This window comes from Meleagris gallopavo, chromosome 8 (assembly GCF_905368555.1).
Source record: "Meleagris gallopavo chromosome 8, MGAL_WU_HG_1.1, whole genome shotgun sequence".
NCBI lineage: Eukaryota > Metazoa > Chordata > Aves > Galliformes > Phasianidae > Meleagris > Meleagris gallopavo.
Window position 1 is genome coordinate 2,217,861 of NC_139411.1, and position 140,296 is coordinate 2,358,156.

The following is a 140,296-nucleotide window of genomic DNA, read 5'->3' on the forward strand; positions in this document are numbered from 1 at the left end:
GTTTCTTTCCTACACGCATTCTTTAAAGATGAGTGAATCACTCACATGGAAGCATTTAGAGAGACAAAACAAAGTAAAAAGGAAAAAAAAATAGAAGGCCTAGCTTTTTGCAATTAATGTTTAGGTTTTTTTTTTTTTGCCAAGATACTCATCAAGATAATATTTTTCACTGAACCACAGTGTTACACAACTTCAGCAGGGCAAAAACTTCCTTGCATCTCAGATTTTTATGCACAGCGTCTCAGAACCTCCTTTTTGAGCCTGGATTCCCTCAGATGCATGTTTTATACAGGTCCATTTGATTTAGAACTCATCTTGATGGACGTGTTCAATTTTCTTAAAGCCTGTGTCCTGGTTTTGTGAATGGGAACAGCAGTCAAAGCGTTTCCACAGCAAGGCATCTCTCTTGGGCTGTAAAACCGGCCAAGAAAAGAAGGCAGGCTGATCAGAAGACCTGAGAAATCACCTCTAACCTGAGTTGTTCTCCATTTCTGCAGTCTATAAATTACAATGGTAGTCAAAACTGTGCTTTCGTGCCTTGTCTCCCCACCCAAAAAGGGACAGGTTAGCTTTAACGTGAGTTTTGTTAACAAGTCATTTTGACTGAAATGCATGACAAGGAGTAGCTAACTCCCAACAGATGAAGACACAAGGACATCTACACAGGGTCATTCCTTCAAGAGGAATTTGGAAAAACCATTTCTACAATTTCAGTCCTGTTATTTTCTGTTGTTAAAAAGCACTTTGACCATCATGACTAGGCTAGGAGGGATATATAAGGATATTTGTACTACTTCAATCAGTCCTGCATTTATTCTGAACCTGGCTGTGCTTGTGTTAAAATTCATGCTATATTGCAATCAATTTTAAGTACAGTTCAGGTTATGGCTCGCTACTATGAATCCCTCTATTTATCCTGCTTCTGTGGCTCTAAGTTCCACATCTTTGATGCTACATTCATAAACAGCAAACTGAGCTAGCTACAGCAGCATACGTAATATTTTTCTGACAAGGAAACCATTGTGTGGAAACTTGCCTAGCTGCCATTTTCAGACAGGGAATTAAGCATTTGCTTAACGTTTCATTTCTGGAAACTTTTCCACAGTAATGATAACCTCAGTTCAGGCTCTTCAGTAACTTGCGCTGGAGCACATTCCTCCTCCTGCCAAAGCTGTAATGGGCAGCAAATGTTCTGGTCAACAAAAGGAAAAGATACCATAGAGCACATGATATCAATAAAAAACTAAGTTGCGTAACACCATCTTTAAAGGAACATCTTCTGTAAAACCAGATGGTTATAATTACATGACAGACATTAGAGCTATCTAATATATTGGAAGCCATTTGTGAATTTGTAAAGGGCATAAAATACTAATATATCATTCTCTTGTATTGCATGCAAGCATGAAGATCTAGCTCCAGTAACTTATTTCTGTAATTCCTCAGCCCACTATTTCTTACTTTAAATTCTGCTTTGCCCTTCATAGGCGATCGGCACGAACAATTGACCAAGTTGTGCTATGAATTCCTACCAGGAGTCTCTAGATTTCTGACTTCTCCTTTTCATATCACATTAAGGAAATCTACCAGTGAAGTAATTATTTTTCCATAGTTTGACTGACTGTTTACCTGAAGCAGAACATAACTGCAGCAGTTTTACCCAAGAGCTTGCAACTAAGAAAGTATGCAGAAACATGCCAAATAGCATACACACATTTTAAGTCTGGATTTCAGTCATCTCAGAAGGAAACCTAAACTTTAATATCTAAACTAGTATTGAGATAGGATAGAGCTCTCATATACCACACCCCACTTGAACAGTCTTACCTTTACTCGTATTAGCACTCTGTATTAGGATTTCAAACAAGATGTCTATAGATAATGACATCACAACCAGGGTAAGACAGCAGGAAATGGGGCCTGCAATCCTTGGTATCAGGGTAGGTGAGATTTTTCATATTATCTCAAGTGCAGCCATACTTCATTGTGACATTGTTCTGATATTGAGTATGTACCAGTTAAAATTGGGATGTCATTGAAGGAGAACCCACAAAAAAAATCACAGCAGCGTTTCCTGCTAACACTGCATTTTCCAATTGCTTCTAACAAATTTGAATTCCAACCTCATATCTTTCCAAGCGGATTTGTGCCATACCAGCACACAAAGTAGTTTCCATCACTCCATCCTGATAAGTTAACAGCTGTACAGCATCCTCACCCCTGGATCCAACAGATGCTGTCTTCTTCCTTCCTAATTCCATTTCTCAGCACTGTATTTCCATCACCAAAATAATCCACTTGAAAACACTAATATTAGATACAAGAGAGTTTGCAAACTAAAAGCAAACAGAAAACACAACATAAGATCTCTGCAAGTTTTTAGTTTTTGTTGTTGTTTTCAAATTGTCTGTAAGGCAGTTACAGACTGAGCCAGCCAGCCCATGGTATTATTTGGGGAGTGCCAGCTTGGAACTCGAGAGATCCAGGTTGCCCTACTGGCTTCCTCTGTGAGCTTGTTGAAGATCAAGTCCTTGGGAAATGTATATACATTTAGTCTACATGGATTTTAGACCTAAAGTATTATTTTAGAACTCTTCCTTAAGAGAGGTATTTCATAGGTGTTCAGAGCTTGCTTCTTCAAGGTTCTCTTAGTTAATGGAGATTCTGGAAAGACAGTCTCTCAAATACTTTCACTGTTTTTTAGCCAAGAGGAACATATGCATCTGAACAAAGGAATAAGCATTTTTATTCTTCAGTTTTGTTCTCCTAGGCATTCCTTGGTTTTAAACTTAACTTTTCTACACACAGTTGCTAAAGCATCCAGCTTCTAACTCTTTATTTAATGTTTCCCTCCGTTACAGCTGGGCCTTCAGATGAACCTCAACTCCACAAAACAGCACGTACACTTATTCCTTTTCTCCTGCTCCATCTCCTGCAAGTGCTTTTTAATCACTAGCACCTTCAGTTTGATAGTGTTTAAGAGGCACTTTTATCTCTTGTCTGTTACACTCCTGAAAAAAGTTTTACTGCTTAAAAATCAATTTCTTGGAACCAACCTCAGATAAAAATCATTTCTACAGTCTCACTTCATTTTTTCAACATAATAACATCAGCGATGTTTAATGTCTTATTAATGACCCTGATCTGAAATACATGTGATTTAGTATGTAGCATGACTTGATACAAGGTGAGGAATTGAACATCATAGCCATCCAAAAACTGAAACAGAATTTGCAAGGCAATGTATGGACTCCAAGTTACCAAAGGGCACCTACCATAGATCCATGTAGGTCTTCAGCATGCAGAATTGTCGCTGAAACTATTTTCTGGTGCATATTTTTCTTTTTCCCTAAAAAAATCATGCCCTGAGCTTTGATCTCTGGGACTATCACCTTATACCTAAATTAACTCTCTTAATTCATTAGGATAAAAACTAATTCTACATCCAGGCAATGCAAGTTATAGAGTTAAGTGTGCATTTGTACATCAAGTATTAGCTTCCGTAGGAAGCAGAACAAAGTCTTGAAAAGAGTAGTTTCCCCAAGGAGTAACAGATGAACATGTCACTGATCTTGTAAAGCATTACAATTGGATAGCTGTGTTTTACTGCTTGGTACACACAACCTGGCTTGCTTTGCTGGGTTGATACCTTGCAATGCACTTCCATAGCGATAAGTAGTTCAGCCATCTGCAGCTGAAGTTTTTCTTCCTGATAGCTACTCATTAACCTCCCATTACTGCTTTTTATGCAGTTGGTTTACATGTTCTACTTAGGACTGCATTTTTTGCAAAATTCAAGTCAGAACTCCAATGAACATTTAATTCAGAGCAGCTCTGAGTAAGAGAGTAGGGTAACTGGAGGAGTTCACACCACCCCAGCATGCACACCCCACCTACACCTGCACAGCTTAAGCTTCCAGTGCAGGAAAACAAAGTTGCTGGTATAATTAAGCACTTGGAATTCAATTGGGAGACTGAAACCCATCCAAACAGGTTCTAGATCAGCTATTTATCCACTGCTGTTGGCTGAGGCAAATTAAATTAACACATTGTGCTCTTGATTATTATAAACAACTTTCCAGCTCCACGAAGTTTCTGGGTGGAACTTAATATAATGTAAAGACAGATACCCACCTTTTTTCCATAGCCCCTAGGGAATGGAAAATGAAGCAACTCAAGCAATCTGACACTCAGCAACATCATCGAGAGTAATCAAATAAGACCAACAGTTGAGCAGAGGACTTCCTCCTTTTGGAAAAAAGGAAAAGAAAGGTTCTCTGCTAAATACACAGGAAGTTGAAAGAACTTACCCAACTGTTATACAGTATTTCGACAGCACATTGCAAAACATTGCCTTTACATCTTCAATTGAAGGATATTTTCCTGGCAATAGAATTTCTGAGAAGTCAAACAAGAGCATAGTCAGTTTTTCTAGCACTCTCTGTAATCCATTATAGGCTAATATGGCTGTGAATTTGTATTAAGCTGCCAGAGGCTAGCTGCAATGCTTATAACAGCTAAGGTTCCCTATAGGCTGCATTCGACTCTTGCTATTTACTGCTGATCTTCAATTCACTTTAGATAGATGAGTATTGCAGTGCCTTTCCTGTTACTTATGTGCTACCAATTTCTGTGAGATTTGTCATAATAAAAAAAATGTTGATTAAAATAGCAAATAAAAGGCTTCCACTCTGACTTGCATTTTGACTGACATAATATAAGCTATTACAAGTACCTACCCCAGGGACATCAAAAACTTGACCATCTTCACAGACACCGCGCTCCAGAATTCCGGAGACTTAAAAGAAAAAAGGTTTTTTATCTTGAACTACAGGAATAAAGTTGATGTTTCATGAAGTCATGCCAGTGACATTTTATCCTCTTAACTGACTCTCATTTCCACATGGTTTAAGAAATAGTTTAGGAAACATATCTTAACTCTTTTATCCCCTTGCCTTCTGTCCTACTCTTCCATGCTATGTTAACAGCAATATGTCCGTGCTTACCTGCTCATCATTTTCTTTGCTTCTCCTAGTAGGAAAATAGGATGAAGAGAGTTAATTCACTCAAAGCTCTGCTTCCACGTTGTTTCTTGCTCTGACAGCTCACAGCTCCTCCTGTCAGGCCACTCACCTACAGCCTTTCGCCTGTACTGCGCTATTCTCCAGACATTAACTCCCTCCTGTATCTTCTGCTCTTCTCTCTTCACCTATTTTTAGGATGCACCACACTGGACCATCCTTCTTCTCACCTGTTTCCCAAACCACTAAAACATGGAGTTCAAACAGTTGTCAAAAGTGATGCCTGTGCACCACATCAGACCTTCTGCCCATCAAATCTAATGCCCACAGGCATCATTTGTGCACAGCTGTTGGTCAGACAGTCAAGACACACTAAACAAACCTTCCTAAGCTTTTCTAAGTAATGCTCCTATCATTCAAACAGCAGGTTCCTTCCTTGTTTGACTCAAACTGCCCTCTAGGCTCACGGTACTGAGTGCCCCTGATAGAAGCTCTCACTGAATGACACCACCAGGCATCAAGCAAAACTGTGCCATTACAGAAAACCTCAAGGCTCTGCATTAAGTGACATATTTGTGATTTCAAAACATGTTCTCATTGTGACACTCTATAGGTTAATAGACTTTTAAATCTCCAGTTGGAATACTTATTTCAACACATACTTATTTTCAACAACAGATTCTTATAGGGGCTCAATCTGTAAAGAAATTTTAAGTAGGAAACAAAGTAAGAATTCCTCCACTTAAAAAAGTGACACTTAAGTCATGCTCAAGACTATGTTAGTTGTAGAGACAGCGACTGAAATAATCAAGGGCAAATAACAAAACTACTTCAACTGTGTATTGGTATATATCACACAGAAAAACAAGAATTAGCTGATTTTCAAAACAAGTCAGGAAAATTAAGTAACTAAAACATTTGACACGCACATTACTGTGATTTTACAGAGTAACTGAAGGATGAATTAAGCTAAGAACTAGCATTTATCTGTCCTCATACTTCCTCATCACAAAGCTCACAATATATGCACGGAGAACACTGTTAGACTGTGGCAAGACAGTAAAATATTTTTCTTCTCTTCTACGATGGATGAACAAATAAACAAATTTACTTAATTTCTCAGGGGACCTGCAGTGAACCACAGTCAACTGTTGGCTGTTTTGAGTATTTTTATCCAGAGGCTTTATTGAAGAACTTCATCGAGTTACTTGTAAAATCTCTATCAACTTCAATACATAGCATCAAGCTTCTCTCCATACACCCAAAAAGCCATTTACACAGTCATTGACATCTGTACAAGCTAATTCATTTTATCTACTTCCTCTTGACAGTTTTGCCTTCCTTGAACACTAACTACACCAGATCTGAGTATTACAACAAATAATCCTATGCAAAACTTGACAAAAAATATACATCCATTTTTTTCATCACCAAGCTTATTCAAGTAAAATTATACACAGTAGAATAAAAAAAATACTTCCATGCCTTCCCACTTGCTATCTATCTTCAATCCAGTGTAACCTACCTGATAATTTCTACAATGAATTTTCATGTTTTACTGGCATTTGAAAATATAGGCAATAGCACAAAGGAAATTTAATCCTTCTATTGAAATGAAACACGACGTTGTGCTGATGATTCAATTCCATCTGAGACAGTGAGATTCAAATACTTGAGGGGAGGGAGAAGTTGATTTTTAATTTATAGACAAAATAATTGCTGCCACATTTTCACTGCACCAACCTCCGTCAGCATTGTGTGGGATTCATAAAAACCAACTGGAAACCTGAGTCAAATTATCCAAACAAGAGAATTGTGACTGCTTATTTTCTTCTGTTTTTAAGTGCAGGAAGACAGCACCATTCTTTTAGAACTGCATCTCTTTTGTGGCTCCCTTCACATCCATGACTATAGTAACACACATTGATGCAAGTTCAGCACAATGAATCAGCAGGTGTAGTGGTCATAGAAAACAACCTAAGAGCCTGTATTAATTGCTGTTTAGAAGCTTAACAAGAACACAATGTAGAGGCTTGTCTCCTCCAAGTATTTAATAGCTTCAGGAGAGGTGGCTGGCTTACCTTCACTGCCAAAAATGTCAAGAAAGGCATTTTTAACACATTAAAAGCATATAAGAACATACCAAGGAGTGGACTAAGAACATTGCACATATACACAATCTTCTTTTCTATGCAGCATTGAAGTAAGGGCTTGAGAAATTTTTAGCAAGGGCTTTAATCCTAAGACAACAGGGAATTCATATAGATTCCATCAGTTTTGCTTGCTAGTCCATATTATGTCATTTAATCATTAAGTAATTGCATCTACTGAACTGAGCCATTTTTATGAGAGCTCTGAACAAGGACAAAATATGCTGCAGTTAAAATTGGAAGCTCAGTAGCTAGTGGATGTAAATCTCTAGCACATTACCAGGATTTTAATTGCTAAAAGATTCAAAGCTATCAACTAGCCTTGAAGACAGATCTTTCAGACCTGTATTTGGCTTTCGCATATTAAAACAACTTTTATTCTTAACATTGTGAAAAAGCACATGCGTTCCATCTTCAGAAGGCACAGGAGGGCACAAAGGAAGAGCTGACATGAAGAACCATGACACTTTTGAACTCAGCTAAGGCACATGACCTGCTCTAAGTCATAGGATAATTTATGCTGCTTTACCCTAGGAGAAAACAGAGTACCTCCTGAAGTCTGTTGGCCCTCAGATGTCACTTTTCATCTGTGAATCACAGAACAGCCCAGGTTGGAAGGGACCTCAAGGATCATCAATCTTCAACCCCCCCCGCCACAGTCACCAACTTCCCCATTTAATACCAGACCAGGCTGCCCAGGGCCCCATCCAACCTGGCCTTGAACACCTCCAGGGATGGAGCATACACCCATAACTTCTTGGGAATAATCAGAACTAATAAATGCTTAGCAGGCAATGTTTTGACAACACACGGATTATTACGTGCTTTTCTCTTCTTCCTGCTCTCATCCTAGATAAATAAATATATATATATATACACACAACACACAGTTTTCTGTTTCTGAGCGCATAGTGCCATCTATGTTCTCAAGGTATTTTCACATTCTCTTCATGAAAACAATTGCTGTGCCTATCCTACAAGCGAAATGCATTTAAATGCTCTTTTCATCGCCAAGGTCCTCAAATAACACATACAAAAGGATTTCCTAAAACAACAGCTGATTAGAACTATTTAACTTTATGGGTTGCAAATTTGAGAAACTTTCAATAGCCTTGAATGTCACAAAGCATTAGGCAGCCTCCTTCTTGACATTAAGACTTTTAAAGACACGTCAGAGCAGACACCAACTGAAGCATTTTATGTTTTTAACCAACCGCTGTTTTTTTTTGTTTCTTCCCTGTAAGCTCTGTAATCATTAAAGCCATTAAAAAGTACAGGAACCATGCAGAGACTCAAAGAAGGCTCTCTGTAGAACCTATGCCCATACCTGATAGGAAAAGAGTTGTGAAAGTCAACTTGGCTTCAGATAATTTGACCAGAAATGGATGTAAGGGTGGACTTGTCTCCGCCAGAAGCTGACAAAATGTGCTACCCCCTGACTTCGTATTTCACTGGAAAACAAGTTCCCCAAATCAAAACAGGTTTCAGGAGATGAAATCAATCACATTTATTTGGACAGTCCTCCATTAACACTTCGTATTCTGGAAAACAGCAATGATAGACAAGGACCATGATGAAAGCCATGTTCAAATACCTGTTGCTTTCCTAAGACCTGTAGTTTGCATCAACCCAGAGCACAGGAGGTTACCCCCTCCATTGCAGCTAAATAACTCTACATTTATGAGACAGGTATAAGGGCACCCAAACACAGGATTTTTCACCGTGAAACTGCTGTTACAGTCAGAAGGCACCAAATCCAGACTACATGGTGAGTGCAACACGATAGTCCAGCCAAGACTGGAAACATGCTGTATCCAGGCTGGATGTGGCTCTGGGCAGCCTGGTCTGGTGGTTGGCAACCCTGTACATGGCAGGGGGGCTGAAACTAAATGGTCATTCTGGTCCTATTCAACCCTGGCCATTCTATGATTCTGTGCTCCACAGATGTCAAACCCAAATCCAACCCAAGTATTAATCTTCTTTGCAATTCTACTTTCAATTTTCTAAATCACCAGACTAATATACTACAACACAAAATTAGCAATGAGAAAAAGCTAGTTAGATCATACAGTACAACACCCTGAAAGCGTAAAACTGCTCTATGCAGCAAATACGTGAGTTCTTTGTTCTGAATTACCAAAGGGAAAGATGTAGTACCAACCTACTACGAAAAAAAATACTGCAACTTAATTAAGAATTGATTCCTGATACTCCATCTAAGTTTTCTTTTGCTCAATTTAATCTACTCTGCCCATCTCCTTAGACCTTCAATGATATTTAGGTCCTGCTTTTTGACTGGCAATTACCTCAAGCCAATATCTTTTATCATGTCCTCCCTTATTAGATGAAATAATAGAGTAATTAAGATCGCTGATTTGAGTATGTGTCTTTGCTATTTACTTTTTAGGCACACATGGGCCTGTTCTGAATACTTCACTTCAAAACTGCAAGTGGAAATTTCCTCATTATGATAACAGAGACCAAGTCGTGACTTAAACATTAAAATCCCTCAACTTCAACAGGAAACAAAATTTCCAGAGTCAGCATTAGACTTCTCCATGGCAAAACAGCATTAAGAACTCAAAACTATATTGATGCCACCTTTTAATTTTACCAATGGTAGATACATTCAGTCCAGCCCACACAATGTTATCTGATTTTCCTTCCTTCTGTTACTAATTATTTTTTCCATTAAAAATCACTCATTAGGCTTGTATACCAAGATCAGGCTAGTAGGCATGCAGGCACCCAATCCCCATTTCATGTAAGTAAAAATGTTACTAACACATATGATCACAGACTGTATGTTCATACTTAAAAGTAAAATTAAAAGCTACTTGGAAAAAAAATCAAACAAGTAAAACACAGATCTCATTATCAATACAACGTCACGTTAGCATACGTTTGTCATGACCATGTAAATCACATTCATAACAACCTTTTCACCACAATTTCTGCTGGTTACAAACCATTCCTTAAACAGTAGTTGGATCATAAACACCAGTCATCTCAGTTCTTCCTAATAGAAACTGGACTGAAAGAATATGCTGTATTTCCTCACAGCAAGAATAGTTTTCCCTTATTTATAAGGTGTGGCCACACCATTAACTTGCTGTTAAAAAGAACCATCAGCCTGTCACTGTACTTGTGGTGAAGCACTCTCCCTTTTCTACCTTCAAGCTAAAGGTTAACTCAAATCTGTATCAATGATTTCATTACTAACCCACCGTTTACAATCACTTGAGCACTGTGGGGTGAAGCAGTTCAAATGCAATCCTGCAGGTAAGGTATGTCTAACTCCTTGCAAAGATTTTGTCTCCCAATTTGACATCCCAGTCCAAGACAGTAACAGACTTCCATAGCCATCAAATCTTTCATCTGTCCTTCATTGAAGAAGCTTGTCCTTGGTCTTACATCTAAACACCACTTGAGAGTTTTTTTCCCCCCTTTCTTTTTTCTTGTGATATTATTCAGTGTAAGTGGAAGGAAAGCTCTACAGCGGTATGTTACTGAAGCTAAGAATAAACTGGCCAGAGAGCACAGCAGAGGAACAACATGATGAAAAGCAATACAGTAGCCTAAATACTACGAAAAAAAATGCAGTTCGGACTACAGACATGACAATAGCATAGATATCACTTACATCTTAAATCAAATAAATAAACTAAGGAGGAGGAGTGGTAGATTCTAAAACACCATTACAAAACAAGGGGGAGTGATTTTAAACTCAAAGAAAAAAAGTTAGATGAAATGTCAGGGGGAAGATCTTTACAATGAGAGTGGCAAGGAGCTGGAACAGCTGTCCAGAGAAGCTGTGGATGCCCCGTCCATCCCTGGAGGTGTTCAAGGCCAGGTTGGATGGGGCCCTGGGCAGCCTCGTCTACTATTAGATATGGAGGTTGGTGATCCTGGCTGCAGCAGGTGGGGGGTGGAACTTGATGATCCTTGGGTTTGCTTCCAACCCAAGCCATTCTACAGTTCTATGACAGGACATGGCTTTGCACTATTTGCCACTGCTGTGTTCTGATAACTCCCTGTTAACTGCCTGACACAACCAGCAATGCTTTCACTGGCCAGCCTCCATTAAGATGTTCACGTCCAACACAAGATCTTATTTAAGTTCAAGCAGGCAAAATTGTGAGAAAGATCAGATAAATCAATACAGAAACCCAATGCAGTGATGTGAAAAGCATGACAAAGGTTACAGAAAACTTAAAGCAATACATTAAGTAACTAGTTGAATTAAGACATCCAGCGCAACGATGAACGCAAATACAGGACTGTCAGTTCTGATAAGGTTATATGCAAATAAAGTGAAAACCAGTTAAGTTTTTGAAATACTAAAATGGACTGGAAAGAACTGCAATAATAACACGGTGGCAGTATCTTTGGCTACAGCAAATGAGAGCAAGCCCAAATGCAGCAGTCTTGGATAGAAAAGAAAAAGAAAAGAACTGCTTAAATAAGGCATGAAATCATCAGAGCTCTCCAGCAAAACACCCCAACCTCCTCTCTGCCAACCCTTAAATGAGGTCTGGAAGGGGTGGATCCTGGCTCCAGCCCTTCTGGCCATTCAGCTGCATTGTTTGCACCTGAACTCCTTTGGGTTGGCCCTGCCTTCCCAGCAACTGCTCCATCACTGCTTCAGGCCTTGACTTAGCATTTCCACTACAGTTTTTATGTCAAGATTTTAACTGTATGATATGCTAGCCCGATATCAGATGTACTACAAGATGTTTTAGATAGCATTGGAAACTATGGAAGGCTATTAACTATTAACACTCCCTGCAACACAAGCAGACGTTTTATGGAAACAAGATGACAGATGCTGAAGGAAAGCAGTCAGTAAATAACGGGAGAAAGGTACCTCGATGTCTTAACATCATTCTCAGACCAGAAAAATGCACACATGGACTCATAGTCCAGGATTAGTAGTAGCTGTGACCAATGAAAACTTTATCTTCCACAACTTGAGATGAGCAACAAATATTACTCCTGAATAGAAGAATGCATAAATAAAGAAATAAGGAAAACTGTAAAAATAAAGCTGTTAGCTTTGTTAGAAGCTCATCTAGCTCCTCGCTAACAGCAGCCTGTGGGGATGAGCTCTGAGGATGTGTATTTTGCTGCACATGTTTAAAAACGAAAAACAAGTGTAAATGAGACCAGTTTTGAGGCCAAACCACATTTTTTCAGTGCAACTTCTTCAGAGGAGATTGTGCATATAGTATATATGATGATGCAAGGAAAACAGGAGCTCAAAAATACGCATCCATGAACAGAAAACAGTTGGCTAGTTTCTTCAGTTTCACTGTAGATGATAGAGATCTCAAAGATCACTGCTTCAGACCATGTGAACTGCAAAATCCAGCATGCTCACCCACAGCAGAGTGCATTACATCAATGTATATTCATTACCTGGTATGCAAGTGAAGCCTTGCAACTTGTACAATTTTGCTCAAAACCACATGAAAGAGACCCTAGAGAATCCCCAGTAAGCGCTGCTTTTTGGCCAGCATCGCAGACACAGAGTTAGTTCACACACTGTGTGTGAAACATCTGATTTCCAGTTACTAAAGCTCTTCTGTTGTGTTGTTAGGATGCTCAGCTTATTACCTGCAGCACACACAGAAATGCCTTGTTATTACTTACATTAATTTTTTTCATAAATACCAAAGGATGCCAGTCATCATGTGTGACCATCTGATAGAGAAAATAAACACATTGAAGACAAATATGTTTCAAGCTGTGCCTTGTGAGGCTGCCATTAGGGATGAGCGTGCCTTTCCGAGCATGCCGAATGAAGTCTCTGCTTTTAAGTCAGGTCATTCGATCAAATCCCACAAATGAACACAAATAAACTTCTAGATTTAAAACCAGGCATGGACATCAGCGCTCTAAAGCAAAGGATGATCTTTTACATACATTGTGGTGTCCAGCAGAGATGCACTGACACAGGGAAACGTTAAAAACAATCAAAGCCCACTGGAATACACCGGTAAGGTTCTCCTCTTGGTACATTTCTGACTTATTTTTCTATTTCAGTTTAAAAGTTCAACTCGTTCAATCAAAGCTGTGGCAACAGGAACAACCAGCTTCGTGGTAATGGAAAAACTATCTGTTAGTTTGCTGACTGATTTCACTGAGCATTTTTGCCTCACTGTGCAACTGAGCCTTGCCTGAGACTGATCCAGACAGGGCTACTTCCACATCATGTCCTTGGGCCCGGAGCTCCAGTATAACAGCAGCAGAATTTAGGCACCTACGGCTGGAGAAACACTGAAGATTTCACTGTGGATTCAAGATCAGACAAACATTTAATTCCCTTTCTCATTTTAAGATATGAATACATATTTCTTCTCTGAACTCAGCTGCCTATCTAACTCAGAAATTGTTCTTTTTTTCTTTTCCTTTAAGTTCAAAGATATAAAATGCATTTTCTTGGCAAGTTTAACTTTGGATCTCTCTCCTGCATACGCAGACTCTTCTCTAAAGAAATGAATGCCTCTTCAGCAAGTCAGAACAAGACCCAAGCCCCTCTTTGGGTTCCAAATCCAGAAGTATTTGATTCTGTGACTCTGGGTCTTCCCATTTTGAGCACTCCTTGTTCACACTCATTTCATTCACTCATGTGTGCAATCTCCACCTTCTTGATTTGCACTGGAGCATTTTACAAGAAATTCCTCATTTAAAATACAAACAAATAACCACAACCCAGCCCGACAACAAATAGATTGCAAAACCCAACATAGTACAGATTAATTCATTAGTACAGATTAGCTTTCAGTGTAAATTGTGTCAGGCTCTTGAATTTCAGTGGAAGGAAGAATAGAAAAGATGTGCAGAAATCCAATGAATCCAGCAGATCTGCCTTCTTGCTGTCTATAGAGCAAGAATTGCTATGTAATTTCTTTCCTATTTACCTGGTTAAAACTAAGTCTCCATATCCAGAATTAATCATTCTATGTGAAAGCAATTCTAGGTCACGTTTTCCCTAAACAACGAAACCCAGCTGCTCAGATTGAGCTCATACACAGCTACTGATGGCACAATACCAATGCTCAGTCATAACAGAATCCAAAAAATGCTCCGTTGTGAAAATGCTTTAACTCCAAGAACTTCCAACACTTTGCTACAGAAGTTATGCATACCTTCAAAGAAAAAAGCAGCACCAGCAATCTAGTTGGACTACTGCTTTTATTTTAAATAAATTCAAAAAAGATAGCGATATTTACATATTCTATCAGATCACTCATCATCAAGTACTTCTAATTAGTACAACACAAAATATTCTTATAGCAATTATCAAAAGTTCTTACAATGCAGCATTTGTACTTTTGGAAAAGTATTCAAATGTCTGATGAACATCGGATCAGCATTCCCAAATCCACACAAGAGAACGCTGCCTCTCCAGCATGGTATTCCTCTGCCTCCCCCCAAATGCAGCAGCTTTTTTCAGATAGTGGCAGCACTTTGCTATGGGTAAAGGACATTTCAGAAATACAGCAGATTGGAATGCCAGCTTTAAAGAAATGTTTTGTCTTCATTCACATCACAGCATCATTTTGCAGTGCTCTGAAAACATAACTGGAGAACTCCTAATCCTGTCAAAGACAGGATTTCCAGGTAGACAGCATTTCCAGGTAAATTCACTTTACGTCTTTAAAGCCACACAAAGCACATGTATAAAATGCTTTAAATTCAAATCTCATCTCTTCTTCCAAATGCTGCTACTTTGTCTGTGTCTCTTTTCCCAATCAGCCACGTCTTCTGAATTAAGAGAGTCTCTTATTCTGCTGCACCCTCACTAGAACCAATACGATCTGTATTTTCAGGTAAATACACCCCCATGCTCTGTAAAATGTTAGAGGTGGGTCCTGCCAGTCCAGCCTGAGCACTGTAAGATTCAAGCAGGTTAGTTACTAGGTTCATATCCACATCAACTGGTGTCACCTCAGCATACTCCTCTTCAGAATCAAGGCCAGCATTTTGAGATGTAGTTGCTTTAGCAGAATTTGCCTGTAGGAAGTACAAGGAGAAAGTTTCATCGAGACAAATCGTATACAAAAAAGGAAAAATAAAGAGAGAGAAAAAAAGAAAACAGTTCTGTCACCAACGAAGTTCACTATGTTCTCATCTGCCTTGAGAGACAGGAATGTGGTCACCAAATGTGGTCACTGCCAGTTAAAAATGGTCACTTCCCATTATGCGGATGATGTTCCAAGAGAAAGACACAGAGGGTTAGTGAGTCTTGGCTCAGTTTCCCACAGGACTGATCCACAGTGGAAACGCAAGAAGTCAAACTGCAGCTTGCAAGAACATGCAACTAAGTTTTGGAATCAACGTGCACGTTAAAGCTGAGTTAAGTTTTGGTTTCAAAAAGAAACGGCGGTGCAACTGCAGGACATTTTGCCTGCACACAGGATTATTGTTTTTAGTAATCAGCACATGGTTAGAGGACAAACAATGCTGATCACGTTGCTCAGGATGACTTCTTTTAGCGTATTTCTTCTTTCATAACAAATCTGTCAAAACGATTATGCCACAAACTAGCATTCAAGGCACACTTACCCCTTTCTTCTGAGTGGTAAAACTTTTCCCAACGTTGGTTTGTGCCAGTTCACGATCCATTTCATCCATGTATGACTTAAGACTGCCTATAAGTTCCTTAGGTGATACCTCCTCGTCTTCCCTTTGATTTTCAGCATCTAGGTCATCATCATCCTCATCTGAGAAGTTAAACTCCTCCTCTTCATCCAGATCATCAGAATCCAGCTCTTCTGAATCTGCCCCTGTGTGTTTTTGTGTAAGCACAGACAGCAGGGAAATCAGCTCAGTGCACGCGGATCAGCAGAAAACCCAGAGATACTAAATAAGCGTGAGATATTCCGACAAAAGAAGCAAGCAGTCTCACCCAAAATTCTGTCTAATGCTTTTGTAAAAGAGTCTACATCAAAGGTAACGTTGGTTTCATCAGATGACCTAAAATAAAAAATGTTTTCAATAAGCAAAGCTGCTATGCTCGCACAAGCCTAACACAGGCACGGTCTGGGTGCCATACTGCTAAACAAAACAAAACAATCCACAAAGCTAAGTAGGAGCTCTGGAAGATAAAGCATCCTCCACCACTTTTATCTGCACCAGAGCATGAGTGGTCACAGAGCCAGTTTAGAAGCTATTCACTACTAATACAGATGTTTGCTTCTCTGCTAAAAAGAACACTTCCCAAATTTGAAAAATCAAGAATCACTGAGAGGGCTGTAAGTGAATGAAATCACGTTTCACACTCGACATCAAAAAATAGCAGTACCATGGCATTTCTGCTCCTTTGTGCGTTGAGACTTTGGACACAAAAGCCTTCATACTTTCAGCAACTGCTTCCAAGTCATATTTCTGCTCTTCTTCGTTTGAGGAAGGGTGGGATTCACCTGTTGCCTCCTTCAGCATCTGATCCAAAGCATCAGGAGAAATCTCCAGCCAACTGTCATCTGAAAGAATTTAGGACATATTTTCTATTTGAGCCCCAGCCTGCTAGCCCACAAGTCCCAGTCTAGATGGCTGAGAACACTGCTAGCATTTTGTAGCTCGCTTTATTTGCACAATTAAGTTTTCAAGATGATACTTGATAACACAAGGTACAAAGTAGGCGAGGAGCTGAGATAAACAGAAAACATTTTGGTTTAGTGCTTAAAAAATCATCCAGAAATACAGATGTGACCCATACTGTACACTGGCAAACAGCTACAAGTCAGAAAGTATTAGAACAAAATTTATGCTGGTTTCATACAGGCCATCAGAATGGACCACACACTGGCTAAGCTTTGCATTGTCAATACTGGAATTGGTTTCATGACATAATCAAAACTTTCTGTCTGGTGGACAGCTGACACAAAGTATCTGACCTGGTGTATGTGTGCGTGGTGTTCCTGACCTACTGCTATCAAATCAGAAACTGGATTGCATGTCTTGCAAACTAACAACTTCAGACTCTGTGGTTTATATAAATGAACTGGTTTTGCCAATCTGAAGTGACTGCCTGTGAGTAACAACTCTAACAGCCACAGGACACAACAGAAGCAGGCAAAGAGATGGTACAGTTGCCCCTCTCTCATCACAAATAACTGTTTGTGATTGGAAGAATCCACCCCCCATCATCCTGCTCACCATCCTCTGGAGGAAGACAAGTTGCTTCTCTCTCGAACTCCTTCACATCAAACGTTGTTGTCCGTAGCAATGTCAAGATTTCATCGCCGGGACTCATTTCAACAGAGCTAAAAGGAAAAAATTCACTTTACTGAAATGGATTTTTGTTTGCATTGCCATGCCGATGGCATCTGACACTCCAAACACGTTTCCAGTGAAATTCCACATTATTCCTTCCATGCAAATAAGTAAAAAGATAAGCAAATTGTGGGGAACTACCAGCATGCTATACAGACAGTACTAGCCAAAATAAGACAGAGTTAATTAGTGACATTCCTTGTTGATGTCTCCAAAGCTCATTTCTCTTCTGCCTCCTTTGTTCTTAATGCTTATTTTGTCTCGGTAAATGTTCAGATAGGCAGATCCCAAAATGCATACAGGAACTTGGAGCAACTAACAGTCAAGATATTTTGAACAGGTAAATCCTCAGATATTTTTGCAATGATTTGTTTTTTTTTGGATTGGATCTTTTGGAGATATTTATAGCCAGCTGCCCTATTGAGTAAAGGAGACAGATTAGTTCTTATTTGCTATTCACTGAGATTGAATCACAGAATGGCCAGGATTGAAAAGGACCACAATGACCATCAGTTCCAACCCCCTGCTATGTGCAGGTCGCCAACCAGCAGCCCAGGCTGCCCAGAGCCACATCCAGCCTGGCCTTGAATGCCTGCAGGGATGGGGCATCCACAACCTCCTTGGGCAGCCTGTTCCAGTGCCTCACCACCCTCTGGGTGAAAAACTTCCTCCTAATATCCAACCTAAACCCCCCCTGGCTCAGTTTAAAACCATTCCCCCTTGTCCTATCACAATCTCCATAGCCAACCAACCAAGTGAATAGCACTTTTCAGCCACCTCTTAGCCCACTTGGAATAGCTTAATACTTTACAAAAACAAGATAAACAGTTACTCAAGCAATAACTTTTACTGAGAGCATACCAGAGGAATTAGTACTCACATGCCAAACCATAGCACCTATATGAAATGCACAAAGGAAAATGGCTTCAGATTTTTTTGAGAAAGTCTTAAAAACCAAACCAAACACATAAAACTAGTTGCAGTGCTTGCAGGTGCTATGTATTCACCAAATACACACAGCTCTTACCTTTCTGGCTTGTTAACAGATTGCTGGAAGTAATGTTCTGCCATACGCAACAGTTCCAAGTACTTTGCAGAGCCTTCCATTTCTCCCTGTTTAATCCAGCACACAAGCAGGAATGTAAGTAATTCTCCCTCCACTTGCTTTTCACAGCCAGGTTTCAAAATGACAACTTCAAATAATTACTCAAAGCCATTTTAATTTCCAAAAATAAATAGATTAATTTTGAAGGGGGACAAACCACACATGCCTCCTTTCAAGATATTCATGGATTTTCCATAGGTGGAAGCATTAGATTTCGTGCCCTGCTAGCAATACTTACACAAGTTCAAGAGCTAAAAGATGTGCTGTTTTTGTTTTTTTTTCTTCTGGATCATGTAAAAGATACACGCAGACACAATACTTCACCTTAAAATAATCTTTTTCCTTCAGGCTGCGGAGGTACCTCTCCCACAGGGGACCCCTGAACTCCTTTCTCTCCAGATCAGGAGAAACTTTACTGCATTTGGAGCACAAAATTTCAAAGCCATGAGCCTGAAAATAAGAGATGCAACAAGAAGATATCCTCAAGATATGACAAATCTAAGCACAGCTCTAAATGGCTGCATCAACAACTCCCTATCACTGAGCACTCAATTCTGCCACTTGGGAAGGAGAGAGCAAAGCTGACTGTAAGATCAAAATGGTTTATTACTGCTGGAGGAAGAGAGATTGCAACTTCCAGAGCAAGATACTGCAATCTGACACACAAAGTTTGTCTACAGGGAAAGCTGCTGAAAAGCAAGCTATAAGAGAGATCTGTAACTCACCAACTCCTGCTCACATAAGCACCAATACTTCAACTGTATTTGTAGTCTGTGCTGAATTGCAAAGCTGTGCAGTTCAGACAAACATGCTGCAGTGAGGCTCAAGCCTCAGGACGGGCAATTTCAGAAGAGAAAACCTGCTCTCAGATGTGGCTCTATTTCTACTTGGAGCAGAGACCCAAGGGCACACTGAGCCTTCTGTACTTCCAACAGACAAATCCCACCCTGTTCCCATCTCAGCTCTTGCCTATATTCGCTCTGTGCTGCAAGTTCTACATGTTTCGTGCCAAACTTGAGGTGCAGGACAGAGCCATGTGTTCTACCAGCCTTGAGGCTTCAATCCCGACTGGAATGGTTTCTAGAGGTGGAAGCACAGGAGTACTCTATTCTGTAATTAATCCCCCACCATACTGCATTTACAGAAAAGTCGCTGCCAGTTTGCTCACGCTTCTCTGTACAAGCAGGCCACCTACAGGCAAAGAGTCACTTCTGGGATCAAACACCAAACAAAACAGTCTGAGTACAAAATCCATACAAAGTAATTACCAGCTTCATGCCCAGCTCGTGGGCTTTGTACTGTGGGTGGGATGGAGGGGGCAGCGTGTATCCACTGCGCCTGTCTGGAGCAAACTTCTGCTGCACGAGCTGTGCATACAAACACTTGGTGAATGTAACCTGAAAAGGCCAAAGCAAGAGAAAAGCACTCACTGTGGTATAACTGTGCTCTGCATGGGCATCAACTTTCCTGTAGTTCCATTCAAATTTGGTTTTAAAGCATCAATATTACTGACCTTATCTGAGATAGTATTTCAGATATATATATATATATTTGCCTAAGATCACAGAATCACAGAATGGCCTGGGTTGAAAAGGAGCACAATGCTCATCCAGTTCAACCCCCTGCTATGTGCAGGGTCACCAACCAGCAGCCCAGGCTGCCCAGAGCCACATCCAGCCTGGCCTTGAATGCCTGCATGGATGGGGCATCCACAGCCTCCTTGGGCAACCTGTTCCAGTGCCTCACCACCCTCTGGGTGAAAATCCTCCACCACCTTCTGAGTGAAGATGAGTCACTTTTTAGATCTTACAAAGAATATTCCAATTTTCCAGCATCTCTAAATAAACATGAACTTAAATAATACATTAGAGGGATCACTTACCGTGGTCATCACACGCTCCTCCGGAGGGAAGGTGTGAAAAGAGCGACATGCCCTCAGATCGGTGGGATCCCGCAGGTAGAAGGCCTGGACTGCTGCAGCCACCAACGACGGGCGCTGCTTCAACACTGCCACGATGCCTGCTGGGAGGTAGCAGTGTGCTCGGTGATAAGAGGCCTGGATTTTCTCAGGATATCTGCGTTCACACAATTGTAACGCTGTGTTCAGTGCACTGCAAGCCTCAAATGCTCCTTTTTAACTACTGTTGTCATTTTCGTCAGAGTATTAAAGAAGGAAGGTGATTCCTGCCATGAATAGGAATAGCATCCCAGCAGTAAACCACCACCAGAGTCCCCACATAAATACAACAGCTTAAAGGACAGAGGTCCCCCATTTGCACAATGCCCCAGGAAAACTTCTAGCTAAAAGAGAACCAGCTCTACTGCAGCTAACATGAAAATGACTGAATACAATGAAGTTTCCCCAGACAGCCCATAATCAGCACTCTCTGTTACAGAATATCAAAGAAACCATGCACATACCCATTGATACGTTTATACACAGCTCTTCGAATGGGTTCTGCAGCCAGGAACTCCTCTGAATGGGCAGGTAACAGTGCCAATGCTTCTGAGATGGTGAGGCTTTCAGCAGGCAGCTCCTCCCACTGCTGCTCTTCTGTCTCTGACAGCGGAATGATGTGTAGCTCTCCCTTGTAAAAGAACACCTGGCAAACAGTAACATTTTCATCAGGTGGGAAAAGCACAGTCACACAAGCAATGCAAGGTTTTGTTCTGTACATCAGAGAGCCACAGAATGGCTTAGGTTGGAAGGGATCTCAAAGCCTGTAAGTTCCAACTCCCTGCTGTGGACTGGCTGCCTCTCCAGCAGCTCAGGCTGCCCACAGGCCCATCAACAGAATCACAGAATGGCCTGGGTTGCAAAGGACCACAATGCTCATCCGGTTCCAACCCCCTGCTATGTGCAGGGTCACCACCAGCAGACCAGGCTGCCCAGAGCCACATCCAGCCTGGCCTTGAATGCCTGCAGGGATGGGGCATCCACAGCCTCCTTGGGCAACCTGTTCCAGTCCCTCAACACCCTCTGGGTGAAAAACTTCCTCCTGATATCTAACCTAAACCTCCCCTGTTCTCAGTTTAAGACCATTCCCCCTTGTGCTATCACTATCCACACTCATAAAGAGCTGTTCCCCCTCCTGTTTACAAGCTCCCTTCAAATATTGGAAGGCCGCAATGAGGTCTTCCCAGAATTTCCAGGTTTGGCCAAATGTTTCCTTCACATCAGCAAGACTGAAAGCTTCCCTTCAGCTGGAGATGTGCCTGAGGAGAAGCCTCCAGCAGACTCGTGGCTGCAGGCTGCAAACTCCCACATGTGAGCACTGAAGGACGCAGCAGGAAGAAGCGCAATTTTCAGCAGCCAGAGCTGTGAGAGGGATCGAAAGCGGTGCCCAACACGCTCACCCTGTTCTCGCTGTTCTCAGGACTCAGCCACTTCGGGAGGAAATCGGCCGCCTCGATCAGCAGGAACTCCCCATCGTTGTCATCGATCCTGCTCAAGGAGAAGCCGGTTTCGTACACAGCGCAAGGCGGGGCGCTGCTGAGGGCACCCACTGGGTGCAGCCCGGTGCTGCGGGGTAAGGCGGGACCCCACCTGGCCACCAGCTCCGGGAAGGCGCGGCTGATCTCCCGCACGAGGTACACGATGAACCACTCGTCCTCCACATTGTCCCCGAACAGCGTGGTGCCACCGATGTGCTCCGGAGTGTCTCCTGCCAGAACAGAATGGCACAACTGTTCCTGGTTGGGAAAGCTCACTCAGTTTGCCCATGCCATGCCATGCCACGCCATGCCATCCCGAAAGGTGGGAAGGGCCCCATCAGTGAAAGGAAAAGGCAAGAAGGCTTCACAGTGATTGAGAATAAGGGGATGAAGGAGAATAGTTAGAGATAGTTTATGGAAGCAAGAATGTAGGGCTTGTTAGAAAAGAAGAGATGGCAGACACTGTGACTGGGATAGTGAGGGGGATGAAGGCCATAAAGATAAGGGTTTGAGAACAGCCTGAGGACATTTGGCAGGGAGGTGATGAGATGTCCATAGGGCAAGAAGAAACTGGTATGGGGGGATGCCCTCCAAAAGGTTAGAAGCCTTCGCGAGGAAAACCACAAATCTTCATCCCACGACCCACTGTGCATGTGTAAGAGGGGAGGGTCTGCATGCTAACGAACTCTTGGGGGTGTAATGAATGTGTATCTGAATTCCGGGAAAACTATTGATTATGTATTAGTTTGGCCTATATCTGTAGCACGATTTTTCCAGACGGTGTGCAATGATCCCCCTTGCACCTGGTGTCTGCACAGCACTGATTAAAACATAACTACTTTTATAACTACTTTGTTCTTATAGAGTTTGATTCCACATGTCAATTCCATCCCACTGCACCCTATCCCATCTCACCCACCCCACGCCATCCCACCCCATGCCATACCACGCCGTGCCATCCCATCCCACCCCATGCTATGCCATGCCACCCATCCCATGCCATGCCATGCCATGCCATGCCATGCCATGCCATGCCATGCCATGCCATGCCATGCCATTCCACCATCCCATGCCATCCCACCCCATGCCATCCCACCCCATGCCATCCCATCCCACCCCGTGCTATGCCATGCCATGCCACCCATCCCCCCCCATGCCATGCCAAGCCACCCCATTCCACTCCATGCCATGCCATGCCATCCCATCCCATCCCATTCCATCCTATGCCATGCCATCCCATACCACCGCATCCCATGCCATCCCATCCCATCCCACCTCACCCCACCCGACCCTACCCCTTCCCATCCCATCCCCGTCCCGCTCACCGCACGGCGGCACGTATCTCAGCCGGAAGCGCTGTCGCTGCCAGATGTAAGCGGCCAGCAGCGGCGCCAGGCGCACCGCGATGCCGTCGACGCAGCGCCGCAGCCGCTCCTCGCCTCCCGCCCCCGGCACGGCGAACAGGCGGTAGCGCACGGCGTCCTCGGCCGGCGCGGCCTTCCCACGGTTCTCCATCGCGTCGTGCGGAGCCGCGCGCGGCGCTCCGCCTCCCCGGGGCGCCGTGATGGCGGCGGGCCGTTCGGCGCGGCGCTGAGCGGCGCCCGGGAGGGCGGAGGATGATCTCGCGATACGCCAGGAAAGCGGTGCCCGCCGGCGCTCTGCAGCCGTGAGTGGCCGCCGCCGCTCGGGACGCGGGTGGGGCCGGGACGGGAGGGAGGCGCGGGGCCGGGGGTGCTGTGCCGTCTCTCTGCGGCCACGCTCAGGGCTAGAAAATGCCAGCCCCGGCTGGAGGCCGCTCTCGTCCCGTCGGAGGCCCCGCGGGGCACGGCTGTGTCACGGCTGCTGTCGGGGCTCAGCCCCTCACTGCAGGGTTTGGCCTTACGGGATGATGCTGGTTTCCAAACCGAGGCCTCTAACGCTGAGTCCAGCCTGGAGTTTGTCCTGGTATCTTAATTCGAACGTGAATGAGGTTGACAGGAATAAATGAGTTCAAGAAAAAAAAAAAAAAAAACAACCAAGAAGTTCAGGTATGCAAGCTGGGGCATTCCTAAAAACCAGAACACACATAAAGCTGGGGAGCGACGCGGCTGCTCCCGCAGTAATGCCAGGCTCTGCTCTTCTTCTCTTGCTTGCAGACAAGGGCTGACGCAGCACGCCGTGCGGCATCACCCGCTGCCAGAACCCAGCCCTGTCACAGCTGCCTCTGAGAGATGCCCAGGGACTGCCAGGTATGTGGCACTGCAGAAGGCAGATCTTGCTCTGGAGACCGGGCCGGGTTGGATGGGGCTCTGGGCAGCCTGGTCTGGTATGAAATGGGGAGGTTGGTGGCCCTGCCTGTGGCGGGGGGTTGGAGATTGATGATCCTTGAGGTCTCTTCCAGCCCGGACCATTCTGTGATTTGTGTGAGACCATGGGAAAAACCATCAGCTTTGTGTTGAGCTGTACTGATGGCAGTCATGTGGTCGGTAGCTTGGGCTTCACTGCAGAACGGTATCATTTCGGAACACAGCCTCTGTATCTGTTTTTTTGTGACTCAGTTGTTGGCTTGTGTTTTCTTCTTTCTTTCCTCACTTCCCCCCCACAACCTGTGCATTTCAGTGCGTCTGGAATCTCCAAGGAATCAGATTACCCTTCTGTTACTCCAACGGATGATGGGAATTCATGGTCTGCTAGTCCAAGTTACGCAGGCACCTCCACTGAGGACAGCTCCATCTTCTCTTGGGGCTATGATGTGAGTAGAACATCATCACCCCAAACAAACCTACCGTTGTGAGTCAGAAGATGTTTGAAATACCATTGTGAACACATTGCGGGGTAAAGGGGAGGACTGGCTCAAATCGTGATGTTGGGGATAGAAAAAACATCCTGTTGGCCTTTTCCCCATCTTTACATTCGCTCAGATCAAAACACAGTAGGCTTATTGCATTTCTGGTCTAAAACTTTGGAAATACAAATCCCTTAATGTGTAAATATACATACAATGTAGTAAATGCTGTTGCTGTGGAGTCCAAAACAGGAGTGGATGACTTTCAGATACTTGGTGTGAGCTTATTGGACTACACTTTGTTGAAAACTTCTGGATATTTGTATGTTACTCAAAATGCAATAAGCTTCTCCATCACTTCTTTTTTGTTTCTTATTTCGTATTTACCAAAACGAAGTGTGTTATTGCTTTCTGTGGAGTGAAGATGGAAACTGATTAGATTTAAATTACTCAAGAACTAGCCTAATTTTTTAGCTGTATGAGAACTTGTTCCCTCACAACGTGAGAATGTCACTTTCCTGGTCTTTCAGACAAGACCCATGTTGGGCACTGAAACAAGACATGTTCCATTAAAATATGTTCCATATAAATATTGCTTTGAATTATCATTCCTGTTCTGGTTTATTTTACATAAACTACTGTCATTAAGTTGATACAATAATACAGGCATTTCAAAACAATTCAATAGCTTTTCTTTTGTAAGCCTAAGTCCTACCATGAGTCGCAACAGCAGCCTGCATCATCTCAGGGGACAGATTATTTAAATGTAATGTCTTTCCATGCAAAAGATTGTTTAAATCAGTCCTGCTAAGCTTTCAACAAACAGATGGTCTTTTACAACTTAAAAAAATAAGTTTTAAATGATCTTCAAATGCTTTTTATAGGTCTTTGATGAATGGCTTTCCTTTCTAGGAATTTGATAAAGCTGCCACACAACAAGTTCAGAACATGTTCAGGCAACTGGATGAGCTACTCTATGAACAGAAAGAAAATGTCCACGTTGAGGGACTGCAGGAGGAATGCCAACAGTGGACATCCAACTTTCCTCATCTCAGGTATTCATTAACAGATTGGTGTCAATAGCAACACAGTTACAAAAGGTAGGGATGGAAACAGTTGCTTTTAAAACAACAGCATGGTGGTTTTATGCAATTATACAGCAGATAAAGAGATGACTCTGTTGGTCTGCCTGTTGTTGTCATTAAAAAAACTGGTGGAGTAGAAGCAGGAAGGCGTTACCTGGGAGGACTACAGAGAAGCTGTTCCAGCAGCCAGGGATCGGGTTAGGAAAGCTAAAACCCAGACAGAATAAAATCTAGCCAAGGTCATAAAGGGGAACAAGAAGAAGTTCTACAGGTCTGTCAGTGATAAAAGGGAGGCCAGGAAGGATGTGGCCCCTCTCCGGAAGGAAACTGGAGACCCGGTCACAAGGGGTATGGAGAAAGCTGAAGTGCTCAATGACTTCTTTGCCTCAGTCTTCACCAGCAAGGGCTCTAGCTGTGTTGCCCAGGCTGCAGAAAGCAAAGGTGAGAACTTGGAGAAGGTAGATCTGTCTGCTGTACGTGAAGATCAGGATCAAGACCATCTAAAGAACCTGAAGGAGCACAAACCTGACGAGATCCATCCGCAAGTTCTGGGGGAACTCCATCATGTTTGAAATGTCATGGCAGTCTGGTAAGACTCCTGCTGATTGGAAATGAGGAAACAGCCCCCATTTTCAAGAAGGGAGAAAAAGAAGATCCAGGGAACTACAGACCAGTCAGTCTCACCTATGTGCCTGGCAAGATCATGGAGCAGATCCTCCTGAAGGGCCTGTATGGCACATGGAAAATAAAGATCAGGTGATTGGTGGTAACCAACATGGCTACACCAAAGGCAAGTCATGCCTGACAAACTTGGTGGCCTTTTATGATGGAGTTACAGTGTGAGTGGGTAATGGAAGAGCGACTGACATCATCTGCCTGGACTTGGGCAAAGTGTTTCACACTGTCCCACATGACATCCTGGTTGCCAGATTGGAAAAAAATGGATTTGATGGATGGAGCACTCACTGGATAAGGAACTGCCTGGATGCTCACACTCACAGAGTAGTGGTCAACGGCTCAGTGTCCACGTGGAGACTGGTGATGAGTGGCATTCCTCAGGGATTGGTGCTGGGAGTGGTGTTGTTTAACATCTTTGTAGGTGATCTGGGCAATGGGATCAAAAGCACCCTCAGACTGTTGGCAGACCACTCCAAACTCCCTTCCAACCCAAACCACTTGATGATTATGATCCTACGATCTCACATTTGATTTCTTGCCAGAGGTTTAGTGCTATCTGCAACTGATTTAGCTTCAACACAGCAAAATTTTCTTAGAAAAGATAGATAGTATAGTTAAAATTCAGCTTAAAAATAATTTAAGAAATCCCCACGAGCTCCACCAGTCCTTATGGCTGTCTTGAAAGTTTTAAATCTTCATTACATGTACACAGACAGTTTTGTCTGTATTGAAGTATTAGAATTAGCAGCGCCTGAAAAAAATCAACAATATTTTTCTTAATGGATTTACCTGACACAAAGTAGGGAAAACAACTAAAACCATGCTTAACTATTACTAAGAAAATAGCATAGCTTCCCAATAGAATTTTTAAGATTTGCTTTTGCATGTTCTAATATTCTTCCATAATCCCACTTGGAACACTTTCTGATTTATTTATCTTCTGCTTTGGCCCTGGCAGGGTTGTGGGGAAGCAGATAGTGATCCCCAAAGATGAAGGGTATGAATGGTATTCGAGCTCACCTTCTGCAAGTTTAGGTTCATCAGATGTAAGTCCATCACAGGAAGAAGGCTCTAATGAGTAAGTACCAGCAGTTGATTCACACTGTACCAGGGTGGGAAGGTGATTTTTCCTTCAGTGGACTGCAGTAGTTGGCAGTGAGCAACATATGGAGTGATGGTTTAGCTTTTTGGTTAGGCTGAGTTTTGAACATAGCATGTTTTTTTTTTTGTTGTTGTTTGCTTCTTTTTCATTTTTAACTGAAGGAAACTACATTCAGAATAGCAAGGGCATCCAGCTGTCCTTGCTGCTCTCTACAGTAAGTCAGTCAATAAGTAGAAATACCCTTGCCACTGCTGACTTCCAAAGGACATATAGATATTGTGGCTGGTTTTATTGTTAGTCATTTATTTTAGTCATTTATTTGGACACAAATTCACTGGCTCCCTAATACCTCATCTTACCTACAGTGTTGTTTCTCAGCTCACTCAATGCTGCTATTGGAAATGGAATAACAATTTCTTTTCATTTCTGCTTTCTGAAAACTGTCACCTGTTCAGATTTAGTGTTTTTGGCAAGAAGGTGCCTCTTTCTGTTTCTCCTGTTCTCAAGAAGGCCGACCGTCCCAAGTCTCCGACCTTGTGTTCTCCAGACAGCGAAGATGAAGATGGAGTAATTGTCTCTGAAGGCATAATGGAGGAATATTTAGCATTTGACTGCAGAGATGTGTAAGTCTTGAGCACTAAGATAGTACCAGCGTCCCAGAATTTTTCTTCTTAAGATACATTTGGTTTTGCTATCGATCGATTTTTAAAATGCTTTTTCCTCTAAAGAATTTTCAAAAGCCTGGGTTTGGTTGGGCACTGGAAATATTTCTTTATCCATCTTTTGTAACAACGTATTTTGCTCTATTTTTCTGAATTTTACGTAATTTCTCACAATAGCTCTTTTTGTTTGTGGTTTATATGAAGTTAATTGTGCTGTAACTAAGATTCTGCCACATACTGGCATATTTAAGACTTATTTAAATGCTATGCATTTGTTGCACTAAGTCACATTCATAGTTGTTTGTTATACACTAGCAGAGTGCTTTTCTGCTTTGTACTGCAGTGTACAGACAAACACTTTGGAGAGAATTGTGCCTTCCCAGATTTTTAGTGGCAAGTTAATAATCAGTGCTTGCTTATAGAATAGAAGCACTATTTTTATCTTGAGAAGAAGGGATTGAGAGTGGCATAAAGAGGATTCCTTTTGTCTCTTTGCTTTATTCAGCTGAACAATACGAACATATGGCCTGGCTAAGAACTCTGGGTGATAATGTCATTTGCTGTCTGTTTCATTGGTTTTAATAAATGAAGCCCCTTAGTTGCCTGGACCACGAGATTCAAGTAGGTGTCATGCTTTGACCAGGTCAAAGATACTGTTGCAGCAAACAATATTGCTGCATCTGAGAAATATTGGTAAAACAGAGGATATTTTATTTTTTCCAGCATTTTTAGCTTTTTGATGGTAAGTACTAATTCAAGGAACAGATCCAAAAGCCCTAACGACTGTGCTCACATCAGTATTTTTTTCTCCCTTTTACAAAAGGTATTTTGGCAGATGAGCACACACTTTTTCAAGCAATCATCTCCCATTCCTTCCACCTAACAATGTGATGAAGAAGTATTACTGTCACTCTAATTTATTTTTAATTGCAACTTTGATCTCTGTTATAAAAGATTATCATATATAATTTGTAGTGATTCTGTATGGGGGAACTGAGGTGTGTAGTTGAGAAGGTGATTGTCTCAGTCATTTCACATTTCAGTCAACAGTCAATTCTGGAAGGAATACAAATTCATGTACCCCGTGTATAGAAGTGTTCCAGAAGCAGTGGGAAAAGATTGCTTCTTTCAGTGTTAGACTAAATCATTTGATATTGCTGTTTATCACACAGTCAGCTCTTGGAAAACAGTACTGTGTGATCCTGTGTGATGGTGGATGCCCCATCCCTGGAGACATTCAAGGTCAGGCTGGACGAGGCTCTGAGCTCCTGATGGAGCAGGGGAGTTGGAAGAGATGACTTTTAAAAGTCACTTGCAACTGCTGCCTTGACCTGTTCCAGATTAGTAGAAAATAGGGCAGAAGTGAAACAAAAATGCAGGAGACAAAGCATGTGCGTTTGTGGTACATATAACGCCTCTGTTTTTACAGGGAGGAGGAGCTGCATGAGGGGAAAATTGGACTCTCCTCTGGTAGACGAAAATTGGGATTTCCTCCTATCTCTCCATGTTCCTGCATGAAGGATTCTGTGCTCACATTTGTGTTTGATGATGTGTGGAGTGAAGTGCTAGGCTGCATGGAAGAACTGATCAGCAGACACTGGGAAGTGTCAGCCTCTGGTAAGGATGGCAGTTAGACTGAAGGTTCAGAGGGGGTTTTAGTTACTGAGTTTTGCAAGGATGCAATGAGAGATGCGTTTGGGAATAATCTCTTCAGGGCTGAAAAAGGTTATTTGCTAACAGTGTACGACGTGCCTTTAAAAGATTTAACAGAGCTTCATGTTTAAGATGACTCTCACAGTACTGTGCACAAATAAGAGTGTCAGTAGTCTGTACTGACAGGGATTCTCTCTTGCTTTATGAAGATGATGAGAAAAACATCATAAAAGTAGAAGCAATCCGAGCAGATTCTGGAAGCCCCCAGCAGTTTGATCCTCTGCCAGTGCTATTACCTCGTGTGCCACAAACTAAAATGCCCTCAGTAGCATCAAATCTGGTAAGTATTTCTAGCCAGCTGGTTTGTGTAGGGTTGACTCACTACAGTACTCCAGAAATGAAGATTCAAAAGTGTCAGAAACTCTTTAGCTGCACGACTAGTTTGGATTGTGCATGGATGCTGACTGTCCTTGCTAACCACCGAAGTTCTGTTCAATCCTCAGCTGCAAGTTTTCTTATTTTTCTCTTTAATATTAAAATTGACTATTTTACATGTGTATTGGGATGCCATGTGGTGACTGCTCGTTAATGATGCAGCTCTTCCTACATTTAACAGCGTTGAACCTAAATTGTGAGATGCAGGATTGTGTGTGAGATCCCTCACTAGCCTATCTGTAGTTAACTGATGAGGAAAGAGAGAATAAGTCTTGGTGAATTTGTACAACAGTTGTTTTTCCCCCCCCACTCCCAACTCTGAATTTGACTGCTTTAGATTATATGCTCCTAGAGTGGTGAACACCAACTGTTATCTCTGTTCATTCCATTTTAATTCAACTCTTTATTTCTTTTTACTTCTCCTTTATTTCTACCCCCTGCATCCTCCTCACATTCCTGTTACTGTATGTGTAGTGCCCAAAACCCAGATGTGGCCGCAAAACCAAAAAGAGGAGAAAACCACCTCAAGTATGTATGCTGGAGAAATTTAAGCTCTGTTCTTTTCTGTTTGCTGTTGTTACGGTGGGAATAATGTCATGTTTCTCAAGATCAGTCTGTATTCCAGGAAAAGAGTGTCCAGGTCTGTCCTTGACATAAAATAAACGCCAACATACACTGGAAAAAATAGCTGTGTACAACTCCTGATTATAGCCACTGGTGGAAGATCATGTTGTGCAAACAAGAGGCTCAGTTGGGAATTACTAAAGGTCACATAGCAGCATCTGAGATACTGAGCACTACCACTTGCAAGAAGAATGAAATGCTATCTTAGATGGAGGAAATTGGATAAATGAGGATATATATATGGATTTCTTGGATGAAATAGGTTTCTTTCCTTTGAAAGTATTAGAGAGGACAAAATGTATAAATACGGGTGGATGTCATTGACAAACAGTAATTTTTTTTTTTTTAATTTATCTTTCAGGTGAATCAAGGGTCAAACAGTGGGTCTCAACGTAATCTAAATGGCTTGATAGTGATTCATGGGATCCACTTACAGCAAAGGAATCTGCCTGTAATGGAGAAAACATTGTAAGAGCTATAGATTCTGTCTGTTTCAAAGCAGAGCACTCTCACAGTGAAAGGGATTCAATCCAAAACATTATGAGATAATTTTCTACCCCAGTGAAATGAATTCTAATTTATTTTTTTGCTTGTTTATGTGTTATCCCTTATCAAATGTTATATTTCTAATGTGGTCTTTATATCTAATTACTGCTGTTGTGCTTTCTAGTGAATGGCTGTGGCATTGGTAGCACTGACTATAAACAGGAGATGGAACGGCTGTTTATGAGGGTGGATAGCGATAGCACAAGGGGGAATGGTTTTAAACTGAGCCAGGGGAGGTTCAGGTTAGATAGTAGGAGGAAGTTTTTCACCCCGAGGGTGGTGAGGCACTGGAACAGATTGCCCAAGGAAGCTGTGGATGCCCCATCCCTGGAGGCATTCAAGGCCAGGCTGGATGTGGCTCCGGGCAGCCTGGGCTGCTGGTTGGTGACCCTGCACATAGCAGGGGGTTGGAACCGGATGGTCACTGAGGTCCTTTTCAACCCAGGCCATTCTAGGATTGTATGATGTTGTGAAAAGAGATGAAGCTCAGAATGAAATGCAGAGACTGATTTGCTCACTTCCTATAAGCGGATTTCTGTTACATCTAGGCTATGGGAACTGCTGGTAGCAGTGTTTTTATGCATATGCTATGGAGAATTACAACTTTCATGCTGACACGTTCAATCAAAAAGTTAATAGTTTAGTAAATACAGATATGTGTATGTGTATATACACACATCACGTATAGGCTTGTTTCTTTCTTACCTACTATCGTTTTCTCACTTAAATTTAAGTGGTTCTGTATGGTACTGAGAACCAGAAAAAGACTCCAAATCACCCCTCTGTTATTAACATCACACACAGATGAATAGTGCAGTGACAAGGTGGTTATCAGTCACGGCAAAAGTATCTCCTTTTGTTCTGTGATTCTTTTATTAGAGACCTGGATGACAAACGCCCAGGCTCCAGTTCCGTCCTCTCAAACAAAGCACGGCCAAATCGTCCTCCTCTGGAGCTCAGCACATCACCTCTGTCTCACAACTCCAAGAGGAGAAACCCACCACCACGTACCCTGCATCCCATCGGCACCAGTCAGTCCCGCACCGCGACCCCGCGCTCTGTGGACGATGTCTTCAGGGGAACCCGATTGTATGTTTCCAAACTAGTTTCTCGTGACAAATTACCACAATTAGAGAACCCATCCTACACAAGGAGCATTCAGTTAAATTGAAAGAATGTGAATTTTTTCATTTAAATGTAAAAAACTATAATCAATTTTTTCTTTTCAAGCGAAGTTGTTAGCTTACTGTATTACAATCTGTGATTCAATGAATTGTGTTATGCAGTTTTGAATGAAAATCATATCTTCCAGTCTGTCCAGTCCAAGCAGAGCAGATACTACTCTCTCTCTTGACAACAGCTTTCTTTTTCTATAGCTTATTTTCAAGCTTTTTTATCTTTTTTAAAGATAAACTTTAAAAAAGCACAGCTTTTAATGTTAACTTACTTTTGCTGTTCTTGCTCAGGGTAGATGGACAGGGTGCTCATCTTGGGTAACCTGTTAGGAGCATGAAAAGAACTAAATGACTCTGACTGACCTGGGTGAACCTTCACTTGTGTTCAGAATGTATTTTTGTTTGGCATAATGATCTGAGTTTAGTCTCTTACAGGGACTATGAGTAGAGAAAAATAACACAGGCTTTACAGAACTTGTAGAATACACAAGTTTTACAAACTAACATCATTTCCTTCTAATTTATCAGTTTACCTATAAACTCATCTAGTCTGTCACATTAACGGACAGGAACAAGTGTCTAAACAGTACAAGTTATGCTTCTACCTTCCTCCAGTCTGTCATAAATGTTTCTGTCCCTTTTCCTTACACTCCCATTCATTTAGCAGTTCTTACCGTATCCCCTTCATACTAGCAAATGTGTTTAAATGCACTTAGAGAGCACGAGCAAAGTCTTTTTTATAACGTTGACTGTGGTTTGAAGCTTTTCTAATGCATTTTTACAGAAGAGCCTTCCTTCAGTCAGTATGCATAGAACTATGGCCTCCCGATCATAGAATCACAGAATGGCCTGGGTTGAAAAGGACCACAATGACCATCCGGTTCCAACCCCCTGCTATGTGCAGGTCACCAGCCAGCAGCCCAGGCTGCCCAGAGCCACATCCAGCCTGGCCTTGAATGCCTGCATGGATGGGGCATCCACAGCCTCCTTGAGCAACCTGTTCCAGTGCCTCACCACCCTCGGGGTGAAAAGCTTCCTCCTAACATCCAACCTAAACCTCCCCTGTCTCAGTTTAAAATCACTCCCCCTTGTCCTAAATTAAAAACAAACAAACAACCTAGATTATTTCCAGTATTTCTCAAATGCAAAACACACAGTAACACAGATAACTTTCAGGTGAAAGGACTCCAGCTAGAAAGACTTAATAATATAGATGGTGGCTTCTTTCTAGATTTCGTGCAGCAGTGGTCCATAGAGACACCTTTATATAGCTTTCATTCCGCAGTACCAGGCACACAACATGCCCTCAAACTGTGCTACTTGATGTTCAGTTCATCCACCACCTGGCCTGTGTACACTCCCACCACCAGACTATTCATTCTGAGACTTGCTTTTACCTACAAGCTGAATATTAAACACCCTAACAAGTAGAAAGTCTTAGAAATAAATTAAAAACTTTTCTGCCAAACTTCACCTGCTGCAGAACTCACTTTTTAAAGTCAGTCTCCACTGTTAGCCCTAAAGCCAGCATTTCACAGCAGACGTTCTATACCCATTGCTCTTACTTTAACACAGCCTACGCAATGCCAAACAAACTTACAGTACTGTATGTCTACACACCGTCAAGCATACCAACTCTCTGTTTTCCTGTCCTTCCCTTTGCCTTGCAGTCTGACTGCACACGAGCAGCTGACCTCACCCTCCCCACTGCTGCTAAACCGAAATCATCTCCTACCACCTATTGGAAGCACTGATGTGGCAGAACACACGAGCACCGCAGGATCGCAGAGGCAAACGGTAACAGGCAGAACCATTTCATTTTCCTACTGGACATGCTAAAGTTGTAGTTAGTGCTGATGAAATTACCAAGCACAGGAGTTCCAGTTTGTTTATCTTGTGGCAGCAGTTGAAATAGATACGCTAAAATTCTGCATGATTTTTGACCAACAGCATCATCTAGAGTTGAATGCTGCAAGTCCAATAAGTGCCAAAATTTTCTTCCTCCCAAAAAGTAGGTGTGGAACGTTTTGTCTTGGAAAACTAGCTTTAATTCCTAGGGTAATTAAATTCAATGCACTGCTGCAATAAGGAAAAGTAATAATGCTATTATTCTTTAATGCAGAAATCTCGAGGAAACTCAAGTCGAGCTCACAGTGTAACAACTCACGAAGATACTCACCAGCACCTACACGAGAGGCTCTTCTTACCTGATCATTTCTCCAGGCCTAAAACAACCAACGTATTCTTGGTAAAGCATAGCAAATGATACCAACTCATCCTCTGTTACTGACCAGGGGGCTTTGGCAGTTATGACAGATAGGTGATTGGCCATCCGGTTTGCTAGTCTCCATGTAGAACTTCGACATCCTTGGCTCTCCAGTTACCAACGTACAAGCTTTCTAAAAACCCGTTTTGAAACAGAACAGCTTTCAGAAGTGTTAAGAACCCCTCTAAAATTGTCCCCCAGTCAGTCTAAGGGTGTAAGAAATGAGTATTTTCTTCTCCTGAAATTGATCTAACTCTCCTTAAACATGTAAAATGTTTACTTAGAACATCACAGCATCTTGCAAATTTGCTCTTTTAGGAAATAAGTACAATCAAGTTGTTTTTAGCTGCTTTATAGTCTTGATGTTAGCCTTTTTTCTTGCAAACATAAAGATTTTGAACTGTCTTTTTAGCCAGATCCACAGCATCGCCGTTCTTGCACTGTTATTGATTATGGCAATCATGCTTGGACAAGCAGAGCATCAACAGGTTCAGGTAAGCTCATCAAAGGAGAAGTAGGCTTTTCACCACTGTGTTTTGGGGCCCTCAATGGAGTTATGAGGATTTCTCACATAAGAAGAGTATGTATACTAAAAAGATGGAATTAAAGCTGCAAAAGATAACAGCAGCTGCAAAGGATAAGGGGTAGCAAGCACCTAAATGCTGATTAGGAGACTGGAGGGAACTTCTAGCTTGTTTAACAGCTGAATGACCTACATTAGTAGTAATACAGATGGTATAAGAGGCAGCCTGAGTGTTATTTAGTAAAGGTACCAAATTGAAATAACTTCTTTTTAACTGAAGAAAGGAGAGTTTTCAATTAAGTTGAGTTCCCCCTCCTCTCTACCCTCCAGCCAGCATATTTAAATAGGAGTTTAATGACTGTTGTGTTGACAGAAAAAAAATTGAAATTACAAAAGCTTTGTAGACATGAATGCATCACGGGAGATCAAGAAACAGCAGATCCCAGCAATGAAAATGTCCTACCTTTCATCCCTTTGGGAAGGACAGTCATATCTAAAACTTAAGGTTCCAATTGATTGTATAGTTTGATAAGTGATTACTTTCCTCTTAAGAAGGCCTCGGGCTGAAAAAAACAGCAAATTACCTTGAAAGTTATATGAAATAGTTTTTAAGTTACTGATGAACTGACTGATAGCTGGAATAAGAAGCAAGAAAACCCCACCATCTTAGTATTGAGCGAAAGGAGCTGCATTTAAGTACTTAACTTCAGTAACTTCTAAAAGTCTTAATGTTGTATGCAATGTCTTTATCAGGTCTTCAGCCACACGGTTCTGTGAAAGGCCAAAGTCGAAGTGGATCAGTCACAAAAAACAAACAGGGCTTCTAACGTGTCAAGTGAAGAAGTGGACATCCAGCTCCAGAAGAGTCACGGGCGACCTCTCAGCAACGTCAGGGCTGTTTACAGAGAGCCTTCAAGCACCCTTCCTTACGAACAATCTTATTTTTATATTGTCAAAGAAGCAACTGCCAAAGATTAGAAGGGATATACTTGCACATTCCATTTTCTACCAATACAAAAAGCTATCCTCCAGCGAAACCCAACTCTAGAAAACCTAGCAAGTACTTTAAATCACTGCTGTTTTCTATTAATTATTACTGTTTTGTGACTGGTTCATGTTACAGGCCTGTACTGCAGGACCTGCTGATTTTTCCATCAGCTCTACGAAAGATTAATCAGGCATTCCATAGCAGTAGTTTTGAAAGTTACTTTTAAAGCTCTATTTATACACTTAAAGCAATATTATACTATCAAAAGGAAGCTGTCTACGTGATACTGCTTCTACAACTGAGTGTAGGCAAGTTATGGATTCTGTAGTAGTTGCAGCAGATATTAACACAGTTGTGTAAAAATAAGGTAGCAAAACAGATGAAGGGAACTGACAGCTTTAAGGGTAGGATACCACTGAACCCTCCTGTGTTACATATAAACCACCTTCTGTGTCTGAAGAAAGTTTAAGGGACAAAAAGGACTCTTACTACAAGCAGTTTCAGAGAATCTTGCAAGAAAGTATGTTGTCTTCCTGGCGAGATGTTTTATGTAGTTTCACAGAACAGGTCAGTCTCCATTTCCCAAAAACAAAAACCAAACAAAGGCACAAGAAACTCGCACTGGAATTCTGTAGGTATTTCTGCACTCCATCCTGAAGGTCACCAGCATACACCGTGTGAGAGACATGGTGGAGGGACCAGCTTAGCTGCTCTTGTGGCTCCCAGTGAAATGAAAACACAAAATACAGACTTTTCAAAATAAATGATTAGTTGAAGGTCTTGCTCCCAAGCAATAAGCAGCAGATGACTAGCAAGTGTAAAGACAAGCTGAAGATAACATTCCTGCATTTTCCTGCAAGAAAACAGTTGATCCTTTATAATTCAATTTAAAGCACTTTTTCTAAGTTTCCTTATTCTTAGTATTTTCCAAGTTACAATCAGAATGGAAACTACTTGTCAGGATTTTTTTTATGAAGTGGCTCCTCTACTTTCCACTGTAAGCTATGCAATCTCCTAAGTGTTAGCAGTACCTACACAACAACTAATGATTTTCAAACTAGACTTAAGTTCTTCTGCTGATCAAAGCATGCAGTTGATTCAAGCGTGCTCTGATCAAAAAGAATGGAAAACAAAGCAAAGCAGAAGTGCACAGATGGAAGGTTAACTCCTTCCTTTGCATTGCCAGAGGAAAAAGCAGCTTTGGGCTCAATCAACATCTCTAAGTTAGAATAGAGATAAGTGGATTCCTAAAAGCAGCCAGTGATCACTAAACTGTTTCAAAACACAGTTTCTCTAATGGTTAAGACTAGAAGAACGCTGTGCAGTGTATCATTTAGTTATCTCGAGCTGTCTGGAGATAAGCATCCTCTTGAAACCAGTGCCATTCCTCAGGGACCAACATAGTGCTTAAGAGTACAAAACTATACAAACTTGAACAGACTTCTAGTACTATAACACAGTATTTTGTAGCCTAGGGGAAGAAACAAGGCATTAAAAAAAATGAAAGCCATCTGGTCATAAGGTAACTTTTGATTTCTATACAAATGGTTGAAAGATTTGTCTATACTGTTTGATATCTGTTGTGTACAGCAAGAGTTATGTTCAAGTCCCGTGTGTTAACCAACACAGTGACCTACTGAACTCCTTCTGAATCAGGATAACTGTTCAAAGCAGCTAAAAGGGAACTCGTTTCCCATTCTACCTCTGGCTTCCCCTTAGGAAGCTCTAGTAAATAGTTGCTGAATTCTATCACTGAAGTGGTAGGGACCTTCAACTCAGAAGTAGGTGTTCGTGGCCTTTGAAGAATGATCCATAAATAAAGCCAGCCTCATTTCTTTCAGCTACAGCAAGTTACCCTTCAAATTCATACCCTGATCCACTACATAAAGCAGTTTTAAAAGAGCAGAAATAAAATAAACAACAAAAAAAAACAAGTTATGTATACTTACACATCTTAGAAGAGCACTTTTAAAATAATAGAGCTGTTGACAAACACGGAGCACACTAAGGCAGGAGTCAGAAGTAACCCTATCATCCTATAGCAGGAGTGTGATGCTACTGAAATAAGTGTGTTGCTAGGCTTTGGAAGTCCTCGTCATGGGACATCACCAATCCTAGACACACACAAAGCCACTGTGTTCTGTGGCTCTGTTAGTTTATTGCATCACATCAGCATGTTACATGGTGTTAGGAGATTTACTGCCAACTCACTCACATACTTGCTGCAGTCTCATTTTCTTAAGGCATCTGCTTAAATGCCACTGTGAAAGATCAGTTTATAAATAATAAGTGGTCCTTTCGTATATCTCCGTAACACCAGCACATTTACCACTGCAGATGTATTTTCAGCTGCTAAAAAAGTATGTAGTATTTACTTCAATAAAAATAAGTACCAACAAGATCAGTGTGTTTTGAATGATTAACATAGAGGGCGTGGGGAAGCAAGATAGCACAAAGTTCTGCAAAATCATTTATTAAATCTTCTATTTTCATAAGTTTTTATAAAACCCGTGGAATCTCTGAAATATACCTGTATGCAGAGATCTCTAAGAACTGCACGAGATTGGTTAGAAAAGTGAACAACAAAAGGATAAGGTTTCTAATTCAAAAGCCACAGGAACGAGTGGCAAAGACTCTCAGAGGTGCAGGATCACATTCTTTCACCATCAGCAGTACTGATATCCCTGAATGTGATTCAGCGCAGGTTGAAGAAACAGGCAGCCATCCCAGGCATCTCAGTGCTTCCTTACCATAACAAAACTATCAAACTAGAATTGGTTTGACCTTAACTAAAAAGCACCCAAAGGATTTTAAACAGTAGCACTAGAATGCTTTGTCTTTCTTGTTTGCGATGCGTTCTGCACCATGCTTCTCAGTCACAGCAAGTCGATGCACACACACTCTGCAACTCCTAAATCCACGTGTTCCCAACTGAAATATACCTGACACTTCAGCATACACAGTCCTTTATTTCTTTCCTTTCTTGGCTGCAGTCTTCTTTCCTCCCTTTTTAGCATTACTCCCATATTTTGCTTCCATTTGGGCCAAAAAGTCATCCATTTGCTTTTTTCGGTCTTTATTTCTGCTCTGGGGGAGGAAAAACAAAACAAAACAAACTTTCCTTACTACTCAATATGGATCATTCTAATAAAGTTAGATAGCTACTTCCAACTCTGGAATATGATCAGTAGGGAGTACAGGCTACAGAAGGTGGAGTTCTGTCAAGTCAAAGCCTACCTTGTACTCTAGACTCTATACTTCTGTTAAGTATTGAGACAGAGGTGAAGAGGGGCATTGAAAATTCACAACATACAGCTAGGAAAACAACCAATTTTTTGTTTAGACCCCAAACTCTTATACTATCTGAGGAATCATTTAATTTCAACATCCCATTTTAAGCCCACTGGACATTAAGAAAGGCAAGACTGAAAAACAGAACCTAAACAGGCTATTTCCTTCCTCATTGCCCAAAACACAAAAGCAGAATAGTAAGACTGATCAAGTTTTACATCCTTGTGGAATCTCTCAGAAAGAAATAAGCATTAACGCTTCCTGTCCAACTGCCTAAAACTAGAAAAATTGAAGAGTTGAATTGTGTATGAAGTAAAAATGAACATATTGTAACAACTCACTTCGTTTAAAAAAGATACAGGTAATAAAATCCGTACTCTGAATATTAACTAAGTAGACAATCAGCATTCCCTACCATCAGGAAGCTTTTATGGAAGAAGAGCTGCAAAGATCCTACATGTAAAGATGTACATGGATAACACAGTTTGAAGTCAGGAACAATTATTTTCAATGGATGCTTAAGGCCTTACTTGAATCAGCGCTTTCAAGTCATCTTCTCCATCACCGAGGCCCAGTTCTTTCCTGCTCTCTTCTGCCTCCTTAGCTTCTTTTTCAGCCTGAAGTAGCAAATTAGCCTTTAGATAAGTATTTTGCAGGTGGATCTCTTACAATAGTTACTAAACAGTTAATTTTTGCATTGATACACTACAAGCCACAGGGAAACACAGTTTCCAAGTTTGACCATAAATGAATAATCACAGAGAGCCACTTGGGTAGAGTGGGCAGCGCCTTGATGTTTGGAAGAGCTGAACATCGCCTGATGTCCATTCCCATCCTTGTTCCCTGTACCCACACTTTTTTTTTTTTTTCCTCTTAGCAGCCATTCTATTTTCTATGAGTTAAAGATGACTGTTATGTGCAGAGTACAAAGTATCAAAACAAAACAAAAACAAAACAAAAAGTTGGAAAGAATTTCGCCCAGGCTATTATTTCACAGTTGTCAATAAGCACGTAAATTATGTATTTCCCCCACGTATTCTTAGCTCCACTGACTGTAGCTTTGTAAATGAATGGACATTCTGAGCTGTAATAAATTACTGTGGATAATACTGAAATAGAAGAAGGTACAAGCAGCAGTAGCCTGTTACTACTGGAACCCTCTGAACCATATGACTGGAATTAGTGTAAGCAGTAGTTATGGAGAGGGGAGGGAGGTGGAAAATAAAGGCGATGAAGTGTGGAAGAGGAAGGTACCAAGCAGATCTGCAACCCTGTGGCAAATAACACATGCTAAGCTTCCACCAAGAGAGATGAGAAGCTCATCATGCACACACAGCTTTCTTTTGGTGCCTGGTTGGTACCTACCCGCCTCTTCCTTGCCGTCATTTTCTGCTTGGACTCTTTCACAAAAGCTTTGTAGGACGGGAGTTCTCCAGCATCAATAGCTCTTTCTATGATCTTCCTCACTCTCGGCTCATCCGTGTAGTCCACGCACAGCACCGACTCCATTATTCTGTCCATGTCACCTTCAAAATCCACGTAGGCCGATTTAATATCCGCTAGCTCTTGCTCTGAATCTTTGTAGTTCTTCTCAAAGTCTTGAATATCTTTGACGGTGATCTGAAGCCAAGAGAGCACACACCTGAGTTAAGCCATTCGTTCTCAAAACGAAGGGAAGGCAGCAAAAAGCAGACAGCGTGCCAGCCCGCAGCAGAGCGGTGCTCACCTTCTTGAAGAGCAGCCTCCAGTATTCCTGCCAGTCCCGCTCGGCTCGCAGCGCCTCGCCCTCCTCGTCCACCGTGCCCTGCTCGTCGTACACGGCGCGCTGCTCCGCATCGCTCAGCACAGCGTAGGCTTTGCCCAGGATCTGAGGGGCCGGTCGGACAGTTAGTCGGTCTGTCAGTCGGTCTGTCAGCTGCCCGCCCGCCCGCACTCACCTGGAAGCGCCGCGTCGCCTCCTCCTTGGCTTCGGGCTCGGCCCGGTCGGGGTGGACGCGGAGCGAGGCGCGGTGATAGGCGCGGCGGATCTCCTCAGGCGAGGCCTCCCGGCGGACGCCCAGCGCGCCGTACAGGTCGGCGGCACCGAAGACGGCCTGGCAGTCCTGCAGCAGCCCCATCCCGCCCGCAGCCCGCCAACCGCCCCGCGGCACGGCGCATGCGCGAGGCGGGGCAGTCGGCTCTGAGGGCGGGAAGCGCTGCACCCCTCACCCTCACCGAGGCGCTGCTCGAGCGGCTGCTCCGCCCCGCCGAGCAACTCGGGCGGTACCCGCCCCTTCCTGAGGGAAACCCGAGAGGCTCTGCATATACAAAATACACACGGGGACTGGTAATTAGCTCCGTAAGTGAAATCCCCCAAACCGGTGAAAAAGTTGCCTCCCCGCTAAAAATACGGATTCTCCCTAATTCTTCACTAAAGCAGCAAGAGATCCTAGAAAAAAAAAAAATAGATAAAGCAGCAGCCCTTCAGAATACTGGTGTTCATAGCATCTGAAGCCAACGTGCACACGTTCCCTTCTCCCTGAAGGTGCTTTCACACCAATGTGAAAGCAGAAGGGTCGGTGTTGCAGCAGAGAAAAAGCACTCCAATGGAGATATCTTTGTACAAAATTCATATGGTCTTTAATGAAACACAATGTAAGTGGTATACACAGACTGATACATACAAAAAGATCAACCCAGAAGTTAGCATGTCGCATTTCCTGTGCCTTGAAATGCTTGCCTTCTCTATCACTACTCTATCACTATGGAGGGAATAAAACACAGCAGCGTATCTCAGGATTCAGCTCCTAGTTACAGAATTGAAATGGTAACATAGCAGAATATTCTTGCTTTCATAAAAAAAAAAATCTCTTACAAAAGCTAGCTGGTATCTACCATTGTAGGAGAGCTCTGCTGATGTCAGTGAGTCCACCATTCACAGCTTGATTAACTGATTCTCGTTACACAGCTCAGGTTACACCTGCCATGATTAAGTCAGTTCCAAGAGACACCGAATTCTCTTTCCCCATCACTTCCCTTTCCAATCTCCAGCGGCCCCGTGAGATTTGCAAACTTCAGCCCTAGCCCTGACTGCAGCATTAGCACAGCAGGATAAAGACATTACATACGTAACTGTTTTATTCTTCAGATTTTTTCAACTTCAGTTTTGCCAGGCTTTCACGCAGTGAAGCTTTGGAGCCTTCCTGGGCAGTGTCAGTCTTCTTTTTTGGCCGCTGTTCTCTGGAACGTATCAAATCTTCCCGTCCAAGTTCAACCATTTTTGCTTCCCATGATTTCATTTCATTTTGATACCGAACCTTATCATCTTGAGCAAGCTGCAGGTATGGCTGAAAGAAAAGCACACCTCTACAGTCATCTAAGGGGCTGTATGTGGGTAACTGCCATGCCACATCCTCCCCTTTGTCAGAAAGGGAACTAACTCCAAAACCTGTGCAGTACTCATCCCAGGTGTCCATTTTTAACCTCCAGCAAACTGAAAAAACTTCCAATTTGAACAAAACCACTGAATGATGTGGAACACCAACAGATGGTCATTCCCAGAGAGGAAGCTAATTCACTATTATTACTAACAACTAAGGCATCTTATTTGTGTGCCGGTCTGAGAGAGCAAGCTTCTGTAAAGATCATGAATAGGAATTTCTGCACAAGTTGGTTATTTCTACAGAAGGAATACAAACTTCACACATATTCTCAGTACACATTCAAAACACTCTGGAAAAAGGGCATTCAAGAGAAAGGACAGAAAGGTCCTCACAGGAGAGACACAGCGGCCCTGGAAGGGCAACATAACTGTGAAGGGTCTGGAGCACATTTCTCATAGGGAGCAGCTGAGGGAGCTGGGGCAGTTCAAGCTGGAGAACAGGAGGCACAGGGGAAACCTTATCGTTCTCTACAACTAACTGAAAGGAGGTGGTGAAGAGGTGGGGGTCTGCTCCCAAATAACAGCAATAGGACAAGAGGTTATGGCCTCAAGTTGTGTCAGGGGAAGTTCTGGTTGGGTATTAGGAAGAAGAGCGGTGAAGTAATGGAACAGGCTGCTCAGGGAGATGGGGGAATCACTGTCCCTGGAAGTTGTGAAGAAAAGGGTAAAAGTGGCCATGAGGGACACAGGATAGTGGGCATGGTGGGCTGATAACTGTACTAGATGGTCTTTGTAGTCTTTTCCAACCTTAATGATTCTATGAAAACTTGAAAAAATATGAAGATTTAATATCAGAATAGCACTCCTCCCTTTCCAAATAAGGATCTGCAAATTCATATTTAAATATACTTTTAAAAGCTGGCAGAAAAGTATCCAAGATAAAGTTAAAAAATTATGTGCAAAAAATTGCTTTTATGTTGCATCATTAAAAGCCACAGACATACCTGCTTTTGAGAACTGGATAGATTTTGCCATGTTTCAAATAACTGCTTCAGCTTTGCCTACGGGATATTGAAGACACAATACATCAACATTTAATGCCTGACATCACAGAGGGTTACTGTTGAAAGCCAGGTGTAAACCAGTGTAAAAAAGCAAGTCAAGTCACGAAGTCTTATTACCCCACAGTCTTGACGTAGGTAAATAATTGAAGACACAGTTTGACAGCTTGCTGGGCATCATTTTAGACACTTGTACAGATGATACTGGCATAGATAAAGTTAGTAAGGTTGCAGCAAAAGCAGGCGACCTAACAGATTAAATACACTTGAGTTAACACGGCTACCTCTGATCCTTCCTATTGGCTTAATTTAAAACAAAGCCATACAAGAATTAATCATGTCCACAGGAAAATTCTCTTAAGGAGTACTGAGCTACATGCTTGTCAAACTGGGCCTCAGCTGACTGGAGATACCTGTCTTGTAAACAGAAAGATGAGCAACACAATTATTTCTACCATAGTGATTTAATTGCTGCAAAACATATCAACATCCTCATTAAACTGGTATTAATTAATGTAGCAAAGTGTTTCTGCAAACAAACTCCATCCTTTCAAGGCAAAATTGGTAGCAGACCACTGTAACCACTTGATTAACTCAAGTATTTCTAGCTCAAAACAAAATAGAGCTGCAAGAAATGTTTAGCTCCGACGTGTACAAAGTACAGGAAAAATTTTAAGCCTCTATTTCCACACAGCAGTTTATATAAGATGTGCCAGATCACCATAGTTAAAATAAAATTATAAAGAATAACCACCAACAAAACAGAAACAAAATACGCACTTGAGCATAGGAATGTTCAGATACTGAAATGTTAGTTCAAAGCATTACTTCAAAAGCAACAGAATCCAAGACACAGTGAATAGTTATTACACTCACCATATTTTTTAAGACAGCTATCACTCCTATATCTAAGTACTATTCAAATAAACCCTTCCTAGCTTGCTTACCGTAGGTGAAAGTCCTTTGCTCTGCTGAAAGTTTTCCGATACAAAAATGTTGAAGCCGCTTCGAGGTCTTTTAGGCTTTCCAAGCACAGTCAATTCCTTCAAAAACAATCAAAGCTATTCAATCCATCCAAAAAACCTTTTACCACAAAACTTCTCATCAGTATTCATATTTGTATAATCAATGGATATACAGATAGTATGGTATACCCAGGAGCTTGGCTGATGTAATTGTTATATTGCAATAAGGAAAGAAAGTCACTCACCCTATCCTGGGCTTGCAAAATAGACTCCGGTAGAGCGAATCTCCAGAGAGATCCTTCCCACTGGCAATCAGCTCTTAAACGGCTCTAGGAGAGGTGCAGCCAGGCTCCACCCCTTCCTGCAGCACAGGTGAATTGCCTTCAGCTGTGCTCCCGTGGCTGACTCACTGCTTGCCTCAGGTGGTTCATCAGAGGCTCAGGCCGTGGTTCAGCAGCCCCCATACAATATTTCAAACAAAAAGTATATACAAACTGATTCTTACTTCAGCTAAGTCTGGAAACTGAAAACTGTTACTAAATTCCACTCTGCAAGAAAGTAATGACGATAATTTTTTTCTTATTTTCATACAGTTTTGGTTATGGTGTGAAATACTGTATGCTTGCCGAAAAAAGAGCAGGTGGGTAACTTTGTGGGAGCCAAGACTGAACAGAATGAGCAAATTTCCAGGGGAAAAAAGGTAGTTTCTGATATGAGAATGCTCTGTATACAGGGAAGTCAAGGAGAAAGTACAAGAGACTATGGCTGTACTTGCACTTACTGCCGTTTTTTTCCCCTCCGGCCCTAACATATTCTCGTGGTAGCCTGAGGTGCTGTAAGTTACCTCGAGAACACTTACTCTCTTTATCCTGAAGGATCTTCTTTTTGCCAACCGTTTCCTCCTTTCTTCTTTCAAAGCTGCAGCCTGGGCTGGAGTTAGCTGTGCTTTGTATGCAGCCAACTGCTCTTCGTATTTTCGCCAGTCTGTCTTCCTTGCTTCCTCGTAAACCTATAATATAACTATCAGCCTTAACAGTATATTTTCATTCAGCTAAGCAGGGTGCCTTGCATTCTCAAATCCATGCACTTGAATATCAAAAGCCAGCACTTCTAACCTACTAGTTTAGTTCACAGACCGCTGTACAACATAAGTTTGCAGACTGCTGTATCACATTTAGGTCTGAATAGCAGAACAAATTCAAAAGAACGGATTTAAAAGCTGGGTGCACCCCATTAATTACCTTAGCTAATCTGATGACACAGCATCTGACATCAGGCAAATCAGATGCAGCTCAATGAAATAGTAATCTCCGACAGATGAAGGGAAAGCTGAAGCTCAATTGAAATAATGGCTTCTCACCCATAGCAACACACAAGTGGTTCGGTCCCCAAATGCACTCTCGCAACCACCAGCACTGGGCACAGCAGCATCATAAAATCATGGCCTTGTTATCAGAGCACCAAGCTCTGGACCAGCACCATCCCTCTCTCTATTTCTAACATCCAAAGGAGAAGACAAACCTTGTAGTAACAGGCACAAGTTCAGAAAGGATGTAAGCACTCAGCTGCTTGTGACAAAGGAACTCACTGCGAGCAGGAATCAAAGCAAAACGCTAATTTGCTGTAATTGGCACTTACAGCAAAGAATGGCAGCTGAGTTCGTGGAGATGTTTTACACCATTCTTTGAAACTCTTAGTGGAACTTAACTACCTCGAACAAGAAATAAGGTAAGCAAAAAAGACCGAAAGGCAGTCACTTCATGACGTCAGCTCTGTGGTAACACGTAAGCAGCCAAAAGCAGCAGGCGCTGGGTCGCACAGCCCGATGAGCACTGACCTGCTTCTGCGAGGCCGGCAGCTCCCTCCAAACACCGGCCAGCTTCTTCACCAGCTCCAAACTGTTCAGATCTGCGCGCCAGACAGCAGAAAGGAAAACGCTGTGTTTTCAACTAGCTTTCCTCGAGGAAAAGCTGCCACTAGCACCTTTCTCCCGTACAACCGCACGCCCGCTGCTCGCCGCCCTACCTGGGTTCTGCTGGCGGAAGGCGGGCTGGTTGTCCCTCAGGAAGCGGAAATAGGCGCTGAGGGGCCGCTTCGGGCGCTCGGCCGAGCTCATGGTCCGACAGCAGCCCGCCTCCGCCGCGCGTCCAACGCCGCAGCCCCTGCGCGCAATACCAACAGTCAGCGCCGAGGGGAGCCGCGGCCCGGCCCGTCCTTCCGTCCCTCGCCCCATCGTACCTGAGCAGCCGCCGCGCTCCGTTGGCGAGGCCCGCAACCCGGCCCAGCAGCGCCAGCGCCGCCGCCATGCCGCAGCCCGCCCGCCGCCGCGGGGCACCACGGGATGGCGGCGGCCGCCGCACCGCCCAGCAGCGCCTACGCAAGAGGAGGGGCCGTCTCACGCCGCGCCAAGGTGACCCCGCGGGGCGGGAGCCGCTCTGCGCTCGGGGCAGCGCTCCGCCTCACGCGGAGGAAACGAGCTCTGTGAGGAGGTGATGCCAGTTGGCTTCTGCCCGCACCGTGAGCACAGAGCGCTCCTTTCATAGCAACACGAAACATTCCATCCGTTTGCAGTCCGAAGTGAACAGAGCTATTTTCAGAGCTCGTTGCAGAGCCGGTTGATACAGCGCAGATGTAACAGCAGCACGATCGCGGCTTATGCCGACACAACTGAAAGCCTGCACGCGTGCAGACAGCAGGACCCTGCAGGCAGAACCACAGCTCCCACCTGAAAGCTGCCACCCTGCATTCGGCTCAGTGAAATAGGCTTCTATCATCTGAGCTTGTTTATTATGACAGCTGTCTCGAGTCACTTCTAGTTTCATCTGCAAGGTACAGAGGAGAATACTAATCCTGTTTCTACAGTTGACACTCGTGAGCAATCTACAATAGGAAAGGGGTCGTTCTTTCATCTACTTTACAAGACACCCCTCTCCAACACCACTGGTTCGGTACATGTACAGTCTGCGGCAACTCAAGTAACAATTAATGGATAAACAAGATTCAAGTGTGACATGTGCACTGTAACATTTAGACATTGCAAATACACCCTGTTAACTGGCACAATGAATTTCAAATACCTGTGGTATTTGCTCCAAAAAAAAAAAAAAAAGTAATACACAAATCAACTTGTTGGAATCCTACAGAAAGCAGCATGTACAACACGCTAAGCAAATTAGGCTGAACCTGGCATGAAAGTTAATTGCAACACAGGTCTAAGGAGTATCCGATGCAGGGCTTGATTTCTACTATTGACAGTAAACACACACACTTGAAATTTTGGTGTTCTAACATGAGAAAGCATTTCAAGGACATGCATTGAAAAAGACAAATAGCAGCCAGGACAGATAGTAGAAAATTCATTTTATTTATATGGAAAAGGCTACATTTAGATTTGTAAAAGGTCTGAGTGTTATGTTGCCCACATGTCAAAAATCAGTCGTGAAACGCAACAAAAAGGTTACATTTTTTCTACATAGCAGTGCAATTAGTTCACATTGCAATAAAATTAAGTCAAGTATGCAACAGAATCAAAACCAAGTGTTTCTCCATAATCAGCATACAAAGAATTACAGTGCAAAGATCATTTTAGGTTTTAAGAAATCTGCAGTCAGTCTTGAGAGTATCCCAGCGGGCAGGATATCCCAATTACTTTCATTACTAGCAGTTGTATATTGTCAATACTGTGCACGAGAAAGTCAGTCTAAAATGAAATGACTTACACCGTAAATAAAATATATTTAGTCTATACAATTAAAAATACAAATTATATAAGTGAACTAGCAAAATGAAATCCAAACACTTATGAAACAGACAATATATCTTAAAGACACACATACAGTATTCATCACTTAAAAACAGCTACTTTTCTCCAGCAAAAATAATTTGGCTGCTTTACAACTGCATTAAGGATCTTGTAGTCTGAAGATGCAGATGCCCAACTCTTAAAAACCATAATAAACGTCTTCTGCAAAGCATACAAAGAGGATAAATATTCTCGTCACAGTCATAAGGTTATTTTTGGAAGTTTTCCCTTGCTCCAGAAACACACTTACATGGATGGAAAAATAAAATATTCAAGGGGCATGATGGTATGTTGAAAGAGTAAACTGTGCTCCATTTCCTTCTAAATCTGAAAAAAAACTAGAATTTACAGTACTCTGTGGTATATGAAAAAGTCTTCACAAGTTTACATTGCATATTTCTGAGTCCATTCCCTTGCGTGTCTGTTGTATCTGTACGTGCAGAAAGAAGGCATGACAGTGAGTGAGGAGCTGTTAGTGAGACATGGACTAAGTCTCAATGGCCATTTTACTTCATGCAGATACTACTGAGCTTTTCACTTCTTAACATTCACTCAATGTTAACATTTTTAAGAGCGAAGAAGCACACAAAGGCTACGTTTGGTTTTCTAGGCTAGCTATCAAAGCTACTTAGACTCAAAACGAATCTCACAGATTTGCACTGAAAAACCTATCTTTGTGCATACTAAACTTGCATTTCACAACTGGTTCCCTTATCGTACATTAAGTGGAATCAGTAGCCAACTATTCCCAAATGTGCATGCTATTAGCAGACTGATCAAGTTCACGCATTGGTGTGAAATTCAATATATTAACCAGTGTTGGAAAGGGTGGGGATGGAAGGCACCGTGATTATTACCATTATTCTCCATTCTGTACTTTCATCTGTTCAGCGCTTGAAGACCCCAGAGCAGATGCTTACATTGATTCATAACATCCCAATTCTAAGTCAGTTGTGGCCCACAAGCATGTAGCACTTCAGTTACCTGCTGCCCACGATGCCTTCTCGAGATCAGAAACTACCCTTAAAGTTCTACAGTGTTCCAGAAAACAAGGAGAGGTTCTCTCTCTCCATAAGGTGTTGTAGAATGTAACAAACGTGAAAACAATCCTTAACACGAAGTAAAGCAAAGTACTATTCTATCCAAATATATATCCAAAAAATATACTCTGTGTCCAAAAAGTTCACTGTTCATTCCTGAACATCATACTACACACACAGGATTCATACCTAGAAGATTGCAGTAACAAGTAATTCCTAGTTGGAAAATTAATCTTTTCATGTGATGAAAAATAAATGAACCTAACAGTATGATGGTTTTATGCAAGTAGTAACAAAGTAATATCTAACAGTTGTATATGCCTACAGGTTCCTGCTTGTCATTTTACTAACAGATTTTTTCAATATCCCTATATCCCATACTCTACTTTAGGTATCTATATAGAGATTTCTCAAGGAAGTGGACAGGTTGCATAGCCAACCACCATCTGCAAGTACCACACAAACACATCTATCTGTGTTATACTCACTTTTCCTTGTCTGACTTGTAGATCTGTGCAATATCCGGTACTAAAGGATCATCTGGATTAGGATCACAAAGTAAGGAGCATATGGACAATAAAACTAAATAGAGGAGACAACAGTTAGTTCACTTGGTTTCTGTAATCCTTTATATATTCCAGTACACAAAGTGAAGAAAGGAAGATTGGAAAGTAAATGCATGAGTATGAAGATTTCAAACAGTAGTCCTGCTCAGGAATACTTACACAGCATCATTTCTCTAGGTCTAACACACTATCTGATAACAGCCCAGAGAACTCACAATCTCCACACCTGTACTTTCTGTAATTATTTTTTTCCCATGTTTTAGCCTCTCAACACATAACAGACTACAGATGAGTGAGGAATACATTTTTCCAAGAAAGCCCTTCTAGCTGCAATTAACATAACCATTAATATTAGGCTATCATGCAAATCCTTCTTCACTTCTGTGCTGACCATTGTTGTCTTTCAATGAACATTTATTTGATACACGCCTGACTTTCATTTGGGGAAATACTGTATTATTCACTCATGGATCCATTTTCAATTCCTACTACTGCAACAGAAATACTTGATTTTTCTAATTCTTTCCAAACACACCATGTCATTTCTTTAACACTTTGTGTAAAATTATTAAGAGCATGGCTAAGAATTTTGGAGATGGCTGAGAAAAACAGTGACAGCAGCCACACTTGAAGCAGCTTTTGATGTGACACAAAAAGCCTATAAAAAAAGGCTATAACCTCAATGTTCCAAAAAAAAAAAAAAAATCTATTGTACCAGCTTGAGAAAAATCAACTATGAGATTAGAATATAGCTCTGACCAATGACTGAGAGGACAGGTACATTTTAATGTTCATCTTAGAGACATGCAAATCAGAACAATTTAGTTCTTATGAAAATACGGTCTGATTAACATCTCTGCCTACACAGGTATGCTCAAGCAACCAAAAGTCACCTTGACGACTCAATAAGCAATCAGAGGCCCCTCTGCATGGCAGTATCTAGTTTTGCCCATTTACATTTGTTTGGTTTTACAGCTCTGTTCACAGATTTCTCCTCACTTGTGCGCACACAGTCAGCTGTAATAGAGAAGCTGCACTTCAGACTAATTGCACTTCATCTCACTCAACTTCCTTTAGAACATTTCCTTGTTATGTACATAATACACGATACAATCTGACACTCCAAATAAGCAGTGCAAGATACAGGTTCATAACAAGGATTCCAATAGAATTAGCCCCTTCTGTAACATGCAGGATAAATGAGCTCCCACCAGCCCCCAGGACAGTGCAGCAACACAGGGGAAAAAACACCAGTGTGTGCAGTGTCATAAATCCATGAGCACATCTGTGACCTTACCTTTAGATACAGTCAGAGCTGGTGACCATTGTGACCTCAGGATGTCAAGACAAATACTCCCATTACTGTTTATGTTTGGATGGTATATTTTTGTTGTAAAAGCAATCTGGAATTAAACAAAGTAAAATTTGCAACTAACATCAAGATGTTTGGAATCCTTGACACTCTCTTCAGTTCCAGACATCTTAGATCTTCCATATCCAACACAACCCATTGTAAAGTTGTGCCTTTTACCATTCAGTTTTAGGATTCGGTCCTACCTGTTCATCCATTGTACACACACTGTCTCCTTATCTTCCTGGTTTTTACTTAGAGAAGCGAGCCCCAAACAGCAATGATAAAGATACAAAGCTCTGACCTAAGAACTGCTTCAGTCTGTAGACAAAGCACTTACCTTTGGGGGTTTGAAAGGATAGTCTGTTGGAAAGTGTACTGTGAGAAAGAACACTCCCCCTTGATACGCGCTATCGGGCTGGAAAAAAAACAAAAGAAAAGCCATTAATACATTTCAGCTATTTTGGAGCTTCTCTTCAAATGGCAGAGAACCTCCCAAAACAATGAATATCTCAGTCAACTTTTTTTTATCCCCAGTACACAGTCCATACTGAGGATGCTGAACGTTCCCGTTGGAAAGCAAAGCTACAGCAGAGTCAGCCATGGCTACTACTGCAGTTGCCCAATGTGGCTACTGAGTGCTGCCTTTTTCACGGAGACTAAAGGAGGGAGCAGTGTTTGACCGCTGGAGCTACAAAACTGCAGGTCCATCAGCTCCAAACCAGCTCCCTCCTCACTCTCTGGGCTGCAAGGTGCTGCTGGAGCTCAGCTCCACAGCACTGAGTGGAACACAAAGATCACAGCAGGTCTTCTACATCCTGCCTCCGTGTAATGCCATAGCCGCTCTGCTATACTCAGGATCTTCCTCCATCATTAAGCTACAAATATACTCACCTCAAGAAGTGGTTTCTCTTTGCAGATGCAAAGAGTAGGATTTTCCAACATAATTCAGTTGATCATGATGACATCAGGGAGTTTTAAAACACACAACATCTTTGTGACCTGCACAAATCTGTGAACATGCATTTTGTTAGAGAACATGTGCACAGGTTTACGGCCAGGCTGCACACAGTTAATAGATAGAAATAACTTGGTTGCAGTCATCTGTTGAAGAGATTTTTCTTTCTTATTTTCTAGAATAGTTGGAAAAAGAAGTCTCAATGCTAAATGACAGAGAGCTGTGCTTCAAGTTAAAATTAAGGGAAGAAGAAAATCTGAAAATCTCTCTTATTGCTTGAGAAGTTCAAAACAGCAAGAGAGGAATCCAGCCTCAGCAATGCTGAGGGAGAAGCTTGTGGGCTGTCTTATGGGAACAAATGCAGGCTTTTTTTTTTTTTTTAAATATCATGTTCACACCTTAGAAGTCAACAGAAATTGCAGTTCTAGAGAGGAATAGAAGATGTAAAAACCACAAATGGTCGCTATGAAATGTCTCCTTCTGCATTCAAAATGCAGACTGCCATAATGTAAGGCAACCTATATATAGTACTGTTAAGAAGCCAGCGTTAAGTAACATCAGAAGAGACTGTCACTGTACCTAAAATTAGGTTTGAAATGGCTGCTTGCATGCATACTAAGTTGATTTGTCAAAGTTAAAATAAGCTAACATCAGACAAGTTCAGTGCCAAAGGTAAAGTGAGGTCACACTGTTTAGTAGGTAATGTATATAAAATGGATGATGCCCACAGACAGAAGAGGTTATCCTATTTACACACCTATGTCAGTTCTAGAAAAGAAAGTTCTAGTCCTATGCTTCTCTCAGCCCCTCAGAAGACATGCAGGATGGATGTGCATCCCTCTTTCCTTACATTGTCGAGACAAAGGAGAACATGCTAATAGTTATGGCTAAGAAAGGCTGTTCACTCTTATTCTAAACTACAGAAATGCGAGGAACTTGAAGCGAAGACAATATTTTCCACTGCGGGATATGAGAAGTTAATTGTGATCTAAAAACTATAAAAAGAATAATAATTTTAGTTGGAATTTAAACACTAGTATTTCCCATAATGGGGTAATTCAGGACAGACATACAAATACTGGCGACAAAGCTTCTTGTAGCCCTACGTTCTTGGATATTCTTTGCTGTTCTGCCATTCACCTCTCAATAGTGCAGAAGGTCAAGAGCAGAATGACTGGGTATGTGAAGGAGCGTGGTTGTAAAAGAACAATGGTAAAAGCATTACTATCTATAGAAAAGCTTTTCATGATCACCAGAGCTCCTGCTGTGTCATCACAACAGACTCCAGCCCACCACTGACAAAACACCCACTGATCTTCCACTGCTTCAGAACAACTGTGATGAAAATGCAGAAATAGTCCCAAATGAGTCACAATTTCACTTTTCTCCACCACTGCATCTCACTGGTTTAAGTCCTGTCTCAATTTTCCAGCTCTCAATCAGAACCAGAAGCTTTTTTCCCCGAAGTTACTGCATCCATAAGAAAAACACCAGGAATACCAGCTTCTTGCCACGGTATTTGTATGCACCCTCTCTCTCAGGTCATGTTTTCATTCATTCTTCTTGCTCACACCCTTGCTCATTTTCATTTAGAACGTTCTTAAGCTATGTTGCCCTTTCTTGAGTCATGAATCATAAATCACATCTTTCAGAGGTTTTTTTTGGGTTGAGTGACATCTTTCTCACACAGAAACCAGAAATACTCATAGTCATTGGCCTTAAGTTCCTGAAAGCCACCCCAGTTTTGCCAGAGCCACATCACATTGCCTGCTAAATTCTGAAAGCCCCCAGATCAACAACACCAATCTTTTTTACAGTTAGCAACTTCAGAGTTGGATTATGTTAACTATTTCTCCTTTCAGAGAATATCATTCTATTTCTATGTTTCTATTTCTATCTGTATCTTTCAGAATTGAAATGATCTTTGAAAAGATCTTTCAACCAATTCAAGCATTGCAGTTGACTGATTAAGCATCCCTAATTTCAGGCAGAAGACAGACTTTTTTGATCAGTTAAAAGAAGAGTAACAGAATACCAAAATCAACAAAGCAAACCCCAAATCGTTAGCCAGCACACAGCACAGCTGAATTTGACTGCCATATTAACAGAAACCCAAATGAAAACCAGTCTACTTTTTAAGGGAGAATGAGTTGTTATACTTACAGGTCCCATAATAGTGGCTTGCCAATGAAACACTGCAAGTCAAAAAGATAAAATAATGAGAGCTTTTCTAAGCTTTTTCTTAAGTGAAATAAGGTGAGCCATGGCAATGTCCCAGGAGGAGCTTACAGTCATCTCCAACAGGTCCAGCAGAACAGTGGGCCGGAGGGTCTCGCTGCAGGTCACTCAGTTCCTGTAAATAACACACAAACATTGGTGATTACACACACAGACACCACACAGCAGCATCACTTCAAAATGAAGACACAAAGGTTTTTATTAAGTAGATCTGTAACATTTTGAAAGTAACCAAAACATGAAGTGCCCTTTGATAAAGGAAATATTTCTTCCAGATAGGTTAGCAGCTGAAGACAATATCATGCTATAGATTAATACCTCAAAGTATTAAAGAGTTGCAACCCAGCTCGTAATAGGCGTGGATCTAATGACGCATTGACAGAAAGAAAAGAAGAAATGGATTTCTCTGTAAACTCAGTGCTCAGTATAGAAATTAAGTGTAAATCCAACTGTTTCTTTAGCTTTTGATCTGACAAAAGATTAATATATTCACCTAATCCATGCACATTCACCGAGTTAAACCAGTTCATAAAATGACTGCAGAGTGCCTATCAAGTATGAAAGGACGCTAAGTGAGCTAGAGAAAACACAGAAATAGGAGCTATGCACCTTAATGTACCTTGATGCAATTCTCTACGTGCTTTATTTCCAAGTGGCTAACAGAAAATCCTGAAGGAAGCTGGCATTTAAGAGAAGTGCTCAGAGCAGCTTTGCCGTGTCAGCTGACTTCATTTCCACACAAGCTCATACTGCCTCACGTAGTTTAGAATTTTTATTTAATCATACAGAAGCAGCTCAGTTTTTCATCTAAGTCATCTTCATCAAATACAAAACAGGTCAGGCATTAATGCAGCTCATTCTCCTCGTTTAACTCAAGATCTTTCTTTTGTTATCTGAAGTTTTACTACGCTAAGAACAAGCTACACACTTCAACTCTAAGCTGCTAGGAACTGCTCTGCTCTAAGTTTAACAGTCCTTTTTAAATACTTGCATTGCAATAAGCTAAAAGATGCATGTTAAATTATTGCATGTAAGTCACCCAGCCAAGACCATACATATTTAAACCAGTAACAAACTTGAGGGGGCATTTTCAGACTTGCTCAAGTTTATTTGAAGGAGTAACAGGAAGCATTTCCATCCCTCCAAGAAATCATTTGTCAAGAACACTACTGCAAAATAAAAACCAAGGCTTAAACAGGCACCAAGGTGACCCCAAGTAAATCAGTTGAATGCACTACTGTCAGATCTCTTGCACAAGGTGAAGGGTCAAACCTGGACTCCAACTGCTGGGATATATTTATCATTTTACAACATCCAGTGAACGACTCACGGTGCCCTTCTCCAGACAGCTCATTCACCTAGGACAGGCACACTTCTGACAGCTAACTTTTGGCCCCAGATAGACAGAGAAGCAGCATATTCAGCCTCTTCAGTGCAAGTAGTGATGTTACAGCTTCGTTAAGTCACTCCTTCAACTACGCGACTGAAAACAGAGTTCTTTGCTACACTAACACAGCTCAGGGTAGCTGGGGTGAACTGCCAGCTCCCAGCTTCGTTGCTAGGGGGAAACCCTAAGCTGTAGCAGAAGCAGCAGCCTTCCTAGGCTCAGCCTAAGAGACAAGAGCAGAATCCTGCCCAAGTGCAGCTGCTTTTTTATCTGTGGATTCAAATGTCATGAAGGAGCGGTACAGAGAAGGGTAACCAAGTCACTGCCTGCACAAGAAGTCAACAAGTCTCAAATTTCCAGGCATCACGAGACTCCATGTGCAGCTCCTGCCACTGCTCTGCCTTGCACACAAGGTCCAACAAGAGGAGAGAGTTTACACGAACAAAGCGAGAGTAAGGAAGTCATCTGCACAGAACAGGTGGCCAAAAGGGACAACTCAAAAGCTAAAAATTCCATCTTAAAGCAATAATATCTGACTGTTTAAGGCAACAGTGGGGAAAAAGGGTTCAATTCAACATATCTCAAATACACGTACAAATTTCCTCGTGCACGTGCCCCACCACCACAGCTGTCACCTCATCTTGGAGTCACGAGTCTGCAGCACCACTTCCATTTGTTGGATGCTTTCATCAAGACCTTCACACATCCCAAAAAAATGGCACTAGTTCCTTCATTCACATCAACACTCGTACTTCCAAACTGCTAGCAACTAGAAAGGTGTACACTCGCAGCTTCTTCAGGCTGAAGACACTGACAGTTGTCCATAACAAAAACAGCTTGATGAGACCTAGATCAATGCAATCCTGATATTTCCCAACTGGGATGAAGAAAAGTCTCTCTTCAATCTCACGCGTTAAGCAAAAGCCACGTTGGGTAGGAAGAAAGCTTTTATACCTAGGAAAAACAGCCAAACCCAACTCATGCCACATTCTCCACTCAAAAAAATGACACACTGACACTGATGTGCTTGAGGAATACAAATGTGATCAAACTTAGTAAATTGAACTTGACAGCATAACAGTTTGAGACTGCATAAAGCAGCTCAGATCAAGTAAAGATAAGAGTCAAAGAACCATTCTGTGTTGTACTGTTAATTATGCTGCTGAAGCTTTGCACTCCAAGTAAATCATCTGGAGAACTGTACAACTTGGGTAGGCTTCAAGCTTTCCTACACTTTTTGGAATGCTGGGAGAGAAACTCTGATTGCCTCCTTACAAGTCAGAGCAACTCGCCAGCGTCCAGAGCTGAACAGCTGTAATGGTTCCCTAGAATCAAGAGATGCTTCATGACCTACATAAAGTCTGGTCGCTCCAACGCTTCAACTACAGCCGTATTTTTAAGCCAATGGTATAGAAAATGCTGGTTCAAGACTTGGATGTATGCATGCCAAAAGCAGGAGTTGTAACTCATAGCTGTACAGATCCCACTTTTAAAAGGCAAACAACACCATGAATTACAGCACACAACAGAGCAACATCATCTGTGCGAGTACACAAAAGCAATACAACTTCAGCAGTGAATGTCATGGCTTAAAACCATCCATCAGGAGCTCCAACCCACGCCATGCTTTATCCCAATAGAGCCATAATCAACTCAGATAAGACAACTAAGCTGAGAACACTGCTGGGAATAAGTCTTCTAATTCTCTCAAGCACTGAAAACATTAAGAGTAGAATAAAATATTGCTAATTCTACGCCACAAACTAGCTGCAATTAACAGGTACAACAAACTATTTCTCTTATTCCAAACCGTAGAACAGCAACAGAACCTGAATGTAAGCAGGATCCAGCACCGGGGCTGCTAATGAGGGAACAGCAGCACAACATTGGAGATGTTAACCATCAGCTACTGAAGAGGGACACAGCAAAGCCTCCAAATGAACATCTTTTATTCATCACACAATATACACTGTAGTACATCTGTAGACAAGGTGCGACAATAAATTCTAAGTCAAGTTTAACTGACGTAAAACTATGTTAAATTGTAAAAGGTGGAGGTATGTCTGAACGTACAGACGAGGGCTCACTGCTGAAGTATATTATAGAATGCACTTCAGAATTGTAAAGCTGGTGAAGACAGCAGCTGCTCAAGCAGTTTGTGCCTGATTAAATACAGTTAAATATTGTCTCCTCCAAAGCAACTGGAATGAGATTGGAAAGGACACTTGGACAACAGGGAGATGGACATATTAAGCACAGTACTTACAGATACTCAGTAAGCAGGAGTACTAAGAAGAGAGTCCTAAAAATATGCCTCATTTTTTACTGCTAAACAAGTCTGCAGGCTATCAGGAGACAGAAATAGACTGTGAGCAGCATCACCAAAAAGCTATTTTAATTCTTTAGGATACATGAAACCACATCCAGAGCCTTTTCCCACACCATTATTTAAAACAGAGGATTTTCAGTTTCTCAGCTAAGTTCCTCATCTCTTGTACAAAATGCACTGTACTTCCTACTAAGTGCACACATCCACCTCTGCTCCTGTATTAATAGTGATTGGAATGATCTGAAGAAAAGCAACTAAAGCCCGGATTGTACAGAAGTTAAAGTAGTCTCTTCTCTTTCTAAGTTTAGTGAACATAAAACAAACATTCAATCACAACATCCTTCATTCCAGTAACAAAGGAGTTAACCTATTTTTATACACTTTGTAAGACAAAAATCTACTCTGTGATGTCACAAGTGCTGTTTTGGAAGCAGATGAAAACATTTTATATTAAGGATTCAAAAGTTTCCTTACCGTGTTTATTACCACCCAAAGAAAGCATGCAGCTCAACAGTTTATAGGCAGAACCAAAGTTATTTTCAACATAAAGATGTAAGCTGGCACATCCTGCCCATCTATGCATATGAAACACATACCGAAACAAACAGACTTTTAGTTCAACAGCCCATCTGAACATTGGAACGCCTCCATTCTTACTGAGTGGCAGGAGAAAAACAATCAAGTACTATGCTGACATGATGAAAAACAACAGCTATTTTCAAACCACTCTTCAAACGTGTCAGAGAAGATGCTGCTGCTTTCAAAACCTCTAAGTGAAGAAGTCCAATTTTTCAATGCTGATAACAAGAGCAAGTGAATACAGATTTTGTAAGCAGTTCACAATTTGATTAACCACAGGAAACATCAGCTGCTCATTAATAGCAGAGGGGCATCCAGAGTTACAGGACATGGGATGAAAATCATCCTACCAGCTGTAACACAGAACTGACAGGATAACAAATTCACAATTAGGTAAATAAAGCGACAACTCAGAGCAGGAATCTATGAGAAACGCTTCCACACAGGTCCAATAAGCAGAGCTGAGCTATACAACTTACATAACGCAGCAGCCTGAATGATCTCCTCCTTGGCACAAAAATCACACCGTATCCATTTCTAGAGGCAGTAACCATAAGGACTCATTTGAAAAATATCCCTCCTAACTAAAACCTACAGTATTGGTTTTCTTTTACATAATTGCTAACATCCACAATAAACATCCACCAAGCAGCGGGTTGTTCTTTCACAGCCTTCCATTATCAGTGTACAGCCCTCAAGTCTGCAGGGCATCCTTTATGGAGTCCCTCAAAGCAGATCAGTGAAAGAAGGCACAGAACAACACAGGTCACAGCAGCAGTACTGTTCAGATATCAGTCCCAAATCGCAGTCAGTCTCTGGTGTGCAAAGCAAGGACACTGATACTTGTGTACTGCAGTTGTGCTTCCTCCATAGGCACTATCATTCTGACAAGGCAAAGTACCAACCTGCCAACGCTCAGGCTTGCACCCAAAGCCCATCAGCTGTGTTAAAGCACAGTTCTGAACCACCCTCAAACTACCCAACCTTAACCAGAGATTGTATGTCTGGACTAACAAGTTCCCAAGCAGTATTACTGTGCTAACAATACTTAGTACTCAACTGAGTTCCCCCAGGAACTCTGTACAGCTGTAAAATCCTTAAAGCATTTCCTCTGCTCCATATCTTATTGCCTCCTACCCTTGTGATAAACCATAACTTTTAAGGCCAAGCTGAAACATGCTGCAGATAGGTGTGACCAGCAAACTGTCATACAAATACATCTAATCTAGCATAAGTCTTTCCCAGTTCCACCATTTTAAGGAGGGCTCTATGTGCAACAGTGACACGAAGACACTTGGTCTTTTCTATCTTTTTCTCCTCGCTACAACTTTCCATTGGAAATAACTCTATTTCTTTGCCACTTTCCTCTTCCACAGTAAGTGACTTCTTACAGTATTGCTCTGGAGTCAGCTGCTGGCACATTAGTTCTGCATTGGTTTCTATTTATCCTCACAGCAGATGGTGATGAAGAGTCACTGAGAATAAGTAATAACCCAGCAGTAGTCATTCCTGTAGCAAGCTAGGAGCAAGAAGCAGCCAGGTTTGGATCTAACCTCAGCACTTTCAGTAGCTCCTTGTCCAGTACCACTCCATGTTTCAGATGAAAGCAATTGCATAACCAGGAAATCTTATACAACCTTGAAGTCAGCACTTCTTCACTTTCAAAGAACAGAAAAGCAACGTAAAAAGACTAACAGGACATGAAACGCTCTCTCAAGGATAAGTTTCACATCTATTGAATACAGAGCTTCCAAATATTGCACTAAAGAAAGCTGTGGCTTTCCAGTATATACAGAGGTGATTAAAGCAGGAAGAAAAATTACACAGGCAAAGTTTAAGAAAAATACAGCAAATGATCCTATTGTACAAAGGTCTCATTTGGAAGATTTGCTTTGTCTGCTCATCCTGACGGAACAAAAATAAGCAGGGATTCAGAACAATCCCCCTTTCCAAACACATGACTAGAGAAGTTCTTGAAGAAAAAGTGAGAAAATAAAAAGCCAAGGAAATGCCAAGCATGCCCATATCACACAGGGGCACAACAGAGCTTACTGCTAGGAAAAAAAAAAAAAATCACTGACACGCTGGTTGCTCCGAAAGTAACGCCTCCTATTAATTCCACGGAAACTACTATAGATACAAGAAGCACAACGACACTATTTAATAAAGCACGTCCTCAGCTACAAAACACTATTTTTTCAGCACATTCACCACCACCAGCTTTGAACCTTTGGCAGTGATGACCAGCAGGCTGTGTGCTGTGCTCCTGTACACCCGCACAGCCTCACCGCGCTCACACCCCGCTGGGCTCCTTGAAAGTTCAGTAAGCACCGCTGAACGCCAATGGGTGCCATTTTATCCGCATGGAAAAACTCAGAGACACACCTTCCCCTTGCAAACCTTCCCCTGACAGACCCCATGTCGTAAGGCCGCCCCTCTGCTAAGATCTGTCGCGATACGACGGCGTATCGCTAGGAGCCCTGTAACTGTAACATCCCTCCACCCTTCCCCCTACGCCCGCTCCCCTCAGAGCACGGAGAAGCGACCGCGGCGCTCCGACAAACCCGGCCCGCCCCTCCACCCGGAGACAACCGCATAACCGTCCTCCCGGCGGCAGCAGCAGCTCGGCGGCCTCCCTCAACCCCGCTCACTTTCTGTATCCGCTTCAGCGCCATGGGAGCGCAAGGCGACGGCAGCGAGGAGCGGGACTGGGGGCGGGGCGGGCGGCTAACGGCATCCGCACGCACCGACGGAACGGGAAATAACAGTGCGGGGAGGGGCGCCGGGCCCTTTGTGTCCGCCTGTCGCGGGGCACGCTGGGTAGCGTGGGCGGTGAACAGAGCGGCAGCGGGGCGACCGCTGCCCCCTTGCGGTCTGGTGGTGTTCGCCTCCGCCGCCCGCTCATCAGCCTCGACACCCGCCGATACCGCGAGCCTTTGTCGCTCCTCCCCTCGCGCCTTTCAGGGCGTAGAAGCATTCAAAAGGGGCGGGGCGCGGCGCATGCGCGCTGCGGAACTGCGTGTGTCCTCTGCGGAGCGGGAGCGATGGGGCTGGGGCAGAATGGCGCCGTGCGGGGTGGGTACGGGCGCGCGTGGCGTTGAGGGGCTGCGCGGGAGAGGAGGGAGCGGCGCCCCGCCCCGCCCGTCGGACCTCAGCCGACAAAATGGCGGCGGGGGGCCGTAGGGGTTGGCTGTGAGGGGAGGAGTCCGCGGGCCGAGATGGGGGGGGGGCTCCGTGAACGACCGCCGTGTTTGTGGGAGCAGGGCGTGGCTCTGAGGGTTCGTGGGTATCAATTAGTGCGGTTTCTGTGCGCCGGTGAGGGAGCAGCGGCCTGGTCTGTGCTGTGGGATGTGCTGGGAGCCGGGAGCGACGGGTGGGGCTCCGCCTGGCGGATGAGGCGCGGGCTGCTGCCTAACGGCGTGGGGCGGCGGGCGGTTAGCGGTGCGTGTGGGGAGCAGCGCCGCTGGGTGCCTCCTGTCCTGTGTCGCACTGCTCTGCTATTAAGCTCTGCTTACGAAGAAAATGAGTTTCAGAAGATTTTTCTATTTCGTTCTGTCCTAGTGAGACACTTAGCAAAGTTGCCTGTCCCCTTTTCCAAGTCTTATAGGGCTGCTTTCATAATACAGACATTTGGCTGGTTGCACTTAGTGTTACATCCAGACCTTTGTGCATCAGCATGGTGAGCTGCCCTTGGAAAGCAGCACGAGCTGACAAACACTTTCGATTTCTTATCTTTGATCCAATGCAGTGGTGTCTCTTGCTCTGGTGAGACCTTCTGGCTTGGTATCTTTCTAATGCAGTATGGGCTTTGAAGGGTAAAAGAAAAATTCCCAGTGGAAGACTGTTCTAGTTTTGTTAAGCTGTGTAAATGTGCTAAAACTTAAATTCCTGTCTAATCTTTTTGTCTGTGGAGTCAACTGGACTCTTTTCATACGTGTCAGGAACGCACATGTGCACAGAAGTGGTGGATAAAAAGCAAAAAGAAAACCAAACAACCAGGTGCTGTTAGGGCAGCCAGAACCGTTAGGCCAAAGTCTAGGATGTTAGCATGAGGCCACAAAAAACAGGAAAGGTCCTTGTAGAAAAGGAAACAATAACAACTGAGCAAAACCTCATATTTCTCAGAGTACAAGAGGGGGAAAAAAGTGCAGGTGGGAGGTAGTGGTGGTTTTAATGGCAGTTGTCTTTCATAGAGCCAGGACCTAATATGGTTATATTTGTGCCATTAAATATAATTCTTTTGGATCCATGTTCTTTTCCATACCACCACAGTAGGCTTTTAATCTAAGCTGATTTTTTTTCTTACCCTTGTGGGGTGGTAGTAAATGAAATAATTTCTCCATTGCCAAACACCTCTTAAGTTCTTTTGGTTGCAGCGTGCATTATATAAAAAATTTACTCAGTATCCGTGGAGTGGTCTGTTTGCTGATGCTATTGCTGATGCTGTGTGTTTGTCTTTAGTGACCTTCTTAGAACTGAAACAATAAACAGGCTTTTTAGCTCATAGTTTAGTGTGCTGAGCTTGGAAACACTGTACTTTTCAGCGTTGATATCATGGGTCGATGAAGAAAAAGTTAAAAACCAAAAACCAAACAAACTACCCTGCCGCTTTAATCCTTGCCGTTATATAGAAGGGACTGAGGTGAGAGAGAGCTCTGGTCAGTGGAAAAGAGCAGATAAACTCAGTGTGTATCAAAATAAAAAAAAAACCAAAACATTTTTCTACAATGCTGTGTTTTGCCTAGAGAACAGAAAGATCTCTTGGAATGTTAGAGGTGTTGTCTTGAGCATGGAGACATTTACTGTTGGGAGGAGTTTTAATAGAATATTGTGGTCAGTGAACTGAGTCTTTTTTCATCTTTTTGTTCTAGTTGAATGGATTGCCGCAGTCTCTTTAGCTGCTGGAGCAGCTGCTGTTGGGTATCTAGCTTACAAAAAATTTATCTCTAAAGACAAATGCTGCAAGGCAATGGTGAATCTCCATATCCAGAAGGATAACCCCAAGGTAGTCCATGCATTTGATATGGAAGATCTGGGAGACAAGGCTGTGTACTGTCGTTGCTGGAGATCTAAGAAGGTAAGAGAAACATGCACATCAACAGCACTGGGAAACTTACTCATTTTTCAGTAAAATCATTTTGCTGCTTCATTTAGCAGAAACTAGCTTCTTTTCACTTGGGCTATTCTGCAGTGAGATGTAGCAATAATTTAGTTCTTAAAGTTATGTAGATTTATGCAGAGTGAAACCTTCAGATCAGCACTAATAACAAAAGCAATGTTTCTGTGTCTGTGAAGCAGTTTCACTGAAGTACAGCTACAGAGTCTATAGACTAATCACTCATAAATATCAGATACCATTTTGCCACTGAAGTTTATCCAAAGTTCTTGGTCTTTTGGTAGATAAAGGAGAACCCAGGAACCACAACCTAAGGGCCAGGTTGGATGGGGCCCTGGGCAGCCTGGTCTAGTATTAAATGGGGAGGTTGGTGGCCCTGCATGTGACGAGGAGGTTGGAGATTCATGATCCTTCAGGTCCCTTCCAACCCTGGCCATTCTGTGTGATTCTGTGAAACTGGAAGCTTACTTTGTCAGTCAGAAGATTTCTTGGTACTAGCTTGCATAGGAAAAAGCAGAACATTAAGAAGACTCTTAGTATACCAGAACTGGTGTCAAATAGTTACTTGACATGCTGGAACTCACCACTAAATCACGTGCACAGGGAGAATTACAAAATCGATTTGGGAAGAGCCTTGCTTGTGCACATGGTTCTGTCCTGCATTTATTGTTGCAGCATTGCAGTGTGCTATAGAGAACTGCCTTTTGCCACACTAATGAGTACAGCAGCAAATTTGTTTCCAGTGGTGATGGAGATAATCCAAAAGCAAGTCATGGTGGCCAGAAGTTTTTGAAGAATCTAAACAGATGGACTTAAAGCATTTGTCTTTGCAACTCATAGTTTTGTGGGCAGTCCTACAGAAAAGCCAGTGAAACTATGCTGGCACACTTTTAGATTCTCTTTTTGAGAAATTAAGTTTCTGACCTAGACATGGGTTTGTCCAATTTGGTTGCATATGAAGATCCCTCAGTTGCTTAACTTCAGTGTTAAGCATGATACCTAACCTTTCAAAAATGCTGTTGAGATCAGCTTTAAATCTGAGTTAGATGAGAGACCTTTGATGCTATTGAGATCGACTTGATACACGTATAGTGCTAGTTCTGGGCTCTGTAATGAGAGAAAGTGGAGTGAGTAGTCTGTTTACAACTGGCACGCATTTAAAAGCTGTTTTGAAGTCGAGGTGCTAACGTGTGGGTTAAATCTCAACTGAGAGCCAGAATTGGAAGCTGCTCTGAGTGCTACAGCTTCAGAAAAGAGAAAGGTGGAGAAAAAAAGCTGCGCTAAGTATTTGCAGTTGGTAGTATCTGAACTGGAATTTAATTCACTTCAGAATACAGTAGGCATCTCCTTCAGCACTTGTGACAAAAGAATTGTAACTTGATGCATGGTATTTGTATTTAACTGCCTCCTCCTCTAGAAAATAGAAGGAATGTCTGGATGTAGGGTTTGCGTTGCAGCTCTTGCCATTATTCTAGCTATTGTCTGATACTATCTTTTTTGTGTGAAATCAGAATCTGATTGAGTATATTTTGCCATGCATTAAAGGGTGTTGTCAGTTCAGGAACATAGTGCCCTACTGAGGCTGCTATAATCTCATGCTAAAAGGAAGTAAATGAGGGATATTGTTTAACGAGTCTCTTAGAATGTGCGTTATTTGACTGTGTAAGCTTGTCTCAGCAGACTAAGCCTGATCTGAGGCATGAGTCTGTTAATGGAACCTGTAGCATTATGCACCACAGGTTATTTCAGTGTGCTGATGGTGTGTGTGCACTCCAGTGGCTTTGTATGGTTTTTCTCCTGTACTGGGAAGAAGCAGTTGGACTACATGAGGAATTTGATGATTTTGGGAAGCTTAAGGAAAAAAAAGTTGTGTGGTTTTCTTGTTGGGTTTTCCTGAAATAGTGTACTTCAAAGGAGTGGTGGCTGTTTTGGAGGTTTTCTTAAGTTTGTTGTTATTCATGCTGGCGTAAGTTCTCATGCTTACTTGATCCTTTGTAGAAAGCATTTATTTGTTTGAAACGTAGTTACCTTCAGATAAGTCTGCTTTGGGTTGCAGTAGCCTATCAAAGTGGGTGGTAGGTAGCTTTTTTAAAATGTCCCTTTTCTATTCAGCATTGTGCTTTGCAGGGGCTTCATAGCACTGCTTGTTGAGTTTTATGCAAAAACCCTTTGTTAAAAAGTGCCGGTGTAGAGGCAAGAGTTTTGTCTTAAAACCAGACAGCAATTTGTCTACAGTTAGAGCATCTGTTTTCTTCTGCTTTTTTTAATCGAGAAGGACAGGTGGAGGGGTGTCTTAATTGGTTTATTTGTAATTATCTGCAATCTGTGCGTCTTCCAGAGCAGAGTTAGTCCTCAGGCTGCAGGCTGAGAGCTGCTGCAGAGCATCGGAAGAAACAAACTTGTTTGGTGCCAAGGGAAATAAACTGAGCTGTCCAGACCGCTGCACAATTCCCTCAGGGCTTGAACTTTGACCGCTGCTGCTAGTTTGCTGTTTTTTAAACAAGGATAAACATGCTGTGTCAGGTCCAGCTTCAGTCTTGAAGGTGACCAAGTAGATGCCCTAAAAAATGTGCAGTGTTCTGTGTTTTGTATGCAGCTTGTTTTTTTGTGCCTGGTGTTCCATCCTCTGGGAGCTAGCGGCTTAGAGATCAGCTGGCCCAGAGGATGCAAAGCTGTCAAAGTTGGTAGCTGTTAAAGACACTTTAGTGCTAGCTAATGGCTATGAATTCCACCATCTTTGTCACCTGCAAATTTCAAGTGCTGTTGTTGCTGCAGCTGGACTGTGGGCCTGTCTTTTTGGGGCATGTGGGGTGTGTATACTCTAAGCTGAGTAGGTGCTTCTGCAAAGGCAAATAGACTATGCTGTTGTATGGAGAAACAGCTGGTCCAGGAACATTTGGTGAGAAGCTGATGAATATCCTATGAATTAGGAATTAATTTCTGCCAAGTGTCTGTCAGTACCTACTCACTGAGTCACTAATAACTGATCTGACAGTGAAGTTCCTGTGTGAATCAGCTTATGTGACTGTTCTTCAAAATCTGGGGGTTCTTTATTTAGAAAATTCACCTGCCATTTATAGCATGGGTTTTGACATTTTGTAACTGTGGAAAAACAAAACTCTCACCACTCCCTCTGCTTCCACCCTCCCATGCAGGCATACGCCTTTATTTTTAGTATGTTGTCTTAGGGATATTGGTTTTATGCGATACTTGGAAAGCTCTTACTCTAGCTAAGCATGGGTGATTGGACGTCAGTTTTAATCAAGGACTGTGACTGGGCAATGAATATTGGGATCACCAGAATGCCAGAGTCAGTTTGGTGCTTACCGTGAGGGAATATCGGCGTTCTAAGGGCAAAAGCTTAATAATGCCCAACTTTGATTCCAACTATTCTGAAGCAAACACAGTAGAAACTGAATACAAGTTGTGGTGAGATATATGTGATTGTCTCTAGAACTTCCCTGCAGAAAGGGCACAGCCCTGAAAACATCCTTGAGAAGTGGTGGGGTCTGATCTGACTCTCTTTCCTTCCCAGAATATCCTTTGGCTCTTGCATATGAAAAGAGCAGTCCAGGACCTGGGCAGTAACAGCTGGTTAAAGGAGTCCCTCTGGGTCTTGCTCCGACTGGGCTGTTCTGGTTTTGTTGATGGAACAAACATTTCTTTGAATTACTTCCTCAGTATTACCCTTACAAGCCCCTGATGAATAACCATGTCAGCAGGAAGTGTTTTTTATTTCCATTGTCAGGTCAAAATCCTGATGTGGAATCCCGCTTTTGCAAATGGACTTTTGTGTTGGTGAGACAAGCTGGCTTACGTCAGATGAAGCAAAGAAGGCCTGCCACTCTGTCTGGTGGCAGGACTAATCTGTCAGTGTCTCTCTTAAGTAAGAGATGAGGTGGGAAGCTGTCCTTTTACTTGAGTAACTGGAGCGGGGAAAAAAGCTTAGGATCTAATTCTATTGCTTTTCCTCTCCCCACTTGACTTCTGTAACTGCACTCAGTTCTGGCTGTGGCTCAGGAAAATGGAGTGTCGGGCAAGGTTGAGAGCAAGTAACTTCACGTAGTCTGAGTTGACATTCAACTGTAACCTGCATTTTCACTCTGCTGACCTGAGGCTGGAATACCTAATGCAGTGGAGTTGAGATGCTTTGTTTTTCTAACAAGCTCCTTGTCCACTCTGAGCTCACATGGGCAGAACTAGTATACAGCCAAAACTCAGGGACACCTGACATGCCAGTGTGAAAGTTCAAGTTTGCAGTCACAGTGGATTTAATGAGAAGATGTTCCATTGAACTTGCAGTGTAGGTTCCTAATTCTGACTGTGAGTGTACTTTACATGCACTTAACATGTGTTTATTCTTTTTCTTTCAGTTCCCGCTGTGTGATGGCTCTCACACACAGCACAATGACGAAACTGGCGACAACGTTGGGCCTCTGATCATCAAGAGGAAGGAGGCGTAGAGTGGACAGTACAAGTTGCAAAATGAATGTCTGACAAATCCTCTGCTCGCTTGTAATTGGGGGAGAAACCACAAATTTGTTGTCGTGTCACTGAAGAATTTCCCGTGTAGTTTATACATCAGGCATGTTTATTATTTCTGGGGCTTGTCTTGTTTTAATCACTACAGTGCTTAATTTACTGAATAGTCATAGTTGGAATTTTTTGTCCTGTAATGTGTGTGTACCCTCTCATTGAGTATGAAGCTAAACTGACGCACAGAATGTATGAGGCAATTCAGCAGAAGTCATATTCAGAAGGTAGATCTTAATGTTTCTGAGAGGTTTGCAAGTTATATGTCTGGATAGAGTTACATTTGGCCTATTACACTACAGTTTTGTGTGAGCTCTGTAAAAGAACACGTTTAGAATTGCTAATTAGGAACAGACAATGTAAAATGCTTATAGCACGATGGGGCTAAGGGGCAACTTTGCCTTTGATTTTACAGCAGTGTTGAAAGTTGACCCCATTACCATGTGGTATCATGAATGTACTACCAGAACTGCAGACCTGTATTGAGAGCAGGATTAGGAAGATCATCTCTGTGAGAGCTTTCTCAATAAACAAGTGGAAGGATATGAAGTGCTCGGAGTGACGGGTGAGGGGTTGCAGGGTTGTTTTTACTGCTAGAAAGCCTTAGTTTCCTTTGCAGTCTCTGACAGTGGAGCTAACTTCCCCAGACCACAGGGCAGGGAGGCTATGCTGATTTATTCCAGAAACTAAAAGAATAAGTAAAACCCCACCTACTTCTTCATTGCTCTGGCTGGTTCCAGAAGATGCTTCCTGATGTTGCAGAGAGAGCAGGTGCACCTTTCCATATTAAGTGGCCTTAGGCTCTATGTGTCTTAAATGGCTCCTGCCTTCCTGGGCTCACTGCTCATGTGGATCAGCTATTTTTACCCAAAAGAACAAACTTGGACAGGCTTTGATGACAGGTAGAAACATGGAGAAAAGAAAGGATGAGACAAGGAGGAGTCGTGTCCTCCGTTTGTATGGCACTTGTCTGCCTTATCTAACAGTTGCATTAATGGCCACAAGTCTCCTTAATTAGCTTTTGATTTATCAACATATAAATGGCTACAAAGCAAAACCCAAAGAGTGTGATGGCAGAGGGCAGTTTTGTATTAAACCTGGTCCACAAGCATAATTGCAGCTTGTGTAAGATTGAGCTCTTAGAAGAGAGAGAAAGGCTACCTCAAAAGTAGAGAAAGTGTCTTCTCAAGAAGTTGAAATTTTAACTGTAAAGATTTTTCCAGATAATTGGGGCTATAGGAATTGTATTTTTGTTAAGGTAATGTTTGCTACAACTGGTTAAGACTAAAAAATCGTTTCCTTATCCTCAGTGTGAAAATTTCTGAGGCTGAGGTCTTAGCTGAGCACTTAGAACTTTGGCAGAAGGCACGGAAAGCAGAGTTGGTAGGCAGCACAGACCTAAAGGACGGAGGGTGTGCGTGTAGAGTACTTGAGTGGGGTCAACTACTGTCTGAGAGACCTGCACTTGTAAGAAATTGCAAATACATTTAGTCTCATCTTTCTCTTCCTGTCTTGACTGTAAAGGTAACTGTTGTTTTTTTTTTTTTTTTACTTGCCCAAGTACTGATGCATATGGAAAATTGTTTTAATCTTAAATTATCAAATATATTTGGTTTATCCAAAACCAAGTCCTCTCTGTATTACTAGAATGTGGCATTGGATATTTCTGTATTTTTTTTTTTATATACACACATTTCAGCTCATTTTGATCTCAAGGTAATGTTTGAGTTCTCATAGGTGTGTTGTTTGTTCCAAGGAAGAATTGTACTCTAAGTAGTGCTGCAATCCAGTGCTGCTGTAACCATAAACCCCTGTCTGGGTTGGGTTTTCCTTCTGAGACTTCCTGTTAGCAGTAAAGCCTAACTTCTTTGGAAGGAGTGCAAGTTCATTGAAAACTGCATTTGTGTTTTAAGATACAAAGTCCTGAAATCTCTAATGGATCTTCTGAGTCATAAGTCTGTTCCCTGCTGCTGGACAGGAAAACACTTTGTGGTGCTTGAGCATCAGGAAAGTGGGCTCCGTGAGAAGCTCTTCTTCCTGTAAGGAGAAGATGCAGAAGTAGAATCTTTGCTGATTTACATCCTGGTGAGTTTATTTTGGAGAAGCGTCACATTGAAAAATGTTGACATCAAGTGTTATGGTTTATTTTGATGCACATACAGTTTTCTGTACTGTACCTAAAAGTTCTGCTTGTGTCTGTGAGCTGTTAGAACACAATAATGAAAAGAGAAGCCTGAATTTGAGTAAATAAAATTGCCAGTAGTCTTGAAGAGCACCAGAAAGTACTACTTTTTCTTTTTTTTCCTTCATAGCAGAGTAGGTTATAATCTCATGCTAGTCTGAATGCTTGGCTGATCCAGTGTTCTCTGAAATCAGTTCAGCTTTCCTTAACAAAACTTGAGAATATTATTGGTTACACCTTTGCCAAGATTAAACCATCAAGCAATTGCTCCTCAAATGTGCATCTTCACATAACGTGGCAGCTCTTATTTGAAAATATGGTCACAGTCTTTCACAGTCAGAAATAGCAAAGAATTTCTGTCTAAGAGTAAAGGTGTATTTCTACTCGGCATCGTTATTTTCCAACATGTTTATTAGGAAGGTAAACAAATTCAAGTATTGATTTTTGTAGCAGTTAATTCTGACTTATCGAAGTAGTGTGATGGCCGAATACTGAATTGTTTTTAGAATCAGAATTCTTGAAGAGAAGGCAGCTAGCTATAGGTTATGAGGTACTTCCTGTACGTTGTAATTCGAGCACCGTGAAGCTCGGTGGATTTCGGAGGCCAGCATTGCAATGACGCTTTGCTCCGCTAGGAGGAGCCGAACGCTGTGCAATTGGTGGGGCTTGGCGCTGGCAATGCTGCTCTGGAGGTGAAAACCTGGGGGCTACCTTAGCGATTCGGACCTCTTTCTGGCGCTGATGGGGCAGCCAGCAGCAGAAGTAGGGGTCTGCGAGATCGATTTTTAGCAGTTATGTAGCAGTTGCACTGGGATTTTCCTCAAGTGTCATACAGCTAGCGAAGATGTTGAATCATCATTCAGTGCTGCATCACCACTGTTTGCTCCAATAACAGAACATTTTATAATAGCAGGAAGGGTAACAGTGTAGATATGAAACTAAACACTGGTATTGCAAAGAAACTGTCTGTTGGCTTCTTTTCCCGTTCTGAACACACGCATCTCTTATTTGGCCTTTCTTTGAACTCCTGCAGCAATAGACAATAAACTGCAATGAAAGCAGTGTATTGCATTTCACTACGCTTCTTATTAGAGTGATACATAAACTATACAAGTGCCTCTTCTTTAACTTCGGTGACTGAGTGGTTTTGTTAGCCAAAAACTTGCTCTTGGAGCCCAAACAGTTACATGTCTTCAGCAGACGTCTGTTAGTTACTGTGTTTTCTCCTCTTGAACTGTTTGTGAAATCTTAACTTTTCTCAGTTTTCTATAGCTGGCAAGTGTAACCGTACATAGATAAAACACTGTGATCACAGCTGGTGCTCTTGCTCTAGACAATGGCCAGAGCAGGCTTACACTTCAGTAATGATTAAATCTGTTGCTCTTTTCCAGCAGTGTGGTCATGATCTTTCAATCCCTTCTTGGCTCCAGCATCTGTGCAGGTTAAATTACGTTGTAAGGGTTGGTTGAAACCTGTTGATTTGCAGACAAACCTAAGGAGCAAAATACTGTTTAATAGAAGAGGCTTTTTTTTTTTTTTTTAAATGCAGGTTGGCAGTGGGTGTAGTCAATAAAGACACGTTCAGTTTTACTGCAAATGGAAGCAGTGTAACTAGCCTCTAGGGAAAGACATAGATGCACTAATAATAAGCCTCTTGGCATGTTAGTCATCTTAAAATCAAGTACTGAGGTTATCCTAAAGCATGAAGATGTGACTGGTAAAATGCCATCATGCATTTGTAAAACTTGAGCAACAGCCTGATAGAGATACAAGGTTGTACTTGTAAAGTATTTGTTTAGAAAGGCAAAAGGAGTCATCTTCAGCTACCTGTAATCCCTGAGATCAGGAGATAGTGCTAAAGACATGAGTTAATGCCACTATTTCAGAAGGAAGTGTAACTTGTTGCCCCAGGATGTCCAAGTTATGCCTCTCTCGTTGCTGTTTTCTGGGCTTGGAGGCAGCAAAAACGTGTTTCACCAATTCAGGCTCATCACAAATCATGGTTTAATTCTAACGTCTGCACTGATTAATCAAGGGTGTGTTCCTATTCCCTGTGAGAGACCAAGTGCACAAGCTGGACTTGGTACGTGGCACGCCAAGGTGATGCAAAGCAGCCAAGTGATGCCTTTTGTCTTTCTCAGCGCTCTTTCTGATGTTGCCCAACACTCTGTTGGCTTTTTTTGCCTCTTGAACAACGCTCAGCTGATGATCTCAGACTACTGTCAACAGTGACTTCAGGATCTCCTTCGTGGGCTGTGACAGCTACTTCCAGGTTCAGCATCGAGGAGCTTTGGTTTGGATTACTTTCCCTTGTGTGTTATCTTACAGTAATCCACAGGGAAGTTCTTCTGCCAACGTTGGGTTGTCTAACAACTAATGTCAACTAATGTCTAACTTTGAGGAAGAAAGAAACTATTGAAATGAGCTCTGTGAGTCCTCATCTGCAGCTATATGAGGTTATGTTAGAAAACCTGTTGATTTCTAACACAAAACAGACTTCTCAAAATCCAAAGCTATGGTTCAGTTTGTAGAAAAGATGATCCATAAAATGCACAACTGTAGCAAATTTATGTCAAAGTAGTTTCTGAAGAGTTCTGTATTATCTCTGGAGAGTGTAGGCTGTTGTATGACAACACCGCTCTGTTTTCAAACTGCAAAACCCCAGGCATACCTGGTTGCTAGGGTGGAGAGTAATGTCGAAGAGGTTGCATTAGTCACGAGCAAGTAAAATATTTATGAGAGGCTCCTACTGTGGGACTTGATGCCGAAGTGAAGAGGCGATAGCTAGGAAAGAAAATGGGATAGTGCAATGAGTTTTGGAGTTACCACAGACAAGGACAATTGAGATTTCAGAGCAGAAAAGACAGCATAGAATAGAAGCACTGTACATTCACCAAAGGATTAAAAGCCCTAAGATGTTTTAAGAGGGTGTGCTTTGCTGTGAAAGAGAGATGAAATTCTTTGCGGCTCCAACTTCCACACTGCTGCAGCAATGTCTACGTTACGAGCAGGCTGGGCCCTCCTGCTGTCAGAAGCACTGCCACAGATGCTCTCATCTGTCTACAAGTGTGTTGCTTTCACAGATGGACATTTTTTATCAGGAGCACACGTTCATTCAGTCCTTGTCATCTCTGTTGCAATCTTTTTGGCCGCCAGAAGCTATGCAGGCTGCAGCCGCGTGCTGCAGGAAGTGGCTCTGCGGGCAGCAGGATTTGCTTCTCTCGTTCAGACCTCGCCATGAATACACGGCCCTGGTAGAGGAGTGGTGGTTTGGGCTAACAGAGGACAAGTGGCAGTGAGCCATGCCAGCGAAAAACCCACTGGTGCCTGCTGTCAGCATGCCTGTCGAGTGTGAGCATTTGGGCCAAAATCCAACGACACCAATCTGTTTACTTCATGTACCCCTGCTCTTCCACAGAGACTGAGCTTATTTCCTGTACTAACCTACCATGCATCTTGCGGTTAGTTATTAACTAGCTGTTCTGAAGGGCTTTATTTCAGCAGGAAGCAGTTCTCTGCTTCTCTTTACACAGTTTGGGGGAGCTTTGCAATCTGCCAGTGACAGACCACCTTGCAGTGCACAGCAGCTTGTGCAAAATCAGTGCATGTGTAATGTTTTCTAAATGTTATTGGTATTTACATTTTCATCTGAGGTAAGATTGTTCTCCCGCAAAAGAGGAAAGCAATCCAGAATTAAGCGTACTTGATGCCAAATGTATTTGGTTGCTTATGGATTCTCAATCTCCTGCCCACATTTTGCTTTTCTTTGAGTGCAATTGCAGATTCCCTGGGAATCTTGCTGGTAGGTTCAGCTTTTAGGGCAAGCTCTTACAGAAATCGTGCTTTGTGAAGAAGTTCATTATTTACCTTTTCTGGTGCTCTCTTGGTTTCACTTGTTTTATTTTAGGATAAGCTTCCAGATTAGATTAGCAAATTCCATGTGCTGAAGCGTGAGGGTGGAATGAGTGAGCTCAATCCCACGTCACTTGATTTCTATATGCACAAATCTGACTAAAGCAAATACCAGGAAAAAGGAACTACTCAGTGTTTACTTATTCCAATTACTCATGCTTTTGTATTTCTTTCATCCCCTCCAGCTCCATTTCTGTTAGCTCTAAGGATATGCAGAAGGGATAGATAGATTCAGGACTAGATTTCTGAAGAGCCTTGCAATTACAATTTTTTAACCTTTTAATGCTGCTTTTTGTTTTTGTTTTTTCCAGTAAGACTTAAAGCTCATGTAGATCACACTGTTAAATGGGCACCACTAGAAGTCTGAAATGGCAGATATGTTTTTTCTCTCTGCACTGAGATCCAGATCAGCCAAAGCATCTTGTACCGCAAGGAAAAGATCTTTCCGGAGGCTCAGGTCAACATCTGAGCCTTACAGCAGCTGCTGCAGCCAACGCCAGGGCTCTTCTTCCTGTCAGATGCAAACCACTTGTGCCTTCTTTTTCACAGTGCCCATCAGTTTCTTTCTGTGCAAGGGCTGACCAAACTGCAGTAGGTGTTTCTCTCCTCCATCTGCATCCCCCTGAGAAAATGCAGCATTGGGGAAATGAAGCTGGGAGTTTGCCCTTGCAGCCATCTGACTCCTGACCTTGAAAGCTGGATGCTACTGAGTGATGAAAGAGAAACATAACTTTCCTGCGTCTTGTTGCATCAGAAAGGACTTTGCTTTTTTGGCCAATGAAGACAGTGAAACAAATCAGTCCATGGGGTTGATGAAGCTCGACTTTCACACATTGATACTCTATCCTCCTTCCTCTCTGTCAGCTTACTTCAGAGTACTCTCACTTCCACTGTGACCTTCCTGTTCCTCTGATACTCGAACTTCCTCAGCAGATCCCCCAGCAAGCTCTCCCAGTCACCTGCCACGTCTCCCAGCTATGGGATGGGAAAGATGTGGCGTGTGCTACCTGAGCTCTGCACACCGCCCCTCCTCTAAATGTCAGTGCTGATCCTCTGTACATCAGTTTGGATAAGACCTGTAGGAATGACGTTTATCTGCTTTGTATCTCTGGCCTTGTTTTCCCACGCCTGCACCCTACTAATGCTAAACACAGTGGCAAAAGCGCAAGCATAGTATTTGTAAAGTTCAATACCATTTATAAAGGAAACAAATGGCAAAAAGGAACGTCAGGAATGACAGGGTGACAAACAGAGCTGATGTAAGGCCCAGTGAGGAGAGACACTCAATACAGCCTTGGGCTCAGGGCTGCATCTACCCACAGGGTAACGTTCCGAATGGAGATTAAACCTTTATCCAGGCCTCGAGCCTGACGAGCCCCCCGAGCCAATTTAAAGGCTCTTATCCACTTGAGAGGCACGATACTATCTGCGTGCTTCGGTTTGCCTGGAGCTCCGTGTGCCCAGCAAAGAGAAAACAAGCTCTGAGAGGCAAACTCGTCAGCAGCACGATCTACAGAGGGTTTTGCGGCGTTTCTGCTCAGAGAGCCGCAGGACGGCTGAACTCTCGCCCCGCTCCGGCGAGCCGTTGGGGCGGGGCTGCGGCACGGCAGCTCCGGACCGCGGCCTTCCCCTCGCGGGGCGACCCCTGGCGGCCCCCGGCGCTCCTCTGGGCGGAGCGGCGCGGGGCGGAGCGGGGCGGTGCCGCCGCCAGTCGCTGCCTCAGCGCCGGGGTGGGCGGCACGGCTCGGCGCAGCTGGCGCGGAGCGGAGCGGGGCGATGGAGCCGCGGGCCCTCGCCGCTCGCGTCCCGACACGCGGCGCCCGCTGAGCCCCGGCCGCCGCGACCCCGCGGCCGCTCGCCTCCCCCTCGGGAAATGGCCACGGAGCCCCCGCGGCCGGCGCCACCCGCGGCCGGGCACCCCGAGGGCGGGTGCGGGCGCTGCGCGGGCGGCGGGCGCGGCGAGGCGGAGGAGGCCGCGGCCCAGCAGGCGGGAGGCGCCGCCCCGAGCCCCGCGGTGGCCGTGCTGCCGGCGCCGGCGGCGGGGGGCCGGCGGCGGGGGCTGAACGGCTGCGTGCCGCTGTCGCACCAGGTGGCCGGGCACATGTACGGCAAGGATAAAGGCGGTGAGCGGGGCCGGGGGGCGGCGGGCCGTCGTTCTCCTCGCGTCGGTGCCTACCTGCGGCCGGGAGCGGCGCGGCATCCCCGGCGCGGCCGGGGTCGGTGCTGCGCGCGGTTACGTAACGGCGGCGGGGCGGTCGGGCCGCGGGGTGCCGGCGCTGCCGCCTCCGGCGGGGCGATCCGAGCGGCCCGGGATGGTTTTCATCTCTTCTGGTCGTTCCGCGGAGCCGGCGGGCTCCTGGCGGCAGTGGTTCGGCTCGCGTTGAACTGATGCCTTAACAGGTGGAAGCGAAGGGAGACGTGCTGCAGGCCTGCTAGGTGCGTCCGAACGGCGCTGAGCCGCAGGCGGCCTCCGGGCCGGAGCGTGTGCAGAGCGGCTGAGCTGCTTCCAAGTGCTGCTCTGCAAACGCGTGTGTGAGTTCAGGTGGAAAGGGACGACTTGTGAGGTGCTTACCGACTCGGTGCTATGAGCAAACCCAGAGCAGCACAGTGGTACAGATGCTGTGATGATATAGTGTTTACTGAAGTATATTTTCATCAGCTCTTGATTTTCATTCTGATTTCAGAGGCGCTGGCCCTTCTGATAAAGGTTCTTTTCAGCAGAGGCAGCGGTCGGTGCAGAGCCAGCATTGCCAAAGGGTGCTCTCATCCTTCCCAGACATCAAATCGAGTGTAACTCCTGCCTTTGAGCCACATTGGAGTGGAGTACACGTGGACTACGTGTCCATTCGGCTTCCAGGGTGACCTTTGAGAACAGCTGTAAGGAGAACACGCGGTTAGGCTGTCTCTGAACCCTGCCCGTAGGAGCTGAGCAGGCCGAGAGCTGAACTTACCAGCCCTTTGCTGTCAGTGGGTGGAATTGCAGCGCTGATGGCACCGTGAGCTGGCCTTATCTGCAGCTCATGCTCAAGGCATGTCCAGTAATTTGCACAGCTCAGTAATTCTCGTACCCTGCCTCTGCTGTAATAGATGTCAAGGGGGTACAGTGGTTCCTGTACATTTGCGTCGCTTATTGTATTCTGTAGTATGGGGTGGGGTTTGGGCAAAAAGGACTCACCTTAGGCACGTCCCTTCTTATCACTGTTGTCACCTGGGTGGTGCGTTAATTATGCTGTGGGCACAGCTCAAATGGATCAGATAAAGCCACAGCCCCTATATCTAAGAGCAAGGCTCACATTTCCTTGCAGGGATACTGTCCCCACTGATCTCACCTTAGGAACTTGAGCTTCATGTTTTAGTGAAGATCAAAGCTGCTCTGTGATATGCACAATCCTCGTATTTTTGTAACCGAATCTTCTCATTCTGTATCTTCACAGATGATGTTTGTAGGAGTACAGGCAGTCAAGACACTACACGTACAGGGTCATGTATAATTCCACAGTGCTGCTCTCATAGTGTCTTTGTTATGAAGCTAGCGGCCAGATGTGTGGATATATGTAGTTACTGATAGCACTGGTAAGGAATATCACAGATGACCACAGAATGGCCCGGGTTGGAAGGGACCTCAAGGATCACGTATGTCCAATTTCCCTGCCACATGCAGGGCCACAAAGATCTGGGCTGTGATCTGTGCACTGGAATCTGTGATGATTTAAAGCCTTTGTAAGGAGACCAGTGTGTACTGTACCTTCTCCGTTACTTTTTTTGTCTTTTTTTGCAGTAGTTGCCCTTCCTACAGTTTTCTGTCCTGCTGTTTCCTACCCCATTAAAACTTCAGCATTTTAAAAAATGAAAAATATAAAAGCAGTACTCCATTTGGATACCTCTGTTACTACAAAACATGACAAATGTGCCTTGAAGGATATACCCCTGTCATTCATCTTTGAACTGTTTGCTGGTTGAAACTCGGAGCCTTCCTTCTTTTGCTAAGCTTCCTCCTGTGTGTCACTGTTGTCCTCTGTGCTCGGCTTCCCTACTGTCCCCACATACAAACATGTGGAGGACTTGAAGGTATCCACAGTATTTTTTGTTTATTTGTTTGTTAAAGTACACCTTAAAAAGTCTCAGCCATCAGTTCTCTTCCTTTCTAATAATCTTTCCCTTTTCCATTTACTTGCTGTGCTGTAACTGTCACTGCTGTGCAAAAGAAGGGCTCCAGCAGCCTCCCAGCACCACATGTATCAGACTTCTGGGCATTAGGAGTGACTCTTGACTGAACGCACTGTTCAACAGTGCCTTCCCCCAAAGAGAGCAAATCTTGTAGTACCTAAGGTACTGGGCTTTGTGACTTTATTCCATAGGCAGGAAGAAAGAGGCAGGAGCTGATGAGATAAGCTACCTTTTAGAGTGTGTATGTGCAAAACAGGTGGAGCCACAACCGGCGTTCTTATGGTAGCATGATCTGCAGGTGGTGTTATCTCTCGTTTTAGATCAGGAGAAGGTTTTGGATTTTGTTGGGGGGTGCTGAAAGATGAGTCTTTGGCTCCTAACATGTCTCTGTTGCAGACAGAAGCTCTGTTCTGTCAAGAAATCCAGAGTACGAGGGGACTTCATCCAACATCATGTTACATTAATCTCTTGTCATCCACCTGGATCCAAAGCGCAGTGTTCTGGTGGAAAGTACTTAGAGAAATTTGTCTTCACAGTCCGGGTTTCTCTTGGCCAATGGGGCAGTAAAGGGGTTCTACTTCCAGAAATGTTTGCCTGGTCTTTCTGCCTTGTCTTATCACTAGTGCTAATGTGTAGATTTTGAGGTGTGTTATAAAACCTTTTTTAGAGCTGTGATTGTAAGTAACTCATTCAAAACGTGTCATGTCATGCAGAAACTGTGTGCACTTTGCTAAGTGCTTTCTGGCGCACGTGGAAGGGTGCAGGGTGAAGCTGTTGTGTCTTGAAGATGTGACAGTGTTGTATGCTTTCCAGAACTAGAAAAACAGTACAAAGCCCAGCTTTTGGCAAGCAACTTGATTGTCATTCTACACAAATTCTTAAAACCACTCTGTCTATTGGCTTAGCCAACTGATGAACAACTTCTGTATGTCGTGGTTGTTTTACAAGTATCTCGGGCACTGCAGATTTTATTTTGTTTGCAAGACTGCACAACAGAGCCCATTCAGATATTATGCTTTTCGAAAGGTGAAAACAATTGCTGTTACAAGTGCAAACTGTTTTTGGGGGCACAAAGTGCCTGGCTTGTTGTGCTGCTTCTCCTCTCAAGTGGTAAGCTGGAGACGCAACTTATTTGGATACAGTTGACGTGTATTTATCTTCCTTTTAAAGAAAATAAATTACTCTATGAAAAGCTGTGGTTAAATCCAAGGAGGAAATTTCTATTCCAGAAGTGGATTTTCCTTTTCCCCGTGCCCGGTGATGCTGAAATTTAGAGCGCGTTTCACAGAGATGCAATTGCTTTTCTCCAGTGTTGTCTATCTCCTCCAATACTGAGTTTGTCACGCAGCAGAGTGACCAAGGCTGGCTGGGGAGGATGTTGTGCTTCTTTGGGGTCATGATGAAAATGGTTGCCTGGCTGAGATAAAGCTCTCTATGTTGAGTTCTAAGTATGGGTGATAGAAACGATAGTATCTAGGTAGTGTGAAGTGCTACAGGGGTGTTACTTCCATTAAGGTAGAAGTGCTCTTTCAGTGCTGCCTGTACAGAAATATGTCTGTGGGCCATGTAGTGTAAGCTTGTGAGCAACGTGTTAAGCTTGGTACCAGCTCCTTTAACTTCTTAGTGTTGCTGGAAAAGGAACTTATCAGTTATTTAAAAAGGGAGTGTCTGTATAATCTTCCATAGCCAACTGAATGTTTTTTTTGGGTGGAACTGTTCATGTCAGTTCCCTGTTACTGTGTTGGCCTTGAGCAGAGTTAGATGCGGAAAGTCATCTGATGGCTAGAGAAAGAGGAATGCAAGCAAACCTCTGCTAAGGGCTTTGTGTGGGAGCTGCCAATTTTCTTCTCTACTGTGCTGTTCTCTACTGGAAACAGTAGAACTGAACAAATAGGCTGTCTCTGGTGTGCGTTTGCCATTTCTGAAAGAAATGAAAGCTCTCTCTCTTAAAACCTGTCCCTAAGGGAAGTGCTTCTTTTCTAGGTATACTGCAGCATCCCGATGGGACCGTCCTGAAGCAGCTGCAGCCCCCACCTCGAGGTCCCAGAGAGCAGGAGTTCTACAACAAGGTGAGGGTCCACCTGGTTGAGGTGGCTGTTCTTCGTGTAAAGTCTGTTGTTATTGCTGCTGTTGTAAAAGTGTAATCTGAATATCTGAATGGTACATCGCTGACAGTCTTGTCACAGTGTCTACACTCTCTAGAAATTTCTCCTTTCAATCTGTTTCCCTCTGCTTATTTGCTCGTGGGACTTCAGGGTTTTCATAATATCCAAGACTTGATTGAAAAGCCTCGTGTGATCTTCATCTGTGCATAAGGAGTGGTGTGTGGGATCACATTGTTTTCTTTCTCATGTTGCTGACTGTCTTGGAATTGGTTGCATCTAAAATCTAGTCTTTTACCCACCCATCCAGTCTGGTTTTATTGCTTTAAGTATTGCCTGTTCACCATGCTAAAACCCAATTCCTTTAAAATGTCAATAAAAGGAGCAATTCTCCAACTGCTTCAACTTCAGTTTGTTGTATTTTCCTTGTGAAGCAAGCCTGTTGCTCATTTCCAGTTGGCTTTATCAGTAACCTGGAAAGCTGTTGCTGGTTATCTTACTCAAAGGTAAACTGTTTTTACAGTCTTGTTTCCTTACCAGCCATCTGCCCATTGTAGTTTATCATAGTTTTTTCTTATTATCTTGATATGTCATCCCTTTTTACCAGGTACAAATAAATGCCAGAAATCTTCATGCAAGATGAAAGAGGAGCCTTGAGACCCTCTTTTTGTTCTGGTGTTTTTTTGTTGTTTTTTTTTGTTTTTTTTTGGAAGGCTATTGATGTAAGCTACTGAAGATGTTATGTGTTTTGTGGAAATATCTCACATAAAACTGGCTGAGCTACATACTGTAAGCTAACGGTGTGTTTGCATAGTACTGTTACTTGATAATTCCCAAGATAGGACTGTTAGACAAAACAGCAGCTCTTGAGTTAGTTAGGAGCTCAGCAGGAGCCAGTTAAACCTAGACGTAAATATTTCTCCGAGGTTTCCCAGTGACTCTCATTTAGGTCAGGTTGAGAATCATACAATCCAGGTTGAATGGCAACTCTTCATTAGAAGAAGGCTTAAACAGATGCCTCTGAGTGCCAGGTTGGTTACTAATCTGCGGAATCCTCAAGAACTATTGCTTTCTAAAGCCAGACAGCAAGAGCAGTAAGCTTGACCATGACTTAGATGTTAACCTCTCTCAGCACAAGCTTTGTCACTTGCCTGTTGCTTAGCTCAAGTGACAAGCTGTGAGCAAGACCCTTGACAAAAACTTGAAGTAAGGGTGCTGTCATTACTAGAGCCAGCCATAGGGGAAGGAGTCAGGTCTTAATGCTACTGAGAGTTTGTCTTCTGGAGCCTTGCCATGTCACTTCTGACACTGAATATTTTTGGTTTGTGAGCCATCTGGAAAAGGGGCTTGGCAGTTCTTGAGGAATGATGGAGAGAGGAAAAGGTGTGTACTCAATTGCTTGTGCATGGACTAGGATGCCTTGCTGTGGGAGAAGGGAAGGAGAGAAAATGCTTACGTGGTGTATAGGTGAAAGTACAAGAGAAAGATCTTGGGGATTTCTAGCTCCTCAATGATTAACTGCTTTCGTGTTTGCTCTCAGGCTAGAACCATGTAGTGCCAAGTATAGATGCCTAAGCACTCCATGTATTTCTAACAAGATGAGGATTACTGCAGGTTGTGGGTTTCAGTGTAAGGTATGCAGTCCTGCATCCAGCTTGTGTTGATACAATAGCTTATTGCTGCCAAGAGGGAAAGGCTTTTCCTCCTGTTCAGCCATTTATCTTATGCTGTGCTGGTGCTTTCCAGATGTGGATGAATACAATTGACTTGTTGCAAGTTTTCTGTCGGTTAAGCTGATAAGCAGTGAGAACAACAGCAAGACTGCCCCATTTTGGTGACTTAACTCACTGCACTTCTGGTCTGTGAAGAGACTTCATTACCTTGGGATAGGCTAATGAGCCTCCAGAGAATAGGGGAAGGAAAATTTTACCACTCTTTGAGGCGAGGAGTTGTTTACAAGGCAGTCAGGTAGAGAAGGTAATGAGAAGCAGTGCAGAAATGAAACAACAGCGCTTCTAGATAAACTTACGTTGAGGCAGGTGGAATAGAAATAGTGTCAACTTGGAGGGCAAAATCTTTCCAGATTATTTAAAGCCTGCTGGGGCAGGGGAGTTGATGTGTTCTGTGAGGGCAGAGCTGGAGTAGATCTGAAGATTGTTCCTCAGGTCTTTGCTGGAGCCTTCATCAGTTGTATCTATTGCACCATGAAGGGTGTGAACACAGAAGAGTCCCAGACTGTCACTTCACCAGGACTAGACAGCGAGTCTGTTGATAACATCACACCAGAAGGTTCCCTCTAACTGTATGCAGGTTAATCATGCTATCTTTTCATTTCAGCACCTATGGCTTCATAAACACTTTTAACTGTTTTCTCTGTATTGATATGATCAGTTACCTGGGCCAGAAAGAAGCCCTTTTTCACTTGTGGGTAAAGCAAACCACCTCATCTGGAGCCATTGAGAACCGTTGCAGTTCATGTAGCAAGATGATGCTGCCTGCATCAGCAAAATACCAGGAGTTTGTTCCTGTTGGGCACGTGAGGGACATTGTGTGCTGAGCACAGAGCAGAGTGCTGGCTGGTGCAGCCCAACAGAATGAGCTACCTGCAGTATAGTGTACTTGGAGCTACAGGAAACTGAAGCAAAACGCTGTAGTGCAGAATACTAATAGTGATCTGAAACTATGATGCATATGCCAGCCTGCTCAGAAGTGGATGGCATTGGAAGAATCTGTCTCTGTCAGAGTGGAAAACTGGAGAATCTCTAATAATCCCTACTCAGATTGCCATTAGTTTATCCTTCTGTTTTCCTGATGGCATGTTTTCAGTTCAGCAGTTAAATAAAAAAAGGTAAGGGAGGAGGAAAAAAAAAGAAGAAAAAAGCAAACCTGAATACTGTTCTTCTTCCTTAGAAGGTTATTTGATCAAATATACCAAATTTTTCCTCTATTACAGTAATATGAACATTCTCTACTGATGGGGAAATCACAGAATCATAGAATGGTTAGATTTGGAAGGGACCCTGAAAGGCCACCCAGTCCAACTCCCTGCAGTTGAACAGGTACACCCACAGCTCCATCAGGAGCTCAGAGCCTCATCCAGCCTGATCCCTCTGCAGGGACACCACCTCTCTGGGCAGTCTGTGTCAGTGCTTTGCCACCCTTATAATAAGAATGTGTAATTAATTCTGTGTTCTGAGGGAGGGGAAAAAGAGACTATAACAAGTTGATCGTGAGTTGCTCTTGTAATAAAATGAGAGTAACGAGCTGTTTGTAGCTGTTGCTAATAATTTGATAAATATAGTAAGCTTAACTTATCACTGGAGCTTGATTTTTCCAGTGGTAATGTCCACTTTGTATTGAATTCTGTAAATATCAATAATTATCAAATTAATAACATCTGTTTTTGTTCCTGTAAACTCCCTTCCTTTATCTGAGCATGTGAACTTAGTATGCTGCATGGCCACTAAGTGTTTTAGCAAGTCTTCTAGCACCATTACCTGGATAAAGAACTGATTGATTTTTTTTTTTTTTTTTTTAAGCCTTGAGTAGCCATCAAATACTTTGTTTTCTGTAGATATGAGCAAGAAGTAATTGTAAGAGAGTGGTTGCAGTTTTTTTTAAGGAGTGTCTGCACCGATGATGGGTTGTTTCCATCTAATGTAGACTGCTTGCTGAGGAAGTGTAGGCAGAGGTGCTACAAAGGGCTGCTTTTAGAGGAGTTTTGGGAGGCTGCAGCACACAGATTTGGAAGCAGAAACACAGGGTGCTTGAGAATTCATTCTAATAGATGATGTAGTGGCGACCTGTTTCCAGTAAAGAAAGTGAATTGCTGCAAGGCACACCGTGTGATCGAGCTAGCTGCCTACACGTGCGTACCAAGGAATCCATAAAAGCAGGCTATTTCTCAGTCTGTTTCAGTAGCTTAGTTCAGCCTGCTTGATGCCAGTGCACGTGTACGTGCTGAAACAGTCTGATTTAATTCAGTGTTAGCAGAGGGAAGGGAAGAAGCCTGTTGGCCCTCCGACTGCATCCCTTCAGGCAGGTGAGTTGGGACCTGTGAACCAAGCGTGCTTGGGAAAGGTCAACGCAGTCTCTGGGTGAGGTAAAACCTTTGTGCTCTGCTGGGAACGCAGCTCTTGTTTCAAAGTGCTAGGCTGTACCCAAGAGCACTGTGTGCTAACATAACTATCATCTACTATTTAAGAGCTATCATGTTCAGTAGAGGGTTTTTATTCATTTGTCACATCAAGAATGTAGCTCTGCAGAATCCGCTGTCCCGTTGGTGCCGTGAAGAGGGGGAGGAAGCTGGAATGTCGTGCTTTAAATAGGGCAGCTGCTTCTGTAGGCCCACAAGGATAGATCTTGGACAGCAAATATTTAAAGCTGAGAAGAGAATTTACAGTTGTTGAAGTTAGCTTTCCAGCTACGTTTTCCTAGAAGCTCTGTTTTTAGCAGTAAGAGATGGAGAGCTTCTCTTTTTGCATGCAACAGGACAAGGGAAGGTTGCTGGGCGATTTAAAGTGGGAGCTCCTTCAGTTCTGATTTCTGACACTGGCTTCATGGGTCCGTAGACCTCTGTTACCATGTGTACCTGCTTTGAACGTGGTGTACTGAAGTTTTAAAGGTTGGTAACTGACTAGCTAATAAACAAGGATTTTATAGTCAACAGATCAATAAATGCGCCCATAAACTTTTATTTGAAGTGCGCTTTTGCTCTCCTACAGTAACTGCATGGTGCTTGGGGTTCAAGAAGTACACCTTCCTCCCCTTGTTCTGCTTTTTGAAAACTGTCCTATCTGATGAAGTTCTTGCAGCGTGGACAACTTCTAACAGCTAACATTTTCTTCCTCTGCTAGCAGCTGCATGTCAGAATTGTCATAGCTGGTGCTTGTGACGTTGTTACATCGTGGCTCCATGTAACATTACCTACATTACCTAAGTTTCCAAGGCTGTGGTAAGGCAAGTCCTACCCTAATTCTCACCTGCTCTTGTCCCAGAGGTCACGTCAGTGATTTTGGGGGATTGGAGTAAAAAGGCAGGCTGGGCTCTCCTTTTCCCAACTCCAGTCTGGTAGCCTCTTTGCCTCTACCTGAGTGACTGGGAACTGAGAGCTGATTGACCCCATGTAGAGTTGGGAAAAGGTAATTGCAGCAGTCATCTGGTCCTTCTGGAGAACAGATCTTCATCCCATTGCTAGTTCGACACAACTCTGCTAACTGCTGTAGCAGTTATCTGGAAGTTCAGAGTTCAAGCCCTGCTGTCATATAATGTGAATGCAAGGAAGCAGTTACCGCTGTAGATAATAGAAATTGTTTTTCACTCTTGTTACATGTCTTGAAAACAAAGCCAGGATGTAAGAGACGCAAATAACTCCAACATGTAACAGAGGTTTATGTTAGAGTCGGGTGCTTGAAAGCTAGGAAGTCATGGTTTCATGGTTGCCTGCACAATTGTTACTGTGAACTTTTGTTGGATGCATTATAGTGTAACTTTCAATAGGGTGATGACCTGTCTTTGTGTGCTCTTTCCTCTAAAGAACTTAGTAACTCATTTTTACAGCCTAGACACAAGGCAGAATTAATACTGCTCGTGCAGCTTTTTCTGTCTCTCTTGTAACTGTTAGTCTGAGTTTGCGAGCAGAGGATAACGTGTGAGTGTTAGAGAATTAGCAAGTGCCTGAAGGAGGAATTTGAAGGAAGTTTGCCCATTCAGACCACTATCAATAAACTTATCCTAATTTTATTTAATTCTCAGTAACCTGCTACAGCTCTTCATTGCAGCTTGATGCTTTTTTTTTTTTCCTTTCCTTTTTGCATTGCCTAATTTTAATTAGCATTCATGCAGCTTCAGGCAGTGCAGAAGACTTCTAGCAACTTCCCTCCCCCTCCATGGCATAAAATCAAGCCAGCAGCCTGAAAGATGTGTTTTGGCCTGGAAGCTTTTGCACAGAGTTGCAAGAACTGACTCATAATGCTCAGCCTTCTTCCAGCCTATCTAGCACAAATCACGATAAGGCAGCCTGTGTTCTGTAAACTGTTCTCTGCTAGTGACAGAAGACGATGGGGATCGGGAAGGGAAACTGTGCCTTGCTTCAGGATGAATTACCCTGTTTTGTAAACTCAGCTAACTGGTTTTATAGTCTTGATTCAGATGATCACTCTTGACTGAAAAAGGAGTGGGTGATGGCTGTAGTGCAGCTATTGTGTACTAAAATATCCTTATCCTGTGATCGAGTCTCCAGCTAAGGTTCTGGTTGCAAGTCCTGTATGGACAAAGCTTCAAGAAATAGCATGCACAGTTCTCTTAATGTTGTATTTGAGGGACGCAGTGCCTTGCTCAAGCCTTTCATTACTGCATTCAGAACTGAAGCTCACTATCCTGAAATGTTACCCTTGGCCTCATTTGGGTCTACTGTGTCTCCAGAAGAGGTGATGGTACTGGAGTATTACAAATCACCTATTTGCAAATATAACGGACGGTTTTTGATACACTCCCCTTCTGCCCTTGGCATCATCTCCAGCTGAGAAGCTGTCCTGGAGGCATTCTGTTTTGTTGGGGATATAAGCAAATTTAGGTTTCCCAACCAATGTGTGAAACTGTCTTGACTGTGTCCATCTCTTCTGCGCTCGAAACCATGAGCCTGGGCAGTGGTACTGTAGTAAGAGGAAGGACATGCAGTACTCTTGACCTAATGAGAAGGAAATGACTTTGGGACCAAATTATGAAATACTTGCGGCTTGTATTTGTTTATTTTCTAACTAACAACAAATAAAGGGGAATGGAGCACAGAGAGTCTGCTGAGTTCCTTCCACTGTCTTATGAGCTCTCAGATTTTTTGTATTTCAGATCACTATGAAATGGCTCATAGCCTCCTATATCAGGACAGTAAGAATTACTAAGTGTGGCAGACTTTTGTGAGTCTTGGACCCTGAAGCAAAAACAAGTCCGGGAGGGACATGCTCTGCAGTAGAAAATGAACCCAGGAGAGTCTGCTGAGCATCTGTTCTTTGTACTCCTTGTACATTGTGTGTCACGCAATAATCTACAATTCCCTTTAATAAATCTAAGAAAGACTCGTAAGGAGAGACAGTAAGAGGCCATTATTGCAATTTGATGCTAGCAAGGCACTATTGGGTGGGGTTAATAACAGACCAAGTAGTCTACAGTCCATGCAGCGTGAGCAAGCAGGAAAGTAAGTTCTGTTCTCTCATCAACTTGATTTTAAGGGAGATTTCTGCTGAGAGTAGATAATACTGGAAATGAAGCAACAAAGTATGGTTTTAATGTGCATATCCACAGTAAGTTAAATTGGATTAAGTTGCAGTATGTTCTTGCTATGCTAAAGGGCTGTGCAAGCAGGACTTTTTCAGGCTTAATGAAATATTTCAGTGAAGTTTCAATTCATTTATGATGAACAGAGCCCTTCTTCCTGAAGACAGAGCAAAGTGAATTACTTGGCTCACCATGTACCTAGATTTTGTTTTCCCTCTGCCTTACTGCAACAGACTATGCTGGAAGGCTTGCCAGGGTTTTTAAATGCTGTAATTACTGTTTTTTTGGTTTTATCTCCCCCTTCCTGCTGTATTCTGTCCCAGGTGCAGCACTGCTTCTTTCCTTTCTTGCCAGCGGTGAGCAGGGGTTTGTTTGCAGGTTGGGGAAGCAGCTGATGAGCTCATCCACCAGATGAGTGAACGGAACACGTGGGCTGGTTCTGTAACTTCCAGTTTTGCATAGGGCAGAAGCGTGTGGGACTCCAAACGCTGCTGTAGGGATGGGATGAAAATGATTCTGGGGCTGTGGCAGCCCAGGCCTGGTTTGGTTTAAACCACTGTGAAGCTGCACCTTCAGGGCAGCGCCACCGTAAGCTCTTTGCAAGAGCTGCCTCTTGCAATGTTAGAGAAGAGAAATCCAACTTATGACTGCCAGGACTTGTCTTCGCTTTCTGTCTCTTTGAAATGCAAAATTAAATTTTGCCTATATAACTGCTCTGGGGTTCCTCCCACCCCTAGTTATCTGTCACTGCCCAGCGTGGCTCTTCAGCTGTGATCAGACTGCTTTTCAGAAACAAAGGGTAATGCTTGGTAGTGTTCACAAAAAGCAGGGCAGTGATGCTGGCTTTTTTTTTCCTTTTAGTCCTGTTCTATCATTTTACTTTTATTTCAGTACTCCCAGTGATAAACTCATGAAGTAGTTGGATTTACTCCAAAAAAATCTTGGAGCAAACCCTCTCACTACCATCGTTTCAGCTTGGTTTTGCACCTAGCAGCATTTGGATGTCTCAAGGTCTTGATTTCTCACCAGGTCAGTATCTTCCCTTAATACACAAAGCAGTAGTCATGTTGTGCTGCTTCATGCGTTGCAGTAACAGAGCTGTAATAGCTGTAAAGGTGGATGAGAAACTGCTTGTACCAGCCTCCTTCAAGGGAAGTCTGAATTAGCAGAGGGACTCACTGGCCTTAAGATTTGCTGGATTTCTCTGGCTGCTGGTGGCTTGAGTTGCTGCACTGAATAACTCCAGGACAGCATCAATACAGTGCTGTTGGGCAAATAGTAAATCTTGATTGTAGAATCGTAGAATGGTTTGGGTTGGAAGGGACCTGTAAGATCATGTAGTTCCAACCCCTGCTATAGGCAGGGACACCTCCCTCTAGCCCAGGTTGCTCACAGCCCCATCCAGCCTGGCCTTGAATGCTTCCAGGAAGGGGGCATTCACAGCCTCACTGGGCAACCTGTTTTAGCGTCTGACCACCCTCACATAAAGGATTTCTTCCTAACATCTCGCCTAAATCTACCCTCTTCCAGATTAAAACCATTTCCCTTCATCCTGTTGCTACATGCCCTTGTAAAAAGTCCCTCCCCAGAGGGAGAAGTATTTAGTGTGTTAGATTTGAAACTACTTTATCAGATGATCAGCTAGGCAATGTTTGTTGTTGTTGTTTTTTAATTTCAGCTTCTAGTGGGAAGTACCACGTGTGAATTCAACTCCAGTTTCTGTTGTATGTGAACTGGTTTTGGAGTAGTGAACTTCATATGCATTTTGCTATGTGTTTTTGAACTATATTCAATGTAAGAGTCTCTTGACCTACTTAAAAAGCTTACCAGATGTCCATGCTGTTAATGCAAATACAACCATCTCTACTTTTCTGGATATCTTCTTTAAGAGTGTGCTTATTTTAAAAAACAAAACCAAAAGCTGCGTCTGGTGACAGTGCTTGAGAGATTGAGCTTTGTGGCATGTCCTGAAAGAGGAATTCTCTCTGCCTTCAGAGAACTCTCGAGTTCATTGACTGCAAATCCTCCCCAAGAGACGTTGAACTTAACATCTAGTTGTGTTACGGAGTTTTGAACCTAGGAGGGCAGGGGGAAGCTGAGTTCTGTTGCAAGAGGTCTGTGAGGAAACACAACCTCTAATTTTGCAGTTCTCATTGCAGAGATCCTGATGCCCATTGTCCAGTTCGGTGCTCAGTTGGTGGTTTGCAGCAGATGCAAAGGGTATGAGGGGGGTAAAGTAAATAATTTAATCTTGCTTTATTGTTAATCTTTTATTGCCTGGGAATCTTGTGGATTGAAAGACAAGATGCTGTCCGGTGAAGAGGGAAGTAACCTTTCTTGCCTTGCCTCTGTAAGAAGTGCTCACTGGGAAGAGAAGGGGACCGGGCAGTCTGCACCCAGTTCACCTCCCGTGGGTTTGGAGCACCTTGTTGCATGTGGCACCCACTGCTGTTCATCGTGGCTCTGCCGTGGGGTTTGTTCAGCTTTGCCATTGAGCCTGACCGCTGCCTGTCAGCTTCTGCTGCCTGCTGAAGGCTTGAAGCTCTGCTGCAGCCTCAGAAACGGGTCAGGGTTCGCTTCCTTTCTTGCAAAGATTATTCTGCACCCGAGGCTGCACATCTTGCTAGGGTCAGCCTAGTTTTGACTATATAAAACATGTGGAAGTGGATAAAATATGACATTCTTTTTTGGCATTGCGTGAAAATGGCCAGCTTGACAAACATCACCAAATAAATATATTTTGGGGGAGATTTCAAAGCTCATTTTCACAGCCTTTGTTTTGTGGAAGTTAAGGTGGCTGATGGCTGTCTGTAACTCTTTTTTCCCTTGAACGTAAGGAGAAAGATGTAATTGTTGTGTGGGTGTACACCGTTCTTATTTGCAAATTCATTTGCGTGGTCAGATTGTGGAAATCTAAATACCTCCTGGTTTGTTTTATGTCCTGATTTTCTTTCTGTTGGCATCTTCTGTGAATAATTATAATATAATGTATAGGACAGCCCTAGTTGAATAGTAAAATAACCAACTCGCTATAATAGCATTTAGTGTAACAGCATTTGTAAATGCTTTACTTTTGGTATTCTGGTATCAGAATTTTTGAACATAAACAGAGCTGGCTCAGCTCCAGTGGTAGCCAAGGAAAGAAATCCTGCAGACACAAGTCCAAGTGTGGTGCTGCTGCTTTGAAGAAGTGGGAGCTTTGAGTTGTGAAGCCATGCAGTTAAGGATTGCTCAATTAACAGCTGCTGTTTCAACCTCGATTTTCTGGCCCTCGTGCTCGCCTGGGGTAACTGGGCGATGCAGGAGTCCAAAGGGAAATGCTGTGTGCACTCAGGTAATTAAAGTTACTGTTCTAATGCGTACACATAGGGAGACAGAATTAAGGCTGCACTATCATCTGAAAGTCTTACGCTTGCTAATTTGAGCATGTGACTCATTAACTCCTTCTGCTCTGCTGTCTGGGAACCTCTCAAAAGACGCGTGTGAAGCTGAGCTGTGTGTGCACCCCGAGGCTCTGCAGGCAGCAGCACTGCTGCCCCTGGGACAGCTGATGGCAGAGAGCAAGAAGAAAAGGTGCTGTGTCACACCGATACGCCTGCTTTCGTTTCATGGTTTCTGTTCAAATGGCTTGAAAATAAATGCATGTTTAAAAATACATCTTTTCTAAATCAACTCTTTTATGGTCTTCAGCGAACTGTGCTGAAACTGCATTGCTGTCGTGGTGGTGTCTTTCTGCCTGGGCACTTGGAGCCAGGTCTGTGCAGCCAGAAGGCGTTTCCTGTTGGAATTTCAACACTGGTTCTGCCCTCCCTCAGCCACTTGTGTGATTAGCAGTCTTTGCAAAACAAAGGAGAGCCCATGTCATGCTGCTGTGTTAAGTAAGGAAAAGAACATTCGTGTTCTCCAAGCAGCCCCTGTTTGCTTTAAAAAACAGATGAATCTGTTGGATCGGATTTACCAAAACAGAATGTACTTTGGATTAAAAGTTAAGGGATGGTGACTTTGCCTCGGAATTAAAATGTTCTGAGTGGCTGGAAATGATGACTTCATGGTGCCTATTGGACTATTGAACGCCACGGAACGTATTTGGGGCACGTTCTTCCTATGAGCTAGCTGCAGCGATTTGTAATGGTCATGTTGTGAGCCCTCCAAATGTCAGCATCCTGTTTACTTGCTTTTTAGCCCAGAGGCGATTACATTTTATGTCTCCAGTTGTGCTATTGAAAGAATGTAGCCTGTGTAGGAGGGATACCTACCCTGGCTGAGCTGACGCTGAAGAGTTGTGCAGTTTTGGATCTGTTGGACGAAGATAGTATGTGCAGTGAAGCAACAAATAGCATATATTTATCAGTGTACGCTCAAGAAACAGGCCTTCTTACGTTCAGAAAACAGCAGCTGCTTTTCCAGTAACATTGGAGTACTGCTGATATAAACAAGTACAGTGGTTCACTTCTAAAGGTTGTCCTGTGGTGGGTGACAGCCTTTCTCCTCCAACGAGTTTCTCAGCTGTGCCAGCAGCAGTACCTTCTGGGATCTGGGATGTGTGGTTCTTTTCTTGTGTAGTTTGAGGATGTTTTTATCATAAATCCACTTACATTTGTCATTCTGAATGACATGTGAATGTGCAGCTTGCTGCTGGGTTGGGTACAGGGAGCAGAAATGCCCGTTGTTGCTGTCAGAGGCCCTTTCTCATCAGCAGAAGTTCTTTTCTCCTGCACAGGATTAGATGTAATTCCTGAAAGGTCTGTTTTCCTTGCTTTGCCCACGCTAAATGACTTGCTCTGATCTTTATTAACTGAGTGCTTATTCCTGTTTGACATGTAAATATATTACAGGCTGAGATTGAGGTCTATATTAAGGTCAAGTAAGTGCTTTGTGTACGTTATGTCAAACTTATAAAGAGAGTTTATTACTGCTTCAGGGGGCGAGATAACTTCTTGAGAGACAGAGGTAATGCACTTCGTTCTGTTGTGCCGAAGTGATGATACTGAAGGAATAATTACTGTGAGTTTTCCTGCTTTAAACATGTTTGGTACCAGTGTATTAAGGATGGGCTGTTTAGAAGATAGCATTTAGGCAGCTTTTTCCCTCTTTTGACCTTGACTTTGGGCTGTTACACCCAGTTGTCTGGCAGTCTTTATCGTATCCTACTGCTTGAAGTGCCCAAGAGCATACTGCTAGTTGTTTGCTCAGTCTTTAGTAACTGAACCCTGCTGCTGGGGAGGGAATTAAAAGGTAATGTAGAGCAGGAGTCTTTCCTCTTGCTTGTCCTGTCTTAAAGCTATGTGCAAGTTCCCTGTCAGGGCTGTGCTTTGGTGGTATCTGAACTCACCCCGGAGAAGAGCTGGGTGCAGTGCAATCTCCATTAGCTGGCTGAGCTGTTGCCACACTGAGCTCCTGCAACGGGCAGAAGTGGGGGTTGTGATGTTGTCTGAAAATCAGCACGGTGTGAAGTTGCTTTTGCGCTCTATGCTGGGAGTCCTGACTCAGAAATGGGATCAGTGTGGCTGTTGTGAAAGGTGGTATTGGCTGGGGCCGTGCCTCACCATCTGCCTGGGGCTGTTCCCCTTCAACTCAGTTGTTTGTCTCTTCAAGCTGGTAAGAGTGAGCTATGCTGTGGTCACTTGGGGAGAGCACTGTCTTTTGCTGGCAGCACCTGAGGCTTATCAAAGGTGCATTGTGTCATTGAGAAGAAGCAGCAGTGCTGAGCTCAGAGGCAAGCAAAGTTTTCTGCCTTAATGTGCAGAAATATCAGCGTACCAGCTTGTGTTAACCCACAGCCTGTGTGCTTGAGATAGCGGCTGTCAGAGGGTGTGGTGATAGTGTGCCCATGCTCTGTGTCATAATGTGTGTGTTGGTATGCTTTGGAGGTTCTGCCTGCTCTGTAGGTTCTCTGAGATGGGCCTGACACCAGGAGGCAGTCACAGAATCACAGAATCACCGAGGTTGGAAAAGAGCTTCAAGATCACCCAGTCCAACCATCCACCTATCACCAATAGTTCTCTCTAAACCATGTCCCTCAACACAAAATCCAAACGCCTTCCTCGGACACCTCCAGGGTTGGTGACTCCACCACCTTCCTGGGCAGCCCATTCCAGTGCCTGCCCACTCTTTCAGACAAGCAGTATTTCCTAACATCCTGCTGAAATCTCCCCTGGCGCAGCTGGAAGCCATTCCCTAGTTCTATCACCAGTCACACGAGAGAAGAGGCCGACCCCCAGCTCACTACAACCTCCCTTCAGGTAGTTGTAGAGAACAGTAGGGTCTCCCCTGAGCCTCCAGTCCAAGCAGTGGGTGCTGTTGGATGATTCAACGTAAGTCAGTGCACGTGTGGTTGTGGCAGCACCCCGACTGGGGCTGGTCACTGGGCCAGCAGAGCCTGGAGGCATGCTTAGTGCAGCACCTTGTGTTTGTAGCACAGTGCTGGTTGGAGTTGGCCCTGCGTGAGGTTTCTGTGCTGAAAACTAAATTTAGCACCAACCTGCACTGCCTAATTTTAGCGTTTTGCTGCTGTGTGAGGCTCTGCCTGGAGTTACGCTGCAGCAGTGCTGGTGGCTGGGGCTGTGTGGGTTAAAACGGTGATAGGAGTGCAGCTCTGGGGCTTTCCCTCTCCTGCAGTGTCAAAATAGAAACCCTTAGATTTCTAATATTGATATATGCACTGCTTGTAGCTTCCGTCACCCGGTATTCCCCCACCATGACTAACTTTTGGTTGTGAAGCAGTGAGCTGAGCCAGTGCTGCAGCACTCTGTTCAGGCGCTTGGTTTTGCATTGCTTCTGACTTTGCAGCGTGTTCTAACCACACTTCCAGTGGTTAGAACTGCCCTTCAGCATTGAATGCTGAAGTGGGAGCAGAACTGGGGGCTGCTGTGTGCAACTGGGACGCCGGTCTGATAGCATCAGAGCTGAGGGAGCAGCACAGGGATGGCTCCTACGTGCCATAATCATATTGCAGCCTGCACTTGTCTGGGTACGGGTCTGTGCATCTGGAAACCACGTTAGTCACAGCTGCTGTGGGCTATCCCCAGTGTCTGTTACCTGACCTTCTGTGGGGTAAAAATAATGTCCAGGGAAGGAGTTTGAAACCCTCCAAACAACAGCGCTGAGAGCTGGTGGCAGTCATGTAATTCTGTAACAGTGTCCAGAGCTGTATTTGAATGGTGACAAAACAGTTCTTTCAGGAAGGCAGCTGCTAAGCCCAAAGTGTTCTTGTTTTTCTTACAGTAAATGTAAACAAGTAAATAAATAAAAAGTGACAGCAAATGAAAACAAGCGCGTTGGAGTTGTTCTTAGAGTTGATACATCTTTTCCGCTTAAAAAACTGAAAGAAAGGATTCTGCTCGCTTATCTCAGACTGTGATAACTCTCATCTTGTTTGTTTTTTAAAGGCAAAAGAGAAACCCTAAAAGTTTTGAAAACAAAGGCTGTAAGAAATGGTAATTCTGGGACAACAGGAAGTATGAAATGAATGTTATAAACTCATTATCTGCCCCCTCCCCCCCTTCTCTAATTTATTTCAGGTTTATGACTCTGACTGTTGCGACAGCGTTCTTCTGGAGCTGCGGGAGTATCTGCCAAAATACTTCGGTGTCTGGTCACCACCTACTGCACCAAATGGTACTGTTCTAATTTTATCTGTTAATCTAAACCTCCTGGAAAAATCCTCTGGAGCCTGATTTTTGGCAGTTACAAGCTCTGTAGGCTTCTCTCCTTCCGACACCGCATTCCAGTTTGCAGTCCTCTGGCTGGGTTTGGTCTTTAGGGCCATTCCAGTTTGCAATGCCCTGGATGGATTTGGTCTTTGGGATCATCCCTGTGGGCCGAGAGTGATGGGGCACGGTTGTTCACATGGCACGTTTCCTAATTAGCTGAACCTGATGCTGTGGCCCCAGAGCTGCTGCTTTGGTCTGGACCGTGCTGGAGGGGTGGGCTGGGTGCCTGTTTGTGTCTGGTCAGTTTGCCAGAGCCAGAGTCTGATAAACTGACTCTGGGGGAAAAAAAAGGATGCTCTAAGGCAAGGCATTCAAACTGAGATCTGATGCAGCATCTCATAAGGCATCTCCCATTGCCTTGCCATGTAGCAGAAAAACTTTTTTTTCGGTAGGTACATTATTTAAGAGTGCTTCTGGTCGTGTGTGTTACTGCTTGGAGTGGAACAAAGTCCTGGTATCTGGTATTCTTCAAGGAAAGATGGATATTCTCAATGTGTATTTAAAATAGCAATGTTTTTTTCTGCTGTTCTTTCTTACTCGTGCTGGGAAAGTGGAGCTTCAGGAACATACAGAAATAAAAGATGCCAGCAAGTCTATTTAAATGCAAACACACCAAAATTAGAAGCTGTGCTCCTTTACAGTATAACTCTATCTTCTTTTGCATATGCTGTCCCCGATAGACTTGTTATCCAAAGACAGCAGTAAGGTGGCATCCAAGGGCACTGTCTGAACTCTGCTCAAATTTGCCTTCACACTTTCATATTTGGCATGAACTCAAATAGCCTTACCAGAGCTATCTTTTTCCTGCCCTCCTTATTTTATATGTGTTGTGGAGCTCACTTAGTGTTCCCTCCAAGTTGCAAATTGCGTTTTCCTACTCACGGTATGAACTTAAAATACTAAAACGTGTGGTCTAGCTGAGATATGGCAATTCAGCACATCCCTAGTTTACACTGGGAATCATAGAAACATTAAGGTTGGAAAAGATCTCTAAGATCATTTAGTCCAGTCATCCACCTATCACCACCAGGATTAACTAGCACTGTGCACCGTGGGGCTAAGCATCCCTGGAGGTGTTCAAGGCCAGGTTGGAATGGGTCCTGGGTCAGCCTGGTGTGGTATTAAATGGGGAGGTTGGTGGCCCTGTGTGTGGCAGAGGGGTTGAAGATTGATGATCCTTGAGGTCCCTCCCAATCCTGGCCATTCTGTGATTCTGTGAAGCAGGAGCAACTGTGGGTGGAGTGGATTTATTTTCCTAGAGCAACATTTAGGAGGAAATGTGAGGAAGCCGTTTTTGAAAATGTAGGTGGGTGGATGGAATTGCCATCTGAATGGGGTTAAGTGCAAATCAGAAACTAGGAAGGGTCACCTCAACCCTTCATGAGATTCATTTAGGGTGTGCTGTCTGGCACAGAGCAAGAGCACGTACCCAAGAATGCAAAAGGGTTCTGCTGCTTATTTTACTTCTGAACTTCAGTCCTCTCTGCAGAAAAGGTGGAGAGATTCAAAACACTGTATCAATGAAAGCTTGTGAAAGCACTGTGCTGTTACAGAGGGACTATCTAGCTGGTGCTACAGCATGGGAGCCAGTGAGAGATGTATGATACTGTCTTTCCTAAAGTGAATCTAAACCTGAAGAGAGGCAATTGGATTTCAACTTTGGGTTCAGTGGCATTGTCGGCGTCCGGAATTTATTTACCAACAAGTGGAAGAGTAGACAAGTTGTTTTAAAGATATATAGGAGCACGTTAAGCTTCTTATATCTCCTGCTGAGAGTTCTGCTATTGCTGTGTACTTGTTGCTCCTGTGTATTCTTTATAAGCAGCTTCACTGTGGCTGGGCTGTAGTTTCTGTTGCCAAAGCTGAGAACAGGGTAGATAAATAGCAAGCAACATGAAACCTTTCTTTTCTCTTGTTGCTGAGAGTAGCTGAGGCTTTTTCCTGCTTATTCGTATGTTTTGAGAGATGTCCTGTAAATTATGAAACGAAGGCAGATGCCTGGAGTTATTTTGTCACTTCTGACTCCAGCAATGACTGAATGCTCCTGCACGTACGTACTGACGTCTGCAGTGCTTCGTGCCATGCATACTTGCTGAATTCTGGTGGTCTTTTGCTTCGTCTCCTTTGGGGCTGTAATAAATTATGTAAATAATATGTCAGACCACATCTTCCTGCCTCTCTGCACTGCAGAATTAGAAAGAGAGGAAGAGAAGCTCTGAGGAATGATTTGTTTAAATGCTTGAAATATATCTTCAGGATTTTCTCCCAGAGCCAAGCCTTATTATGAATTCTTTTTTTTTCTGCTGGTGATTTTATTTTAACTTATTTTTTGATAGCTTGAAACTTAATTCACTGGTACAAAGCATATCTGCTTCAGAGATTTTTATCCACTTGTGCAGTGGAATGTTCTTTTTCTTGGTGAATGCATGATTCTCAGAAGCACTTGGGGCTAGTAGCATTCTACATAATTATGTAAAAGAACTGAAGTGCATGAAAAATAGGCAGTTTTCTTTTTAACAAGTGAGGAAGAAGAGCTCTCTGGTTGCCTCTGCTCAGCTGCACGCTTGCTGTAGACCTTGGGAAGGATACCTGGGCTTAAATTCTTGAAGAGCAGGTGAGCAATGAGCTTCCTTTACAAGAGGTGAAGCAACAGTGCCCATGTGTGTCTGAATCTGTGCCCGTGTCCATCTGTCCTTTTAGCTCAGCCTTAGTATTCCACAAGGTACTGTAGGGCTGTGTCCAAAGCTGTGGTGTACCACTGTCTTGTAGATTTGGGCTTAGTTGACAGTAGATATTGAATGCAACGCAAACAAGAGCCTCGTAGAACCCTTTCCACAGGACAGAAAGCTTTTTAAGCATGGGGGTGTGCACTGAGCAGATGTAGCTGAATCCTAACTGAGCTAGCAGCTAGCTAAAGAGGAACACTTGAATTATAATGTGTGAGAGAGGAGTCATTTCTGAATAATACGCAGGCTTTTCCAAGTAATTAGTATTTCCCAGGGTTAGTGTTAGCTCCAAAGTTATTTTAGTGCTTAATTTTTTTAAAATAGTCATTATGTTTTTAGCAGCTCTTAGGGGGATACTCTAGCTTAACAGCTCTGAAATGGAAGGGGGAATAAGAAGTTAAATATCTTGAGAGATGCTGAATTTTGGTGCTGTGTGCTTAAAGAGAGGAATTTGGACAAGTGGAGCTGACAGCAATCAACCGTGAGATTTTCCACGTGCCTTTGGTGGAAGGAGCTCAGTGGAAACACGTTTCGCAGGACTTTCTATACAAGGATTTCAGGATTGATGAAACAGCATGGAGATAACTTGTGTCGTTTGTGGTAACCTACACTTCTTGTAGTTTGATCAGTTTGAGTCTGGAGCAGCTCCCAGCATAACGTTTGGAGTCAGAGCAGAAGGACTGCAGCCAGTTTGAGGTGTTTTTGGATCCCCTGCCCCCATCCCATGCCGTATCTCTGGCTCTGTGCTTCGGAGAGCTAAGTTCTGAAAACCTTGCATTTCGTTTTGTTGCTGTTTCCTGCATGGATTTAGAGTGATGGCACAGGTATATTGGATCCAGTACTGCAAGTAACAAGCAATAAGGGCAGGTGTGAAGGATGATGCTTACATACGTACAGTTCTAGTTATAATAATCAAGAAGTGAGAGGTTATATGGACACTCCTGCTTTTCAGCAGTGGTTCCCCAAAGCCTGAAAAAAGCTTTGCTGCTATCTGGCTGAATATGACCTGCACTTAAAACTTGGAATAGAAGAAGTGTCCAGGTGATACAGTGCGCTCCCTGGCAGGGAGAGTGTTGGTCTCCTGGCCCCTAAGGAGCATCTAATGAATAAATGTTGTGTTTGTTTGCAGCCTGTGGCTTCTCCAAGTTAAACCTGAGTTGTTTTGGCCTCTGTGTCCTTGTGGTTACAGTTCACAGACCTGTTACGTGGGTGAGCTGGTCTGTAACTAAGCTATTTGCTGTAGTTACATTGATTCTGTAGCCCTAAGGATGTGGAAAAGTAATGTAAGCTCAGGCAGTGAGTTAGTACAAGGCTAGGTTTTTACAATAGTATATTGATTTAACAGAGTTTTTTAAGCGTGGTAATACATTTAAAAACATGCGTAGTCCCATTTATAGACATAGAAGTATCTAGGGATTAAATGGAATCTATTTCTCAGATTGATGCTAGTGTCCTTTGGGGAATTGGATCGTTTCATCATCATGATAATGGCTTAAAAATTGAAGCTCTAAATAGAACTTATTAAAGTAATAAACACCAATTTCATGTATTATCCTTAAGAAGGAGCCTCTGCCTACTGAGTGGGAATGGAACAATGTTGGTTCCCTTTTTCTGGACTCCATCTGGTTTGTTACCTGCCTGTCCAGCTGTGAAATCAAAGCGCTTTGTTCCTCTTCACTCTTTACATTTTGACTGCAGAGTTTCTGACTTTCTTGTGTAATCCCATTTTAGATTATTCTAAAAGAATGGAGAAGAAGACAGTGTTCATGTGTATTCAGATCTTGTTAATGCGGAAAACCCCCAACAACAATAACAAAAAGCTCATGGGATAGGCAGCACTGATAAGAAAAATGGATGTTCCCATAAAGTTTGTGGGTGATAAAAGTTGGCTTTGAGAAGCTGATATGAAGAAGGAGAAGGGCGTTGATGCTCTGTCTTCTCTTAGCACATGGGGTGCCCTGGCAAGGGCTGGAGACCCATGCAAGCTTTCTGCCTGCAAATTGACTGTAGTCACTGGAGGAGCTGGCTTTCCTGCTGTGCTTTGACAATCAGAGCCATAAATCATGTTGGAAAACCTCTTACCCATGTTGGAGAAAAACATAAACCTGTTTGACCAGGTCTTCAGCACTGATTTAAGTCTTCAGGTGCTCCGAGGGATTGGGGGTTTTTGATTCTACCCCCTCCCCCCCCCCCAGCCACCAAAGGGACCTGGGGACATGGTGGAGAGGCAGCTAGGGTGTGAGGAGCATTCTCATCAGTAGGTGTGCTCTGAGGGGGGAGGAAAGAAGAAAAATGAGTGCATTTCTGCCTTTCCAGAGAGGGACTGTGAAACGTTAGTTCTTTTTAAAATGACAAAACCAACAAACAAAAAAACCAACAACCAGGGGGTTGAATTCTAGCCTTCTCACACGTAAAGAGTTCACCATCTCTATTGTAAAAAACAGCCGTGCAGTGACTGTTTGTATGTACTTGCTAATGTGATTTAAAATATGCTAATGGCTTAATGAAAGGTACTCAGGAGTTTCATCTGGGCAATAATGTGAATTTGAGCGCTAGGCTAGCACGCTTAAATTGTATGATATTTTCTGAACCAGAAGGCATTTAGGATTTAATGCTAACAGAGTCTGTGGCTGCCAGCGGCCGTGGCTTAGGCTGTGTTCAGAGGCAAGCCCTGACATTACACGAGTCCTTTAGCTGTTCTCCCTGCTGCACAGAAACTCAGCAGAAGCTATTTTGCTGCTTCGTTTGCTTTGACCCACCATTAACCCAGGTTTTGTTTTTCCAACAGATATGTATCTGAAACTGGAAGACGTGACCCGTAAATTTAATAAGCCGTGCATAATGGATGTAAAAATAGGGCAGAAAAGTTATGATCCGTATGCTTCAGCAGAGAAGATCCAGCAGCAGGTCAGCAAGTACCCGCTGATGGAAGAGATTGGCTTCTTGGTACTCGGCATGAGGGTGAGAACTTGCTTTGGTTTCAAATTCAGCTTCTGCTCTGGCCTGTTGTCCAATACCAGATACAGCAGCTAGTTTACCTGGCAAGTGACAGTACCTGGGGTTCTGTGTAAATCAAGTGTTATCTGAGTGTGTTGTTGGGAGCGGTATCAAGCGTCCCATGAAGTATGTTTGAAAACACAGCTCTCCTTTGTTGCACTCTCTGCACTGAGCAAAGCTTTGCATTCAAAGAAAACACCTTAAACGCATGTTATGCTTCAGGAACAACTGTCAGCACGAGGTTCCTGGGAGATGGATGAGGTTCCTTAAAGGCCCACAGTAACTCTGTTACATTTTCTCGTGTTTTAGATGTGAAGAATGATGAACATTCAGTGTTATTTGTCTTGGCTACTCTAAAGCTTAAACATAAACAAAAGCTGTACAAAATGTTTATGGATCAGTAGCACAGATGTGTTGATATCAGTAATTAATTTCTCATGCAGTGTATTTGGAGTATTTTTTTTTCTGCCTCAACTAATGCAGGATAACTTTCATTTTTGACATTGAAACTAGATGATCGTTGTGGCCCTTTTCAACCCAGGCCATTCTATGATTCTGTGACGTGAGGTTTGTTGCTGTTCTCACGTAGATGCAGCCAGGGCTTCTCGAGCTCTGCACCAGCAAACAGAAATGGCTGAAGTCTTAGATAAGGCTCTGCATCGCTCAGATAGCAACAGCACCTAGATTGCACCATTGTCTGAAATAATTCTAATATCTCTGTAATGTTTTGCAGCTAATTGCCTAGGCTCCCAGCCGTAACTCTGTCTTGAGATAAGCTTTTACAGCTATAAATTATAGTGGTCATGAGTAGTAATTATATAAGCCTATGAGAGAGAACGTGGGAGTCAAGTCAAAAACCGGTGCAACAGTTGAGATCAAGAGGAAAGGCTGAAGATTACAGCTTTGGATTTGGCTTATATCATGACATAATCTTCCGTATCACATCTGTACAACAGCATACTTCACGTTCTCTGTGTCTTCACATAAAATAAATGCTTGCATCTACGTTATTTGTGCTTGTAACTATTGTTTGCAACGTGCTCATTTATTGCTACGTCTGTCCTGTTGCAGCAAATTCATTTGATTCCCTAATTAAAACCCTCTTTATAATGATGGTTCTCCCATGCACTGCAGTTTCCCATCTAGTGTTTAACTAGGTGAGATTTGTCATATGAATTTAGAACCAAATTGTGTGCTGAAGTCAGTTTCCAAAAAGATTTCAGAAGGTTCCTCCTCCCCGCACACAGCACTTAGCAAAGCCCCTGCTGACAAACAAGACCTTTTCTTTGCTCAGCTTGCCTCCTCCTGGTTGTGGAGTGCTCTCTGCCTGTCCACTTGCTTTCTTCTTGCAAGATTCAGGCTATAATGTGAAAACCTTCCTGTCCAGGTGCTGTCTGCCCATCACAGTGCATGTGCTAGGTAAGAGATGCTGGTGTTTGCTGGACAGAACATGGTGTAGCACAGTCCAGAACGTAGAGATCTTAGCTGTAGTCTCTCGATTATTTTGAATATGTGGGGTTACTTGTTATGTTTCTATTTCAGAAAAGCTAGAAAGAGAGAGAGCCAGCAAAAAAAAAAAAAAATAGAAAAGAAATGCAGTTATCTTCATTTTTTTTTAATGCATGAGTCATAAAGATTGTCATGAAGAAAGATACAAGCAAAAACGTGTTAGTTTTCTGTTGTAATAAACACCACGTGGGGAAACAAGCCAAGTGCAGGTTGAGAAAGTCCAAAAAGAATTTCCCTTGCTAGTTAATTACCAGGATTGCTCGACATGCTGCCCATACAGAGTCACTACAACTAACAGGTAGGAAAAATTAACATAGTAACATGCTGGATTCCAGTTGTGTTTATGCAGAAAACTCAGGTAAGTGCTTGTAGGCACATGGAGGAGCCCATACGCTGCCCTCTTCTCTCCTGGTGAGGATGTTCAGGGTCACGCAGAAGTTTTCTTGCAGGTGTTGCTTGGTGGGTCACATAAAGAGTTTTGTTTCGTGCTGTGCAGTGAAACTTGTATGAATGCAGAGCAAACACGTAATGAGCTGTGGCAGGTGGACAAGAAATGAGATTTTCCTGTCTAATAGTTTCTTGGCTGCTGCTGAAATTACAGATTTGAGTTACTTGACTTGTCATCATTTTGACAGAAATGGGCTAGTGCACGCAGTTGCAACAACAGGGATACAGAAAAAAAAATGCTTCAAAGGCAAGTATCCTTTTGGGAAGGGTGAGCAGCAGATGAGCAGCAGTGACGGTGTGAGTGAAGCACGGTGCAGCAAGAAGCTTAGCACGTCGTGAGCTGCTCAGCCTTCTCTCCTCCAGCTCTATTTTTGGGGGGTAGGTGAGGATCCAGCAAAGGCTGCAGTCTGAACCTGGGTTCCTGTTCTCTGCTTTCAGCACAGGGATGAATGTGTTGATGTTTCTGCGTGGTCTTCCAGGAATGGCTCAGGCAGCCTCCTCTGTGCTGCTGAGAAAAGGCTTTGAGGGGAATGAGGAGACAGCTCTTTGCTTAATGTGGGGAATACTTTCATCATTACTTAAATATGCTGGCCTTCGGTGCCGTTGTCCTGAAGAAAAAAACTGCCTGAGAACTGCAGCCAGGCCCTTGGGCAACCAGGGGTGTCTTGACTGCTTGCTTATTCGTGAGATAGTTAAAAATGTGCCAGGTGGGGTTGGTAGTTTGTGCAGAGCAGGATTTGGGGCCTGCGTCTTCATACTGGGGCTGTGTAGGGCTGGGTGGTCTGAGTGAGCGCCAGGCAGAAAGCTTCTGCCAGAGTTATTGCTGCCAATAAGAATTGTCTGCGCTCTCATAAACAAGTTAGACTTCGGCGTGGCTGGCTGGCACGCCTCTACAATGGGAATTATTTTGGGTAGAGAGAAAATGTCTCTGCAGAAAACACTTTTGAATTAAGTTGTTAAGCTTGTGCAATTCCTGATATGGACAAAGCTGTGCCCGTGTGAGCTGCCTTCCTGCCAGGCCAGTAGCAAGCACTGGGTGCTGCCATGCTTCACTTCGTGTAACCTCACTCACACCTTGGGCCCTCATTTCAGATGTGCCTCGTGTTGCTGGGCCCTCCTGAGCACATCACAGCATTGCTTGCTGTTTTACTGTTGCAGTGTATGTTTCTGTAGTTTTAAGAACTGGAAAACACTAGCAGTGAGTTCCTCTGAGTGTGCTCAGTCTGACTGATGTAATCCTTGTAGTAACACTGCTAGGAACACGATGGTTTCAGGTCTTAGCACTGATTTGCAAGGCATGTGCCGTGCAAAATGCGTCCTGCTATACACAGGTCGATCTGTTCTTAGCCGATGTAATGGTGTCTTTCTGATGCCTGAAAATATACAAGTTGTAGCTTATAACCCTAAGATGTGCAGCAGTGTTGTGCAGAGCACTAGAGGGCAGTGCTGACTTACCTAAGTAGCTGTACAGCTACCAGGGGGATGGATGGGGCCAGAAAGCATCACCTGTGTGAGAGATGTCTCCTAGCTCTGCAGAAAACCATGGTTGCTCTGAAGTTCAGACTTGCCTTTTTGTTCCCTGCAGGTTTACCATGTCTCTTCTGACAGCTACGAGACGCAAAACCAGCACTACGGGAGGAGCTTGACGAAGGAAACAGTGAAGGATGGTAAGGGAGTGTGTGTACAGAACTTAGTTCACTTGGCTATTATTGTTGTGATTTTAGAACTATATGTAAAAGTAGTCTGTGTGCCCCCATGGTAAAAAAAAAAAAAAAAATCCCCCTCTCTCCTCTCCCAGATGGGTCTAAGGCTGTCTCCTCTATCCCTGTTGACCCGAAGTTAAGTTGGCAGTTGGCTGTAACAGCTGTGTGTCTTAAAGGAATCTCGTCATCACATGTCTTTTACTGCTAATAAGGGAGTAGTTGTGGTAGAATAGAATTTCCTTGCAGGTTTGAGGTTTGATAGTGTAATGAGGTAGAAATCCCTTAGGGGCATTTATGTTTTTAATCTGCTCAGTATTATCTCCGATTGTATTCTGTGAATAAATGCTGTCTTTTATATTAAAAATACATTTTTCTCTGACCTCCTCAGTCGAAATCTATCCTTACTTTGCTCAAGACCAACAAGAAATAAAAGTGCTGCCCTCATATGGCTGTTTAGTGATAAATATTTCCAGCTAGTCGTTAACTGGCATCTGGGACAGAAGGACAAATAGACAAGCCCTTAGAGCTGGTACTGACTTGTCAGTTCTGCCACTCATGATAAATGAGCTGCTTCAGCTTTTTTATGCCTGGAGAGTTCAGTGGGTCCCTGCCCAACACGACTGGGATGCTTGCTTTAAATGACGTGGGCAGCAGGAACCTTGTTTATCTGCAGTTTGGTACACTGAGTGGCTGGATTCCTGTACCATCCAACACCAACCTGTATTTCTGTAAGGCGGTACTGAAGGTACCTGAATTCCTTGGTTTGGTTCTGATTTGTTTAGTAATTGTGCTTGAAACTCAACACTGCCTTTTTTTCATAGCGGGAGTTATTCTTATCCTCAGATGTTGAACAGCACTTGATTTCTTTTCCAGAGGTGAAAATAATCCTCAAAAATGTCTATTTCTTGTAGGCATCTCAAAGTTCTTCCACAACGGGTACTGCTTGAGGAAAGATGCGATCGCTGCCAGCATTCAGAAGATTGAAAAGATTTTGAAGTGGTTTGAGGGCCAAAAGCAGCTCAACTTCTATGCGAGCTCGTTGCTGTTTGTTTACGAGGGCTCGAGTCAGGCCCCAAGCGTGCGGCTGAGCGACGTCACCTTGGCAGAGAAGAGAGGAGTGCCCAAAGGACTGCTATCGGGTGGAGACATACTGGAGTATAATAACAATATTCATGTCATAGGTTCTACAGAGAATGGGAAGATTGAGGCCTCTGTCAGTAAAGGCTTGTCCAAATTTTATGCACTTCACAAAAAGGCGTACTCAAAGAGGCACCACAGCCAGCTCTCTCTAAAAGTTGAAAGCTTGGAACAAGACAACATGTGGAAAAGCAGCACTTGCATTGCACAGGAGCATCTGAACGGGAACGTTATCCCGCAACTGGAAAAAGTTTTCTGTCACATGCCAGCAGAGATCAAGGAAAGTGCAAACGTAGAAGTCCGAATGATAGATTTTGCTCACGTGTTTCCCAGCAACACAAAGGATGAGGGCTACATTTATGGTCTGAAAAATTTAATCACAGTACTTAAAAATATTTTGGATAACTAGATTCTTTGTTATGGTTTTTACTGGGGGCCAACGATAAAGAAGAGCAACAACATGAAGAATTTCTGCACTTGTAATGCTGTATAACTGGGTTTGTATTGTTCTACTATATCTAATTTGTCTTTGTACTTTTGGTAGAAGGGTTTAACTTTTTATAATCTCACTCAGGAAAATAAATGATAGTGAACCGGGGAGTGTGAAAGGGTGAAGATTCTTGCAATTAAGCAGGATAGGTAAATTAGCAGGGTGAAGTGTGTGTGGTTGGCTTAAATCCAAGCAGAACTATTGTACAGTAGGCAGGGGTTGTGGTAGTTCCCATACGGACTTGAACTTAGATAACATTTGCCCACTTAGCCTTGACACTGAGCCATATCTCCATTAACAGGTCTTTAAAAAACGGACTGAAAACTGTACAGTACAGGACTGGCATCCTCAGTACTGCCCTCTTGTGTTTACTACATTGGAATAACTGGAGTTAACCCTACTTGGAGAGAAATCCCATTTAGGTTCAGTTGTCTGACCCGGGAACCAGCGTATCCAAAAGCATTTCTGGATGTAGCAGGGTGGTAGTGCTGTGCTTTTAGCACTGCTGTGGGTGCTTCCCCTCCTGGTGGCTGTTTCTAGCTGATGGTTGTTGCAGACAAGCTGCAGAGTTATTTGTGTGAGGTGCTAAGAAAATGCTGGACTAAACTGTGGTAACAGGCTTAAGCTGCACAACTGCTAGAGAAACTTTGTTTTGAGAAAGAGTGAAGAAAAAAAAAATAAAGAAGAAATGAATGTGAGGTATTCCAGGAGCTAATTTGGTTTAGGAAAGAAAGTCTATCTGTTAGTGGAGTGTGTGATGTTGCAACTAAGGGAAATGCTCCTTTGTTCTGATGGCCCTTTTCCAAAAACATTGCTTCTAGAAGCAAACTAACTGAATGGAGAGACGAAGCATTTGGCTAAGCATACAGAGATGTCCTCAAGCTGCCACTTGTCTTTTTGCAAGAAGCAATTCAGATTTCCACTGCCATGGAACACCAGCTGGGAGCAACGCCGCAAGGGGCCGTGTGCTGCCAAGAGCCAGCACAGCCCGGAGCTGCCCAACAAACCCTGAGCTCAAGCCATCTTCATTTATTTATTTATTCATCTTATTTTTTTTTTCCCCCAGTTGGCATACAGAAAAGTTGTATGATTTGAAAACTGTCCCACTTCCTTCTTGATTTTTTTTTTTTTTCCCCCCCCACAGGAAAAAGTAAGGAAGGCTTTCATGTAGAATGAGAGTGGGATGGTGGTGTGTCTCCTCTCTGTACTTTGCACGTGGCTGTCCTAATGTGCACATACAGGCAGCTATACCAAAGTGATGATGGAGAAGTCACGCCATGTTTAAAGACAGATTTTAATACTTTAAGCAAGCCCCACAAGTCAAACTTTCTAGAAATGGATTTAGTCCTTGGAAACACGCGTCTTTTAAACGTGGACTCGACATGGCATGTGGCCTTGCTGCTCTCTCTGTATGATGTTCTGCACTATGCACTCATCTGTGTATGTGTCCTTACAAGTTCTTGTTTTGACATCTTGTTTTCTTTTTTTGAACAAACGCGCTGCTTTAAATGAAGTTGGAAGCTAAAGCTCCATTTTTAGATCCTGGGTTAATTGGAAAGAAACAGGGTATGGTGTAGAAATAATGTGACTTGTAACTTTTGATTAAATGTTAGAGGTAATACTGGCCAATACGTGGAAAAATCGAGACAGTCAGCAAGGTGATGATTTTGAAGGATGGGGAAGATGCTTGCAGGAGGGGCAGTAAAATTGTGTTAACATTTTCCTGCGAATTTCGGTGATGGCAGAGGGGAAAATATGGGGAAGATCAAGTGTTTCTTCCAGATGGTATTTCCACTGCACCTTGTATCCAATGTGTTCCCAACTCTCTGTGAACTAATTCAGCCATATTCTAGAAAGAATTTGTGGTTTTGTTGGCTTTAATGCTGGTTTCTGTATTATGGTTTAGATGTTTTATCCCATGAACAGTCGACACTAGGGTAGTCTAGGCTGGTAGTGGCCGTGTAACTGTAATCTCACGATGCTTTAATAGAAAATACAGGGAAAACCATTTCTACTCCTGATTTTTTTTTTTTTTTTCCCTCCATAATTCATCTCTACTGGATTTGAATCCATTTTTGTGCCAGAGAAATCGGACATCTGCCTCAAAGGAGTCAGTTATTGAAAGTGATCTAAATGCTCTCAGTGTAAGCGTGTTCTCCTGTCTCAGCGTTAAGATAAATGTCTTCAGTGTTTGAATGCTCTCTAAATATTGATTGTTGTGTTGACTATGGCAGTGTTTGTAATGCACCTGGAATATTGTTAAACTGTCAGATTATTTTGAATAAAAAAAAGTAAAATAATTTTATCAGGTTTTTTTTTTTTTTTTTTTTAGTTCTGTTAATTTAAAACGTAGCTTGAGAGATAACAGCATTTTTAATTGGAAGTTGTATAAATAAAGCTTGCTGTGGAGGTGTTTTGGCATCGTAGCAAATGTGAGTGTAAGCCCACGGCGGCGTTCTATTCACGTTGTTCTTGCACACTTCAGATTTGGTGTATGTAGTGTCTTGTATCTGCTCAGATCGGATTGTTTTCAGTTACAGTTGGAGCTGTATTCACAGAAGCGATAGGAAAATGCAACCTTAGCACTAAAACATATATGCATTGCCACCGAGATCTCTCCCTGCCAGTGACACCTCTGTTTTGTTGTCCGTGCGACATGGACAGGACTGGCGACAGATCTGTGGTCGTGTCCACAGGCTCTTGGGTATTTCTGTCCAACAGAACTGAAAGCAGGTCCTTTCCCCAGGCTGCTGTGCCATTCGAGTGCTGCTGTCGCTGATGAAACCTGTTTGTTTTCATTTTAAGCAATAAGAGATTGATGGAGTAGAATCAACTGTCATCAAAAGGGACAATTCGTCTAAGTGTTCTCATTCGTGTGCTCTCTTAGAATATACTTATTCTGAAGACTTTCTACCCAAGTGATGATGAGAACTGTGCATAGGCTTACCTAAGGAGAGTTTGAATTGTATACGTTTTTATTTAAAAAAAAAAAAAAAAAAAGCATTTACATATATGGTATTTTTGGATGTGGGTGAAATTTGCTGCATAAATTACATTGGAAAATTACTATACCGTTATGAAACGTCGGAAATATTTTAACCAAATCACTGTAAGAACAAAAATGGAGACTTTACGTGTATCTGTGGTTCACTTTGAACTCGTACCATTTTCTATTTCTCTGCTGTCATGCGTAGTCAGGCTGTTCTTTTCTGTAACTCTGCAGTTTTGTGGAGGGTTTTTCAAGTCTCAGTCAGTAGATTAGGAAATAGCTAATTCCCTTTAGTTTCATTCACAGGGTGCACGTGGCTTTATTCTTAAAAGGAATTTCAGTGTGTTACTCCTCTGGAGCCCCGAGAGAACCGTTCCCCACCTGCAGGGAGCTCCCAATGGGGTGAGTGTGGGCCATGCAGGGCCAAGATGGGACTCGTCACACGTAGGAGCAGCAAAGGGAAGACATCCCCAGTGGCATTTACAGCCTGAACTTAGAAACCTTTGCCACTGTTTCTTCGCTTCACAGCATGAAGTATTGTCAAGTATAAGAAGATGGCAGTAGGCTAGAGACTCGTGCCTGCTGTTCCAAGTTCAGTTGTTTGTTCTCTCCCCCACGGTTTTCTTCCATTAAGCTTTCCTCTGGAGTGCCTTCTTGAGCCCTGGAACCATGGGTGACCTCCTGTAGCATCTTGGGAGTAATTTAAAACAAAACTACTTACGCCCTGTCACTGCTCTTAAAAGTGCAGATATTGAAAAACACCATCAAAATGCCTCAGATAATGTGGGAAATGCAATTTCCCTTTTGTTCTTGTTAGCATGGAAACGTAGGAGTGACATTTTAGCACAGTACGTGCTTGGATTGGAGAGTGGGTTGTAGGTTTTGTGACGCTTGCTTGAGTGTGTGAATATTCTGGGGGCAAGGTGAGGGACAACCAGACGGGGCATGGCGTTTTCTTACTGCAATCAGTGCTGGGGTTTGGTTTAAGAAAATAACATGGTGGGAGCGGGCTGCCTTCAGTGTATTTGAGGCCATCTGCAAGTGAAAGCTGCAGAGCAGGTTGTCTACAGAAGGACAAATTGCTGTAATTGTTTGAAAGGGGAAAAATGAAAAAAAAGCTAAGGCAGGAACAGACTTCAAGAAACATCTTTTGCTGTGGTCTTGTTTGATGGAGGTGGGCCCCGTGTGTCTGGAATTTAATTTCTGTCTGTTGTGCTACCTTGAACAGAAAATAGCCATCGAGATCAAAGGTACTTCAAAAATAAAACCCTTTGGTTGGTTTGAATTGTGCACATTGGTTCAAAATAAAAAAAAAAAAGTTTTTTTTTCTAGCTAAAATAAATGACTTACGAACTGACTTCTAAAGATGTGTATTGCACCTGACTACGATGAAACCAGAGTGCACAAAGGCACTTTATGTTCTGGGAACTGTACTGGAAGATAAAAGAAAGCATGTGAAATTGCACCTGATGCTGTGTCGTTAATTGTTTTTAAAATCTAAAGTTCTACATTTATTATGCTTGATGGATGAATGTATCAAGTCTGGTCTCAGTTTCTTTGATTGAAGAGTCTAATGCCGTCACTCCGACTCCTCTGATTTTTTGTGTTGGACTGTGATTTCATTTGCTATCTTTGCCATTATTGGATTGCAGGGGGTATTGTTAATATTACATGTCTTTATTTTATAGAATATTGTACTATGCTATCTACCAACTTTTGTAATTTAATTCTAATTGATACTTAGGGTAATTCTAATAGCTGTATATTTGGCAAAATATTAAAATTTTCTGCGAGTGACTTGCAAGGAGAATTGGTTTCTTTTCAATACAGGAAGGCTGTTGAGAAAGTGTTTTCTTGGGTGTTCCCACAGTGGTTGATTGCTCTTTCTTGGTCCACTTTCCTACGTGCTGAGCATACGTTGGATCTAATAGGTTTGGGTCAGCGCCGTGCCGTGGCACCCATTGCCATTGGTTGTTGGGAATGTCCGCCTTAGTACCTAAGAGTTGTCACTTAACATGAGATGACTCTCTAAATGAGCAAGAAAAGCAGAAATTTTCAGAAATTTGGGGCAGTTCAGGCCGTGGTGGTGAGTAAGAAGTGGCCGTTTTATTCCAGGTGAATCAAACCTGAAGTTTACCTTTTATGTTTGAGTGAAAGCAGTTAAAAACTCCCCTGTTACGGGGCTTTAGGCTGGCTTGATTTTCTTCTTGTCCTTGGAGAAGAGGGCAAATAATCAGCAAAAGAAACACAGAGATGGTAATGGGGAGAAGCTACACCTCATCTTTGTGCTTTGGATTGTAGAGCAAGAGCACGTGGGTTGTCCTCGGAGGGCTTAATCTGAGCTGAGTGTGAGATGGAAATGAGTCAGGGATTCAAAGCAGGCAGATCCTTGCTGCACATCACAGGCTCAAGATTGTGAAAACAAAACGGTCTGTGGGTGGAACTTTCCACATTAGCCACAGGGGATGGGGCAGTAGTGCTGTTTGCCTTCTGTCTGATAGCAGAATTCACAGGAAAGAGTTTGCTGCCTGTGTCAGGGCAGTTATTGCTTTGCAGATGTGAAAAACAAGCGAGTCAACTGATGGGTGTTGTGGCTGTAATTATGTTTGAACAGTTGGTGCCAATTAATAGTATTTTCCAGCTAAGGGATACTTGCAGACAATGCCTGCTAGTTATTCTGGAATACGGAACACAGTGGTCTGACTTCACACCATCCCTTTGTGTAAATTAATTAAACTGTTTGTGTAGGATACCAGTGGGGGAAGACAGGAAAATAAAGCTGTGGGCACATAGCTGATTTCTGCTGAAGTTATAACCCTTTATTGTCTCTGAAAGGATATCACAGTTCCTCGTGGCAAGGGGCTATGAAGAGACATCAGTATGCAACACTCCTGCAATGCTGTGAGAAGCCATGCTGGAAAACACACACAGGTCCAGGGGAGGGATGGCGTACACTGTTGATTACAGACTCTTTTGGTGGCTGAGGAAGGGGAGCAGGGTTGCTAGAGAGCCTCTAAAAAGGCTTAACATCAGACATTGAATCTCCTGTGGCCAATCTATCTCTGCACAAGATTTTAGGATAAGTGTCATCCAGAACAGGAACTGTAAAATATCTACTGTCAGGTTGTATCTTCCTTTAGTTGTTGCTACGTTAAGTTTGCCCCTCGGCAGAGTGAATGCTACTTATGTGCTGTGCAGTGTACCTGAAGGGCATCTGGCAGCCTGCTGCCCTGCCTGTACCCACTGCTGGCAGCAGGGACGTGGGAGCTGCATCCAGCTCATGCTTGGACTGATGAAGCGTAAGGAGAAATGGAGTGCAGCCCATTTTCCCACAGCTATGTAAGCTTTGTGACGTGGCTAGCAATAAAGACTTGATTTTGTTTTGCAAATGGACTGGATATAGATTGGGCAAGCAAATGGGAAGCTATCAAGTATATACTGTGCCAAAGTACCAATTTTGCAAAATTACTTTATAAAAGAAAAACCAGAAACAAGCCAGGAAGTGCTACCATGAAAATACTGACTTCTTGGACTTTGGTCAACACAAAACTTTCATTCTCAAATACTGGGGCTCTGCAACAGGAGCAATGTTTGCTTTGGGATGTTTTGGCATTCTCTTCATGGACAAAAAGCCATTCCTATGGCCTCCAGCTCCTCCAATACCCGTTTGTGTAACTCGGTGGGCATGAGAGGTAATTCCAGGAGCACATCATGTTCAACAGCAATCCAAAGCTCTTAAAACAAATAGAGACCCAAGTAGAAAACAGCATTGAGCTACTGTGTAAGTACGTAAGAGCAACGGCTCTCCTTTTGCTTTAATGTTCTGTTTTCAAAATACTGGCAGAAAGCAGAGCTGGATGGACCTCATGCAGTCACACACCCTCTCTTAAGGTCTTACCCCATTTAAAGCTGTGGTGTCTTAGCTGGGGATGCTGCATCTCCCAGGATCCTGCTCAGCTCACCTCTCTGCTCTTGTGTTTCTGCAGGTAGATCAAAACGTTCATGTAGACTAAGTGGCTTCTCCATATCGCTGCTCTAATCTACCTGTTGGGAAGAAAAATACAATATTTTTCTTCTGTAAAGCACTATGAGGTGCTCTGGGATGTAGGCAGTAGGCCTACCAGAGATCTTTTCCAGCACTAGGCACAAGCTTAAGTAATGACTGTTAATAGTGCAAGCTTCAAAAAGAAGAATAATGTTGTGAAATGACAGCGTGGCCTCAGCCTTCCTGCTTTCTTCTCTTAAAACTGATATTGACTTAACTTGTGTACTGGACCCATATTTTTAAATTTAGTGGAGAAAGGTAAAAGTTTTCATCAGCTCGACTGATCTTGTGGTCTGTAGGAGGAAAATGAAAGCTGTAAAATGGAAGAAGAGCAACACGGGCATCAAAGCAGCAGTAACGGTAAGTCTGGGTCAACAGATGTATTTTTATGAGCTTGTGATTATCACAGCAAATTAGAAAAACGGGCTGCATTACTGAGAGACCGTGAGCAGGGCCCTTTGCACAAATGCTTCTCTTTATGCTTGTGTTGTTAAACAAATGAAACCAAAATCATGACCCGTGTGCATGCTTCCCATTAAACCAGTTATTCTTAAAGCTAATCAAAACAAAGATAGCTGGATTTTGGGGTCTGATCCAATCCTGGCAGCTCACACAGGTTTTGGTAGGTGCCTTTGGCTGCTCCCCATGGGGCTTTTTTGCCTTAAATTATTTCAACTGAAAATAATTCTAGGGTATTTTTCATAGTCAGTGTTTGGTGTGATTCCTTCAGCTGCCCCGTGAGACAGCCCCAAACCAGTGCTGTGGTTACTGGGGCAGGGGGTGATGGAGTTGTCAGTCCTGTGTGCTGCCCTTGGGTTACAGCAGAGATCTGCTTAAACAAGGACAACATTTTGGACGTGAGTCATCAGTCCACGATTCCCAAATGGATTTGGATTTTAAAATTAAGATCTGGGACAGCTACGCTACCTTGCAAATTCAGGTAGTTAGAAAGAGATCTTCTGGAAGCCAGAATAATTAATATAGGACATGGCAGCTCCTCCATGGGGAAACCTGTGGCCTTTGAGTGAGATATGGATGAGAACAAAGCCCCCAAATCCTCCGTGCATCCTCACGAGGTGAGAGGCAATGAGGGGATGGTGGTGAGGGAGGAGGATGCTGCAGCATCTGGACACATTTGGCAGATGGAATGTGGCACAGATCCCAGATTTTGCTTCCAATTGAGCCTCTCAGCCCTCCAGATGAAACTCCTTAATCAGTTTCTTCAATAAACTGGCCCTCCAAAGCAGCTTAGAGATGAGTTGATAACAGCTGCATTGCCAGGGTCAAGAAAGAAAGGATTCTGTACAGGAGAGCACCAGCAGTGGTTTCTCTTGCCCCTGAGGATGGCAGCAGTGATTGCTGTCAGCAGCAGGCACAGCTGTGCATTGGGAATTCAACCACAAACCTCACCAGAGCACCCGAGAGCATCGCATGAGCCTGTTGGTGTACTGAAAATGAAGAGAATGGCTGTTTTCATCAAAATGTCCCTATTTATTTAATACTGTAATCGTTGGTGGGAGAGCTTCACTCAGACGGCATAGAAACGGAGCACTGGAAATCAAGGTCTGTACTGAAATGCACGGGGCAGCTGAGGAATCAATTGCTGCTGAGAATGCATAGGAAGAGGTTATTCCACCCCATGCAAAGGGGTAAAGGAGAGCCCTTTGACAGCTACTGGTGTTCTCCTTGGATCAGTGCTCCCAAACCATCCTGCCCAATGAAGCCATTCCATTCTTCCCAACTATGTGGCTTGATTTTTTGGTACAAGGACTTTGCTGGCTCCCACTACCCACCAAGTGCCTGCAAGGTTTCCTGGGCTCATGGTCCCCAGCTTGTGTCTGCTGCCTGAAGCTCCTGAGATGTCAGAAGGATGGCAGTTTGTATCTTAAGGAAATCCAAAAGGATGTAAGAGCAAAATAATAATGCAATTTCAGGCCTCTCAGCTGAATCTCAGCCTTCTCTTCTATCAGTGAGTGGCTGCTGTGTGCCTGTAGTCCTGATAACCTCCTCCTGCTTCCCCAAGGGCTGCTCTGTCCTTGGGAAGAGGTGTCTTCCTTTGCTTTCAGTCATATCCAATTGAACTGGTGCCACTCTGACATATCCACTGTTATGGCACATGTGGTAATTTTTATGGAAAAGAAGCTCCCAGACAGAATTCTGATCTCACTTCTATGATGTGCAGCAATGTAAAACCTGAAGGAGGAACAGTAATGTCTCCCAGGAGTCACTGTGGGCCAAGCAGTACACTTGCAAGAATGATCACTTGTCCAAAAGCTTGATGGAACAAAACTTTTTGGTGTGGAGGAGCCAGATCTGATCTAAATTCATTCCGAAGTGATCAGGTTTTCTAGGTTTTGTCCAGTTGTTCTGGGGAATGGCCACCTTGGTATCAGGATTAAGAGCAGTAATGTGTGCTCGAAAGCTACTGGCTGTTACTCCATGAGATAGAAAGCAGTAGCAGGGCAATATCAAGGCTAGCAAGGATGCTAGAGATGCAAAAGTGCTCTCAAAGTGAGTGCTGTAACTCCTACACAAGGTGTGACACCTGGGAAGGCTCGGCTTTTGGTTCTGAAATATCTTAAAATCTCCTTTTAGCATTATCTCAGATCTAGTTTTGACCCTCGGGGGCTGAAATTGAAAGAGCTGCATTTGCAGAGATCAGTTCAATGCTAACCAACAGCAGTGTAGCACTAGATGTCAGTAGTGCTTTGCTAGTTTTTGTGTCCAACCACAAAGGCTTTATTTGCTGCTGGCCTTAGGTGCACAAATGTGCTCTCCAGGTTTAACATGCTCAAACACGTTGTCCTTCAGAACTGCATTTTCTCTTTTGTTGGTGTCCTTGGTGAATGGCTGTGTTGGGTTACTGACTCGCACAGATGATGTGTTTTGTCATTTCAGTACATTACGTATGGTTGTTCTCATTCATTAATCTATAAAAATGAAGTTGAGTTTAGGCTTGTAATCTGGTAAACATGACTCTTGTTGGAGCTGCTTGTTGAAACTCAGATGTGAAACCTTCAAAAGTGCTACAGACACTCTCAAAGAACCCCTTTCTAAAGAGATACTCCTTGTCTGAAAGCTCTGGGCCAGCTGCATGCCTTGATTAAACTTAAACCAGATCCTCTGTCAGATGGATGCTTTAATGAAGTGTCTTAACTCAGGAGAGCACACGCTGAAAGCATAATTGGCTGAAGGACTTGGTGTTCTGTCTTAGGGAATAATGGAAGCAGGAGAGATCTTGGTGTTGCTGGGCTGTTCTCTAGCTCACATCAAATAAAAAGTACTGTAGCTGATGTTAGGACAGAAGCCAAGTAATACTGCTGCTTGCTTGCTTCCCTAATGAATATCTGATATGTTAACATTAAAACTTATCAAACCAAACCTTCTTTATTGAAGAGTTCCTGGAGGTTTAGTTGTTTCTCAGGGGAAAAGTGATGTAGTTATTCCATCTGTATCAAATAGTTATGCTGCTCAGCTTTCAGGAGGAAGATAAAAATTTAAGTATTTCCTCTGCTGCTTATTTTCTTCACCTTTTAATTAATTTCTGGAATATTTAAAATGGTGTTTCTGCATACTAGTCTTGCTTTGCTTTTCTGGGTAGGTTAATTTCTGCGTTTATTCTTGGTTGGTGTCCTTTGTGTTCTGTAAAGAAGTGTGAAAAATCATTAGGATGTGTGTGGTGTCTTAGCACAATGAAGCACTGTTGGCTGCAGTCTGAGCCTAACGAGTAATTAATTTGGGGGTGGGTACTTCCCATTTATGAAGTGGCTTAAGGCAACAGAAAACTTTGTAAGAGAAGAATTAATTCACGTGAACGTGATGCAGTGTGGTGGGTAAATTTCAATTATTACTTTTAAAATTTACTTATGAGTGGGTTACGCATCAAATAATATTAAGAAAGTGTGCTCAGCTGGTTGTATTGCAGGAGCTGCTATCTGTAGGGGAACTGTAAGGTGATTGGCTTGAACTGGTGATTGAGCACCTGGTGAAGGGGTGAGGCTGTCCCAGGGAATGCAGGCAGATTGGTTGCACCTGTGCTCCCCAGGTGACCAGAAGGGCTGGACTTTATGACTCTATGATTCTATTCTATGACTCAGAGTAGGGTCCCCCACGGTTCATTTGAGGGCCAGCTACTGAAGGGTGAGCATCACTTGGGCTGCTTGCCGTGTGGCCAGAGATCCACATCACCAGTTGGGTGAGTTCAGCTCTTCTTTCTGTATATGATAATAGAATTATATAGAGAATATAAAATGCCACGTTGTTTATGGAGATAGTGTTAGAAGTATACTTATTTTGTATTGGAGATGAGCTGAAGAACAGGTCAGTTCTTTTTGTAATGTGTATCTTGTGTAACTCAGCTGGGTTAAACCACTCTCAAAACATCCTAAAGTAAAATGTTGGGCCTGTTGTCCATTGTATAAACATAAATGTATATGGTATGGAATGCGTACCTGTGTTTCTGTGAAGAACAAGCTATCGTAATTCAAGCAGGCGTATGTGGAAGTGGTCAGAGTTACTGTCCTTTTTCCATTCTGAGAACAGTCTTACTGATGGAATAAGATCAGCATTGCGGGTATGATATTTGAGTTAACTGGTAAAATAGATTTGTAGTTGTGTTGCGCAGAACTGTGTTTTGGTATAAGATAGTGATAGCTGTATGGGTTGATAGCATGGGTAGCTGGTTGCTTGATGCTAACAAAACTAGGCTCTAAAACATAGCTCAGCAAAATTACTTGCTTATTTTTTTGCTACTTTATTTTCCTATCCCAGTGTTTCCACACTTAGTAGATGTGAGTGGAAGCAGCTGGCTAGCTAAACCTTAGAAACAGGAAACAAAGATCTAGATCCTGTAGATAGTTTTGAATTGTTCCCTGGATGGTGAGTAGTTGGATTTTCTCTTCAAAATAGGATTATGTATCTCAAAGGATTAAATATTTTAAATCCCTTATGGATTGTGGTTGGCTCAATTTTGATTTTCCTGAGAAATAACTACAAAAGTAGGAACATTTTCAAACCAGTGCTGATAGGACTGGATCCTGTGAGCAGCAAGTCTGGCCACCAGGGACATGTAGTTGTCTGTGCAGCTGTGGTCAGTGCCGCTAAGACCTTGTTGATGCTATAATCTTACTGTCCCTTTGGTGCATTTCTTACTGCTAACTGGTGATTTTCTTCTCATACTGGGGAAATGAGATGTGTTGTAGTGATGAGGCAAGAATGGAATAGGCATAAGCTCTTGGAAAATCTCGTGTGTTGGTGCTGGAACATGGAAGGAGACTGCCTGCCATTTCGTGTATGACCTCCTCCTCCCCCGGTAAATTAAAAATTGGCTGGAGTGGTGAAACCAAATCTGATTGTTTAAGCTTGCCTTGGTACTGTGGCAATGACTTCCAGGATTAGTCCTAGGGCCTGCCTGCTGTTTCTGAGCTCAGCTCCCTTGTCTGTACCTCATTCCTCCTGTTTTGTTGTACAGTTTCTGGTGAGCTTTCCCATAGCCGAACCATTATCAATCTGGCTGTGCTCCCTGCATTCAGCAGCGATGTCAGCCTACTGTTAACGCTACTTTGGCTGCTACGAGGACAAAAAGAGATTTAAGAGCTTCTGCCAGCTAATGACCCGGAAGTAGTTATACAGAAGAAAGGCAGCTATCCTCAAAGGGAGAAATGAATTTGAGGGAGAAGGAATGAACTGTGCTATGAGAATTTTCTTGATTTGGAACGAGGCTGCAAAGAGGCTAGTGATGCATAGATGGTGGCAGGTTTTCTCCCTGGCTTTGCTGCTGACTTCCCACCTGTCTCTTCTCCTCTCATCCTCTGCCTTGTGTGTTTAGTATTCCTTTGTATTGGGGCCAGTCTGCCCCAAAGGCACGTGTTCATTCCTGGCCTCAGCCAGGGACTGCAGGCACATTTGTCTTAGAAATAAATGGCATTTAAAATGCACAGGAAAGGTGTGGGGGCTATGATGAAGGTGATGCTCTTCAGTTCTTTTTTAATAAGCTGGCAGCAGCTTTCTGCATGTAAAGAATTATTATTTTGCAAAGCAACTTGCTGTGCAGAGGAAGGGTGAAGAACAGAGGCAAGAGAAATTTGGAAGAGGTTCATTAGTGGCATCGTGTCTTGCAAAGGAGTGTATGGGAGTCAGTCCAGCAGTAAGAGCCAAGCAAATATTATCCAGGAGGGCTGTGGGGCTGTGCTAATGAAGCATCTGATGAATGGCTATCTCTAGTTATTTAATTCAGCTGTGCTGCAACACCTGTGAGTGAAGGCAGGTGAGGAAAGGCTCAGCCATAAAGTATGCTGTTATTTATAGTTTCAGATCTGCTACTTCTGCTAGATAAGAGTGAAAAAGATAGGAATCTCCACAGTGCTGGATGGGTACAACCAAACCTGTCTGCACTGTAGACAAAAGATAACTAGGTATCTCATCAGATGATGCTGCTTCAAGACCCAAGTGGTTTTGCTTTGCCTTGAGCTTGGAGGAGTCAAAATCAGCCCGAGAAAAAACAAGCACAGGTCCTGTGCTGAAACCCAAGCTGCTCAGTTAGCTGTCATCTGCTGTTTGTTACCAGCCCTTTCCTGCTGTGGGATCTTGAGACTTAAAAGCCATTTTACTGTTGGGGTCTCTCTGTACAACAGAACAGACTGCCTGTAAAGCACAGAGCAGCCTTTTTGACAGCTACTGTAGGAAAAATTACTAGGAAATGTAGCCTGAGGGGCTGAGAGCTCTGGGAGTTTTTTGTAGCAGTGTTATTTCCAGAATAAAGCTATTAATTTTGCCTCTTGACTCTACTCATGTTCACTAGGCAGATTCTGTGCCTTGAAATGTGTCTTCTTAACTAAGGAAAGGATAAGAAAGGTCAATGAGGGAAATGCGAGAAGAGAAAAACAAAGAAAAATGCAGCAGGTAGAAAGGGAGAGGGAAGGTGGTGCTTAGGTGGTAGAGCCACCTGCTGTTTTCAAGCCGAGGTGGCTGTGCTGGGGCCTGGTTGGCAAGTGGGGAGCAGCAGGAAAATGAACATCAGTGGTGCAGCAGCTGAGGTGGTCAGGGTGGAAATCCCACAGTGAAGCCCATGGTGCAGGAGATGACAGTGGATGGAAATGTCTCCCCGCCTGGGGGTGAAGAAGGAAAACCTGCATTGGGAGTGATCAGGAGAGAAGACCAGCTTTTTCCACTCTAGCAAATAATTACTGGGCTGAGTTCTTAATTTTCACCTTTGCATGAGTTGACTGAGAGATGTGAAAGGACTGTGCGGGATTTGCCGTGGCACCTGCTGTTGATTAGCAGAGAAATGCAGTCCTGTGCCTGCCCTTGTGGGCTTCACCTGCTGATTCTGAATCAGTCTGTGTGGTGGTGTATTAAGGAAAGGTGATGTGCTATGCCTTTGTGTGGGCTTGCTTTTTTTTTTTTTTTTCCCCTGTTGTCTTTCTGCCTTTTTTTTTTAATCAGTGTGGAAATGTGGGCAGCAATTATGTGTAGGAAAACTGTAACCAAAAGCGATGGAATTATTTTCACCCAGAGGGTGGTGAGGTACTGTTCACAGGTTGCCCAAGGAGGCTGTGGATGCCCCATCCCTGGAGGCATTCAAGGCCAGGCTGGATGTGGCTCTGGGCAGCCTGGGCTGCTGGTTGGTGACCTGCACATAGCAGGGAGTTGGAACCAGGTGATCATTGTGGTCCTTTGCAACCCAGGCCATTCTAGGATTCTATTTTAAGATTTGTTTCTTGAACTTCACAGCAAGGTTATAGCTTCAGTGTCTGAATCCAGCTGGTTTTCATTTTTGGGGTGGACACATGGCTTTAAAGCCATTACTGCAAGCATGGAAATAGGAGGCATTGCTCTACAGGCTGGGGAGAATTATTGAAAATCCTCTGAACTGGTACTTGGCAAACAATGTCACAAACAGCGCTGAATGTGTGCTACGTGTTATTTCTTAGGGATTCATGTGCTATTCACTTAAATATGCCACGATCTTAACACAAACTGATTTTCAAGGGCTTCTCCCTAAAAAAAAAAAAAAAAAAAAAAAAAAAAAAAAAAAAAAAGTTTGAGGATTAGCAGCAGCACTGTCCCTGCTGGTAGCTGGGATGGGAGGGCATGCCCTTGTGCTGCTTACTCAACCTCCACCCACACCCCTTGTGGTTGCAGGACTGCTAACAGGAAGGTGTTGTTTTTTTTTTTTTTTTTCCCCAAAGACCAAATGGTTAGCTTTAATCAGATAATAAATCATGCCTGCAAGACTTGAAGTGTTCCCTAGAAGCTTTTGTGGTCTAAAGGAAATGAAATCCTTAACCGGCTTGTATTAAGCTTAGGATGTTGTGAAACAGCATTGAGATTTCTAAGTATAATTTGGGATTGTTGCATTGCTCACCAGTAGTGACCTCAAGGCATGTTTATACCAAGGCTTCACCAGGTAGCTTGAGAGTCACTGGGCATTAAATGTAAGCTGAAGGGTAATAGCTGAACTGTGCAGTCTGGAATGTGTTTGTCAGAATTTCCTGTTTTATTTCAGTATTTTGAACCTGTCATGCTTGTAGGCTAGTTAGCTGTTAACAGATATCATAGTTAACAGACTCAGCTAAATCTGATCCGTTACACATCCACTGCTGCTTTTGATTATAATGTGGGATCCTGTCTGCACATGAAATGTAGAGAGAGAGATTGAATTCAGAATTATAGGGCGGCCCTTTAGAGGGAAGTGAAATTGGTCTTTCCTCTAACTCATGTTTATTATAAACCTGAGTCTATCAAAAGCAGTAAAAATGCTTCCTGAACAACATTGCATCAGATGTATGCATTGTGGTACTTAATGTCTGTACCCCTCTGGGGACCTGTTGGGTTTGAGATTTTTAGTGTCCTGGGAGTGTTGCAGTGTGGTCTCATCTGTAGTGTCATTTGTCACTTGAATCTGGTGGTAGTGGATGTGAAATGGCTGCTTTTGGTCTTAAAAGGGAAAAAAAATTCTTGTTGGGGGGTTGAAATGATGACAAGATGTTACCTTGCAGGCAATCTCACATGGTTCCTAAAGAACTTAGATACATACGGTACCTCCTGCTTCTGCAGTGTATTTCGTCTTGGTCTGCGGTCTGTCTGCACCTTAGTGCATCTCTTGTGCCAGTAGCATTAGGCCTGCGGGCTATCACGTGCTAGTTAATGGAAGGAATAATATCAGGGAATCTGTCTTCAGTTCTGTAGTATACAGGGCTTCTAGCTGGAAGAAGGAAAACTACAGTCGAGTATTTAATGAAATATTTAAAGGTAGCAACTAGTCAACTATTTGGCTGTCCTGGGTGCATTGCTTTGTTAGTTTTCTGACATCCTTGTTTTGTTGGCCACTTTGTGTGGTTGGTGTTGATTTGGTGCTGCTTTTGGTTAGAAGAAGTGAGAGTCCTATGCAACCATGTGCTTTTGGAGGGTTAAGACCTGCTTTAGACCATATGCTGTGGTTTCTGCTGGGGTATGTGTGTTCCTCTCTGTTCCTGTGCAGAGATTTGGTGCAGGCAGCTAAAAAAGAACTCTGCATGTTTGAAATGCATCCTGGAGTAGCCATTCCCAAACTCCGAATTGGCATTGGCTTCACACTGTGCAGAAGCCACTGATGTATGTCCCATATACGCTTTGTCCTTATCACACCTTGCCTGAATCATACACAGGTTAGTTAGAAAGCTCTTGAAGTTCTATTTTGTGCTTATCTGCCTTAAACTAATAGAACTGTTTCTCCCACCATGCAGAGCATGCAATGACAATGCCCCTCAATGCCTCTTAGAGCAAAATAGAGGGTACGTAAATGCCAACTGTAGAATCATAGAGTTCTTAGAGTTGGAAGGGACCTAAACAATCAGAGAAGAAATTCAGGAACCAGATGCATAGTGGAGGTGGGAATAAGAACCATTAACTACTATGTTGGCTAAAACAAAGAAATAAAGAAGACTGTATGTTGATGGTGTGGTGTTAAGACAGAGCTTTCTTTTGTAGGATGCTTTCTTGCAGGACCCACTGACATCTGAACTCATGTCAAAAATTTAGGATCCTGATTTTGGGGCAGTTCTGGTTTTGGAACTATTTGTCTTGGTGGAATGCTGAAAGGTAAAACCTGAGGCTGAAGCACTGTTACACAGCATAGCTCACTGGATTTTCTTCAGTGATGACTTAACTGAATATTATTTAAATTATTACAGATTTTTCAAGGTAGGGGACAGCAGAGAGTCCTTAATTCGTCTTTCCCACCTATAGTGGATGTAGAAGGAATCTCAGATGAGAAGTGTCAGGGTTTCCCTGTTTCCATGCTGCATACAGGGGAGAGCAGTGCGTAATGAGAAGCATACTGAGGAACTGATGACTGGCAGAACAATTAATCTGTAAGGAGGTAATAATGATGGGGACGGACGTGTTGACACTGTGGATGTGACAAATCAAGAGAAACCGGTTTTGAAAAGATGTTATTTGTGTCAAATGGACTCCATGCATCTGTCTTAGTGTAAGAAGGGTGTGCAGGAGCGTCGTGTCATGTCAGCAGACCTCGGGTACTGTCTGGTCTCATTTTGGTTAGCTTTTATGAGAGCCTGTTAAAATAATGGAGAGCAAGTATGATCTCCCTGGAAGCAGAGATGGCTGCTGAACACTAATTTTTTCTTAATGCCCTATATGAAAGAGAGCTTAATATTAAAGCAAAGCAAAAAGTCAATTGAAAATCCTTGTAAAATTAATTGTGCTGAACTTATTAGCATTGTACTTTGGCTGAATAATATATATTTTTCTTTATCTCTGGGCACAGGCGTTGTCTGTTTCAGCTTGCTTTCCTCAAGGTGTTTATTGGTTAGCTCAGCAGAGGTGTTAGCAGAGCTGAAGTGGAGGGGATCTAATCAGGAATGAGGGGGCTGAGCTGCCAGGGTGTGCTTCAGGAGTGCTCCTGGACTGCTGAGCTATGAAGTAAATCAGCAGAGAAAGTAAATTGGCGTTTTGCTGTTAGTCTGGCTGATGTTTTCAGGGACTGGTCAGTTTTTCTACAGCCGAACTCCTAGTTCAGCCCATTCATTCTGTTGCATAAACAGAAGCCACTGCACAGAGCTTCAGGGACGGGTGGACGGGTGTTTGATACAAGCATGTTAAAAAGAGTTGCATTTGATTTTTAGACCACAGGGGCTGAGAATATACATATTCCTTGGGCAGTTCCCAGCTGCTTCTGCCATCATCTTGTGGACAGATCTGCCACCCCCAAGAGGAGATCAAGTCCTTGTTCTTCCACAGGACCTTTGACAGCTTCTGTGGAGGTATTGGCAGTTCCCATCTGAAGTGCTACCCTGGTGTGTTGCCAAAAAAAACCTTGAAACAACCAAAAACTTCTCAGCGCAATTTTTCTCTGCCAAACAAACTGAGCGAGTAACCTAGCAACTTTGCCTTCCAAAATACTCTCATTCACTAAGGTAGAGCCAAAGAAAACACTTGTTAAGAAGACACACAAGATGATCAGGTTCTGATCCATTTTCACAGGTGCTCACTGGACTTTAAAAGAAAAAGGCAGTGTTGCTCTGAAGGGGCATAGGAATGAGAAACAGAGGGGTTTTGTGTGACACTAGATGGTGCTCCATATCCATGTGGTTGTCCGGGTGCTTCTTGCAATCCTCTTATTTCTTTTGGCCGTATTTAAGTCTTTTTAATCTAAATGAGGTTTAGTTGTGGTCAGGAAGGACAGCGTTTGTTGTTCTGGGAAATATCATAGGTAGAATTCCAGCTTAAATACTCAAATGCAGCCACGTGAAGATTGACAGGTAATAGGATATACTTCAAATATTTTTTGAATATTAACTGACTTCACTGGGTGACAGTGAAGCTAACTGAGCAATATATCCACTTTATAGATCATTAAATTAAAGCACAGTTAGATTTATTGACTGCTGGAAGTCATGCAGCGAGGCAGTGGCAGGGCTGGGAAGAAAACCTAGTAGTGCTGGCTTGCACTTACCTCTTGCGTTGCTTTGATGATTCATTTGAGCACAGATTTGTGACTAGGACTAGGATTGGATGCTGACAAATCTATGCAAGGTAAATCATTGCTTATTGTGATGGATGTGCTGGCCTAGGTGTGAGAATCTGAGTATCGTGTTTTTTGGTATAAAATGCCTTAGCTGGATGTAGCTGAATAGTCTGTAATTGAATGGTTTTCATCTGTGGAGTGTGGTTGTACCTGGCAGCACCCAAATCCAGGCAATCCACGCTTCTCTCTTCATCTCTACAAGCAAAGCTCTCTTCCTATTGTCTGTCCAATCTGAATAGAAATGAGTTTATCCTCAAGTTATCTATCTTCATCTGCTAGAGTCACCTTACCTGCTTTCCTTTGACCTCCTGGGGGCTTTCCTGACTTGTGTCACCAGGAACCCATGGCCACAGTGCTGTTCTCAGGGAGTTGATACCAGTGTAGCTGGGAACGTTGCTTTCCTTCTCGAGATAACTAGCTTGGTTACGTACTGAAGTCTGCTGCCCAATTATTCAGTATTAATTCAGAGCAAGATGTAAGAGGCAGGGTACTTCCAAATCCTCCTTGGCTTCCTCTGGTGGCCATGCCACCTTCCATGGTTTTTATTTTTAATTCAAATCCTTCATAGGGAAGGCTTGTTTCGCACTAATCTTCCCAGCTAAGTAAGTGGGAGCACATCTGTGAATTGAGGACTTTGTCTTAAACGTTCTCATCAAGATTTCTGTACAGGGTTATGCTGAGGGAAATGATAGAGGTTGAAAAAGGAACCCAAGCAAAAAATGGTGTTAAAGTAGCATGGCACTAGAGTTCAACGGTAAATTTTTCTGTGCAGGTCCGTAAAGACTTGGTGTAAAAGCTTGATCAGTGATGGTTATTATATTAGTTCATTTCAGTGCAGATGTATGGACAGCCTTCTCAGGTATTGTTACTCTTGTGAAGAGTTTGAGATGGCACTGAGGTATTTGAGTGATTCTCAGGCTGTGCTGCTGAAACTACTGTGATCCAAAATCACTATTGGAGAATGAAAGCATCAGTGAAGGTCTGTAGATACGCTGTGTTTTGTTTTTGTATCACTGGGTAGGATATAGCTGCAATCAGCTTGCAGAACATCTGCTGTGCCTTGCAGACATGATGAAATGGTGCAGGTTTCTGCCCCACTTTGTCACCAGCAGAATTGGCCAGCCCATCCACAGTGTGAGAGGGTAGGAGTGTGGGAACTGGCTTTTAGGAGAGGGAAGGTGTGTGATGGATTTGAGCTACAGAAAGAGCCACTAGAGAAAGATGTTGGGGAAGAGTTTCTGACAGCAAGGATAGTGAAGCAAACAATGTTCAGCTGACCTACAGAGGTGGATTATTTGCACTTCTCTGTTGTCCTCCACAGTTTTACCTCTTTCTACCTTTGCTTCTCCTTAGATGCTTTTGTGCTGGGTTAAATTGAAGAGATGAGGCCGACTGCCTGCCCCTCCCTCCCCTAGCAAGGGTAACAGTGCAGCTATTGTTCCTGTCATTCAGGCTGGCAACCTGCAGGTCACTTATGTTTCTCCCTATTGTCCTGTGGGTATATAAGCTGCTTCTTAATCCTATTGCTTCTCTAACTCTTTGGCAGTCACCTGCCTTTTTCCTCTGGGTCATCTTTCCTACCCTTCTTAAAAATGGGTGTGACATTGCCTTTTTTCCAGTCACCAGGGATTTCATCTTACCGTCGTGACTCTTCAGATATCACTGGGAGTGGAACGATGGATTAGTGGAGAACTTGCTTCCTACAGGCATCCTCTCTTATCCCCAGATTCCTTCCTACTTCATCATTCCTCTCCATCTTACTTTCGCTTCTCGTTATCTATTTTGATGCCTTGTTAAATCATCCTGCAGGCAGCTGCTGTGAGCTCATGACAAAAAGGCAGCTATGCCCCAGACAGTCTTGTTAGGTGTGAGGTGTCCAGGTTTCAGAGCGAGGTGGAAGCCAGGCATCGTGCCTGCAGCCTCCTTTCCAGAGGATAGCAAGTGTGTGTCTTGCCTCATAAAGTGAAGATTGCTTTCCTTTTGCTTTTTGGCTTTTCTTCATTTATCATCTTTTTCTTCCGAGGAGCAGGCTACGGCTGTTGTAACAGGAGATTAATTCCATCTCTACTGCATTTTTGCCTTTTGTCAGAAAAGACAGCTGCTGCTGTTTTGCACTTTCTTGAAGATTGTTGAGTAGGGCTTCTGCCCGCTCCATAAAAGATATCTGCAAAACAACATCATTTACTGCTAAAGGAAAAATGTTTGCATGAGAAATGAATTCATTTTTCCAGCTTCTTTCTGCATCTTCAGAAGCTATTTCCCCAAGGCCTTAGCTTGCAGTGGAAACTAGCAGTCATGATGCCTTTATCACTGATGAATCAGACCTTAGGTAGCGGTATAAAGCTTGAAGATGCCAAAGTCACTCTAAGATTTCTGACTTGCTACGGCTGTTTATTTCACTAATTTATGCAATATTTTGGGTACTTCTGGTATGAACTCATTTCAGTGGATACTGCAGGATTGTCTGACCTTAAGGGCAGGTACACGGGTAACCAAGGGTTTTCACAGCCGCTCGAGTCAATAAGATGCTCTTGTTGGGAAGAAAGGATAGCATTTCATTGAGTTTTCTATGTAGCAATTAGCACAGCTCTTGCAGGAGGTGTGAGAAAGCAAACTGATGGAATAACCTTATAACAGAGGAACTAGCTAATGTTTTTGACACAAGTAGGGCAATTGTTGCTGCTTCTAGTGGAGATTGCTACTCTCACTCTTCTCTAGTGAACATTTCTGTGGGGAATTTCAGCAGCTTTCTGCTGGGCTCCAGCATTTGGGCTCTTCTAATTATTTTGTATAGGCTTGATGTAGCTAATACTGTGCTGTATTGCTGAAACTGAACAAATCCTGGCAGTCTATAGCCCTCCCTTACCACGTGCTCCCTCCTTCTGCTGTCAAGAATATATTCTTGTGCAGCTCCTCACATGGAGGTACTAGCTACGAAAGTCTGCAGTAAAGCAGCTGCTCAGCAGGGAAAATCCAATTGCTTTGCATTGGGCGACTATAACTAGTGTGATATTTCTGATGGCTGCAGAGTCATTGATTTCCTTTCCTCTAAGGCAGCTTCAGTCACTCTGGTCCCTTTGTAAAACATGTATTTCTTTGTGCTTTTAGCTTTTTTTCTGGAGTAGAGGCAGGTGTTGAGGGAAGGAGGATGGATGCCTTAAAAAGGAGAAAACATAGTAGAGATGTAAACATGCTAAAATAACACAATAATTTGAGAGTATGATTCTATAGGAAGCAAGTAAAGCACAAAGTGATAGTGGGGGTGCTCAGAGGGAGTTGGTAAGTGAAGTCATCTCCTCACTGAAAGATGAGAGAAGTCAGCTAATAAGGAAAGGAATACGTGGGGAAAACTTCAGCTCGCTTCATTTTCTTGAGGAAAAGAGCTAAGAAAGACAAGAGAGGAAAATGAAGTTTTCTGAGGAAGCACAGTGAAAACAGTCATGTAACTAGTGGCTTTCTAACAGAGGAACTTGAATATTGGACAGTCTAGAATTCTGGGTTATATTGCAGAAGCGTTGGTGTTCCTCTCGTTTTGCCTTTTTTTGACTGCAAATAACTTGAATAGAAAATGGTTAGACTGATTTTTTTTTTTTTTTTTCCCCCAATGCAATTTCAGATTTGTAAAAATCAGAAACAGCAATTTCAACTTAGTTGCTTGAATTAAATAAGAATGAATATGTGGAATGCTATTTTCTGTAGTCCTCTCTACTTAGGGACCGTTTTGCATCAGCTCTTGTTTCAAGCTGTTAGGCACTGTGTTACTAAAGCTGTCTCTGTGAATGACATTGAACTGAATTGGATTGTAAGAGTCTCTTCTTTTGCCTGATTATTGACTGGCAAGATATCTCTCCTTACAGCATTGGGCCCAGCAGAGCACAGCTGGGCTAAAATAGTAGGGGAGAAAAGATCATTTCATTGCAACAAAAATGTTCCAGTTGTCTATTAGCTGCAAAGTGCTCCCCAGGGAGTCCCCATCTTTTGGAGGGACCCATCTTTTTGGGAGGAGGTGGCAATGGAGGAGACCCAGCTGGTGCTTGGTATTCCAAAGGCATCTCGAGGGCAAGATCGCAGGATCTGCACGTCCTACAATGTCGCAGTGATGTGCAGTTTCACTGTGGTGGTGCAGCACTGCAGAGCCAGCCTGCCATCTCATCTGCTGTCGCACTGAGGATCCCCACAATGCTCTGGTCTCTGTTCCATGTTATTGAGGTTATTTCTGTTGTTTTCCCTTGCAAAAAGATGTTCTGGCAGCTATCAAGTCTGTCTTGGTAAAACATCTCTTACCTGTGCAGAATTTGCTAGCTCAGTGGAGGTCAATTACTTTTCAGTGTTGCATTCATGTACAAAAAAGCTTCCTGTAAAGCCTCTATTAGCTGTGATTTAATGGTTATCCAATGGTGCTGTTCTGAGAGAACCTCTGCAATGCGGGAAGTGGTTTCTTCTCAGTTTGACACATAAAATAAAAAGAACTTTGTGCTGAGTGACTCGGACTCTGCCATATTAATGAATGGTTAATTCAGGTCCGAAAAGTAAAGCCTCGCAGTTGCTGCCTTACATAAATAGGAAAAGGTTGCTAAGTACCAAAAAGAGGAGCACAGCTCAGTAGAGCCTGTTTGTATCATTGTTACCTGTTGAGACCTTAAAAATGAGGATTAAAACAGGATCTTAGTGCATGTAGAAGCACAAATGGCTGTCAGCCACGTGAACACGGAGCAAGTAACAAACACTGCGTGCTGTCAGGACTCAGTAAGTAAATAAATTCAGCCCACGTGCAGCTGAATTCATTCAGCAAACCATATCCCAGAGTAATGGATGTCTGCACGTGCTCCAAATAAGGTGGGAAAGTCAGGTGTGTGAAGTCCAGATAATGCAGGAATAAGCATTGAATCTGGTGCCTCCTTTGCACGGCAACAAATGGGGAAAGCACGATGTTAGCAAATCTGCTACTAATGATCTCGACAGGGCAAATTAGAAACGGATGCCGCTTGAAAGACAACAACAGAAAGGTGGCTGTTACATGCAGGCTACTCTTGTGAGGTGCTGGAGGATGAAAGCGGCATCCCCAAACTCCTGTTGTGCTGGCAGCACGGTAATGGTTCAGAACAGAGGAAAAAGGAAGACATGAAGCTTCTCTGCCACAGTGTAACCAGAGCCTTCCACACCAACCTGACACAATGCAATTACATGTTTGTTGCTCGGAGCAAAACGAGGACAGCAGCATGTGTGTTCTTTGAAAATGTACGGGCTCGATAAAAGGAGGATTGAGGATTACCTCAACCTTGTCTTAAGAACTGCAGGAGATGCAATTCTATTTTTGCCTGGCTTTTAATTTTATGTAGGAAAGTCACTTTGTCAATATTTTCTTTTCAGTCCTGTACTATAGGCAATTTTGCCAGAGAAGTACTTGAGGGAGCTCTAGTGAAGAAGATGCCATATGGTTTGCTTAAGGGCATATATTAGATCAAGAATGCTTCAAGTTCACTCCCCAAACTGTGCTGTTGGAGTATGAGTTAGTTTCCATGCAGTGTGGGATTAGAGCTAGGGTAGCTTAGCTCCTCTTGTCCCTGTCGTTCTTCCCTTGCAACTGAGGAGCTGCAAGGCTAAGGTATGAGCAAGGATGTGTCCAGTGTGTTCTCTGAGCTTGTCTGTCTCTGCCCTCTCCCGGTGCCTCTGTAAAATGCCCTTGAGGCAGAGTCTAATTGCGAAATAAGGGCTGCTTGTGTTTTTTCCTGTGTGCTTCCTTTTTTTCATCAAGTGTCAACAGCAATATTTGCTCATTTCCTTCAATCTTAGAATTTTTCTTCCTTAAGGACATGTTGATATGGGTGATGACTACCATAGTTGGGTTGCTCAGGCTGAGTTTTACTTGACCTGAAGACTGTCATGTTTGGATGAATGGTGGCACAAGCGGTTTTTGTTGACCACATCTGAATTCCATCAGAAGTGGATGACAGAATCCAAGTGCTGGTGCAGGCATGCAAAACGGTTCCATTGTCAGACACTGTCTCATTCCCATATGATGTTGGAGAAAAAGACCTCCACAGCTCCTTTTCCTCAGTTGTAGTATTTGGAAAAACCATTCTTTCTGATAAAGGATCAGGGGACAAAGGTGTAAGAAGCCGATGGAAGAAAGCCAGACTTTGCTCATGTCATCACTGATTTCTCCTCATCCAGTTGGTTTTGAGCCTGTACTGATCTCAAGTTTGTATTTCAGGAAGCAAAAAATAATGGTGCAATTTAATGATGACTGTAGGTGAGAATTTCTACTCACAGTAGAAATTCCCCAAACAGGGAATTAGTTCATGGCTGGATGTTTGGTTTGAGTTGTGCAAGACATAGTAGGCTTGCATAAAACAGTAGGAGAGAGAGTGAGGATGAACCAGGGAGGAGGTAAAGCTGTATTCAGAAAAAGCCTTCTGGATGTTGAGAAACAGATAAATTTGAAACTTAGTGAAAATATTTTGCCTTAATCAGGGAGTGAAATGCATCAGAAGTGGCAAAATGCACGCATCCTGAGCGTAGAGTTTGATCATCTGTGGGATCTACTCTATTCCAATTAAGAGCTCAGCAAGGAACCTGACCTGCAGTTTGGAGGTGCTTATTAAATTCCTTCACTTTCAGCCACTCGCTGTGATAATACAGGAGAAAAAATTTACTTAAAGGCTAATAAGAAACTTTTTTTTTTTGTTGAAAACTTTGATGCCGTATCTTCAGAGCAGATAAGAAATTGCTAATATGTAATGAATAATCTAGCTGCTTGTTTGAAATTTCAGACTTCCTTCAGCACTGTTTCATGCACCAGCTGTCTGTGATGTCTGTCTCATGACAAATACTAGGAAAAATGTCTTATCTGTAGTGGAGGAAATGAAGAAATGTCAAGGGGACTGCCAACGCGGGCAATGAATAAGATCAGAAAGGTGGAAGGGCAGACAGCATATCAGGTGTTCTGCGGGAAATGGCATTGGTAATGTGCTGAAATGGGTTAGGATAAGATCGAGCCCTCTTTGGGGTGATTGGTGGATGTCTTTTGGTGGTGACATGGGGAGGTTAGAAGGCTGTAGAGCTATGAGGGAGATCCCCGCAGGCAGGGCTGGAGGGGTGATGTGTCAGTGGGATGTTGTGACTGACTGTTTTGAGTCACTTAATTAGTGCTTCTGCAATGATGATTTCTGCCACCTCTGGACAGTGTAAAGGTGGGAAAACCCCAGAAGAAGTGGCTGCAAAGTAATTTCTGAAAAGAGCGTGGTAATGAATCATTAGCATCTCAAATAGCAGCGTTGATGGTGCTTGTTTGCATTGCTATGTAGTAAAATGAATTCCACATTTAAGAGAAGATTTAATAGCATAAGCTGTTATGCATTAATGTTTATAATTATGTTTTACTGGCTGGAACCAACTTATTAGAAAGCATTTACTTTACTAAGTGCAGTCCAAACCCAACAGGAGATGGAATACAGCCATTAGGACTAAGTGTGTTATGAAATGTCCTGGCAGTTAGCTTTTATCTTTGAACTGATGTTTGTATTATCAACAAACAAAGTGTTAGTAATAAATGAAAACTTGCTTGTTTTAAGGTACCTTATCACTGCAGGCTAGCTGCCTTGTTAATGTAGCCTATGGGGAAGACGGCTGTTGTGTGATTGCAGGTTTGCTCACAGAAGTGTAGATTCTTGTTGGGCTTCTTTAGGACCAGTGAAACTCTGCACAGCAAGTGGTCTGCTTTGTGGTTGTTGTTGTTTTTATTATTCTTGTAAGCTCTGCATGTTATAGAAATGCATTCACTTGCTGGGAACCCAGGGAGCAAAGCTGTTTAAATCATACGAATGGCAAGACAGATATCTCATGTTTTTCAGGTGCTTGCTGGTTTTCAGATTACACAGTGCAGATACACATAGATAACTTAAAAACAATAAACTGTTAAGTAAGCTTTGGAACTACAGGCTGTAAAGCTTCTTAGTGCTACTATTGTTATCTGTGATGTGTAATCTAAGGGACAGATTGATAACATCAAGTGTACACGTGAGTAATTTGCAGTATGGCAGACATAGTTATACAATAGTTCTTCAGAGAGAAACAGACTCAGTGTTTAATTCTTCCTGTCACCAAAGAATTTGAGTTCATAATCTTTTTACCCACAATTAAATAAGTACTTAAATTCTCATTATTGGGCAGGGAAACAAAATTGATTAAACTTCATTTCAATAGGCTGCTTAACCTCTGCACCTCAAATTGACGTGGAGGAACACAGATTCTGTGTCCCTCAAACCAGCAGTGTTGTGGTTAGGGGAGGTTCTACCTCACTCCAGGAGTGTGAATACATTGTATAGGTATGAGAGAGAAAAACCATAGAACAGTGTCAATCTGTGTGACATTTAAGGTGCCTGACTTGTCCCTGAAACATCACTACTGCTCCCTCCCAGGTCAACTTGGTCTTGCATGCTGTTTTGCAAACAAGAATAAAGCCTGTCCTTCTTCCATTTTAAGAATAACAGTAGTGTTTTAGACAGCATTATGAAGTGTGATCTGAAGTGATCTTCATCACATCTACAAAGTGCTAAACTTGTCCTATTTTTTTGAGTAATGTGTAAGGCGGAGGAAAAAGCTCTGAAGTTGGACAGTGATGGTTTGTTTTCCTTAAATGGGAATAGAAACGAAAGGAAGGTTTGGTTAATGAAGATCCCGGGGGAGGAAGAGACCTCAATAAAGAGAAAACATACTGGAATAGGTGAACTGATTGTGAATGGGGAATCTGTCGCTGATATTAACCCAAAAAAATATTCAAGTCTACTAGTATGTTTGTTATCTGATGGAGGAGGGAAAAACCTATTTGAAAAGAAAACAAACTGTGTAATTCTACTTCTACATAAGTGTTAGTTGGAGTTAGCAGCAATAAACCGCATTAATTTTGTGAGCGTTGGGAAAGATTTTTCTTTTGTCTAGTAACGGAAATAGAAACCTTTACAGCTTCATTGAAAGCCTGTTGAAAAAAGAAATAAACATGTAAATGGTGCCAGAGAATCATTAGCTGGTGGTGATAAATTTAATAAGAGGCATTAGCACAGAAATGGCCATGCTAGCAATTTGTATGCATTAAATTTTCTGAGGCTTGCCATAATTCAATGGGTGAAAATGATGGCATGGTACCAAAGGATAATGCTGTTGCTTGGGTTGTGTATTATAAAGCCAACATATTTTTATAGCTGTAGGAACAACCAACATGTTACAGTTGAAATGGAAATTCGTGTGTGAATGCGTTGGGTCATGCTGAATAAAAGAAGCTTGGATAATTGCTTCGAAGCCAAGAGGTGAGCTGAGGTGGCTCTGAGATGGTTTGCAGAAAAACAGAAGGCGGTGGATTTAGGAGGAAAGATTTCACCATAACGAAGGTGTGACGTGCATCTGAGTCACGCTTTCAGCTGCCCATATGATGAGTGCAACTGGCAGATAATGAGCATGCAAAACCTGGTGCACAGGCTGTATAGATGAGCACAAAAAGACATGTGAATCATGTAAAATACAGTTCTCTACAGCAAATATACATCACCTGTAGCTGATGAGCTTTTGCTTTGTCTTCTTGACTTTGCTCTGAAAGTGTCTTTCAGGATGGAAAAACTCTGGCTAGAAATGCAGTCGAGGAAAGAATTTGATCTACTACTGATTGTTTTGACCTAACATGATATCAAGTAATAGTTTTTTGTCACTATCTTATAACTAAAACAGTGCTGTGGGAGATTCATGACCGAACATGAAGCTATGACCTGAACATTTCTTACATAGCACAATGAACTTTGGGCTCTTATCTCTAAATATATGGAAGGACCGTGTTTCTGTTTCTGGAAAACAGAACGCAAAGCCTGAGGAGGTTCTTAATTTGCCAAGGTTTTCCATGGTGACTTGAAACTCACGCTGCTCCTCAAAGGTACACCAAAGCTGCTTTGAGTGCCACCAAGCTGGGACTTGAGGCTGTTTTATGGTGCATGTGAACACTACTGTTTTTCACTGAGCATCGCCTACAGATTGCTCTACTATTAGCTGCTCTGCTCAGATAGAGAGGTTGTGCCTCTGGATTTGGAGGCAATGGCAAGGACACAACCTCTTGCTTCTGTGGCTCAGATTATTTTATTCTATAACAAGAACTTAGGGAAGTTAAGTTACACGGTCTGTTTCGCTACCTGTGCATATGGATCTTGAAGACAGAGAAGCAAAACAAATGTCTGATTTTTACCCTCAGAAGCATTGTGACTGTCTTCACGTTCAGTGCCAGATAATACATTCAGTAGCATTTGTTGATGGAAGATTACATACTTCTGTCTTGCCTCTTTGTTTTAAAAATGTCCTAGATTTCTTTGGAGTTGAGCTTTCTTACATAAATAAAATATACACTAGCAGGTTTGCTGATGGAGACAAGCACCAAGGCTGTAGATTGATTCACTGCCATACTATAAATACAAGTTGTGTTTTTTTAACCATTATTTTATATTAGCAAGAATAGCAATTACTAGTTGTAGCATGAACTTAGGGGGACAATTAATTTTTAGACAGACCAGTTTGCACTTTGTTTGTGGTAATTTCTCTATTTGCATGATTTCTGAGACATTTAGAAGCAGTAAAATCCCTGGGTTCAAGAATAAAAATCTAAGTTGCTGGTTCATTAGTCTTCCTAGAATTTGTTTTCACAATACTGGCTTCAAATTTTGTAAATAAAAATTAATTATGGTATAAATGGTAAGCTGTGATTTTTCCAGGTAAACCATTTTACTTAAAGTGAGGGAAGGAAAAAAACATCCTAAAGCATAGGCTTGTTTAGCTTGGAGAAGAAGGCTCTGGGGAGACCTCATTGTGGCCTTCCAGTGAAGGGAGCATATAAACAGGAGGGGGAAAGGCTGTTTATGAGGGTGGATAGTGATAGGACAAGGGGAATGGTTTTAAACTGAGACTGGGGAGGTTTAGGCTAGATATTAGGAGGAAGTTTTCCATACAGAGGGTGGTGAGGCACTGGAACAGGTTGCCCAAGGAGGCTGTGGATGCCCCATCCCTGGAGGCATTCAAGGCCAGGCTGGATGTGGCTCTGGGCAGCCTGGGCTGCTGGTTGGTGACCCTGCACATAGCAGGGGGTTGGAACCTGATAGTCATTGTGGTCCTTTGCAACCCAGGCCGTTCTATGATTGAGAATAAATGTGGTTTAGTGTTCTGAAGTTGATGCCACAGTGATGGTATAATCTGTAATTACAAAGGCTGTGAGACATGTTAAGGAATGATATCTGGAGGTTTTCATGTGAAATGCCAACTACTGAGGAAGGAGGTGGTTACACACTTGTTAAGTGAAGCAAAAGGCAGGATGTGCTCTGTGCATCCCAGAATTGGGGCTCTCCCTTGGGCTAGCAGTCTCTAGATACAATATCTGTATGCTGTGATCTCTTTAGACCTTCTGCTCTCTTTGTTATTAAAAAGCATGTAAATAAAATAGTACTGTAATAGAAAATAACTAAAAAAAGAAAGTTATGGGGGCGAAGTGCAATATTGCTGAATATGAATGGCAGCTTTGGGCAGTCTCTTCCAAAGGCAGAGCTGGATGTGCACAGACATTCTCCCTGTTTTCTTTCTTTTTTTGTTTTCAGTGTACTTTGGGGTAATGCATGAAGTGTGGAGATCTGGCATCAGTTACTTGTCTTGGTTAGACCTTGGGAAAATTGCCTCTCCTCCCTCCTATTGAACAATCAGTTTTGAGGGCAGTTTTTATCCTGCTTCAGCCAGTCAGCCTTTCCCTTGTTGGCCTTTCCTTGGCACTGCTTGATTTGCCATGAAATCAGCTGTTTTAAGCCTCCTCTTCTGGTTTCTGCTTTAGGAAGAGGAGTGCTTTCTGTGTGTACACGAGCTGATTTTATGCTCTGTTCCACTGTCCCCTGGAAGTTGTTTCTAAGTGCTTTCTCAGCTGCTCTTTAGTCTCTTGCTTCTCTTATAAGCACAGTTCTGGATGAAATTAAGCTATTGTTTACCTGTATCTCCGAATTGCTCCTTCTAGAGCTCAGATGTGGAAGCTAGCATGTTGCTTCCTTGCATCCCACCTCTTATTGCCTTTCCTCTTACTGCTGGGCACAGTGCCCAGCAACCCACTGCCTTCTGCATACAGCTTCAAGGTAATTAATATCCAATTTGCTCTGACAGATAATCCATTTATCATGCCCTGAGGTGCTGCTGGCACGGTGCTGCGGCCTCGCTGTGCCCTGATTGCTCAAGCTAGGTCAGGAGAATGCTTTGCTGAGCCCAAATAACCCTTTGGCATGGAGTACTGCTGAGGGGTTCTATTGTGGTTTTGTGTTGCTATCTGTCCTAGGCACTGTACTAATAGGGGTGGAGGGATGTATTTGAGATGTGCCAAGCTTGAATCATAGAATCACAGAATTTTGATTTATTCTGTAAATGATTCTGAGTTGTGCAGGTCCTCCTGCTGAGGTGTTTTGTCAAAAATCTTCATTCTTTTTTATGTCTCTCTATTTCTGTGGTGCTGCACACTTTTCATTAGCAGCCTCTGCTTGGAGGGGCTTGGGCTGTTTGCTAAGCTTAAAATGCCTTGTTGGTGGCAATTTAGATGCTCTTCTGCACTATTTTATGCCTCAATTATTTTTTTCATGCTTTTTTTTTTTTCCTAGGGAGAGAGATGTATAGGAGATGCATTGTTTAGGTTGGGCATAACATTTCTAGTATTTGTACTTCATGTAATAAAAGATTTCAAAATATAGTATTGCTCTTACTTGCTGAATATTATGAGGGCAAAAAAAAAAAAAGCAAGGAATCAAGGAATGGGTTACATTTAGCTCTTGGATATGTGTTACAACCCATGAGAGCTTTATTGAATGAAAAATAAATTACAGCACCTCAACACCTGCGAATCTGCCTGCTTTTTCCCATTCTTGCTAAAGGAATTCTTTTTACTATTACATTTACTGAGCACTGTTAAGAGGTACTGATGGGAGACAGTGTTTCTATTTCCTTAAGTGAACACAGTTATATTAAATAAAAGTGAGATGATGGCAAATGGCAGGCCTGGCTGGTGACCTCTCCTGTGAAGGCGTTGAGCTTCCACACTCTTCTCTGGGAACAAGAGGTACTTGAAGATTGTAGAAAACACTTGATTTATTAAATGGTGGACTAAAAATGTATAGCTAAAAATGTCTCTAGGACATAGTTACATGCTTCTGTCTTGGAAAAGCAAATCAAAGGGGAAAAACTTGATTACGTTCCCTAACAAGAAGTAAAATGAAACTTCTGCTGTGCTGGGAAAAGGCTTAGCTAAGAAATTTGGAAAGCTGTGTTGCTGCACTAATGGAGATAGGAAGGACACCCACCAGCGGGGGTTAACCTATATGCCTGGGAGAGGAAAGGAAAGGGCTGGGAACTTTGAGTGATCTTTGTCTGCCCTTTCTTTTTCCCCTCCTGAAAGTCTACTCTGAGAATTTTAAGAGCACGTAGGGATCTACGTGAAGTTGTAAGTGCCACTAAAGCAGCTTGCATGTGCATCTGTTAATTGGATGAGAAGTGGCACTGCCTTGACATCTTGCAGCGAGTATTGGAGGGGAAGCTTCTGCCTGACTTGTGCCTTGCACAACTCCTGGCACCTCTTGTGAGCAGTGTGAATGTGGTGGAGTGTTGTTTCCTTTCAAGGTTAGCTGCACCGATGTCTCACTCTGATAAAAGTTTGCTGTGCTGCTACATCGGTGTCTCTGGTGTTAGAGATCTGAAGGCTTGCTTTGGAAGTGTAGCCCAGTATTACCCTGTCCTTGCTCTCCAAAAGTTTCACTTTTTACCTG

General features: G+C 43.0%; 7 protein-coding genes and 1 long non-coding RNA gene across 16 annotated transcripts; 3 read left to right on the top strand and 5 right to left on the bottom strand.

Moving 5' to 3' along the window:
* Window positions 1-14,349: 14,349 nt before the first annotated feature.
* On the bottom strand, window positions 14,350-23,507 carry ECD (ecdysoneless cell cycle regulator). The gene is made up of 13 exons (XM_085229537.1): window positions 23,318-23,507; window positions 22,105-22,222; window positions 21,915-22,002; window positions 20,979-21,160; window positions 20,440-20,632; window positions 19,826-19,954; window positions 18,882-19,007; window positions 18,480-18,565; window positions 17,336-17,442; window positions 16,482-16,659; window positions 16,086-16,153; window positions 15,743-15,963; window positions 14,350-15,190 (listed from the first exon to the last, which is right to left on the bottom strand). The coding sequence occupies exons 1-13, from the start codon at window positions 23,505-23,507 to the stop codon at window positions 14,960-14,962; spliced, it is 1,917 nt and encodes a 638-aa protein (XP_085085663.1). The 3' UTR covers window positions 14,350-14,959.
* A 9-nt stretch (window positions 23,508-23,516) lies between these two features.
* FAM149B1 (family with sequence similarity 149 member B1) lies at window positions 23,517-38,892 on the top strand. Of its 5 annotated transcripts, none has more exons than XM_085229538.1 (15): window positions 23,517-23,658; window positions 24,128-24,220; window positions 24,591-24,723; window positions 25,669-25,811; window positions 27,478-27,597; window positions 28,077-28,244; window positions 29,713-29,900; window positions 30,146-30,276; window positions 30,846-30,899; window positions 31,357-31,463; window positions 32,421-32,630; window positions 34,387-34,513; window positions 34,839-34,964; window positions 35,395-35,476; window positions 36,259-38,892. In XM_085229538.1, exons 1-15 carry the CDS (start codon window positions 23,609-23,611, stop codon window positions 36,330-36,332), a joined length of 1,806 nt encoding a protein of 601 aa, XP_085085664.1. In that variant the 5' UTR covers window positions 23,517-23,608; the 3' UTR covers window positions 36,333-38,892. The 5 variants fall into 5 exon arrangements, with proteins under 5 accessions (XP_085085664.1, XP_085085667.1, XP_085085666.1 ...); XM_010714204.4 differs by lacking the exon at window positions 23,517-23,658 and adding an exon at window positions 23,699-24,019; XM_085229541.1 differs by lacking the exon at window positions 32,421-32,630.
* A 58-nt stretch (window positions 38,893-38,950) lies between these two features.
* DNAJC9 (DnaJ heat shock protein family (Hsp40) member C9) lies at window positions 38,951-41,963 on the bottom strand. Its single transcript, XM_010714134.3, has 5 exons — window positions 41,722-41,963; window positions 41,511-41,651; window positions 41,150-41,404; window positions 40,315-40,401; window positions 38,951-39,580 (listed from the first exon to the last, which is right to left on the bottom strand). Exons 1-5 carry the CDS (start codon window positions 41,899-41,901, stop codon window positions 39,461-39,463), a joined length of 783 nt encoding a protein of 260 aa, XP_010712436.2. The 5' UTR covers window positions 41,902-41,963; the 3' UTR covers window positions 38,951-39,460.
* Window positions 41,964-42,380: 417 nt separating this feature from the next.
* Window positions 42,381-47,563, bottom strand: TFAM (transcription factor A, mitochondrial). Of its 2 annotated transcripts, XM_085229544.1 has the most exons (7): window positions 47,410-47,563; window positions 47,197-47,333; window positions 47,009-47,079; window positions 46,031-46,180; window positions 45,154-45,249; window positions 44,150-44,206; window positions 42,381-43,110 (listed from the first exon to the last, which is right to left on the bottom strand). In XM_085229544.1, exons 1-7 carry the CDS (start codon window positions 47,475-47,477, stop codon window positions 42,901-42,903), a joined length of 789 nt encoding a protein of 262 aa, XP_085085670.1. In that variant the 5' UTR covers window positions 47,478-47,563; the 3' UTR covers window positions 42,381-42,900. The 2 variants fall into 2 exon arrangements, with proteins under 2 accessions (XP_085085670.1, XP_010712507.3); XM_010714205.3 differs by lacking the exon at window positions 47,410-47,563 and having other exon boundaries at window positions 47,197-47,404.
* Window positions 47,564-48,514: 951 nt separating this feature from the next.
* On the bottom strand, window positions 48,515-62,242 carry UBE2D1 (ubiquitin conjugating enzyme E2 D1). Of its 2 annotated transcripts, XM_085229545.1 has the most exons (8): window positions 62,073-62,200; window positions 55,178-55,241; window positions 55,052-55,083; window positions 52,825-52,942; window positions 52,271-52,348; window positions 51,877-51,982; window positions 50,502-50,595; window positions 48,515-49,403 (listed from the first exon to the last, which is right to left on the bottom strand). In XM_085229545.1, the coding sequence occupies exons 4-8, from the start codon at window positions 52,873-52,875 to the stop codon at window positions 49,358-49,360; spliced, it is 375 nt and encodes a 124-aa protein (XP_085085671.1). In that variant the 5' UTR covers window positions 52,876-52,942; window positions 55,052-55,083; window positions 55,178-55,241; window positions 62,073-62,200; the 3' UTR covers window positions 48,515-49,357. The 2 variants fall into 2 exon arrangements, with proteins under 2 accessions (XP_085085671.1, XP_010712437.1); XM_010714135.4 differs by lacking the exon at window positions 52,825-52,942 and having other exon boundaries at window positions 62,073-62,242.
* Window positions 62,243-62,336: 94 nt separating this feature from the next.
* On the top strand, window positions 62,337-70,694 carry CISD1 (CDGSH iron sulfur domain 1). Of its 3 annotated transcripts, none has more exons than XM_010714138.4 (3): window positions 62,337-62,496; window positions 64,293-64,498; window positions 68,911-70,694. In XM_010714138.4, the coding sequence occupies exons 1-3, from the start codon at window positions 62,466-62,468 to the stop codon at window positions 68,998-69,000; spliced, it is 327 nt and encodes a 108-aa protein (XP_010712440.1). In that variant the 5' UTR covers window positions 62,337-62,465; the 3' UTR covers window positions 69,001-70,694. The 3 variants fall into 3 exon arrangements, with proteins under 3 accessions (XP_010712440.1, XP_019473564.1, XP_019473565.1); XM_019618019.2 differs by lacking the exon at window positions 62,337-62,496 and adding an exon at window positions 62,625-62,736; XM_019618020.2 differs by lacking the exon at window positions 62,337-62,496 and adding an exon at window positions 62,755-62,794.
* On the bottom strand, window positions 70,602-78,253 carry LOC146543829 (uncharacterized). The gene is made up of 3 exons (XR_014884741.1): window positions 78,116-78,253; window positions 77,341-78,039; window positions 70,602-74,036 (listed from the first exon to the last, which is right to left on the bottom strand). It is a non-coding gene; the product is annotated as an uncharacterized LOC146543829 (long non-coding RNA).
* Window positions 76,821-109,726, top strand: IPMK (inositol polyphosphate multikinase). The gene is made up of 6 exons (XM_085229543.1): window positions 76,821-77,287; window positions 81,315-81,400; window positions 96,226-96,322; window positions 101,932-102,104; window positions 105,682-105,763; window positions 106,711-109,726. The coding sequence occupies exons 1-6, from the start codon at window positions 77,038-77,040 to the stop codon at window positions 107,343-107,345; spliced, it is 1,323 nt and encodes a 440-aa protein (XP_085085669.1). The 5' UTR covers window positions 76,821-77,037; the 3' UTR covers window positions 107,346-109,726.
* The last annotated feature ends 30,570 nt before the right edge of the window (window positions 109,727-140,296 follow it).

Bases quoted from the DNA above. Each gene is read 5' to 3' on its own strand.
- ECD (XM_085229537.1), bottom strand. From the start codon at position 23,507: ATGGAGAACCGTGGGAAGGCCGCGCCGGCCGAGGACGCCGTGCGCTAC. The intron at 16,154-16,481 runs GTACTGCTATTT...TTTTTATTTTAG, and splicing joins AAAGGAGCAGAAATGCCATG to GTCATCTGATGAAACCAACG. The intron at 15,964-16,085 runs GTGAGACTGCTT...AAAAACACACAG, and splicing joins AGCATTAGACAGAATTTTGG to GGGCAGATTCAGAAGAGCTG.
- FAM149B1 (XM_085229538.1), top strand. From the start codon at position 23,609: ATGATCTCGCGATACGCCAGGAAAGCGGTGCCCGCCGGCGCTCTGCAG. The intron at 30,900-31,356 runs GTATGTATGCTG...TTTATCTTTCAG, and splicing joins AGAGGAGAAAACCACCTCAA to GTGAATCAAGGGTCAAACAG. The intron at 35,477-36,258 runs GTAAGCTCATCA...TGTCTTTATCAG, and splicing joins CAGAGCATCAACAGGTTCAG to GTCTTCAGCCACACGGTTCT.
- DNAJC9 (XM_010714134.3), bottom strand. From the start codon at position 41,901: ATGGGGCTGCTGCAGGACTGCCAGGCCGTCTTCGGTGCCGCCGACCTG. The intron at 40,402-41,149 runs GTAGGTACCAAC...TTGCTACTTCAG, and splicing joins TGACGGCAAGGAAGAGGCGG to GCTGAAAAAGAAGCTAAGGA. The intron at 39,581-40,314 runs GTAAGGCCTTAA...TTCCTCCCCCAG, and splicing joins ACTTGAAAGCGCTGATTCAA to AGCAGAAATAAAGACCGAAA.
- TFAM (XM_010714205.3), bottom strand. From the start codon at position 47,404: ATGGGGCGAGGGACGGAAGGACGGGCCGGGCCGCGGCTCCCCTCGGCG. The intron at 45,250-46,030 runs GTAAGTGTTCTC...TTGTTTTTGAAG, and splicing joins GATCCTTCAGGATAAAGAGA to GAATTGACTGTGCTTGGAAA. The intron at 44,207-45,153 runs GTAAGCAAGCTA...AATATCCCGTAG, and splicing joins GCAAAGGACTTTCACCTACG to GCAAAGCTGAAGCAGTTATT.
- UBE2D1 (XM_010714135.4), bottom strand. From the start codon at position 62,096: ATGGCGCTGAAGCGGATACAGAAA. The intron at 55,242-62,072 runs GTGAGCGGGGTT...TGTTATTTACAG, and splicing joins CGCTGAAGCGGATACAGAAA to GAACTGAGTGACCTGCAGCG. The intron at 50,596-51,876 runs GTAAGGTCACAG...TCCTCTATTTAG, and splicing joins AGCTCTGACTGTATCTAAAG to TTTTATTGTCCATATGCTCC.
- CISD1 (XM_019618019.2), top strand. From the start codon at position 62,640: ATGGGGGGGGGGCTCCGTGAACGACCGCCGTGTTTGTGGGAGCAGGGC. The intron at 62,737-64,292 runs GTGAGGGAGCAG...TTTTTGTTCTAG, and splicing joins AGTGCGGTTTCTGTGCGCCG to TTGAATGGATTGCCGCAGTC. The intron at 64,499-68,910 runs GTAAGAGAAACA...TTTTTCTTTCAG, and splicing joins GTTGCTGGAGATCTAAGAAG to TTCCCGCTGTGTGATGGCTC.
- IPMK (XM_085229543.1), top strand. From the start codon at position 77,038: ATGGCCACGGAGCCCCCGCGGCCGGCGCCACCCGCGGCCGGGCACCCC. The intron at 77,288-81,314 runs GTGAGCGGGGCC...CTTCTTTTCTAG, and splicing joins GTACGGCAAGGATAAAGGCG to GTATACTGCAGCATCCCGAT. The intron at 102,105-105,681 runs GTGAGAACTTGC...TGTTCCCTGCAG, and splicing joins TCTTGGTACTCGGCATGAGG to GTTTACCATGTCTCTTCTGA.